Genomic DNA, 144179 nt, shown 5'->3' on the forward strand with positions numbered 1-144179 from the left:
TGGAAATAACCAAAGTCATTTTGGACAGCCAATGAATTTTCCATGCCTCTCCTCCCTCGGCTCCCCACCAAAACTTAGATATCAAAGAATCTAGATCCTTACACATTGCAGTTGGAAATTTAAATAAATGCATAGGGTATGTAGAAATAGCTTGAGCAACCGCTTTAATTAAAACCTCATTGCCCACATTAGAGAGAGTATGTTGCTGCCATCCTTGTATTTTCTGCAAAATCCTCCCTTTTACATAAGCAACACCTTGCCGCTTAGATCTTCCCCATATGATAGGAACACCCAAATATGTACACAGATTAGAGGCCACATGCATATTAAGAACTTGGGCAAGCTCAGTCAACACTGCCGTCGGCATATTAGCTCTAAAGAACACATACGATTTATGTAAATTAACCCCTTAGCCCAAAGCCTTACAATAATCCTCAATAAGCCGAACCAAAGTGCAACAATTCTGTCTAGTAGCCCTAAAAAAGATAAGAGTGTCATCAGCAAAGAAAATATGGGATATAACCGGACCATGCGGGTTCATTTGTACGTCTTCCAAAGATCGCCTCTCCACTGCCAAGTGCAACATTTTGGATAAGACATCACTAACCAACAGAAGTAGATAAGGAGATAGCTGATCCCATTGGTGTAAGCCCCGTGAGGGAGTAAACTTGTTACTTGGTTGACCATTAAGAAGTATTGCAAAATTGACCGAACAAACACATCCCATAATCAACCTTCGCCATCGAGCATCAAACCCTAACTTCTCCATCACTGCATCAAGGAAATCCCACTCCACCCAATCATAGGCCTTATGCATGTCAAGCTTAATACCAAGCTCAAACTTACTCCGAGTTCTCCTAAGCTTGAGAAAGTAGAACAACTCATGAGCAATCCCAATATTATCTTGAATTTGTCGACCCCCAACAAACGCGTTTTGCATCGGAGAAATGAGATATGATAACAGCGGTCTTAATCTATTCGCCAAAATCTTATAAGAATAATTACATAAGCTAATCGGTCAGAACTGAGAAATGGATTCTAGATTAGGAACTTTAGGAATTAACACTATATGAGTGCCATTAAGTCGACTAGGGGAACATCACTAGATTCCAACATTCGAACAAGGGCATGAACCTCTATCTTAATAGATTCCTAGAAAGATTGATAGAATATACCTTGAAAACTGTCAAGTCCCGGAGCCTTGAGGCTACCCATTTGCATAACTGCTGCATGAATTTCATCATTAGAAAAAGACGTCGTCAGAGACATGTTCATATCATCGGTAACTAAAGAAGGAACACAATCCAAAATTGCTCCTTAATCCCTATGTTCCATAAAGGAAAAGAGTGAGAGGAAATATTCATTGATTATCTTCTTAACCCTATGCGGTCGTTCCTCCTAAGTACCTGCATCGTTTTTGAGCTTCAGCACATGATTCCACCATCGGCGTTGCATTGTAGATTGATGGAAGAACTTAGTATTAGCGTCACCCTCTCGAAGCCATTTCACTCGTGACCTCTGCTGCAAAAAAATTTCCTCTTGGGCCATTAATCGATCCACTAACTTTGTCTTCTCCTTTATCTCATCAACATGTACACCCCAATCTTTCTGTAATTCATCAAGCTTAGACATAAGTTCCATGCTTTCCTGTGCCCTCCGTTTAAATGTGTGTTGACTCCATATGATGAGTTGAGAGCGACACTCCTTTAGACGTTTATGTCATCTTGTTAAGGCATCACCTCTACAAGGCCGAGACCAACAAATTTTTCACCAGCCATTGACACACATCTTCCTTAGCCCAAAAAGCTTGGAACCGAAATAATGGTCGCCCTACACCCGGTTGGGAATCCCTCTGAATGATTAACGGGCAATGATTCGAACCCAACACAAGGACATGTGTGACGTGAGTATTTGGCCAAGAAAATTGCCACAACTGATTTGAAAGTCCCAGATTTAACCTTTCTTCCACCAGCTCACCATGTCGTGTCATACGCCAAGTAAATGCATGCCCATTAAAGTCAAGATCTATCAGTTCCACAAAGTTCATAAAATCTAACGGATACTGAGGTCAATTATACAAGACAGTTGATCCTCCAGACTTCTCCAAATCCCAAATAAACTTATTAAAATCCCCAACACAAAGCCAAGGAATGGTAGAGGGTCGTAAGTATGAAGTCAACCACTCCCAAAATTCAGCTTTCTCTGATCGATAAGTTGTTCCATAAACCTTAGTCACCCGCATCCACCATACCTCCCCTACTGATCAGACTCGAGCATCAATAACATTTTTAGAAGATAGACAAATTTCAACTTCCAAATTCGCATCCCACTAAAGCCTCAAATCACCCGACTTACCAATTGGAGAAACATTGAACCCACACGGAAATCCCATTCTTTTTCGCACTCCATCAATTCGATGATCATGCATCTTAGTCTTTGAAAGAAAAATCATTGAGGGTCGAAATTTACGAATAAGCCTATAAAAGGTTCGAACCACCGTGTTCGACCCAAGGCCATGACAGTTCCAAAAGATATAACTCATGGTGACCTTACGGCTGTTGTAGGCTAGCCGCTATCGCCTTGAGAAGACTGTCCTTTCTGTTGGGCCAACAAAGCAACTCTTTCCACCTTAGATTCCTAAACCAGCAACTCCCACATATCCTGATATTCCACTAGAAGATCATCTAACTCATCTTCCGCATAAATAGCTCGTTCGACCATTAAACACCGTTCTCTGAGAGTCATACTTCGCATTCTCTCAACCATTCTTCTCTTCTTCTCGACTCTACTTTCACTATCCTTGAAATTTTATGTGGGGACGAAGTAAACTCCATACCTTCATCTTCAACAGTTCTCTTTAAATAACCACCCTCAACAGTAGCTTGTAAACCACTTACAACCGGGCTTTCCATTACATTCCCTTCTAGGATCTCCTTAATAGTAACTGTAGAAGGGTTGTGAACAATTACTGGAGAATCAAGCCTGAATCTTCCCTGGATCTGTTGGGGAATAAAAACATTGGAGATATGTCCCTAAAAACTGGAATACACATAAGCCACCCCTGAACGAGATATCTTATGCCATCTTTTGCATTTTCTAAGTATTAGCTGAAGCCCATCTTCTGGGATCCCCATGCTAGAACTAGGTTCCTTTGCAGCTTGAGATGCTTGTTCATGATCATGTCGACCTCGTTGAGAATCATCCCTCTTAGTACGTTTGACAGCACCCACAAATCTTCGCTATCCCAATCCAATAGTAAGAGCTCAATTGGGAGCCACAACATCCCGAACATGAGCTGTTTTCGTCCACTTGCCATAACCAGCAGTACCATCGTTAGAAGGTTCAAACGAACACTCAATATTCACATGACCAATTTGCCCACATCTGTAGCAAAAGTCTTGTAATATTTCATATCGAAATTCCACCCATGTATCTGTGTCCTACCCCCTAGATAACCAACAACCAGCGACAAGTGGATTAAGTGTATTGACGACAACCTTAGCTCGAAGAAAACCCTGTGCATGTGAGGGATATTCCAATTCCACAAAGTCTCCCACTACCTGTACAAGACGTCGGACATTGGTTTCAGATGTAAGTCCAAGAGGAATCCCCCGGATTTGAATCCAAAAATGAACTAACTCCAATTGAACCTCTTCTAATGCAAATTCCTAATGCTACCTTTTAACTGAAAAATTTTGCTTCATTACAGCCCAAGGAACCTGAACCAGAATCTTATCCTCACCAACCTCATCAGGAACATTGCTAATATAAAGATTATCACGAACCCATTTAATTTCTAGCTCGCCAAGCTCTTTCCAGGCTGGACGAAGACTATTTCGCACTCCCCATCTGTTTAATTGTCGGTTCACCAGTACCGCACCTACCAATTTGATCCTATGTTCCAAAAGCGACAAATCCATTGTCTAAGTGGACCACCAATTCCTCAACTTCCTGCTGTGCCATATAATCGTCGCTGTACCATTTCGTGTGTAACACTTGCACCTTTTCGTGTGTAATACTTGGGTAATAATAAAGTGGAAAGTTTGGAACGATTAATTTCTGAACTGGTAGATAGAACTTCCATGACTGCAGGAATTACTAAGGCAGTAGTTGGCATTTGCTCCCTACCGTAAGTGGGTTGACCCCACGCCCCAACTTGCCTCACAATCTCGATGAGGATCTGGAATTTAGTACAGAAGATTAGGCTATCTCCAACTGATGGCTGGCCAGAGGGCTCGTTTTAGCCCTCTGGCCCTCCAAGATATTAATATTTTAATGAACAGTACAAGGTCACATTTGCCTCCGTCTCCAACCGGGGGCCAAAGGGCCAGATGGCTCGTTTTAGCCCTATCATAAAAAATCATCTCCAACCGAGGACCATAGGGTCAAAGATAATTTATTATTTAAAAGCTACAACTTAAATGTTGTTTAAGTTTCATGTTGTTAAATGTTTTTTTTAACAAATATGAAAAATTAGAAATGTTTTTAATAATTTCTTAAATGTTGTTAAAAACTACAAATTTTGTAAAATAAAAGTTATAGGAAAAAAATAGAATTTAAAAAAAAATATGAAAAATAAAAGTTATAGGAAAAATTTCGAAAATAAAAAATAATAATAAAATTGTAAAAAAAAAAAAAAAATTCAAATCATTCCTGTCGGTTAAAACCGACAGGATTTCCATTTTTTCTGGCCAGCTCGGGTTGGCTGCAGCCCTTTGGCCCTTTTAGATTCCGTGGGACCCTCTCAGATTTCACAAGCCCTCTGACCTAGCCCTATGTTAGAGACGATTTTCAAACTATTTTCGATCCTCTAAACCCTTCGGTTGGAGATGACCTTAATAGCCTGAACAACCACGACCCAACCCTGGGACACCTTACTGGGTGAAATACCCTCAGCAAATCTACTAAACAGAAGTGACCGCCTCACAGAAAACCCAAGGCAAAACCAACATCGAAATACCTTCAAAACGAAACCGACTAAGAGGGAACAGGAAATAACGATAGATACAGCACCCCTCTATCAACAAAACTCGCAATTAACCAAGCAAACAGCCAAAACGCATCCAAATGAAGACAGATTCAAGAAGAAACTCACAACGGAGGTCTCTCACAGAGGAGAGAGTTCTTACCGTATGTTGAGTGTGTTTTTGTTTTGGGGTCATTCAGTCTTTTTGCATGTGACAGAAGGTTAGAATTCAAAGAGGGCAAAAGCGTTTTGAGTTCCCGTTCTGATACCGCCCACGCCGTCTCACTCACACGTTCACCCCCGTGAGTTTCCTCGACCCCACCTCGTCCAGCTTGATTCGCCCAGGTAAGTTACTGTAGCTACTACCTTCCTCATCGTAACTCCATTTTAGTAAGACCCAGAAGCTAATTTGGGCAATTTCGTTACTGATTCGATGTTTTGTGCACAGACGCTCTTGCTCTTCATCTTCTCGACCAGAAAAAAAAAAAAGCTCAACAGGTTCTACTTCCTCTCGCATCTCTCTCTCAATAAAGTTTACATCTTTGTATTGAAACGCATGCCAACTTTTCTGGGCTCTGTTTATTTTCTATTTTTGAGCTCACGATTCAGCTGCCTTGGAATGTGATATCTGATATCTGGGCGGTTCTGGTTTGTTGTTGGATTACACAAAACTGCAGTTTTATGATCTGGGTTTCCTTTGTTTTGCATGACTGAATCAATATATGATTGTTTTTTTATTAGACTCTCTGCAGATATTCCATTTTGTTAGTAGACATAGTTTTTGCTACTAATTGTGTCCTTATCAATGCACGTATCTGATATTTTATTTGTTTGAATCCTCTTTTGTTCCATTGTCGATTTTCTTGATGCTTCAATTGTGTCTCTTTTGCTATTACTTTTTGTTTGATTGATTATAATTTTGTAAAGTATTGTTTGGCAGTTTTTAGTACCAATTCTTCAGCTAAATGTGTACGGAAACGCTACAATATTATTTGTTTTACCATACCTATACACAGCAATTTTTGAATCAAACGTATGCGTTTTAATGTTTGGTGTTTGATTCAACAGCTGTTTCAAAGTGCTACAACTCTTGGATTGTTTTAGTATATTTTTTTTTTAAAGATTCAGGTAAAAAAAAAACGAACTGAGCCCAAACCGAACTAGAACTGAACAAAAAACCGAAAGGCACCGAACCAAACCAAACTGAACAGTAATTTCAGTTTGGTTTTATATTTCGGCAAAAAATCAAACCAATTGGAACCGAACTCACCCCTAGTGAAGTCCATCCGGAGAGAGAGAGAGAGAGAGAGAAAGAGAGAGAATGGCTTGCAGTGCAAGTGTAGTCCACCAAGCAATGGCATCCGCCATAGCACAGCCTAACAAAGCTCATCCTCCACCCTCCTGTGCACATTTTTCTTTGTCTTCCAATTCAAAGTCCAAGCCTTTCAAGCTCCTTCGATCCTCCCAATATTCTTTCGCGTCCACCTTCTCCCCCTCTTGCCCGCAAACCGTAGTTCCCTTTTGTCCCAGCAGAGTTCCCAATTTCCTGGTACGCATTTACCCTCCCACCACAATTTCTTGTTTTATTTGTTTTTTTATTATTATTGTTTAATAGGTTGTAGGGTGTGGCAAGGCGGAGCCGCTAAGAGTAATGATATCAGGGGTTTTTGTTTGCCTAAGATTTAATAGATATGCACATAAAGCAATTGATTGATTTTGGATGATTGTATGCGTACTGTGTGTACCTTTGTGACGCTAAAATTTGAGGCCGGAGAAGTTTTCAAATCTTAATGAATGTATGCCATTGTTTACTTATGTTACTACTTGCCACTTTATGTCATGATTTTCTCATGACGAAAAGCAGATTGAATCTAGTCATCCTCCTATCTGCAGTATGGTTTAGTGCATGTTGCTGCTGGAGATTTACTTAGAGCGGAAATTGCATCTGGGAGTGAAAATGGAAGGCGTGCAAGGGAGTACATGGAACAAGAAAAATTGGTTCCAGATGAAATAGTTGTCATGGTGGGGAAAATATAATTATTTGTGCTAACATATCGTCATGCTAGTGATGATTTCTTGGTTTTAATCCTGTAGATGGTGAAAGACCGCCTATTGCAGCCAGATTCTCATCTCAAGAAAAAGGTTGGCTTTTATATGGGTACCCTAGGAGCTCATCGCAAGCAATTGCTCTTAAGGAATTAGGCATTAAGCCGCATCTTTTCGTTCTTCTTGAAGTAAGGGATTTGTTTTTGCTGCTGTTGATGTTTCATTATTGTTCTGGAACACTGTACACACATCCGTTTTTGTCTTCCACATACCCGTTTTTATTTCCCATACATTCCTTGTTAATTTCTATCTTTTGATATTTTCCAATTCATTTGATACGACTGCCGAAAAGGGTGTGTGAGAGATAAAAAGAGATTTATAGATAGCACCACACTATTTGTTTTTGTGAGCTAATTGTTAGGTATTTATTATACTTTTTATTCCTTTTCAGTCTTAATTTATTAGGTATTTCTTATCAATTTATATTGAATATATTAGCTGCAGACAATGTATTTGTATGCTTTTCCTGCAATTTGACTTTGTTCTTGAATAAAAAAATAACATTCAAAGCTAAACCAGCAAATGCCAAAAAATTAAGGAAACAAAAAAGTCCAATATATGCATAAAATTTGGAAAAATGAAAAGAAAATGTATGGTTTTTGCTCAACAACAATTGACGATGCTGTCGCACCATTACATCGTCACATAGATTCAGTCGTGGAACTGGAACGAGAGCGAGAAGGGCGTTCCAAAAAATAAGCCAACGCTGTTTCCAAGATACTTACAATGTAAGTCATGGATGGCCTGTTACAACCTTGTAAACTTACACAGTCCGCTGCCAAGTAGCCAACATATGCTGCTGCCTCTATTTCAAACGGCGTTGGAGCTGCCATTCTTGGATCCAAAATCCGGTGTATCTCGTCGCTCACAATGTACGGCACGGCAAAATCGACAATGTTTCTTGGCATCCCGTTCTCATTTTTGTGTACTGCGTTGTAACCGGATAACAATTCAAGCAACACCACTCCGAAGCTATAGACGTCACTCTTGGTCGTTAGGTGTTGAAGCCTGTAGTACTCTGGGTCGATGTACCCAAATGTGCCAGCTGCACCAAGCGAAGGGTGCGACTCTTCATCCTCCGGCCGCATTAAAGACAGGCCGAAATCGGATACCTTGACCCCTAATGTGTCATCCAGTAGTATGTTGGATGACTTAATGTCGCGGTGTATGATTGGCGGGACTGCATACTCGTGCAGGTACTCAATCCCTCGGGCTGCGTCAAGAGCCACTGTGATGCGCTTGGCCCATGAGAGCAAAGGCGAATGTGGGAGCTTGTGGAGATGGTCATGGAGGGAGCCATTGTTCATGTATTCGTACACGAGTATTCGCTCTTTTGCATCCTCGAAGAATCCAAGTAATCGAACCAAGTTCTTGTGGTTGAGGCGTGAAAGGGACCCAAGCTCGTTTACAAAAGCGTTGTCGTTGTCTTGCTGGCGCTTTGTGCAGCCACCAACGTATGATGAAGAGACTGACGTCTCAGCACGCTTGATGGCTACTTGGCGACCGTCATCTAATGTGGCGTAGTAGACAGAACCGTAGCTGCCTGTTCCGATTTTGTTTTCTTCAGAGAAATTGGAGGTGGCTTCGAGTAGTAGTTGCAGTGGAAATTCCTCCAAGGAAGCCCCATTGGCGCCCATGCTCACCACATGGCTTAGCCGCTTCTCTAACACTGGTGGCCCTGCCGTTGCAGCTGCACCTTGCTCGGCTTGTAATTGGGGCTGCTCATCCAAGGGACCCGAGTCATGAACACGGGATCCTCCAACTCTAGTTTTGCAATACTTGAACACAAAGAAACATACCGACAGCACCAAAGCTAAGAACCCAACACAACCCACTATAAGAAAAGCAATCATTTTTTTGCTCCACTTACTGCTTCCTGATTCTGATGGCGATGGCAAGGGCATGGGCACTGGCAATGACACCGGCAACTTTTCATCATCATATTGACAAGGTTGGCAGACTTGATATCCTTGTTCACAGAATCTACCATAGCCTGGCAATGGATTGCTGCATGGTGGACATTCACTTGTGCATGGACCCGGCTTCACATCACGTCCGAATACCAGGAAATTGTTTGAGACATCGAAAATTGGGTTGCCCCAACAATACAAGGAAAAGTTGGATGATGAAACTCCGCAGAAGATGCTGCGTTTTGCTTCAATTGCGGTGAAGTAAGTACCTTTCAGAGTCTCAGGCAAGCTGAAATTATTTTCCCCCCAACAGACAACTGTTCCATTAGGCCGGAGAGCGCAACTACGGTTTTCTCCCAAGGCCAGAGATGTGAATCTCCCTTGAGGTTTCTCACCCTTCATTTCTCCCCAGCAATCCAAACTGTTATCGACCAATAAGATGGCACACGCATGACCGAAACCTGCACTCACTGCTTTGTAAACATTCCTGCCACTAGCTCTAGGCTCCTTCCCAACCACTATATAATTGCTTCCTAAGCAAGTAACCTTTCCGATTTGTGATACCCCGCATACAAAACTTTCTCCCACCGCAATGCTTGAAAATCCGTACTCGTGTCTACTGATCCTGCTATTGTGAAACCAATGCCATTGCCAGCATTGGAGGCGACTACGAGTACTAGTCGTCCCATTCTGAATAAGTCCGCAAACGTGAGAATTTCCGGCAACAAGTTGCGTGAGAGGTGGACCGCGGTAGATGCGCTTGTGGGACCAGTGCGTGCCATTAGCTGAGAACCTCCAGCAACTCAAAGTAGAATTAGTATTGGAGGAGGAAGAAGATGGTGGGGGCCTCAAGGCGCATAAGAAGCCATCTCCGGCAACTATAGCAGTGAAGGAAGAAGAAGCATTCTTGTTGAGAGGAATTTGAACGCCGCCGCTGCCCCCATTGCTTCCACTTGAAGTTGTAGGAAACTTAAAACCAGTACAATTGAGAAAGGATTTCTCGTTTTGGGGATGTATGAGTGCACAGATTAATGTCTGATTAGAAGATTCGGAAATCGACACGGCGGAGTAGGAGAGTGAGTGAGGAAGGAAAGTAAGCAAGGAGAAGGTGATGAGGAGAAGGATTAAAGAATAAGAAGCAGCAGCCATAGTCGGCAGAGAGAGATTTGATAGTCAAATAATTGGGGGGCGGATGCAGAAAATTTCATTGGAGAGGAAGGAGCAGAAGGAGAATTAGAGACATGGGATTGGTTAAATTTGTGGTGTCAACTTCAGTTTAAACGTGTAGAAGGTGGACGAGTAGGGGAGAGAAGACCAAGACCAGAATAATCACACGGTTTTGAGAGAGTTTTTGAGGACCAAAGACTAATTCTAGAGAGAGAGACCAGAGTGGGAGTGGTGGAAAAACTGGATTGTGTTTCCGTCACACTGAAAAATCTCTTCAAGCGTGTGAGTCAGAGACTCAATTACGTCTAACTCAACAAAGGATAGTCTTGTTTGCTAAGCTTGATCAAAATAGGAAAGCAAACTTAATCTGAGCTAGTAGAAGAAGAAGCAGGAAAGACTTTTAATCCTGCTAAGAATAGGACGATCAACTGTCAAAACTTAATCTTATTTACAAATAGGAAAGCAATAAAATATGAGAGCCGCTTAGTATTACAGTTGAATGAAATATTTACGTTTAGAAGTGAGTAATTCTAACTTTGAATTTTATAAATGACGAGTTTGTAATCAATTTACTTTGATATAAATATATTAATGTATTTCTAAATAATCACATCTGAACAAACTCTATAATTTTGTTTTTCAACCAAATATGTAAAATCACGTCAACAAAAAAAAGCTCCAGCATCCTCTTCAAAGGTAAATGTCAAACTTGGTAGCTCATTCTCTCTACAAATTTACAGACCTCTTTCTCACTCTTCAACTTAAGTTTTTTATTATTACAAAATCAAATATTGTGTTACGTAGCAGACTTGGGAGAAGACAAAATTTTATGAATACAATGATGAATAAAGAACAATAAAATAATCAAATTTGAAAAGTCAATTGAAGATGCTTTCAGGTTTCTTCTTCTTCTAATGTAGAAATTATACTCATAACATGCACGTTCACGTGTGATGATTTTTTAAACTTTACACATGAACAACACAAATTATATGACGTTGTCCAACACAAATTATGTGACGTTGGGCATCACACAGGGGCAGACTAAGGCATGTATATAATCTCTCTCTCTCTCTCTCTTGTCTAATATAATCTGAACTATTGACGTTTCGGTTTTCCACTTGGAAAAGAATTGAGTGAGTTTTGCCCCCTCAATTAGAATTTTGCTGCACTGTGCCACCTATGGTCTACCTTCCGCCTATTTTTTCCACCAAAAAGTTGCGCAAGTTTCGCAGGTCAGCCTTTTTTAAGGGTATTCACTATTTTGAGTTCTAATTTATCGGTACGAACTCTGTTGAAAGGGTTATGTGAGAAGTACATGCAATTCTTTGGAAGAAAAGCAGAATAAAGTGTTGTAAAAATTGTGAAAATGTATACCTATATGCTTTAGCTAATAGTGAGGAAGACTTGAGAAGAGCTATGTTGTTGATATGTGAGGTTTTTCAAAGGACAATCATTTCATTTTTTGTAAACCTTCATGGATGTGGCTCTATATAAAGAGCACTTCATGTGTGATAACAATACACATCAAAGAAAAGAAGTGAAAGCAATAATATCATTATCTCTCCCTTCCTCTTTTTACTTGCAATCCTTTTGTGTTATAGTTACGAAACTAAACAGTGTGATATTTTGCACCTGTTTCGCTCTTGTCCCTAGCAAAGGTTATCTCTCTAACTTCTCCTTATTTATAACACGTTATCAACACGACTCTATAACCTTAACCAGTTCTCATCTCCCTTCGTCGAAAAATGCTTCCTCTAAGGATTTTACTATTCTTCTTCCTCCTCTACCTCACTTGCTTGATGTACCCTCGCCAAGATCTGCTAGCACCGTGCCTGCTCCTAGTTCTCAAAATTACAATTACTTATATTTTTTATTTCTTGTTTGGTGTAGCTCCTGATTGCTAACCTAGTGTTTATTTATGTTAATTTTGCTGCGATCAAAGATGGTGTGATACAATCGCCCATCTTGAACTGCAAATTTAATGTTACTGCAATTTTAGGTGGTGTGGTATAATCGCCCACCCCGCTCTGCATATTTAAATTTTCGTACTGCTTGAGTGGTGCGGTATAATCGCTCATCCTATGCTATATTGTTTCAATGATAGTGGTGCGGTACAATTGACATATATATGAAGGTCCCAGAAGGACTTAAGTTGCCTAAAACGACTAACAAACCACGAGGTATGCTCTCAATCAAATTAAGGCGATCATTATATGGGCTGAAACAATCTGTACGAATGTGGTATAATCATCTCATTGAGTATTTGATCAAAGAAAGATATACCAACAATGTCATTTGCCCTTATGTGTTCATTAAGAAATCAAATTATGAATTTACTATAATGACAGTATATGTCGATGATGTGAACTTAGTTGGAACCTTGAAGAGCTTAATAAAACTGCTGAATATCTGAAAAGTGAATTTGAAATGAAAGACCTTGGAAAAACAAAATATTGTCTCAGCCTGCAAATCGAGCATTGTGCTAATGACATTTTGGTCCATCAATCAGCTTACATTAAAAAAATCCTGAAGCAATTTGGCATGGACAAGGCTTATCCACTCAGCACGCCAATAGTCGTTCGTTCTCTGGACATTAAGAAATATTCATTCCGTCTAAAAGAAGATGATGCAATGGTCCTTGGTCCAGAAGTACCATATATAAGTGCAATAAGTGCTTTATTGTATTAGACCAGATATAGCTTTTTCAATCAACTTGTTAAAAACTTATTGCTCTACTCTAACAATTCGTCATTGGAAGGGAGTCAAAGATGTTTTACAATACCTTCATGGGACAACATACATGGGTCACTTCTACTCAGAAAAATCCACAAATGACCAGATCCTTGTCGGATATGCAGATGCTGGTTTTCTCTCCGATTCGCATAAAGCCCACTCACAAACTGGATATGTGTTCACTAATGGTGATACATCAATCTTATGATGCTCAACAAAGCAAACATTAGTTGCTACATCTTTCAATCACTCAGAAATACTTGCTTTACATGAAGCAAGTCCTGAATGTTCTTGGTTAAGATCAATGATCCATCATACCCGGAATTCATGTGGTCTACCTTCAAAGACAGACACTTCAACTGTCATTCATAAAGATAATGCAGCATGTGTTGCCCAAATGAAGGAATGATTCATCAAGGGCGATAAGAATAAATACATATCTCTAAAGTTTTTCAGTGCACATGAGCTTCAGAAAGCTAAAGTTATTGAAGTCAGACAAATCCGTTCCAATGAAAATCTGGCAGATCTATTCATCAAATCTCTACCAAAGTGCACGTTTTAGAAGATAGTGCATGGTATCAGATTACATTGACTAACCAATCAGTTAAATTTGAAGAACGCGGAATCAAGGGGAGATACATATCAGGAGGAGCATCCATGATACATGCATGTTGTACTCTTTTTCCTTCGACTATGATTTTTTCCACTGGGTTTTTCCTATTGAGGTTTTAATGAGGCAACATAAGCATACTTAACACTATATCAACAATCCAAGCAAAGTTGTACCATTTTCCTTAGCTACGTTTTTTTTTTCCCACTTGGTTTTTCTGAGCAAGATTTTAACGAGGCAACTGATGTTGATAAGTGGGTATCCAAGGAGGAGTGTTGTAAAAATTGTGGAAATGTATGCCCACATGCTTTAGTTAATAGTGAGGAAGACTTGAGAATAGTTGTGTTGTTGATATGTGAGGTTTTTCAAAAGACATTCATTTCATTTTTTGTAAACCTTCGCTGATGTGGCTCTATATAAAGAGCACTCAGTGTGTGATCACAATACACAACAAAGAGAAAAAGTGAAAGCAATAATATCAGTATCACTTCCTTCCTCTTTTTGCATGCAATCATTTTATGTTATATTACGAAACTAAACAGTGTGATATTTTGCACCCCGCTTCGCTCCTGTCCCTAGCAATGATTATCTCTCTAACTTTTGCCTATTTATAACATAAAGTTAGTTGTGGGTTGCCCATTGCAATAAAATTTAAAACTGAGGTGGGTCACTCAATTCTCTCTGTCCGGGTTGAAATTTGCGGCTAGACCTAAAATACAGGTGCTATTGGTGTAATTTGCCTTTTACATTTTAACTTCTGCTGGCAACCGTTTGGACGAGATTGCGTAATGTATGATGAAAATAATGTATTCATTTGATTGCGGATTATCGACATTCACTGTGTTATATAACTTGGAGCGTACTTCTGTTTGCTTCAGATTAATGGAAGTGTTACCAAGGAGGATGTGTTTGCCGAAATCGACAGTGCGCTGACGAGACTTGTTGAGAAAAGAAAGGCGACTTCGGAATCTCTGGCGGCATAGAAGGTGTAGTGCTCCTATTCTTACAAGTTTATATAGTTCCAAGTCAGTAATTTGTGCACAATTTGGTTGTAGGGATATGCTTGCAATGTCCTGCAAAGGAAAACACAACTTCTACCATGTCCTGTGGAAAGGTCGGCCCAAAAAATGAAATTAAGTAAATTACACTCTGGACCACTGTTATTTTCAAGGATATCGTGAATCAAAATTGGAACAGTATGGAGAAATATTGTTCTTTGTTTTTTTTCCATACAACGGTCGCGTTTTATTTTATTTTAAATTTCCTAGAGAGAGTGGGTCAATCATAATTAGGTAAATTACATTAAAACTTTCAAGAATCGTAGTTTGGTACGATTTTTTGGTAACATACGGGGGTGCACAACCTCAAAACTAGCCCAAAAACTATAACAAACAAGGAGAGTCCTAGGGACGTAACATATCGTCAAATAAATTATATTGATACACAATAATCCGTATTATAACAATATAGCTCTGATTAGTAAGGTCATCTGCAACTACATTTTTCTTTTGGTACACGTTAATTAAACGTCTCATGTACAACCTAGTTGCATCGCTCAAGGATATGAATATAAGAAGGGTTTAGGGCTTTGTTTTGTTCAAGTAATGAAGATTGAAGAGATTGGTAGCTTTATTTGTTTGGATGGTGCTATCCACACATTTATTTTTGTCTTCCACATACTCGTTTTTATTTCCCACACATTCCTTGTTATCTTCTCCAATCCATTCGATCTGATTGCCGAAAGGAGTGTGTGAGAGGTAACAAATGGTGTGTAGACAGCATGACGTTGTTTATTTTTGTGAGCATTATATTAAGTATTTATTATACTTTCGCTTCCTTTTCAGTTTTAATTGATTAGGTATTTCTTATCCATTTATACTAAATATATTAGCTGCAGACAATGTATTTGTATACTTTTCCTCCAAGTTGACCTTGTTCTTGAAGAAAAAAATAACATTCAAAGCTAAACCATTTGGATGAAACAAAGACCAAGTTGAAGAAAAGAAGGGTTCATGGCTTGAAATCCAGTGGTTGCAATTTGTTTGCAATTTGTATATATATACAGTTTGCCTTGACTAACCAGCAAACGCCAAAAAAATTAAGGAAACAAAAAAGTCCAATATATGCATAAAATTGGAAAAATGAAAAGAAAATGAATGGTTTTTGCTCAACAACAATTGACGATGCCGTCGCACCATTACATCGTCACGTAGATTCAGTCGTGGAACTGGAAGGAGAGCGAGAAGGGCGTTACAAAAGATAAGCCGAGGCTGTTTCCAAGTTACTTACAATGTCAGTCATGGATGGCCTGTCACAACCTTGTAAACTTACACAGTCCGCTGCCAAGTAGCCAACATATGCCACTGCCTCTATTTCAAACGGCGTTGGAGCTTCCATTCTTGGATCCAAAATCCGGTGTATCCCGTCGCTCACAATGTACGGCACGGCAAAAACGACAAGGTTTCTTGGCATCCCGTTCTCATTTTTGTGAATTGCGTTGTAACCGGATAACAATTCAAGCAACACCACTCGGAAGATATAGATGTCACTCTTGGTCGTTAGGTGTTGAAGCCTGTAGTATAAGAAAAGAAGATCTTTTATTATTTCTTTCTTAATGAGAAAGGAATACAACTTAGTTTATATACATTTGTCTAATTAGGCTTAGTAACTAATTATACTTAATTTAATCTCTTAACACAAAGATTAGTTACAAGACTATTATAACCAAAAATTACAGTTGTAAAAGCTATTAACTATGCGGTATCCCTTTACACCCCCTCAAGCTAATCGGTGGAGCACCTAGAGAAAGCTTGGACCGGAGATAGTGAAACCGTGACTTGGACAGAGACTTTGTATGAATATCAGCAATCTGATGCTCAGTATTTACATACAAAACTGTGATGAGATCTGCAAGAACAAGCTCCCTGATATAGTGATAATCAATCTCAATGTGTTTCGTATGAGCATGAAACACGGGACTGGAAGCCAAAGAAATGGTAGACACATTATCACACCATAAGGTAGGAGTGTGAGATAGTGGAAAAGTAAGATCTTTAAAAATTTTACAAATCCATGTGATTTCGGCAGCAGTAAGAGCAAGAAATCGATATTCAGCCTCAGTTGAAGATCGTGCAACCGTTGGCTGCTTTTTAGCACTCCAACTAATGAGATTTGAACCTAAGTAAACACAATAACCAGATGTTGATCTTCGATAAAAAACATAGCCAGCCCAATCAGCATCCGAGAAGGTTGTAATGTGTAGAGAACCTTTTTTAAACCAGATACCTTGATCGACAGAGCCTTTGAGAAACCGTAGAATACGTTTGACTGCTTGGAAATGATTATCTCGGGGGCAATGAAGAAATTGACACACTTGATTAACGGAAAAAGAAAGATTTGGCCGTGTCCAAGTGAGGTATTGGAGAACACCAACTATGGACTTGTACTCCTTGGGATCAGACAACAGATTGCCGAGATGATCTAATTTAGCAGTGCCAAGTGGAGTGGCACAAGGTTTACAACCTTCCATTTAGTTTTAAGAAGGAGATCCATATCATATTTGCCTTGGGACAAGAAAATGCCTTCAGATGAGCGATGAACTTCAAGGCCAAGAAAATAGTGGAGAGGCCCGAGATCTTTAACAGGAAACATAAAACTGAGCTTGTGAATGAATGCTTGACAGGAAGAAGCATTTGGTTCAGTGACAATGATATCATCCATATATACTAATACAATCACAAGATGAGGAGAGGTATGCACAAACAACGAACAATCTAATTTAGAATTTGCAAAACCAGGGAGAGAAGTGCATGACCCAATTTGTCATACCAGGCTCGCGAGGCCTGTTCTAAGCCATAAAGAGACCGATTGAGCTTGCATACAGAGGAAGGTTGAGAAGCATCAACAAAACCAGGAGGTTGTTGCATAAACACCTCATCTTTTAGTGATCTATGCAGAAACGCATTGCTAATATCAAGCTGATTTAGGAACTAATCATTCTGAACAGCAAGAGTCAATAAGATGCGAATAGTCACTGGTTTAGCAACATGACTAAAGGTTTCTTTGAAGTCAATACCCTTTAGTTGGTGAAACCCTTTGGCTACAAAACGGGCCTTGTATCGATCAACTGTGCCATCGGGTTTGCGCTTAATGCGAAAAACCCATTTACAACCAAAAATGTTTTGATGAGGAGAAGAGGGGATAAGAGTCCAAGTACCTGTGCTTTGAAGAGCTTGAAATTCTTCTAACATAGCTTGATTCCAGTAAGCATGTTTGGATGCTTGCAGATAAGTAGTAGGCACAAAGTTATCCATAGCAATTGGATGTTTGGTTGCAGAGAGCGCTTTAGGTTTAAAAATACCGGCTTTGGATCGGGTAATCATAGGATGAGAGTTGGGGGAATATTTAACGGAGTTGGAAAGAAAGAACTGGAGGACAAATGTAAAGATGGAGGGGGAGGAGAAGGTGGAGAGGAAGACGGCAGAGATGAAACAGGTGATAAAGGTGGGACTGGTGATGCTGTAGAGGGTGTTGGAGCATGTGAAGAAATGGGAAATGGAAGAATGAAGGTTGAAGAAGAAGGATTCGAGCCTTGTGACTTTGAAGAAGGCAAAAGATCATGTGCATCATGAAAAGGGAAATGCCCTTCATTAAACAGAACATGTCTTGAAATATAAATGCGCTGAGTTTGAATATCCAAGCACCGATATCCCTTATGCTGAGGACTGTAACCAAGAAAAACACAATGGGTGCTTTTGCCATCCAGTTTAGAAGAAGTGTACCGTTTAAGCCAAGGATAGCAGCTGCAGCCAAAGACCTTCAATCTTGAATAATCTGGAGACTTACGAAATAGAAGTTCCTAGGGAGATAGAAATTGGTAATCGATTGATGAGATACAGGGCAGTTGTAAAAGCTTCAAACCAGAACTGATGGGGAACTCGAGAAAAAGCCAAAAGAGTCCTTGCAGGCTTAGTGAGATGCATGTGCTTTCGTTCTACACATCCATTCTGTTCTGGTGTGTGAGGGCAGCTATATTGATGAAAAATACCATTGCATGATAGAAAAGAATTGAACTGCGAGCTGGTAAATTCACCCCCTGAATCTGATCTCAAGACTTTGATTTTATTGCCAGTCATATTTTCTACATAAGCTTTAAAAGAGACAAAAAGAGAGAACACCTCAGATTTATATTTCATGGGAAACATCCAGGTATATTTTATAAACTCATCCATAATTAACAAGTAGAACTTGTAGCCACTAACAGGAGGAATGAGAGATGGACCTCAAACATCACAATGGAGCAATTCTAAACTAGTAGAAACGGAACTTGTACTAGAAGAAAAAGACAACTTGTGATTCTTGCCTATAACACAATCAGTGCAAAAGAAAGATACAAGTTTGTCACCACTGTGAGCAAGATTATGCTTATTTAATATTCTTCGAAACATAGCAGAAGATGGATGACCAAGTCTTTTATGCCATGTTTGCAACGATTCTTTGGTACTGAAGAATGTAGAATGAGGAGCAGGAACAGTAGAGAGACCATGAAAATGATAGAATCTGTCTTCAACTGGACCGCGAAAAAACGTCATCCTCGAAGAACGATCCTTGATTTCAGAACCATCAGAATTAAGGGTCAAGGAACAATGGTTATCTTTCAAGAATTGATAAGCAGAGAGCAAATTAAATTTCATCAGTGGAACATGAAGAATGTTACTCAATCTGAAATTAGCAAGTGGTGTTGAGACTGTAGAATTACTAGTGTGATGGATAGCCATACCTTGTCCATCACCAATATACACCTTGTCTTCGCCAGAGTACGGATGTGGAGATTGGATAGAAAAAATTGTCATTAGTGATATCAGAGGTGGCACCCGAGTCCATTAACCAAGTAGTTGGAGATTGTTTAGAACTGGTGTGAGCACACATAGCAGCTAACTTTGCAGGAGGAATTCTGCCAGCAAAAGCAGGGTTCATTCTCTCATAACAATCCAGAGCTTCGTGATCAAAGGAGTTGCAAATTTGACAAGGAGTTCTGCCACCAAAACTATTGCGACTAACACCAGGATTTTAGCGATGGCCAAAGTTGTTATTATTCCTATAATTGCCATGAGAACCCCGAGAATTGGAAAAGTGACCACGAAAATTGTTGAAATTCTTATGAGCATTACCACGGCGTTGAAAATGACCGCGACCACGATTGTTGTTAGAAAACTTTGGTGAAGGATTGAAGAATGACTGATGAGCCGCATAGGCTTGAGGAAAATTGTAAAACTGTGGTGTAGGAAGAAGTGGAGGTTGAGACTGCGCAGCAAAAGCCTGAAAAGGCTCAGAAGCAGAAGAATTTACACCTTTTTTCTTGCGAAGCATAAAAACCTCCTTGTTGATCAGCAATCCATGAAGTTCATCTAATGTTGTGGTCGAAAGACGGAGCATGATTGAGTCGATGAAAGACTCATACTCATTAGGCAGTCCATTGAGAGTAACAGCAATCAAATCATGATCACTGACAAGAGCTCCAGCAGCCATTAACGAATTAGCAAGGCCTTTAATTTTCTGCAAATAATCAGAGATAGAGAGATCGCCTTTGTGCAAGGAGTGAAGACAAGAACGAAGTTGATGAATGTGAGCGGCAGAGACTCCACCAAATCAATGCTCAAGATTCAACCATAGATCTCGAGCCGATGTGATACCAACAGTGAAAGGAACTATATCCTCAGAAAGCGTAGAATTCAAACAAATCAAGATATTCTGATCTTTTTCATACCAAATCTCGAAAGCAGGATTCAGAATATTGTGACCAGATGCATCCAGAACATAAGATGGCGGACAAACTTCAGAGTCATCAACGATGCCGGTCAGTTTGTATCGTCGAAAAATCGTAGCAAATAGAGCTTTCCAGACGAGGTAATTATCACACTTGAGCTTTGTAGGAACCATGCAGCTAATATTCTGAACAGTTATGGAAGAAATTGACGAGATTGAAGAAGAATTAGGGTTCATCGGTGCAAAATTGGGGAAAGAATTTGTAGGATGAGAAGGAACAAATTCAGGTTGTCCAGGAGAGGAAGTTGAAGACGCCATGGCCAAAGATCAAAGAACGAAGACGATCAAGAGACGGTGGCGGAGGCGGTGGCCAAAGAACAGAGATCAAAGGATCGAGAGGTGGTGAAGCAGAAAAGGCTCTGATACCATGTAAGAAAAGAAGATCTTTTATTATTTCTTTCTTGATGAGAAAGGAATACAACTCAGTTTATATACATTTGTCTAATTAGGCTTAGTAACTAATTATATTTAATTTAATCTCTTAACACAGAAATTAGTTACAAGACTATTATAACCAAAAATTACAGTTGTAAAAGCTATTGACTATGTGGTATCCCTTTATGTAGTACTCCGGGTCGATGTACCCAAATGTGCCAGCTGCAACAAGCGAAAGGTCCAACTCTTCATCCTCCGGCCCCATTAAAGATAGGCCGAAAACGGATACCTTGACCCGCAATGTGTCATGCAGTAGTATGTTGGATGACTTAATGTAGCGGTGTATGATTGGCGGGACTGCTTGCTCGTACAGGTACTCAATCCCTCGGGCTGCGTCAAGAGCCACTTTGATGCGCTTGGCCCATGAGAGCAAAGGCGAATGTGGGAGCTTGTGGAGATGGTCATGGAGGGAGCCATTGTTCATGTGTTCATACACGAGTATTCGCTCTTTTGCGTCTTCGAAGAATCCAAGTAATCGAACCAAGTTCTCGTGGTTGAGACGTGAAAGGGACTCAAGCTCGTTTACAAAAGCATGGTCTTGCTGGCGCTTTGTGCAGCCACCAACGTATGAGGAAGAGACTGATGTCTCAGCACGCTTGATGGCAACTTGGCGACCGTCATCTAATGTGGCGTAGTAGACGGAGCCGTAGCTGCGTGTTCCAATTTTGTGTTCTTCAGAGAAATTGAAGGTGGCTTCGAGTAGTAGTTGCAGTGGAAATTCCTCCAAAGAAGCCCCATTGGCGCCCATGCTCACCAAATGGCTTAGTTCTCTAACACCGGTGGCCCTGCCGTTGCTGCTGCGCCTTGCTCGGCTTGTAACTGCGCCCATGCTCACCAAATTTTAATTTATAAATTCTCCCACATTATCATGTTTGTAATTGAAAATCCCAAAATTCTCTCACTCAGATTTATGCTTATATTCAAATTCAACATTATTATATTAAATATGTATCTTCAAATTTAAAATTTACCAAAAAAATTTCAAACTTATTTTTTCTCCATGACCATCATATTGCAAAATTGTAACAAATGAACATTATATTGCTCTGAATGCAATTTTAATTTCATTGGGTACATTCTCTCTCTTGTTGCATAATCCCTGTACCCAACTTTTTTTCTATACTACCATTGTAGCTTTTTTCTTCTAAATTTTTTTGCACCCATATATGTACGATTTATATAGTATGTACCCTTAACTAATTTGGTATTATGGTTTGCTTTCATTTTTCTATTCTTTAATCATTTTTTACATTAAGAATTTATATGGGTACATTGTTTTTCTTGTTTTTGTCACATATGGGTTTTAATGTTGAAATTGTATATGGATACATTCTTGTGAATTACTATAATTGTACATGGGTACATTCTTATAGGAACATTTATCTTTTATCATGACATTCAATAAAAATAATAATTCTTTTCTAATGGTGGAGTTTGTTGTTTAATCCCATTCTTATAAGAACATTTATCTTTTATCATGACATTCAATAAAAAAACAATTATTTCCTAATGGTGGAGTTTGTTGTTTAATCCCATAAACGTTAAAGTTCAAATCTTATGGGATTTTATATCCCATAAATGTGGTAATTTATTTTATTTAATTGCTTTAAATGTTCGGAAAAAAAATTGCTTTAAAGGATGTCTATATTACAATATTTAATATAATGTTTAATTTAAAATATAAAATAATTGACATGGAAATTGATTAATGCTAATATGTTGTTGTGTACAAAATCAAAGGACTTTGATCAAAATCTAAAAAACTAATAGGATTTCAATCAATGTATACTAGTGATTAAGGACTTCATCCAAAGTATCCTTTTATTAAAACTAAAAGAAAGCAATAGTGTTATATTTTGCAAGTAGCAACTAATTAATTAAAGTTATTAAGTTAAAATAAACTTGATGTTTTGAGCCAGAAAAATAGCTTAATTTTGGATTTCCTAAATTTTCTTGCCGGTATAAAAATAAATTATTTAGGCTTTGGATTAGTTTTGTTTTCTTTTTTTCAATAATCAAAAAGTAGTTTTTAGCTTATGTAGTAAAATTAATCAAGCAGAAGGCATTCATAAATTGAGAAATTACAAAAATGAAGAAAGAATTAATCCAACAGAATCGAAAATAATATTTAGAGTTAACCTAGAGAGAGGTGAGAGATGATTAGATTAGAGTACCTGATGATGATGATCAGATCGAAGTGAGTGCTAGATCATGTGGCGGAGGAATTAGCATCAAGTGTCGGCAGCCAATGCCTCATCACATCTGATGAAGAACCAGTTAACAACAGGTGGGAATTGGATCAAACAAACTGAATTAATTTGGTGAACAAATTATACAGAAGAGAAACAGAAAGAGCATGCTATGATATAACTCTACTTTGTGTTTGTTTGTTTGTTTGGTTGGGTGATGGGATATATGAACAAGTGTTGTGCATGCATATGGTGATGGTCCATGGATATGGATGGAGACTGGAGAGATGATATCTGACATTTCCTTACTACCCACATGTTTCTTGCTTACTAAGTTCACCACTCACCTCTCAGTAATCTTTCAGCTACCTAGGCACTAAATAATTATATGTGTGTGTGTATATATGTATGTATGTATGTAGGTATGTATGTATGTAGATGTCAAACCCAGGAAATTAAGCTCCAGCAAACTCTATAATTTTGTTTTTCAACTATATGTAAAATCACGTCAACAAAACAAGCTCCAGCAACCTCTTCGAAAGTAAATGTCAAACTTGGTAGTTCATTCCCTCTCTACAATTTTACAGACATCTTTCTCACTCTTCAACTTAAGTTTTTTATTATTACAAAATCAAATATTGTGTTACATAGCGAGTTGGGAGAAGACAACATTTTATGAGTTTCCCAAAAAACAAAAGGAAAAAAAAAAAATATATATATATATATATTTTTTTTTTTTTATGAATATAATGATGAATAAAGAAAAATAAAATACTCAAATTTGAAAAGTCTATTGGAGATGCTTTTAGGTCCCTTCTTCTTTCAATGTAGAAATCATACTCTTAATACGCACACTCACGTGTGACGAATTCTCAAACTTTACACGTGGACAACACAAATTATGTGACGTGGAGCACGTGTGAGCGTTGTGCGTCACACAAAAGTAAACCTGCCTATTTGGGAAGCCCAATAGTCACATGTGTTTCACTTCTAAAGTTTGATAGGTGTTTTGACACGCCTCAACCCCATTATCTTAATGATACATGGATGACACGTGCTAGCCGACACTCGAGAGTGACGAAAGCCATAAATATATGAATATGCAAGAATATAAGAGAACCTATAATTCAAAAGTTATATAACAAATAACGGTGATACTGAATATAGAAATGCTAGGAGACCATAATAAGATTCCGAATTAAAAATGAGTGCAACGGAAGGTCCAACGATCACAAATCCGATACAAAAGATGCACAAATATGTCCAGAGCACACTACAACACGAAAGTACGAGTGAAGATAAGAAATCAAATTACAATTAACATAAGGAAATCATACACAAATGGAAGGTCACAAAGTCACTGGTAGGGAAATGCCTCGATGCTCGGGTCGTATTTCTTGTCACTATGTCCTGAGGGGGCGCAAAAACAAAAGGTGAGTGGACCATAATTGATACTAATACTAATAATACTCAAAAACCCAAATTCTTTCTTAACATAATAACCCCTTGTTTTGAGAACACATATAATACTACATACAGGTTTTTCTAAAACTCTAGCATGCAGGAAATGTTCGCAGCCGTAAAATCATCTCTAAAAATGATATCAAAGCGCCCGAAGGCAAAAACCAAAAATCTTATAACTCAAATCAATGATAAAATACTAGGGGTATCATAGTTGCCCGAAGGCATAACCTGTCCATCACTCGAAGGTGAAGCTGTACGACACTGGGTTACACCAGTGAAGAAACATGGTAGGTCCCATCACCCGAAGGTGAAGCCGTACGACTCTGGGTTACGCCAAAGAAGAAACATATCTATATATATAGCATAACACACCGACACTGGTTTCGCCAACGAAGCTGGGGGTATAACATAAGTATCCTCAACTATGTCCTATGGCCATACACTAAATATCCGTGATGTGTGTATATATCGTATGATAACCCACTAGATAATCACCGAAAACATATCTCGAAAACATATCTGATAAATTGGATCGGGTTAAGGTTATTGGGTCAAGGCTTTGGGCCAAGTTTAAAGGATTGGGTTTGGGCTAGGATTAGCGGATTGGACCTGAGTTAATGGGTTACTAGATTGGGCCGGATGACAGGTTGGTTTTGGGCCTAGTTTGGGTTGCGTGTCGAATAGACCCGAATTAGCTCGCGGGTCACCAGACCCATCGAAGAAGAAAACCAGGATTTTTGGGGACTTTGGCTAGGAAATTTCCCAGGCTCTGATTTGGGGTCAAATCTCCACCATTTCCAATGATTTTTAAACCAAAGTGAAGCTAAGGAATAAGAGAACTAGAGTTTACCAATTTAAGGGTTGACCATGGTCGGAGTTGGCCATAAATTGGCTCGCAAGCCATTTGGTTTCACCGAAAATCTGGGAATTCGAAGAAAACAAGCATGCATGAATAGATAGTCCCAAACTCAACCCCAAATCATCACCAGACAAGATTTAACCCCTGAATATAAAGGTTAAACTAGAAATCTCACCTAGTATTTGAGGATAGAGCTCGAGGCTCTCGGCTTTAATGGTGGATCACCCTACGATGCTCCGATGTAACATGCAAGACCAAAATCGTGTTCCTTGAGTCTCAGTGATATCTAATATGTGATTTTGGGGTTTGATTTGTGAAAGGATTGATTGAGGTGAGAGCAAGGGTGAAGCTCTCAGAGCTTAGAGAGAGAATGAGAGAATTTGAGAGTTAGAGAAAGTGAGGTTTGTAGAAAATGAAAAGAAGAGAAAGTTGTCACGGGAGCAGGGGAAAGAAAAACAATGTGCCAGGTTACAAACCCAACACAGGGGTATTTTCGTAATTTTGCATGTAATTTTTTAAAATGAGTTGTTACATGTTCTACGTGTTGAGAGTATAAATCTTACATCCAATAAATAAAGAACCTTGCACGTTCTTAAATGAAACCAAATCACTCATAATACGAGTTAATTTCATGTTGAAATCTTAACTTCTTTTATTGAACAAGGTAAAATGACACACACAACACCACCACCATCTTTGATGATGCAAGGCAAAACACTATTAAAGTAATGTTAGATAGACCAAATTTGTAAACTATATGATGTGTCACAAATAAGAAATAAGCATATTAATCAACACTTAAGTAGTAATGCAATCATCAACAACCAAGTCAAATGATTTACAAAATTTAGTTTACAAAATTGGTCTCACTAGCATTACCCGTAAACATAACAGTACATTTACTAAGCATATATATGATTTTAAATTCTCAACTTACATGACAAGCATTATAAAACGAAGAAATTAACACTACGTATCTACCTTTTGAACTTCGCAATTAGCTAGCTACTGCTAAAAGAGACAATTCATCAGTACTGGGTGAGAAATCCTTGACATTTTCGTCGTTACAGGTGTTGTTTCCGGACCTGAAAGTGCAAGGATCAGCAGCCGTAAGCATCTTTATAACATCCCGCATTGTCGGGCGCAAGGACGGTAGCTTGGTAGTGCAGAGAACAGCAACCTTCAAGACCTTGATCATGTCGTCCTCGACACATTCATGTGCTACTTTATCATCTAGAATCTTAACAACCGCTTCACGGTCACTCAGATGCTTTGAAACCCAGTAAACAATATCCTTGCCTTCACCGTAATCCTCTTCAACTGGTCTCCTGCCAGTTACTAGCTCGAGCAGCACCACACCGAAACTATACACATCGCACTTTTCGTTCACTTTAGCAGTATATGCCAGCTCTGCAGGAAATTAGTTCAAAAAGTTTGAACACATGCAGGTTGTGAAGATTTTGGATACAATCCCAAGTGAATTAAACCGGCAAAAAAAAAAAAAAAAAATTTAAAGCAGCATCAAATCTGGTGAGCAGATCAAAATTCTAGAGTTGTAGAAGTTGTCACCGAGCAATTGCTTAACGCGTGGTTGAAGCAAGAAACCAACGCTAACATATGTGACGTGAGTCGTGACTAACAGGTTTCCGATACATTCTATAAGATACGAAGTATAATTATATATCATAACAATGGAAGGATAAATGTATGTGGTTTCGTAGATTTGAAACTCACCAGGAGCAATATAGCCATGTGTGCCGGCGAAGGAGCTGTAATCACAGCCCTTCTGAGAGCTTTCTGCAATCTTTGCAACCCCAAAATCAGCAACTTTTGCCTCATAATCGTCGTCGAGCAGAATGTTAGTGGATTTAATATCTCTATGAATTATAGCTGGTGAACAATCATGATGCAGATAAGCAATGCCCCTAGCTGCTCCCAAAACAATCTTATACCTCTGGCACCAATCCAATTTGGGCTCCCCGGTTTTAATATCTCTGTGAAGCGCTTGAAATAAATTACCATTTGCCATGTACTCAAACACGAGAACACTAGATCCGCCCATCGCTGAACAAGCGTATAGCTTCAGTATATTTCTATGCCTGATCTTCCCCAAAATGTCCATCTCTGCGGTCAAAAGCTTCATGCCATCTCCTTTCCAGAGTTGTTTGACAGCCACCGTGCCACGACCTTTCTTCAAATCTATGCGGTAAACTTTCCCTGTACTGCCACTTCCAATCAAATTTTCTTCTTTCAAATCGCATATGTCATCTGCATCTATTTCCAACTGGTGGAAAGACGCAAGTTTCCATTTCAGATCTTTCTCCTTCCCTGCATCCAAATTATTTTCTCTGTCAACTGCCTCCCCAAGCTTGAAGTTCTTATAACTGACCAGCAGTAATCCAGCAAAAACAGCAACCAACGCCAATGCTATAATCGAGAACAAAACCAGTTTATTTTCAAGCACCTTTTTTTTATTCAGCTTTTCAGTACACATGTTCATCCCAGAATTTGTACGTGTTCTGGAATATTGATCAATGCAGAGTCCCTTGTTTCCATCAAAGGCTTTGTCTCCTCCCATGGTCAGAAGATCAGATGGTACCCTTCCGGATAACTGATTCCCCGACAAATCTATAGAACTTAGCTTCAGTTTCACCAAAGTTTCGGGAATCAAACCCGTGAGGTTATTTTGCGAGAGATTTAGAGAGTTCAAAGAGCTTATTAGTGATAACGTACGTGGGATATTACCAGTTAAAGAATTCGAAGCAAGATTCACGTCCACCAACTTATCACAGTATCCCAATTCTGATGGTACCGATCCTGTCAAAGAATTGTGTTCAAGATGCAAAGATGACAGCTGCTTTAGAGCACCAATTTCGGAAGGTATTTCACCGGAAAATTTATTACCACTCAGATAGAGCCTCTCCAAGTTTGATAGGTTCCCAAGTTGCGGAAGATTACCAGAGAAACCATTGTTCTGCAATTTCAACTGATTCAAGCTGGTAGAAAACCCAATGCTGGGGGAGATCTCTCCGCTGAAGTCGTTATCACTCAAGTCAATCATTGTCGCGTAGGGAAGTGACCAAAACTCAGCTGGAATCTTCCCAGACAAATTGTTCTGATTGACTCTCAGCCTCTCTAGAGATTTACATCGAACGTAAGAGTCTGGCAGCTCCCCAGAAAAATTGTTGCCCAAAGCAAGTAAGAATTGTAACCTGCCCTTTTCACAAAGAAACCTTGGGAAACCACCCGAAAACTGATTCTCGGATATGTCAATGCTTTCCAAAGGTGAGAATCTGCCAAAATTGGTTGGAAATTCCCCGGAAAATCTGTTTTCATAAATTGAGATTGCAACAAGGTGTTCCATATCGCCGAACCCAGCAGGGAATTCCCCGGAGAAATTGTTCCCAAATAACTGAAAAACCACCAAGTTCTTGAGATTTCCCATCTCCGAAGGCAACTTCCCATAAAACTTGTTTGATGAGAAATCAAATTCCCTTAGGAGGGTGAGATTAGCGAGCCCTGGTGGGATTTCCCCGGTCAAATTGTTTCGAAAAAGCTCAATCTTATTGAGTTTTTGTAGCTGGGAAATCGAGTTGGAGAGCTTCCCAGAGAGCTTGTTCTTCGACATATCCAACGTCTCCAATGCCTTCATTTTGTAAACAGATTCCGGAATCTCTCCTCTGAACTGGGAATTCCCCAGATGGAGCCAAGTCAAGTTGGTCAAGTTTCCAAGCCCCTCAGGGATTTCACCTTCATCAAATTCATTTTCCCCAAGCCCGAGAGAATTCAACGCAGACAGATTCCCCACCCATGATGGGAATGCGGCGGAGAAGGAGTTTGTAGAAAGATCAAGAATCTCCAATTTTCGGAGGGCAGAAAGATCCGGGATTGCTCCCACCATTTTGTTGCCAGTGAGATTCAAAGTTTTGAGATTGGCACAACCAGTGACTTGGGCAGGAAGCTTTCCTGTAATGTTGTTGCAAGGCAGCGAAAGTGTGGCGAGGCTGTCAAGAACACCAATGGCGGGCGAAATCTCACCCGAGAGGGACTTGTTATCAAGAGAAATTCCAATCACTTTCCCGCTAATCCGATCACAGGCGACTCCGAAGAAGTTGCAGGGCGACCCATCTGCGGTCTCTTTCCAGGAATCGAGAACATTCAGAGGGTCTTTGAGTTGCCTCTTCAACTCAAGGAGGGCTTCAGCTTCCGTTTCAGTTCCGACCGTTAGAGGCATGCATGGCGGGAAAAGCAAACAGAGGAAGACCACAGTCGGCAGCAGCAAGTACAATGCCATTGGAATGTAGTAATAGGTTGTAGTAGGGGTAGAATGGTCAATTAGAGACGAGGGCGACCACCACCACTACCCCATGCCGACGCCATTCTTTGGACTTGAACACGTTCCGAAGAAGCTTAAGGAAACAGCTGTGCAGAAAAAGCCCACAAGTCATTGTCCCTGACTGCATTATCTTTTTAATTTATAATATTAACAAAAACTCTATTTTTACCATTTATTTATATCATTATTTGTCTTAACTTTTTAATAAAAACGAAACCAACATGTTTTGATGAACTTACACGTATTAGAGAGATGGTACAAATGACGGTATAAATAGATGGTAAGTGTAGCACTTACTAATAACTAAGCTTTCTAGCCAAAATAAACCTGATATTGACATAACTCATCACTTAAGTTCCTGAGATTTATCCATGCATTTGTCACACTATGGAGCAATGGTCGTTTTGGATAATTCCGTTAGAACTTCCGCCCCTTATTTGACGCTTTAAACCATTTATTTTGTATGAAAGTTCTAAACATATTATGCAAAAGAGTTTTTGCTTCACATTGTGACAAGACCGATATAAATACACACTGATTTTTAGTTTAGAAACTAAGGCTCCAATTGTGCCAAAATTCATGAAACAATGCTCTAATTTCATCGAATTACTTACTTAGGACTTAACTAATTTACTAAAACTAAAAGAAAGCAATACTGTTATATTTTGCAAGTAGCAACTAATTAATTAAAGTTATTAAGTTAAAATAACGATGTTTTGAGCCAGAAAAATAGCTTAATTTTGTATTTCCTAAATTTTCTTGCCAGTATAAAAATAAATTATTTAGGCTTTGGATTAATTTTGTTTTCTTTTTTCAATAATTAAAAAGTAGTTTTTAGTTTATCTAGTAATATTAATCAAGCAGAAGGCATTCATAAGTTGAGAAATTACAAAAATGAAGAAAGAATTAATCCAACAGAATCGAAAATAATGTTTAGAGTTAACCTAGAGAGAGGTGAGAGATGATTAGATTAGAGTACCTGATGATGATGATCAGATCCAAGTGAGTGGTAGATCATGTGGTGGAGGAATTAGCATCCAGTGTCGGCAGCCAATGCCTCATCACATCTGATGACGGACAAGTTAACAACAGGTGGGAATTTGATCAAACAAACTGGATTAATATGGTGAACAAATTATACAGAAGAGAAAGCAAACAGAAAGAGCATGCTATGATATAACTTTACTTTGTGTTTGTTTGGGTGATGGGATATATGAACAAGTGTTGTGCATGCATATGGTGATGGTCCATGGATATGGATGGAGACTGGAGAGATGATATCTGACACTCCCTTCCTTGCTACCCACATGTTTCTTGCTTACTAAGTTCACCACTCACCACTCAGTAATCTTTCATCTACCCAGGCACTAAATAATTATGTGTGTGTATGTAAAACCCAGGAAATTAAGCAAATAAAAACGAGAAAAACAAGCGAGACAGACAGCGGAAGGTGGAGGAGGCAGAAGAGATAAGCAAGGACGAGAGAGAGAGAGAGAGAGAGAGAGAGAGAGATGAGTAATAGTGTATCTACGTGACTGATGCGAGGGAGGGAGCCCATAATGGAGAGAGCAGAGACAAAAATGCTTTATGCGCAACATTTGGAAACTAGGGCCTCCTCCAAAAATCACGAAAAAGTAATTATTGTTACATGATATGAGTGGAATCCGATGCTCGCTGGATCCTTATGTGAGAATCACATAAATCCATGAATCGTATATATATTTGTTTATCGTATATCGTGCAATCAGAAATCATTTTAAATATTTTTATTTAAAATTAAACACAAACAGTACCTGACAAATATTGACCACACAATGTACGATGAATGGACACGATTTACGGATCCATAGGATTTTCACCAAAAGAATCCGGAGAGGATCCTATTGGATATGAGTGAAGGATTTTTAACCAAAATGGTATGTGTGATTGAGAATATATAAAAGTAGTTCATGAGATTCTTCTTTGTCAATCATTTTAGTCATTTCTTGAAAAATATTCGTTAAATTGAGAATATTTTGTCAAACCAACCCTTTCACTTGAACTTGTGGTTTCTTCAATTTAATGAAATTTTTTCACATAAAGATAAAAATGATTGACAGTGGACAATTTCAAAACCATTTCTATCGATTTTAATTTCAACGACCAAAGTGAGAAGTTGTGGGGCCCACACCACATTGAACTTCAACAATCTAAATCATCTATTTTTCAAGTTGCACCTCTTAGATTGTCCTTGCAAAATATTAGCCAAATTAGAAATATTTGAGATATCTAATTGAGTTTAAATAAATTGACGAACACTTTGTTCTATAAGAAACAATGAAATTTCATTGTGATAATTAAATAAGCAAATAATTTCGAATTACATTGAATTTTTGCAAGAATAATCTATGAATCTAGACTTACAAGATGATTGAGATTGTTGAACTTTGATGTAGAGTGAGTCCTCCAAAATAGACAATTTTATTTTACTTTTACCTTTTTTTTTTTTTTTTTTTTTTTTTACACCGATTCTATGAGTATTTCTTCATCTCCACTTTCTAACATATATTTCCCTTATATCTCAAGTACAAAAATGCAAATTAAAAATGACTAAATCAAATGGTTACTAAACGAGTCCTTAATTATATATAAAAGTGTGACTTGGTGATTATTATACGGAAATGAGATATGCTTAGTAATTGAAATTCAATCCACATAAGATTTGAATTTAATTCGATGAAGCCAGTGCCAACACAAATTTGGAATTTAGATGCGACATTCCTACTTGGTTCGACATGGTCCAGCGAGACAATCATTTATAAGGACTTGTTCTACAAGCATCTCCATCCGTTAATGTATCGGTGTATCAGTTTTATGTCTTTTTTTTTTGTTAAATTAATTACCGACGAAATTTAAACTAACATTTTTATGAAAAATTCAACACTTTTTCATCATTACAGGAATAAGCCACTTGCAGTTCTACGTGTCTAACGGACAATCATTACTCGTCTTATTGTGTGTCCAATGTAGAATCATTACTCGTCTTAACGTGTCGGTATATCAGGTAATGTGATCAATAGTTATACCTATAAAGCAATTTCATTGTCACAGTAATTTCCAGTTGGAACACAGCGAGTTATGCTTACCCTAAACCCTAGACCCTACATCCCCTAAAAAGCATGTGAACGCAAAATATTCGAGAGATCCGCTTTGGATGTCTATGTCCGAATTCGGCGGACCAAAAATCGAAACAACTCATCTTGAATTCAACCTAGCCTATCCAACTGACCCACCTCATGCAAACCAAAGGTTTAGATCTCCCTTACTTTGAATGGCACAGATCCCTGGGCTAGCTGGCTCCAAACTTCGAGATGCGCAGAGGATCTCGATTTGCATTCGACCCTCAATGAACCACTTGGGAGCATATGCTATAGACATCAGTAGGTACATGTTCTGATTTCATGTGTAAATCACAGTAATTCAGCATGAAATAGTTAAAAAATACAACTGAAACTACACTGAAATATATAGATGGCTTCCTTGTACAATCATATATTTCAATGAGGTGAATTATGTCCGGTTTTTCGACCCCAAATAACAAAAAAGTAAAATCCAGCTCCGTCCCTGTTTTTTCCGTGTGATTAAAAATTTCCATGGCCGCACAGTTCAGGAACCTCCATGACGGCGATAGAGTACAGACCGATAAATGGCAGCAACGTGGAAGAAGACGATGAGCACTATGAAGAAATCGTCCAGGAGTCCAGCTATACCAAATATTGCTACAAGAACACTCAAAACAAAGATTATGTATTAATAGTGCTACTTACTAGAACCACCCCACAAGAAAATTCAACCAGCTTGAAAGCATAAAAAACACCTTCCGGGATGAAGTCAAAAGGACTGAATAGGTATGCAGCACCCATTATCATCTGTATATTTAAGAAAATAAAATTTCCAAAAAGGTCAGAACTTCTTAACGAACATACAGTATACAATGTACTTCAGATTAAAGATGAGATAAGTTCTCGCAGAATGTTATTTCCAACCATATAAACTGCATTAACATCTGCATGAGAATGCAAAATATACGAGAAGTGATCGCATACTTGTGTCAATTACTTAACTGAAATCCAGACACGAGCCCTTATAACAAGGGGAAGAGATCTATCAGGATTAATTAGTTCTCGCAGCAGCCTCCGCAGGAGAAAAGGAAGGTCCTGCGCTCTCTGTTGACAAGATTATTAAAATTTATAGAAACAGATTAGAAATGCACGACATAACGATCTATTATTCTCAATCAACTATGTATTATTTTCATGTAGTTGACAGAGTACAGAAACTGCAAATATTTTTCAACAAAAAACATATCTGTGTGTGTGCGTGTGCTGGTGCGCGTGTGTGCGTGTGGGGCATGTGGGGGCTGTGGGTGTGCGTGTGCGTGTGGGTGCGTGTGTGCGTGTTGTAGCTCTCACTACTCATTGTATTTCAATAATTCAACCGTCTAATTTTTCAGTCTTCCCTCAAAGATCATCCTAACAAAATATCACTGAAACCCAAAACTTTTTTACTACTAAGTGGAAGGTTTGTCACTTTTAGTGTTTTCTAGATGTATCATGTGTGCGTGTGCGCGTGCTGGTGCGCGTGTGTGCATGTGGGGCATGTGGGGGCTGTGGGTGTGCGTGTGCGTGTGCGCGTGTTGTAGCTCTCACTACTCATTGTATTTCAATAATTCAACCGTCTAATTTTTCAGTCTTCCCTCAAAGATCATCCTAACAAAATATCACTGAAACCCAAAACTTTTTTACTACTAAGTGGAAGGTTTGTCACTTTTAGTGTTTTCTAGATGTATCATGTTTGTCTATTTTCTTGACTCGAATTAGATGGCTAAACGGTCGGAAATGTCTCATATTTTGGGAATATGACCTTTGAATGAAGAACTCAAAAATAGACTGTTTGGTTTATTGATATAAAATATGGACCGGGTCCCACAAGGTTATTTGATGGATACATAGATTCATTTACCTGAATAAGACTTCTGGAATGACCTCCAAACACACGATTGTACCTTTCAATCTTGCCTAAAATCTCTGCAACCTCCGGCCTATCAAGCTGCCTTGAAGAAGCCCTACTTGGAACCAACAAAGTGATGGGACGACGACATAGCGGGCATTTACAAGGGCGAACTGTTGATCCATGATCCCAAACAAGCATAATACAATTTCCTGAAGAAAGGGAGCCAACAATGCATTATTAGCTATTACTTTTTTTTTTAACGACTACTCAATTTGGAGTTCAAGCCTTGTAGATTATATGTAATGGAATCTGATACTTGCATGATTGTATATAGTAAGAGTCCTGCAAATTCTATTATACACTCACAATGTTATACTTGATCCGTTATCTTACACAGTATGCAGTGTATACTAAATAGAACATCACACCCATTCAGTTTAGGTAATATAACAACAGTCCTACAAAAAGTATGGGAAAATATTCTCAAGTAAGCATGTTGGGGACTTTGTAACCACTCTGTGTATCCATAGTCTGTATAATCTATTCAAACAAAACAATTCCAAGCAGAGATCACTTTTACGTACAATAGAAGCAGTAAACTTGTCAAACAAAAAAAATCCTTACAGTGTGCATGGAAGAGGGAATTTTTAAGTTCCATGTAATTTTCGTTCAGAATGCGCTACAAAAATTACATAGAGGGACTTGAAAATCACTAGATGCAATACATTTGAAAGTACACTTGAGAGAACTTCCAAATTACTCCTTGAAAGGTGTCATTTGCAGGTGTTTTAGTAGTAGCTTTAAAGTGCTTAAGTAGTTCATTGATAGCATTCTTGTGATGCGTTTTAACAATTCAGTCTAAATTCCCTTGACACTTTGAAAGTCTCTCATCAAAACATAAGGTTAAAGCCTAAACCCTAAGCGCGGGTGATGTTCTATAACTAGACCCAGCTCAAAACCGCATTACACCTCTATATGAATGCATGAATGAGTTAAGGCCCTGTATCATCAAGTTCAAAACATGATCATTTATATATATAACTATATATATAGGCACCATGGGCATCCACGATTTATAACCAGACCTGGAATTGCGCTCGGAAAAACTAGCTATATCAGATGTTGGTTAATAGGCACTATGGGTACCTGCGGATTTATAACTAGACTCGGAATTGCCCTGATCAAGAATATCAAGTCCATTCTTTAACATACAAATTTCCTTTGCCACATTTTTACAATGCAAGTCTTGGAAACCTACACAAAGGTGTTCTTTCTATTCACGGAACTCTGCAGAGTACAATTACATGTACACAATGACATTCTGTCTTGCCTTCTCTACATATCAATAAGAACAAGAGACTAATGATATCAAACGAAAATGACTATTATCGAATATCTACTGCGGTTTCTGAGCTCCATCTTCGGCCCTCTTCTTTGTTTTCACCGAACTTTTAAGTTAGTTTTCACCAAACTTTTAAGTTAGCATAGGCTGCATAGCTAAGCTAAAGCTTGTTTCAGCGAAAACGTCATAGATTGCTCGAAATAAACACCCAGTTTGGATTTGGATTATAAGTCCCTTCGCTCTAAAGAGCAAATGACATCGAAAGCCCGCCGCCCGCCGCTGCTAAAATCTTCTGAGTAATCAATCAAGTCTTTCAACACAAGCATGCTTAAACCATCAATCAATCGTATCAAAACATGAACAAAAGCATGCTTGAGACAAAACACAAACACAAACAATTGAATGGAGAAATTGAAGACAAATTGGGTTTAGGGTTCTTTCGATTGCACCAAACCAATACCAAAATTGGTTAATTGTGTAAGCGAAGAAATAGGAACGAGAGAGAGGGAGGAAGAAAGGTACCGCAAAACCAGTGAGAGCAATTGGCCTGACAAGGAGTGTCGAAGTTGCCATGGCACACCGAACACAGATCGCCGCCTGGAGGGCCGTCCATTCCGATCTCGCCTTCGCTTACTCCGCCGTTACTTCATTCCTTGGAAGATATTCTGAAACCCCCTTAACCATGACGTGCCACACAAAAGGATCGCCACGTGTCGCCGCCTAGGACCCGCAGTAACTGTAATCGTCAATTATTACACACGGATTGGATCGGAAATAAGGTTTTCTGATTTTTAATCGTATCAAAAGTTTAAAAGTGAACATTTTTTATATTTGAAATTTTCGGAATCAGTATCTTCAAAATATTCCGAAATGTGGTGAACGAACTTCACACAAGCGTAAAATTATTTTAAAGTCTATATAATTATTAAATAAAATTAAAAAAAAACAAGTGAGACTTTGTCATACTGATGTGGTGTATGTTAAAGGCTTTTTTATGCCTAAGTTAGATTTAAATGTAGGAAATGAATCACAAACTATGAGTTTTTTGGCTAAGGAACAGTTATCTTATCATGAAAATGAACATGACTTTACATAGTCTAACATGAGCTTGAGGATGATTTATTAAGGCATGCATGACGCTCTTTAAGTGGTTAGTTTAAATCCTATATTATCCGTTCATTTAGTCAATTACGACTGATGACGAGAAATATAACGAGATGCACCAATTAAGAGTCTCATTTAATACCGACCTGTAACAACATAAGTGATTATGACCTATGTATAGGGCTATGATTATAGTAAACATTATCTTTTGAAGATCTTCCTAGATCTTTGCTTTATCAATCCTTATCTTGCTTTATCAACCGTTCTGAACTGATCCCATATGAGGAATCCCCTTTTGGGCCTTACTCGGGCCTGCTAATCCCTAAAGCCAAATTTGTTGAGCGGATATGGCCCAAATCTTCAACTTGATCTAAGTTTTTGCAAAATTTAATTGGAATGTTGTTACTAGCTACTTATGGTGTGTAAAATCTGTTAAACCAACTGGTCATTTTAGATTGCTAGACAAGCCTTAAATCAAGGCGATTGAAGATCGTTCCAAATTGGAGCCGTTAAAGATTGTACAAAATGATGTGTTTGGACTCACGCAAATATCCAAACACATCATTTTATACTATCGTTATTCTAGCATTTTTCTCCTTAGGTTTTAGTTGAACTAAAGTCGTTCTTATTTTTCTGCTGTAGTTCGTTTCAAGTTGTTCCGTTTCCAGCACTTTGATTTCCTAGTATCTAGTCTTAATTCATTTGTATAATTTGTCCAAAATAAATGAGATTGTTTGGCTCCTTCTACTTAAGGTGTCATTCATTTTTAAATGGTTGTGTGACATTATTTTATTATAAAAAAAGTCACAATCAGAATGGTTCATCCGTTTTATACTAATCTAAAAATCATCTCTTGAAAAATCTATTCGATTGGAGACCATTGAGTGATCTGTTTGAGTCAAACAAATTGTGTCTTTAAGTTGTCTTGCCCGAATTACTACTTTACTACCTTGTTTTGCTTCCATGCTTAAATTACCAATGTGGAATTAGTTTCACGTGTAACCTATTACAAGTAATGATAGAAAAACTAAATGTGTAAATAAAATTTTGTAAACTAAATGATATGGAAGTTGATGATTGGATTATTACTTAAGTATTGATTAACGTGTTTATTTTTTATTAGTAACACATCATTGCAAATTTAATTTACATAACATTACTCCTCATTATATGGTGGTCTCATGTAAAGCGGAGAAATTTGACAAAATCAAATAGAACTTATATTAAATAGTTTCACTTGTAAAACAACGAGAATTTTACTTTTGTGAAAGGAGTAGAATTCTCTCATTTTTTCTTTTTTCCCTCCCCTTCCCTCCTCTATTATTTGAACGGTCACGGTTAAGCCACGTCAACATCTTATATTAATTTTTTATAGCAAAAGAAAGACAAAATAAGAGAATGTGAGAGGGGGTGGAAGGGGATGGGAAGAGGAGGGGAGAGAATCCTAGTCCTTTGTGAAAAGGTTTGTTGATGACCCAAAATCTCGACAATATCAATGTTATTACTTAGGGTAGTGTTATCCATACATTTACTTTACTTCTCACACATTCTCTCAATTTCGGACTGTCAGATTAAATAAATTGAAAAATATTAATGACAAAATATTACCAAAGATATGTGTGAGGTAAAAATGTGTGTGTGAATAACATTACCTAGGGAGCATTTTTGCTTACCAACATTTATTGTGGTGTATGCTCACCATCCTATTTATCACAGTTAGATGAGTTTGAATTTAAAGATCCATGTAGTGGATAAGTACAAATCTCAAAATTCAAACTCATCTAACAATGATAAATAGGATGGTAAATATATACTGTACTAAACAATGATGAGCAAAAATGAACTCCATCACCTATTACTTATAAGTGGTCGATGGCCGAGTATGAAATCCTTACAGCTTAAGGTAGGTCCCCACTAGAAGTAGGGAAATTAATTTTGCGGCGTACGTTGGTTTGAAGAAACAAAGATCAAACACAAGAGGAAGAAGTGTCGTGGAGCCAAACAACTGCAACTGTTGAGGAAGGAAGGAAGAAAGGAAGATGAAAGATATGAATTGGCTGTTATACTCAACTGGAAGTGGAAGCGGGAAGCTACCAACGCCACAGCCGTCGTCGGCGGCTTCCATGTTTCTCAGAAGCAAAACAAAAACAAGAAGAAGCAGCCTAAATCATCGATTCGATTTCATCTCAACATTTTCTGCTTCTCCTCTGCGGGCCGCCGCCACCGCCTCCTCCTCAGTACGTTCTTATTTACGTTCCTCCTTTTACTTTACACTTGTTTCTTCTTCTAATTAGATAGAGATGGAGGGACTTTCAATTAGTTTGGAATGCTATTATAAAAATTAGATGGGAGGACTTTGAAAATTACTAGTTGCTATACTTTTGAAGACACCTTTCAAGGTTTAATTCCAAAAGTTTAGTGCATTTGGAGAGTGTTTTAGTGGTATTTAAGCAGCTCACTGTTAGAGTTTTTTAATGCAATTTAGGACTCGTTTGGAAGTGATTTTAAAATAATTAAATAAAAATAAAATGAATCTTAGAAAAGCGCTTAAAGTACTTTATGCTAGAAGCATAGTTATGTGCTTCATTTATAAAGCACTTCTAAGTGCTTTTGTAATCCAAAATCATTTTCCATAAAAAAAACTTTCATATATCTTAAAATACTTTCAAACGAGCCCTTAAGTTTTAAGCAAGGTTCTAAAAGACGCTAGGCGCTAGTCAGGCGGCTGGCCGGGGACTAGCGCCTAGGCGCCTAGGCAGGCGCCTAGGCCAACTAGCAGGATTTAAGTAAATCTATTATATTTTGTGTATATAAGTGTTTGTTTATCAAGTATTGAAGCATAATGAAAACATAAGGAACAAACATATAATGTGTGTTCATTTTACTATTCAGCAAGTCTCTTAAAATTTATTGAAAAAAATGAAATACAAGATGAAAGTTATCTATTTTCTATCTAAGTAAATCGCAATCTAAGCGGGTGTCTAGACGGGTCTGGGCGGGTTAGGCGGGTGCCTCATCAGGTCTAGGTGCTCTTTTTTAATTTTCAAATATCTAGACATTAATCGGGATGGTAGCCTGCCTAACGTCTAGATAGGGCCTAGACGGCGCTAGGCGGGATTTTTAGGACAGTGGTTTTAAGAAAGCATAGCAGACTAAAGTTGTTGGGACTCGGAAAGTCCCTCGTCCAAAGATGGGAACTGAATTAAATCTACAAGAGGCTTAAGGTATCATTAATAAAAATAAAACTCTTCACTTTTGATTCTCTACATGCATCTTCATCATATGATTGCCAGGACAGCACAACTGCAGCCTGCTGCAGTTAGCTATTTGATTTTCTGTGCTGCTGTGCGTGTTGTTCTACCTTGACTGTAAAGTGTAAACCTCAGTTTATGTTCAGACGCAACGCAACGCAAGTCGTCGGAGGTCAGCTGCAGCGAGTACAGGCACAAGAGTTGCTTGTAGCCTACTAAAAGCGGAAGACAACGTAAATGACGACGAAACATGTGAGCTAGTCAGTGGATTTGAAGTTTCAGTTGACGGCGACGGTGTTGCCGGTACCATCAACGCTTATCTCTTCAAGGCAGTCAAAAACAATAACGGAATTGGGATACTTCTCTTGTCTGACATCTTTGGCTTCGAAGATTCATCCACCAGAGAGTTTGCATATCGCATTGCCTGCAACGGTTACAAGTAACGACATTTTCTTAACCTTCAACTGCCATGACTATATCTATGCACAATTAAGTAGTTCCTCAAGTTTCTTTTTTTATGCGTACAACAATATGCAGCGTTTTACTTCCGGACCTATTCCGCGGAGATCCATGGACAAAGGACCGCCCGAAGGTTGATTTTGAGAAGTGGATTGCTGAACAAGAAGCTCAAGGGGTTGCAAAAGACATTGCCGCGTGTGCAAAATGGATGGTTGATGAGTTTGCAGCTGCAGGGATCTCAAACAAGCTTGGCTTGATAGGTTTTTGCTACGGAGGTGGCAAAGTGATCGAGGTGTTGGCGCAGGACCAGGGCGCTTATTTCGGGATTGGGGTCTCATTCTACGGGACAAGGATGGACAACACATCAGTAGCTTCTAATGTGAAGGTTCCTGTATTGTTTATTACAGGGGACAACGACCCGCTGTGTCGTGTGAACGTGGTAGAAAGTATTGAGAAGATCATCGGCAGGGGATCGAGGGTGGTGAGTTTCAAGGGGAGAGGCCATGGCTTTGCGCACCGACCTCAGTCGTTTGAAGAAGATGAAGATGCAGAGAAAGCTTTCACTTTGATGAGAAATTGGCTTGATGGCTTGCTTGCAATTGCAAATGCAGGTTAATTAGATATTGCTTAATCAAGTATAAATCCTTCATTACTGTATCTGTCTAATTAATCACAAGATTATACAAAGTTTATTAACTCCGTCTTAACCTTTGTTTTACATCTCATTCCTAATTCTTCATTAATTTCCTAGTGTAAACCTTCCACATAAACTACAGTCAATCTGGAGACGAGATTGGCGAAAAATTAGCTCAAATGTAACACCAAAAATTAGCTCAAATGTAACACCAGGTAGCATGTTCGCATGGTGTTACGAGTTAACACAGAAACGAGTCTATAATTCACGGGATTCTATTCCATCGGGCTCCCCCAATTTTCCTACAAAGAATTGGCGTGGGCCATAAACTACATGGTTCAACAATTGCTTATGCATTTCTTGTTGCTCGGAACACGGTGCAGCCCGAAACTGTTGTCACCAAGTTAACAAGAACCTGAATCGATTTCCACGGAAAACACCCTCACAAGAACAGTCACGCGAGGTGAGCAAATAGCGTGGTAAATTACAGGCAGATGGTTCGACTGAAGGGCACAAAGCATGTCGTCTCACCAAGGGTTACAACCAACAGGAGGGTCTTCAACCATTAACAACATATTACTGATTTCAGTCTTCCGAAACCCTCGACATTTTCATATGAATCCGTGTCTTCTTATGAACAAATACCAAAGCAGAATACTAATGAAGTGTTCAGCATCGCCAAGCACAACTACTAGGATTATCAGCAAACGACGATGCACATAATACATACTGATGGGTTTCCTTTCGTTTAGTCATCAAAGACACCAAACCCGCAATCGCAATTATTTTTAACTTCCACAAACTAAGTTTGTAGAGTGACAGCATTACAGAACAAAAGGCAATAAATTTGTATTAAGCCTGAAGTGGATCAGGTGAAATCTTTATCAATCAAAAACAGCATTCGCACTACATATTCAAATCCATAGCAGGCATAAACGCGACCGATAGTAAAAAAACCTCCAATTTGAATCCCAAGACTGTGGGTTAACTTGACTTTGCATAAACTCAATCTTGTCCGTCCTGAAAACAACAGTAAAAACGACATCAAATAACTTCCATGCACAATCCATCCCTTCAGTAATTGACTTATGTTCATCCTCAAAACAGAAAAAGACCCGAAAATGTACATTAGTTTCAAATAAATCAACATGCTGAAAATACACTAACTTCAATGGATTGAATTTTTCACTGCAATAAAACTCATTTTCATCAACATGCTAAAATCATACACTCTCCTGCAAAATGAGTATGAACCAAGAGATGAACCTACATCATTTATCACAAAGTAAAAAGAAAAAAAACCTCCAAATGACAAGGTCGTCGCACATCAGAGCTTTAGTTTTCAAACAATAAAAAAAGTTGAAAATAATTATAGGATTTGAGGCTTAAAAGGAAAATTTTGGATGCTTAGTTCAAATCGGTCTTTCTGTTTGGTTCATGAAGGAAAGAATTAGAAATTCACTGCAAGATGTTCACTAGGTGCAAAAGGAAACCAATGGAGTGAGGTGCAAATAGGTTTTCCAAAGCTACACATATTGAAGCTCATGAGCTCTAGGTCTCCTATGTACAAGCTACAGGCCATGGAGTAAGTACATACGGAACCTCACAGAGCTGCATGCTCAACCCAAGCAAGCACCTCATCATCCAGTTTTGGTGAGGAAACTTGAGCCCACGTGTCGAGAAATGAGTGAGAAAACATCCACAAGGGTGAAGTCAAACGAGTCAAGGCTCATGAATAGATGGAGGCACCCTCCTCCAGTAATGTGTTTTCTTTTTTCCTTTTCTATTTCTAAAAGATTAGTGAGTGTAGATGTTTTGGTTTTTGAGTTTTATTACTATGTATGAAAAGACAGCCTTGCCTATCAATTGTTAATTTGAGTAATCTTCCGTTAAAAAGGAATGTTGGTGGAATAAATCAACGTTGTGGGGTATGAGTGGAATAAATCAACATCAGAAGAAATCAAATCTACCTGAGGAGCAGGATTCTCAACAATCTTAGGAGCAGCCGGCTTTGCTGGAGATCCCTCAAACAAACGAGAGCACTCTGTGTATGCAGATCCAATGCCCAATCCAGCACCAAAAGCTACAGAAGCCCAACGAGACGCCGGACTTCCTAGTAAGACACAACAAAGATACATTTATTAATTCAAGATTACTAATTATGAGAGATTTAAAACATATATATACAGTTCAAATAAATGAAAGACATTGGTCACATGCAAATGATAATTAGATGAAGCATCCAATGAACTGAATAACCTCAAAAGGGCTAAAGAAAATGTAAAATATATTGTTACTTATGTTTTTATGCCTTTGAAAGTCAAATCGTACCCTTGTCATCTTAAGAATTATGATACATATTACATAGACTTGGACAAGAATATTAGATGAAGGTACATGTCCATGTGTTCAATTATTCTGTTTTTAAAAGATTACCAATGACATCGGAGTGTCTAGTTTCATTTTATCATGGTCAGGTCCTGTCACAGGAATATGGCAGGGAAATTGGTTGCATCTACCAAATTACTGGTATGATGTCTTTCAAGGTATTAGACAGGCTCTAAGTCAATTTCCATTAGAAGCCACTAAACATTGCTATACAGTATGCTTGGTTTTAAGAAAATGTGCAAAAGGAAATTATTTTGCAACGATAAAAGCAACATGACCGACCCACTAATATCCTGAACCTATACTAAGAATTGCTAGAGATAGGATAAATGGGGACGGTAGACGTCATACTCAAGATAGTTTCAGGCTGGCCAATGACTATCCAACCTGGTTGCATTTAGTCTCCGCTTCAATGGAGATCATAAGTTCAAATCTCATGAACGACAGGACAGTTTATTAAAGGGAAAAAAGATAGCCTTGTGCAAATTTTTTCCTTTCACAATCGCCCATTACCCTGAGGAATGGTAATAAACCAAATTAAAGCCACTAAAACACGAACACCTAACCCGATAAAAGAAGGCAACAACATTACTTTGACATTAGCAGCCAATGAATCATAATTTACATCACATTTCATGTTATCCAATTAATCAGTAAGCTCTATTCTACATAGAACAACATTGAGAAACATATAAAGTCGAACCGAAGAAAATAGCTGGAAATCCTAACCCTCCATTTGTCTGATGTCACAAAATACAGGAACATATATGCATTAATTCGGTCCAGAAAAGTACTAAGAATCGCTCGAGTTCATTGGGCATAGCCAGTTTGTACATATATATACATGTATGTATGCCTACGAACGCAATTTAAGGTTCCATGTAGGTCAATTCAATCAAGTAAATATGGGGTGTTCGTGTTCGTGTTCGTGTTCGTGTTCGAAATAATTTTGGGCATATTCCAAATTGCAGTGAAAAAGATTTCGCCTAATCATTCCAGCTAAACCCATCAATCATCATCCTACTAACTAACTAATCTTCCAATTATTTGCACATATACACACACACATGCATACATATATATTCATATGGATATATAGATATAAATGTATACATAAATACATATATATATATATGGAAATTGTCTTGGAAATTGCAGAGAAGCAAAACGGAGAAACGAGAGAAATAAAGGGAAGGAAATGGGGAGAAGAGGAAGACAACTGACTGAACAAAAGGAAACCGCCAAAGGCACCACCCAAGGAGGAGTAGACGAAGCGCCGGACGGTCAGATCGAGACAGGCGTCCCATTTGGCGTTCACGTCGTACGGCGGTGGGATGATTTCTTTGTTGTCCGCCATTGTAGCCACCTGAATTTTCTGCTTTGATTCTTTTCTTTTCTCTCTCCCTTCTCCTCCTCTTGCTTTCCGCCTTGGTTATGAGATTTTGTGTGATTTGGTTGGGGCTGTGTCCGTCGTCTGTTTTGGTTTCAAGCTGCATCCTTTTTGGGCTTTAGTTGCATAAGTACATGGGCCTCTTCAAGCACTTACGGTAAAATTGATTTTGGGTTCAAAAGAATTCGTTTGGAAAAAGCATTAGATATGTGCTTCTTGTGAGAATCACTTAAAGTGCTTTTTTAGGATCTACTTGAATTTTTATTAAGGATTTGTTCAAAAACAATTACACTAAAAACACTTTCAGTTATTTTAAAAACATTCCCCAACGAGCTCAAAGTAACTGAGCCTCCCCAAAATTTTGCATCGTCTTGGTCGGAAAATTTGAATTCTTCAATTGTTGAAGCAATTTCCAAAACTCAGAAGTCCCTATTTTCATAGCCATCCATTCTGAATCTATGGAATTGGATTCAGATTTGAAATATTGTTGAATTCGTAGAATTGGATTGGATGGATTTTAAAAAGAAGATTGGATGGAATTGGTTTTGTAAATTTAATAGAGTTTTATGTAATTGGATTTGTTGAGTTTTCTATGTTCTTTTTCGTTCAAGTTAAATTTTGTTGAGATACACGACGAGGACGATTGGATTTTCCAAACGGGAGCATACATGAAACCATCTTCTCTTATTTATTTTATTTTTAATCAACAATACTTTGTTTAGATGTAACGTGAAATGTGTAAGTAAGTCTAACTAGTATTAAATTTAATTTAACGATTTATATAAAATAGGTCGTCACAGGTCGAGAACCTTAAGTTAGCATCGTTGTATTTTTTTCAAACTATAAAATATGTATTAAAATATTATTAGATTAAAATCAAAACCTAAGTACCTAAGTATTATCCGATCTTCATTGGGCATAAGATTCCAGATTGAGCTGAAGCATCCATCCTGACCGTGCAACTGACAAAACCAAACAAAACCAATAGGATCCTCTTTCCGGATCTTTTTCGTTAGAATTTTTGGAATTCATGAATTGTGTCTGTTCAACGTATATTGTGTGATCAATTTTTATTAAGCATTATTTATATTTAATTTTAAATAAAAGTATTTAAAATAATTTATGACCGCACGATATATGAAGATCCGGCGAGGATCCAGATTTGTGAAACTGTCGCTTCCGTTCCGTTTGTGTCTCTCTTTATGTTTTTGTCAACCAATAAATTTTGTTAATTTAATTGTCAATGGGGTTCGAACTTAGGGATGGCAACGGTTCGGTTTGGGGACGGAAATGCTATATCCATCCCCATAACCATGAAAATTAACCATATTCATAACCGCAAATTAACCATCGGGGATTATCCATAACTATATCCACCGGGTAACGAATTTTCAATCGGTTATCGGTTATATCCATCTTCATCAAAAAACAAAAAAAATTATATTCATCCAATTGACACATGATAAATTTGGGTAGATACTAATTCCGTTAGTAAATAGCAACATCCAATTGCAAAAAACATAACAATATATTTGAAGTTGTTTATGATAACATGCATCAATTTCTTGACAGTGAAACTCTTGAAGAGAGATGAATTTGATAAACTTGTAACATTTGATAATTGATATAGAAAATGATTCAATAAATTAATTTGGTTGAGTATAACAATAAGAGTATTGAATTGATGAGGTTGTTGGTATGCCCCATGCATGATGTTTAGTGCATAATAAAGATAGTAAGGGTTTGATGCATGTATAATGAATTAATACAGTAAGGGTTCGGTAAATTGAATAAAATTATATTATATATATATATATAAATATATATATATATATATATATATATAATTCGGATCGGATTCGAAGACGGATATGGATTAGGGATCCCTATAACCATATCTAAAACCATAACCAAATAAAGTTCACGGTTTTTCCCCATATCCATACCATACCGGAATTTTCATATCCAAATCCAATCTATTCAAGTGATTATCCACGATTATCGGGTTTAACGGTTAGAATTGTCACCCCAACTTACATCACACTGTTAGGTGAGGACTCTAACACCATTACTGTGTTAGAATGCCACTTGCTCCGTTTCTGTTTCCCTCACTTGCTCCTTCTCCATTGTCATCAATATATCTTCCTTCTGCTTCTTAACAGTGAGCCCACCAAACTCCTTCCCATCTCCTTCTCCAAAATGGCCGACGAAATCCCCAGACCAACACAACCATCAGACCAAGCACCGCCGCCAGGGCCTCCCGCCACTTCTGAGTCTAAAGAAGACGCGCCCCAACCACCACCGCTGCCAGAAGTGGCAGAGTCTGGGAAAGAAGAGGCACTTGCACTACCACCAGTGGCGGCAGCATCGGTGGAGTCTGAGCCAGTGAAGGAAGAGGCGGATAAAAAGCAGATTCCTCGATCTTTGATTTCGTTCAAGGAGGAGAGTAACGTAGTGGCCGATCTCTCAGAGTCAGAGAGGAAAGCTCTTCATGAACTGAAGCAGCTCGTCCAGGAAGCTCTCAACACTCACCAGTTCACGTCCCCAAAAGCTAAACCGCCACCGAATTGGAATCAGAACCAAAACGAACCCATGAACCCAAAATGGAAGAGCAGCCACTGAACGAAGCAGAGGAATTAGCTAAAGAAGCTGCAGTGTCGGCGGCTGAGGATGTGTCCGTTTGGGGAGTCCCTCTTCTCAAGGACGAGAGGAGCGATGTGATTCTTCTCAAGTTCCCGGGGGCGAGGGACTTCAAGGTGAAGGGTGCCTTTGTCATGCTCCGCAACACCATTCAATGGCGGAAAGCGTTCGGGATCGACGCTCTTGTGGAGGAGGATCTCGGTGATGATTTGGAGAAGGTGGTGTTTGTTCATGGGTACGATAGGGATGGTCACCCTGTGTGTTACAATGTGTTCGGGGAGTTTCAGAACAAAGAATTGTACCAGAAAACATTCTCGGACGAGGAAAAGCGAACCAAGTTTCTCCGGTGGCGGGTTCAGTTCTTGGAGAAGGGTATTCGAAAGCTTGATCTCACTCCTGCCGGTATTTCTAGTATTTTTCAGGTCAATGATCTCAAGAATTCTCCAGGACCCGCAAAGAAGGAACTTCGATTGGCCACCAAACAGGCCCTTCACTTGCTCCAGGACAATTATCCCGAATTCGTAGCCAAACAGGTGTTACTTGATAAACTTGATTGTTTGTTGATTCGGTATCCCTGCATTTTTGATATGTCTATGTTGAATGTTGAATGCTGATGTTTGTTTGCTTGGTTTGGTTGTGGATAAATCTTGTTAATGAAGGTGTTTATCAATGCTCCTTGGTGGTATCTTGCATTCTACACCATGATCAGTCCGTTCTTGACGCCAAGGACGAAAAGCAAGTTTGTTGTTGCAAGCCCAGCCAAAACCGCAGAAACCCTTTTCAAGTTAGTATGATTATTCTCTATTGTCTATCATCTTATGTGCCAAAGTTCTCATCTCATCCGATATCAAGAACGCTTACTTTGTCGTATATTTTTTGGTTTGTCTTGGTTTAACTTTCGATTGGCGTATAATGCAGGTACATCGATTCAGTATGGTGGCTTGAGTGTCGATTACTGTGACTGCAACCCCGCGTTTACCATTGCGGATCCAGTTGCCGATGTTACAATTAAACCTGCAACAAAACAAACTGTGGAAATCATAATATATGAGGTTTGATTGCGATCTTTCCTTTTTTTTCTCTGCTTTTATTTGATCCATGAACTGTACATATGTATTGGCCAAGTGCTAAATTATTATCCATGGCTCATCGGTTTAATTCATTCGGAGTTGATAAATTGCAGAAGTGCACCATTGTGTGGGAGCTCCGTGTGGTCGGATGGGAGGTGAGCTATGGGGCTGAGTTTGTGCCCGAGGCGGAAAATGGATACACAATCATCATACAGAAAGCCACAAAGATGAGCCCAACCGATGAACCAGTGGTGAGCAACAGCTTCAAAGTTGACGAACTGGGTAAAATACTACTCAAGATTGACAACCCAACCTTGAAAAAGAAAAGACTTCTGTACAGGTTCAAGATCGAACCCCTCGATTACTCAGGAATTTAAATGAGGCTGCAGCACTTTAAACATATGTTGTGCATTGTGCACTTTGGGCAGGCTGCATCATACTTGTTTTTTTCCTTTTAAAAAAAGGAACTGGCTGATGGCTTCGCCGCGGCAACCCTATCTTCTGAAGGTCGGAAAAACTCATAGTGGCATTTCATCCTTCCCTAGCATCATACTTGTTTATCATCATCCTTTTTGTGTTGTATTTTGTTAATTGGGTTTTCTAGTTACTAAAATTTATTTTTTCCTTGTAATTTTGGGTGGCTTCTATATTCTAGTTTATGTTTTTCTGTTTAGAGTTGAACACTCGGAAACAAAAATTATAATTATATTGGGAAGAAGGCCAACAAATTTGAGAAAATGTACTACTTTGGTAATCATTTTGTACAATTTCCTTTTTTTTTTTTAATGGGTTTTCAAAGGATGAGTCTTACGGACTTGGCTACAATACATTCATGTACTGAGTACAATTACCTATTAACAGTCACATATATGTTGTAATGACATTGGACGACCATATCTGACTGTTAAGGGGTGATATTCAAGTAAATGTGAGACTAATATTCAATAGAAAACAACCACATATGGAATTTGGGTGTATGCATTACCAATTGAATCATGAACTCCAAGCCAAGATAATACTAACTATTTATCAAACAAAAGCAATAAAAGCAAAAACTCAATTAAGGGACCAATAACAATAATAAAGAAGACAATGAAAATCTTTATTGGACTGGGATGGAATTCTCATTCTAAGAGGCTTGTTTGATTCGAATTAAATCGTTCTCATGAATGAATCATTGTCATTAGTTGACAGTTACAATTAAGTCATGTCAACATCTTATATTGAAAAGAAAACCGTGTCTCAAACGAATTTGTTGTTGACAATCTCTTGATAGTTTAACGCAGGTGCAGTTAAAAAGGAAAAACTAGAGGCATACGAATTCAACAGTCAAAGGCACTATTTCTTTAATGTGTTGCATGGCGTGCTCTCTTGCTTGGGCTTCCTCAATGGGAAAATCGTACCGAAAAATTGCTGTATCCACTATTTCTTTAATGTGTTGCATGGCGTGCTCTCTTGCTTGGGCTTCCTCAATGGGAAAATCGTACCGAAAAATTGCTGTATCCCAAGACCAATGTTGGAAGACCGGATGAACAACAATTTTCTCCAATCCAACCATGTTCTCTGTTAGGAACTTGACATATTGAGTGACCAAGGTTCCAAAAGACGCTATGCGCTAGTCAGGCGGTGGGCTGGGATCTAGCGCCTAGGCAGGTAGGTGGGGTCTAGGCGGGCGTCTAGGTGGATTTAATTAAATCTTTTATATTTCGTATAAATAAGTGTGTTTTATATGATTTCATCATAAACTACAAAATGGAATGACATATATATTATGAGCTATTGGAACATAATGAAAACATAAGGAATAAGTATATAATGTATGTTCCTTTAAGTATTCAACAAGTTTCTTATACTTTAATAAAAAATTTAAATGCAAAATGAAAGTTATTTATTTTTTGTCTAAGTGAGTCACAAACTAGACAGGTCTGGGCAGGCTAAGCGGTCTAGACGGGCGCCTCAGTAAGTTAAGGCGTTCTTTCTTAATTTTCAAACGCCTAGACATTAATCGGGACGATGGCCAACCATCAACCGCCTAGGTGGCGATAAGCAGGAATTTTTAGAACAGTGTGAGTGACACAGGGAAGGTGACGGTACCCTATTATTTCTACTACCTTGAGGTAATTATTCTGGGAGCGGCATTTGTCTGGTATATCTAATTTTTCTCCTTCTCCTGCGTTACGCCATCTCACACTTCGCTTCAACACAAGTCTCTCCAAGTAAGGACACGCCTCCATGGAAAAAGCTAACCAGCGAAGACTCCTGTAATGCTGTGGAACAAATTTTAACTTCAATTGTCTGAGACTTGTTAAGGTAGGACACGTACGATTCTGAAAGTAGAGACTGTCACAGTAGACAGCTCCATTGGTCTCCAATTCGAGAATCTCTAGTTGAGAAAGACAGCAAGAAAGTTTGTCAAAATGAAGCGTTAAGGGGTGTATGCGACAATGACCGAAACCCCTGTCTGCTGGACAAACGGACATGGATATGTCAACAAGGGAGGGTACTTTACTCACAGCCAGGTTTATAGAACCACCGTGATAATAGAACGAAACAAGGTTCACATCACGAATCTCAATGCTTTTGAGACCAAGACAAGATTTAATAGCTACTGTTGATGTATAATTCCTTCCTAATGCTAGAATATATTTAGTATAATGGCACAAGCAAGGGTGTCGAATCCGCAGGGACTAATTGGACCTATGTAACTACTTGTTTTGCAAGAACTCTAAGAAATGAATCAAACTAAACAAACTAGGCAGATTTGGAAATGAATCAAACTAGTCTAAATAGACAGATTTGTTGTTGTAACTTGAAAGCATGAGAAAATGAAGTAAACACAAATAAATGAATCAACAACTAATGTAATGGGATAGTATCAATGGAAATGAAGCTAGGGATTCGGTTTCACCATTGCTCAACTAAGTCCATGTTTGTCAAGTTAGTTTGTACTCATTCATCTACCTATTTCTTGAGTTTGTTTCACTTGGATATGATCAACCATATGATGTGTGGATTTGATCAAATGTCTCTAATCATGAACCTAATTGTGATGTGCAACTTTGGTTCATAATCAAGATTATGTAATGTACAAGAAACTTTCATAAAACCAAAGGGAATAACTCGGCAGGATGTGTGCTAAACACTCCCTTCATTCATTCACATATCTACCAAGATTATGCATGATGTGTGTTCTAATCTTGGCTACACAACTTTGTGATTAATTCAAATGATGATCAAACATTAAAATCAACACACTAAGTCACCATTAAAACAGAAAATGAAACAAGAAATAGATGGACAAACTGAGCATTCTAACTTAATTACATGGCAAACTTTGCAAGGTTACATCGAATCCCTAGAGGAAGATTAGTTACACTTCATGTTTACAAAGGTTTAACATAAAAATAAATAACATGAGTGAACATAAGATTAAGAAGGAGAAACCCTTGAAGCAAAACTGATGTTGAAGTCCTTGAAGAGTTCCTTGGTGTTGCTTCTCCAAATGTGGTGCGGATGAAGGTAGAATGGCTTGGTTGAATGGTTTCTGCCCTTGGGACAGAAAATGGACAGAGAATGGAGTGAAATGGGAGAGGTTATGGGTGTGTAATGGACTGGTTGAAGAAGAAAACTTGCGGAACCCTTTGTTGTGTCAAGTGAGCCTTGTTTTATAGAAAAAAATGTGTCTTACACAATCAGATTGGATCTTTTAAATGTTTAACTCAGATGGCAGTGCATAAGTGATGGAATGGCATCAAATGAGCTGGACTTGAATGGGTTTCTGAGGTGTTGTTCTCACGGCATGGACAAGGTCTGCAAAGATGTGGTTTGTTTAATCAAAATGCATGTGCCCTTGCTGCAACAAGTGAGTGGAATCTGCCAAAAGTGAATTGTTTGTACAAATTCTGGAAAGGTGAAATAGGCACACGGCATGGATAAAGGGATGAGTTGGATTTCTGAAATGATGGTTGCAAGGAGTGGTTTGTTTAATCACAATGCATGTGAATTTCTGCAAAGATGAAGTGGAGAAAGATAATGGAGTGTAAGGTCAGATTGTGAGTCATGCATGTGAGGGATGTTTTGGGCGTTAAAACATGGAATCTGCACGGAATGGAATGATTGTGTTTGTTGGTGTCAAAATGGCTGAAATGAATTAAGTGATGGAAATGGGTGTTTTTGGCGCAAAAGGGAGGTGGACAAGTAGTGGAATGCACAATCTGACTTGGTGCTAGAAGTGCATAAAGTGATGGGATGATATGGGAACACACGGCCAAGGTTGAGACATGCATGTGAATGCATGTTTTGATGTTGGAACCACATAGCTGACTTCAATGATTTTGCCTTGTTTAGAATCACCCAATATGGCCGAATTGCATTTCTTAACACTTCACATCTTTTCTGGAATGTTTTTACTTCATTTGCCTTCCCAGTAATCCAAATTCACACTTGGCTGCACACTAACACCAAATAATGTAAAATGCAACTAGTTTAATCCAAAACAATCACAAAGATGCCAAATAAGGAAGATAAAAATGCATGCAGAATGAGACTTATCAAATACCCCCAAACCTGGTTTTTGCTAGTCCTCGAGCAAACTTAAAACTAAAACACACAAAACACAAACATCTAACTAAACCACTTTCGCTGGCTAAACGATTGCACTGAGCATGTGCAACAAGCCTTTGAACCCCTAGGTGTCCCTAGATGGAGGAGTTGTGTCTCCTGAGGGTTTACAGTGATGACACCCACAAACATCTACAAACACTACAAACAATTTGGCTAAAACATGCTTTAAACAAACTAATAAGAACCAATGAAGGTTTTGTCATTCAATCAACTCAAAAGTTCTCCATTTCAAAGAATCGTATCAATTGTAACGTATAAAGATATTTCTCCATGTCTTACGACTTCAAAGTCACCATACCCAAATGCTTAAGATAGAATTCGCCTCAACTCTACTCCTCACAGCTTCCACTCAAGTTTTCACTCAGATCTTAAGGTTTAGTCTCTCAACAACATATATGAGTGAAATTATGTAAAGGAAATCAAAATTCTCACATATGAAATCTGAAATGGAAGCACAGTTTCTGAGTAGATCTCATGAAATGAATCAAATGCTAAGAATATAGATAACACACACACTTACCATCACCCATGAATACATCCTTAATGATCAGCTAGGTCTTTCTCAAGGTTGTAATGCAAGGCTTAGGGTATAGGTTACGAAAGAGGTGATATGAAAAACTAGAGCTTGGGGCCTACCAAGGTGTCTTTGAGGCTCTTCACTGGCATTTGTCTTCTTTTGTTTTTGGCGTCCAGGCCCTATGCTTTATAATTAGGCGATTTGGAGTTTGTATCCACTTTGATCCTCTTTTTTTTTTTTTTTTTTTTTTTTTCTTTTTTTTAGAAACATTTTCAACATAGGTGCCCTCGGTACACGCCACAATCTTGCTTTATAACTCAATATGCCCTTAGTCTTCATCACATTGGTATTCCCCAAACTATAAGGTATGGCTTGTAATGGGCTAGAATGGGTAGATTATGGTGTAGGTGATGAAAGAATTAGGCTAAAATGTTTGGCTACAACAAGGGTGAATGGAGCACATAAATGGGTAAGATTTAAGCCTTTTAGTAGTTAAACATGCATAGCCTAACATCATCTCATTGAGTTCATTCACGAATGATACTAAACACATGGTATCTGCAAAGGAGAATGATTCTTAGTATCCAAACAAAATAGAAGTAATGAGATCATTTAGAGTGAAATTGAAAGAAAAAGATAGGAGTAGAAACACTTTAAACCCTCTCAAAGAAGCAATTAGGCTCAAACTAACTCACTAGGGTAGTCTCCACTATTCTTCTTCCAGAATTTAAGTATGGTACTTCCATGATCATAATTTCAAGAGTTAAAGCTTTATACATGACCATAAGATACAACACTTTTTCATAGCAACCCAATCGTTTGTTTTCAAACATAACCCTCATATACATTCATATTAGTAAGCAAAACACACTTAACTAAAACAAACCCACACAAATTGAACAAAATGAAAGCAAAACACTCTTAACCAAACTAACACATAAAACAAATATAAACACAAACTTTCCATCCCACACCCCCAAACCTAACCTAAGCATTGTCCTCGATGCTTAAAATTGTATGCAAAGTAAAAAGGCAAAGAATATGGAATGGAAATAACATAAACACAAAATAAGGAAAGAACACAAACCACACTAGGTTGCCTCCTAGCAAGCGCTTTATTTAATGTCTAGGCAAGACATGGTAGCTTGTTCATGGTGTTGTAAACTCAAGAAAATCGACAACTTGATACACTGGCTCCTCTTCTACTTTCTCCAAATATGGTTTCAATCGCTGCCCATTGACTTTAAGAGAAGTGCCATTCTTCATGTTCTCTATCTCCACAGCTCCATGGGGAAATGTTTGCAGCACTTTGAATGGTCCCACCCACCTAGACTTCAGTTTTCCTGGAAAAAGTCTCAAACGTGAGTCATACAAAAGTACTTTCATACCTTGGTGAAACTCCCTCCTTAGGATGGCCTTGTCATGATAGAGCTTAGTCCGTTCCTTGTAGATTTTGGCATTCTCATATGCCTCATTTCTAAGCTCTTCCAACTCATTAAGTTGGAGCTTCCTTGCTATTCCAGCATCTTTGTAATCAAAGTTGAACTTCTTGATGGCCCAATATGCACGGTGATCAAGCTCCATTGGCAAGTGGCAAGCTTTCCCAAACACAAGGCGATAAGGACTCATGCCAATGGGGGTCTTGTATGCTGTTCTATATGCCCATAGTGCATCATTTAACCTCAATGACCAATCCTTCCTTGTAGGGCTCACAGTCTTCATCAAAATGTTCTTGATCTCCCTATTGCTAATCTCCACTTGTCCTGAGGTTTGAGGATGGTACGGGGTTGCCACTTTGTGGTTGATGTTGTACTTCTTCAGCAAGGATTCAAAAGGTTTGTTGCAGAAATGGCTGCCACCATCACTAATAATAGCTCTTGGGGTTCCAAACCTACAAAAAATCACATCTTTAAGAAAATTCAACACAACCTTATGATCATTAGTTCTTGTAGCAATGGCTTCAACCCATTTGGATACGTAATCCACTGCCACTAATATGTATAAGTAGCCAAAAGAGGATGGAAATGGTCCCATGAAATCGATTCCCCAAACATCAAAGAGTTCCACCACCAAAATGTTGTTCAATGACATCTCATTTCTTCGGCTAATGTTCCCCATTTTCTGGCACCTATCACACTTAGAGCAAAAATCAAAAGCATCTTTGAATAAAGTAGGCCAAAAGAAACCAGATTGTAAAACCTTTAGAGATGTCTTTTTGGCACCAAAATGGCCTCCACATGCCAATGTGTGGCTAAATGTTAGGATGCTTTGTTGCTCACTCTCTGGGACACATCTCCTAATGATTTGATCAGGGCAATATTTAAACAAATATGGTTCGTCCCAAACGTAGTGCTTTACCATGGCAAGGAACTTCTTTCTTTCCTGAAAAGAAAGGTCATTTCTCATTATACCACAAGCAAGATAATTAACAAAATCCGTATACCATGGTTCTTGTTCTTGAACAACAAGGAGTTGTTCATCTGGAAATGATTCATTTAGGGGCAAAGGTTGTCCATCTCCATGGTTTTCATTAAGCCTGGACAAATGGTCAGCCACAACATTATCACTGCCCTTCTTATCTCGAATTTCCAAGTCAAACTCTTGTAGTAAGAGTATCCATCTAATCAAGCGTGGTTTAGCATCCTTCTTTGTCATCAAGTACCTAAGGGTTGCATGATCAGAAAATACAATAACTTTAGATCCCACAAGATATGACCTAAACTTTTATAAGGCAAAAACAACAGCAAGCAACTCCTTCTCAGTTGTGGAATAGTTAAGTTGGGCATCATGCAGAGTTCTGCTTGCATAGTAGATCACATGTGGACGCTTGTTCACCCTTTGCCCTAACACTGCACCAATAGCATAGTCAGAGGCATCACACATTAATTCAAAAGGTAATGACCAATCTGGTGCCATAATAATAGGGGCCGAGGTTAGTTCATATTTCAAGGTATTGAATGCATCCATACAAGCCTTGTCAAAATGAAATACAACATCTTTAGCTAACAGATTGCATAATGGACGAGTGATCATTGAAAAGTTCTTAATGAAACGACGATAAAAACCCGCATGGCCCAAAAAACTTCTTACTCCCTTCACAGTGGTGGGGGCTACCATATTGGTGATGACGTCAATTTTGGCTTTGTCCACCTCCATTCCTTTGCTAGAGATTACATGTCCCAACACAATTCCTTGTTTCACCATAAATTGGCACTTTTCCCAATTGAGAACCAAATTTGTTTCCTGACATCTTTGAAGTACTAAGGAGAGATGGTTAAGACATTCATCAAAAGAGGAACCAAACACTGAGAAATCATCCATAAATACCTCAATGAACCTTTCTACCATGTCAGAAAAGATGGCCAACATGCATCTTTGGAATGTTGCTGGAGCATTGCAAAGTCCAAAAGGCATTCTCCTGTATGCAAATGTGCCAAAGGGGCAAGTAAAGGTTGTTTTCTCTTGATCCTCTGGAGCGATTGCAATTTGATTGTAACCTGAGTATCCATCCAGAAAACAATAATGTGAGTAACCTGCCAATCTCTCAAGCATTTGATCTATGAAAGGCATAGGAAAGTAATCTTTTCTAGTGCTAGAATTCAACTTCCTGTAATCGGTGCAAACACGCCAACTGGCCGTGGGCTTTGTGGGCACAAGCTCATTGTTTTCATTCCTCATCACAGTGATTCCCACCTTCTTAGGAACCACATGAATAACACTCACCCATTTGCTATCAGAAATGGGATATATGATCCCCACATCTAACAATTTCAACACCTCATTCCTAACAACCTCCTTCATGTGTGGATTGAGTCTTCTTTGTGGCTCACGGGTTGACTTTGCCCCTTCCTCTAAAAGAATCCTATGCATGCACATGGTAGGGCTTATTCCCTTGATATCTGCAATAGACCAACCAAAAACTGATTTGAACTCTTTTAACACCCTAATTAGTTTATCTTCTTCATTTGGGGTGAGATCAGAAGCTATGATAATTGGAAGAGTTTCAAATTCAACTAGATATGCATATTTTAGATGTGGTGGAAGTGGTTTAAGTTCAAGTTTTGGTGCCTTAACAGTAGAAGGAGTTAGATGTGACATTGATGGTTCTAAAGGCTCTAACAAAGGTGAAACATTCAAAGGATACAATGCTAATGCTTCCAAGGCAGCTACTTCTTCCATGAGTGCATCTTCTTCATCAAACTCACCTTGAGATTGACTCAAAACAGTTTGTAATGGTTCATTCGATTGTGCCTGCAAGAACTTAGAGAATACCAATGAATCAAGCACATCAATGGCATAACAATCAAGAGATGAAGAAGGATGAGAAAGAGATTCAAACACTTTGAATTGAACTGTCTCTCCTAACACTGTCATAGTGAGGAATCCATTTTGCACATCAATGATGGTCTTGGCCGTGGCCATGAAAGGTCTCCCAAGCAATATTGGCAACTCACGATCATGTATAGGAGCTTCTTCCATGTCCAACACTACAAAATCTGCAGGCAAGATTAGTTTATCAACTTGAACTAGAATATCTTCTACTATACCTCTTGGATATTTCACGGATCTGTCTGCAAGTTGTAATGAAATGGTGGTGGCTTTCAAATCTCCCAAACCTAGTTGAAGGTACACTGAATAAGGCATTAAGTTGATGCTAGCACCCAAATCAAGCATTGCCTTCTCTACTTTCTTGTCCCCTATGGTGATGTTGATAGAGAAACTTCCTGGATCCTTGAGCTTTGGTGGAAGTTTTCTTTGCAAAACTGCACTCACATTCTCAGACACCACAACCTTCTCATGTGGTCCATACTTCCTTTTGTAGCTGTTTAACTCCTTGAAGAACTTCCCATATGCCGGCATGTTCCTAATGACATCAAGCAAAGGTAAGTTAACATTCACTTTGCTTAGTATATCAAAAATCTCCTTAAATGACTTATCCTGCTTGCTCTTGGCAAGTCTTCCAGGGAATGGTATTGGTGGAGTGTATGGTTTCTCGGCCTTGTGAAGATTTGGTGCTTCAAATGAGGAAGTAGCATGACTTGGTTCCTCATTTGGTTTCTCATTGTCTTCTTGAGTAACACCTGCATTCACATGATCATATTCATTAGTAACTTCATTGCCAACTCTATTATCAATAACCTTACCACTTCTAAGTGTAGTGATTGCTTTGGCTTGCTCTTGGTTCCTTTGGAGTATCACGGGTTGGCTTGGAAACTTCCCAACCTCTCTTTGGTTTAATGCATCTGCAATCTGCCCCAATTGTGTCTCCATTTTGGTTAGGGCTGCTGAATGTTGTTGGAATGTGCTATTGGTGGAATGTTGGAATTGCAAGGTGTTTTGGGCTAACAATTTAACCGTGTCCTCAAGGCTAGTGGCAGGTTTTGGTTGGAAATTTTGGAATTGATTGTTGTTCTTCCATGAAAGGTTGGGATGATCTCTCCAACTTGAGTTATATGTATTTGAATACACATCATTCCTTGGCCTTTGGTTGTAAGAATTCATGAGGTTCACTTGTTCTTGAACATACTCGGGGTAAGCTTCCCTAGATGGACATTGGTGAGTAGGATGGCTTGGTATGTTGCAAATAGCACACACTTCATTAGCTTTTGGCACCATGTTGAGCACGGATTCAAGCTTCCTTTCTAGGTTAGCTACCTGCAACAAAAGCTCATGATTAGAACTTGTTTCATAGACTCCAACTTTCTTACCCCTTAAATCTTTGTGTTGAGCATTAGACCCCAACATCTCATAAATGTTATATGACTCTTGAGCATTCTTTTTCTTCAATGCTCCACCTGCTGCATTATCCACAGTTGATTGACAATTTTGGGTTAGTCCATCATAAAACATTTGCATTTGTAAGTGAAAAGGTAACCCATGGTGTGGACATTGCAACAAGAGGCCTTTAAAACGCTCCCAACACTCATTGAAAGGTTCTCCATCATCTTGTTTGAAGTTGAAGATTTGTCCCCTTAATGTGGCTGTCTTTTGAGTGGAAAAGAACTTCTCCAAGAACTTTTTAGCCACGGCATCCCATGTAGTGAGGGAACCTGGTGTTAGAGTCATCAACCAACTCTTGGCCTTATCTTTCAAGGTGTAAGGAAACACCCTCATCCTCAAATTTGCTTCACTTACTCCCTGCAAAGGTAAACCACTCACAACATTGTAAAACTCTTTAATATGAGCTAAAGGGTCTTCATTAGGTAAGCCATAAAATGAAGGAAACATATGGAAATGTGAAGATTTGAGATCATAGTTTCTAGCTTCTGTGGGCAGCAAGATGCATGAAGGTGAATTTGGTATGATTGGTTGAGCAAAGTCCTCCAAAGCTCGAAGTTCATCTTCGTTGCCCGCCATCTCTTCTTCTCTTTCCCAATTAAATTGCTTAGATTCTTTACTTGTTGAACTAGGTGAATTCCCTTCCTCTTCCTCACGGCTAAAGGATGAACTTGATGGCACAAAGTTGTCCAAAGTGTGGCCCTTCAACCGTTCAATTCTTTGGCCTAACTCAACAAGTCTATTTGACATATACTACCTGAAATAAAATAACACAAGTGTGAATGAAAATCTACTAGCAAACAACAATGAAATGAACAAAAATAAACAAAAAAAAACGTTTGAAAGGACTCAAAGGACTCAAAACAGATTCACAAGACTCAAAACAAGCTAAAAACTCTCAAAACTGCCTAAAAACACAAACTGGGCAGTTTTGACACTAAACTCAACTTTGGACGAAAATTAGGTTTGGGCTTGATTCAAAATGCTTCAAAACACAAGATAAGACAGATTCTAAGCTTAAGACTTAACAAAATATGGGGGGGAAATTGTATTTGGACGAAATTTAATTAAATGGACATATTGTAAAGAAAACAAATTGTAAAGCAAATTGATGTAAACCAATGGATAATGGAATGGCTAAGGGATTCCTCTCTACTCACGAAATATATGCAACTTAAACCAACTTCCAGTTATCAATTCGACAAGTTATGAACCTTGACACTAATCAAAATAGCAAACAAGCAAACAAGCAATTACAAGGGACTGAAATCAGTCCCCGGCAACGGCGCCATTTTTGTTGATGTATAATTCCTTCCTAATGCTAGAATATATTTAGTATAATGGCACAAGCAAGGGTGTCGAATCCGCAGGGACTAATTGGACCTATGTAACTACTTGTTTTGCAAGAACTCTAAGAAATGAATCAAACTAAACAAACTAGGCAGATTTGGAAATGAATCAAACTAGTCTAAATAGACAGATTTGTTGTTGTAACTTGAAAGCATGAGAAAATGAAGTAAACACAAATAAATGAATCAACAACTAATGTAATGGGATAGTATCAATGGAAATGAAGCTAGGGATTCGGTTTCACCATTGCTCAACTAAGTCCATGTTTGTCAAGTTAGTTTGTACTCATTCATCTACCTATTTCTTGAGTTTGTTTCACTTGGATATGATCAACCATATGATGTGTGGATTTGATCAAATGTCTCTAATCATGAACCTAATTGTGATGTGCAACTTTGGTTCATAATCAAGATTATGTAATGTACAAGAAACTTTCATAAAACCAAAGGGAATAACTCGGCAGGATGTGTGCTAAACACTCCCTTCATTCATTCACATATCTACCAAGATTATGCATGATGTGTGTTCTAATCTTGGCTACACAACTTTGTGATTAATTCAAATGATGATCAAACATTAAAATCAACACACTAAGTCACCATTAAAACAGAAAATGAAACAAGAAATAGATGGACAAACTGAGCATTCTAACTTAATTACATGGCAAACTTTGCAAGGTTACATCGAATCCCTAGAGGAAGATTAGTTACACTTCATGTTTACAAAGGTTTAACATAAAAATAAATAACATGAGTGAACATAAGATTAAGAAGGAGAAACCCTTGAAGCAAAACTGATGTTGAAGTCCTTGAAGAGTTCCTTGGTGTTGCTTCTCCAAATGTGGTGCGGATGAAGGTAGAATGGCTTGGTTGAATGGTTTCTGCCCTTGGGACAGAAAATGGACAGAGAATGGAGTGAAATGGGAGAGGTTATGGGTGTGTAATGGACTGGTTGAAGAAGAAAACTTGCGGAACCCTTTGTTGTGTCAAGTGAGCCTTGTTTTATAGAAAAAAATGTGTCTTACACAATCAGATTGGATCTTTTAAATGTTTAACTCAGATGGCAGTGCATAAGTGATGGAATGGCATCAAATGAGCTGGACTTGAATGGGTTTCTGAGGTGTTGTTCTCACGGCATGGACAAGGTCTGCAAAGATGTGGTTTGTTTAATCAAAATGCATGTGCCCTTGCTGCAACAAGTGAGTGGAATCTGCCAAAAGTGAATTGTTTGTACAAATTCTGGAAAGGTGAAATAGGCACACGGCATGGATAAAGGGATGAGTTGGATTTCTGAAATGATGGTTGCAAGGAGTGGTTTGTTTAATCACAATGCATGTGAATTTCTGCAAAGATGAAGTGGAGAAAGATAATGGAGTGTAAGGTCAGATTGTGAGTCATGCATGTGAGGGATGTTTTGGGCGTTAAAACATGGAATCTGCACGGAATGGAATGATTGTGTTTGTTGGTGTCAAAATGGCTGAAATGAATTAAGTGATGGAAATGGGTGTTTTTGGCGCAAAAGGGAGGTGGACAAGTAGTGGAATGCACAATCTGACTTGGTGCTAGAAGTGCATAAAGTGATGGGATGATATGGGAACACACGGCCAAGGTTGAGACATGCATGTGAATGCATGTTTTGATGTTGGAACCACATAGCCGACTTCAATGATTTTGCCTTGTTTAGAATCACCCAATATGGCCGAATTGCATTTCTTAACACTTCACATCTTTTCTGGAATGTTTTTACTTCATTTGCCTTCCCAGTGATCCAAATTCACACTTGGCTGCACACTAACACCAAATAATGTAAAATGCAACTAGTTTAATCCAAAACAATCACAAAGACGCCAAATAAGGAAGATAAAAATGCATGCAGAATGTGACTTATCAGCTACCAAATTGTTGGCAGCGTAACCCACAGATAGGTGCTCAAGAACGGGACAATTGGATATCAAGTACTCAAGTATTTCTTGAGTCACAGAAACCTTGCAGAGGCTAAAAACTTTGAGAGATTCAAATCCGATACAGTATCGACTTGGATTTTCAGGATGCGAGTGCTCGAGCTTCTAGGTATACACTTGTCCAAGACTTAATAGTTTCTCTGGGAATGTATAATAGTATTCCATCTCAGACCGTGTGGAAAAAAAAATCCAACTCAAGTATTTCAATTCTCTTATTCATTGCAAATTCAATCCATTCATCAATGGAGCTTGTGAAAAATATCATCTAGCTCAAAGCAAGCTCTGAATCGAATGATGGTTGTGCCTTCATGTTGATCCATCACACTAGTTACCCAATCGACGTAGCTACGGGCTTGTTTTTCTCTTTGTTTTGGTGAGAATGCATGCAACCGGAGACAAGGGTTAGCATTGAATCCCGAACCAAAGACGAGATTCATAGTGGACGCCCGCGCACAGCGCCATCGCCGAGAAAGGATACTAGTTGATGTTGCTTCCTTTAGCGGGAGAAGAGACAATATACTAACAAGAAGTTCATCTGGCAACAAACTGATCCGGTCCAACGAGCTGCAATCACCCTCATTTTTCCCTTTCCTTCCCAGGTAGTAGTTTTTTTTTCCTGTCTAGCGGCCAACGTCTCCTTCCCAAGTTGTACACATAGCACTTCTTGAACTGGACAAATTGAGAGGTTGGGCGAACTCTCTTCTTCATTATATTTATTTATCTCACGGTACGGCGGATATGTTGAGAGCTTGTGACAGCGGTTGGAAGTTTATGGTTGATCTCACAGTTACCTGAATTCTAACCAAACTTCAGGATTTGTTCAAACAAGTAGAGAACATATATGATGGAGTTTTGTAAACCCTAATTCTAATATATATATACACAGGAACTTTCATGAAAAGGGTTTGGGCTAAATTTATTTTAACAAAAAATCGTGCTATAACTTTATTTAATGAAAAAAAAAATTAAATTTTAATAAAAAAGACAAAAAAAAACCCTTAAATTTTAACCAAAAACCGTACTATAACTTTATTTATGAAACTAAACATTATTTATGAAACTAAACACTATTTATGAAACTGCACTATTTATGAAACTGAACGGTCCAATTTCATAAATAATGCCTAGTTTTTTTGTCCACTTTCATAAATAGTGTCTAGTTCTTGATCATGTTTTATTAATAATGCCTAGTTATTGGATCCAGTTTCATAAATAATGTATAGTAATTGGTACAGTTTCATTAATAGTGTCTCTTTCTTGGTCCGGTTTTATAAATAGTGTCTAGTTATTGATCCATTTTTCATAAATAGTGCCTAGTTCTTGTTCATGTTTTATAAATATTGTCTAATTCTTACTCCAGTTTCATAACTAGTGTATAGTCATGTTTCATAAATAGTTTCCACCTATTGGTTTAGTTTTGGAAATAATGCCTAATTCTTGTTTTCGTTTCATAAATAGTGTCTACTTATTGATCCAGTTTCATGAATAATGTCTACTTATTGGTCTAGTTTCATTAATAGTGTCTACTTATTGGTGAAGTTTTATAAATAATGTTTAGTTCTTGGTTTAGTTTCATAAGGTTTGAAACTTAGACCATTTTTGGTCATGTAAAAGCACCCATTGCGCCGAAAATGATGAACCCAAAAGTGACTCTTTAGATCAAAACCTTGAGAAGATTATGTTCTCAGTAATTATATTTAAAAAGCTGTTTTCAATTACCAAATTAAAATTTCCTCACTTTTTTCATATACCTACAATAATAAATGTAGCTCTCCATCCAATTTCTTGAGTTGGGTGTCATCTTGGAGAAATTTTTCCTTGTGCCCATAACACAAATGGTATACCACGTGTTATTATATAAGTGGTGAAAATTTTATTTTTTATGTTATTAATTTTTTAACACAAAAATCTTACAACTTATATAGAATGTACTACCCCATGTTCTGGGCGCACTGAAATGTTTCTCATCATCATGACTACTATTGGAAAATAACACCACAAAAATAAAACAGAAGAATGTAATTCAATTTTTGAAGTATTTTTCTTAGTCTAAGAAAAATAAAAAAAAATAAAAAAAACTATTAATGTAACTGACAATGGGACAAAAAAGTGGAGTATTTGAAAGTACGGGGGGAGGGGGTGTACGCGCCCCAGCGCAAGTTGGGTTTGTTAAGTTTTTTATTTATTAGTCTTTTTTCTTTATTATTAAATAAAGTTAGTGAGTAATTTTTTATTAACATGTAAAGATTTAAAGTCCTTTATATTAGTTTTTCTATATATATATATATGTATGTATGTATGTCTATTATTGATCTACAAAGACAATCATACAAAGGAGGAGACTCAATCATACTAGGAGAAGGAAACTCAATCATGCATACAAGGAGAAGGAAACTGGATCATACAAGGAAAGGGAAAACAAATATTATAGCTACGTGCATCAAAGAGTCCTTACTGGATTGGGATGGAGTTCTTATTCTAAGTGGATTGTTTGATTTGCATAGCTTCTTAATGTGGTCGGAATTGGCACTAGAATATAAAAAAAGTTAGAAATACCAGAGCTGAAATATTTAATAAAAATAGTTTTGAGGATGCATTCTAATCAAAATAAGAGAGAATGCAAGAGCGCAAGAATGGTTACCTCATATGGAGTAATTCTACTGTTCGTGCATGTTAATTGGTTGGAAAGTGTGTTGAATTTATGATTAAGTCTTGATCGCAGCAAGACTGCAATATATTTGGGGGATGGCGGATGATGAAGAGGAGATGATTAGAGTTCTACATTAAGGGGATGGGGTAGCGGGCTAAACTTCACAATGAGCTAGAAATAATGTGGTTCAATTTCGTCTTAAGCGAGAATTGAAAATAAGATCTCTCACTTACTAGTGCAAAAGAATAGCACTACCATAGTACTAAGTGGCATGAGGCTTTTAGATATATTTTTTTTCTCTTGGTTAAGGGGCTTTTAGATTTAGGAGGGTGTATTTAATTAGAATTCTAATAGAGTTTAATGTAACTATCAACTCTCATAGATTTCATGAATTTTAATTGATTCGCATAAAATTTGGTGAATTGTAAAAGAATTTGGTATGAATTTTTGTTAGATCTCACATCGCCCAGGGGAGTGGATCTTGTAAGCCTTATGTGCATATTCTCATCTCTACCTAGCACGAGGCCTTTTGGGAGCTCACTGGATTCGGGTTCCATCGGAACTTCGAAGTTAAGCGAGTTCGCGCGAGAGCACTCCCACGATGGGTGATCCACTGGGAAGTTCTCGTGTGAGTTCCCAGAAACAAAACCGTGAGGGCATGGTCGAGGCCCAAAACTGACAATATCGTGCTTCAGTGGAGTCGAACCCAGGATGTGATGGAGGCCCAAGCCGGAATGTGACAATTTGGTATCTGAGCCACTCTGCCGTGTGGTGCAGGTGTGCCGACGAGGACGTTGAGCCCCTAAGGGGGGTGGATTGTTAGATCCCACATCGCCTAGGGGAGTGGATCATGTAAGTCTTATATGTATATTCTCATCTCTACTTAGCACGATGTCTTTTTGGAGCTCACTGGCTTCGGGTTTCATCAGAACTCCGAAGTTAAGCGAGTTCGCGCGAGTTCGCACGAGAGCACTCCCACAATGGGTGAACTGACACACCCCGACCCATAAAGTCTACTTGGACTCCAAATCGAGTTGTGCTGGCCGATACAGACGAAGCCATAAAATATAGTGATGTGGGAAAAATATGAATAAATTTAAATCTAAAGGTATATCAACAGTAAATCCATAAATATACCACGACACAACATCTCATGAGCAACATAAATAATCATGTGCTCAATAAATCAATGCTAGCACATAAGTCGGAGTCACCTATATTGACTTGTACGACTCATCCATATCTCATTAATCAATGCTAGCATATAAGTCGGAGTCACCTATAGTGACATGTACGACTCATCCATATCTTATCAATCAATGTTAGCATATAAGTCAGAGTTGCCTAATGCAATCTATATGACTCATAGGCAAGCCACTCTGTCGTGTGATGCGGGTGTGCCGACGAGGACGTCGCGCCCCTAAGGGGGATGGATTGTTAGATCCCACATCGCCCAAGGGAGTGGATCCTGTAAGCCTTATATGTATATTCTCATCTTTACCTAGCATGAGGCCTTTTGGGAGCTCACTGGCTTTGGGTTCCATCGGAACTCCGAAGTTAAGCGAGTTCGTAAGAGAGCACTCCCACGATGGGTGACCCACTGGGAGAAACAAAATCGTGAAGGCTTGGTTGGGGCCCAAAGCAGACAATATCGTGCTTCGGTGACGTCAAGCCCAAGATGTGATGAGGGATTGGGCGGGGATGTGACAATTTTGTTATAAAGTTTAATGCATTTTTGTGGAGTCTAATAGTCATCGGGCAATTTTTTATTTACAGATTCTAATCATTGTTTTTCTTTTCTCTCTATGTCTCTCTCTCTCTCTCTCTCCCTCTCTCTCAAACGTCATTAGCAATTGGCTCAATTGAATCCATACCAACATAAACTTTTTTCAATTAGAGTTGCTAGAGTGAGTCTCTCCTGAGGTACTATTTGCTTCATTATCTATTCTAGCTCTCTTTCTTTGAGGGAGTTTTGTTATGGCAGGCTCCAAATTTGTGTCCAAGAAAAGTAAAGTGTAGTCATCTTTCTCAACTTGACTTTACATATTTGTGTTAGTATTGCCATCAATAACATGGTCTTCTATCACGGCACTTGTATTGTTTCCCACTCTTATGTTCTAGAATTAGTGTCTTCACCCAATCCAACCGAGTTGTTCCCAAAAGCTGTTCCATGCCAAATACATTTACCAAATTATCGTAGTCAGGAAATACCCATTGGAAGAACTTGCAGTTTTCAGTAGTTCTTCCAATTTCAATGCGTCTTCAAATAAACCAATACCCACATAATCCATGATGTAAGTAGAAAGAAGAAGAAAAAAAAAAGAAGCAAAATCACAAATAAACACGATAATTAGAACCCTAATCAAAAGATTTACAATAGGAGACATAGCATATTGTTGTGTATTACCTGGAAAAGAGACTTTTTGAAGAAGTTGTTCGTAGTAAGTAGCATGCTTTGAACATGAGGAATCACGTTGAAATATGGAGAAGGGTGCCTGATTTGTGAAGGCCTTTCATATTTATACCTCACACCCTAAAATGTATCAAAATCAGCAAATTCATTGAATCTTACGAATTCCCTTATTTTTTTAATACTCTCATATTTGAAAAGTCACTCTAAAAATTTAGATTGAATACCACCAGACTTTGATTGATTCTTTATAAATCTATATTGAATACAACATGCATTTGATTGATTCATTTAAAATCTTAATTGAATACCCATGGATTTTTAAACTCCTTTAGAACCTCACATAATCCTAATTGAATACAACCCCCTTAGATGCCTCATTCCACTACTATGTTAGTGGTGCCCTCATTTATCATCCGGTTTTTCTCACTAATAGTTCATGAGATTGAGCAAACTCATTATTTTAGTCCTTCACTTTCAAAATTAATCAATGTTGTCACTGACATTCACTACTACATATCAATTTTGTAATACCCCGTATTTAAAAAAAAATGGTTATATATACACGTATGATATTATTTTGTTAGGCCTTAAACTTATTCTTTTTACTTGTTGATGGAAAATCACCATTGCTATCTTCATTGATCTTTAATTTGAAGCATAATCAGGAACAAAGAGCTAAGAGCTTGAAGTGGGGATTATCTAACTAGAATTGGTGTGATATTTTTTAACAAATGGTGGTGTGGCAAGTTGAGTTAATGTAGTGTGATTATTCACCCCTAAACATTGGGGTGAGGTGTGAGTCTATTTAGGGCCATAGACTAGGTACGTGTGTCTAAGTGCATGAGTTGGCAATATTTTGTGGTTTTAGAGTGTTGATTCACAAGGCTAAGAGGAATCTTAATCATTTGGTTACAATATTCTCTATTCAATTTTGTTCCAAATCTTCCAATGAGGTGAGAACGGGTGGATTTGAAATGCAAGTGCAGACATGTTTGAAGATCTTTAAAATCCACAAATAGCAGCCTTGATATGATTCATTCTCTATAAATAAAGGAGAAGAGCTGAGGGAAAGAACAACACACCACCAACAACAACACACAGGGAAACAAGAATAAACAACCTCATCTCCTTCCCAGATCACTTTTTTCATTTTTCCCATTTACTTTCCATTGAGTAAAGGCTTTAAGCCATCTTTCATTGTATTTGTAAGTCCCTCATATGTAGTGAAATACAATGAAAGCAAACCCCCAGTGGATGTAGTCGATTTGGTGAACCACTTAAATCTTGTATTGTTTATGCATTTACATTTTGAGATCATTTCCATGAGAAGCACTCCACTAAACCATCGAAAATCTCCATTTACTTCCCTTCATAATGTTGTAAAATAAGAGAGACAAATCCCAGAAAATGCATGAGAGCTTACCCAACAGAATTGCTCTATGGAACTCAATGGTTTATGCATCAATATCATTTAAAGAGAGATGGAGTAAAATGGTAAAGTAATATTTCTCAATTAGATTGTGGTGTGTTATCCATACTATATATTATTGATAAGATCATACGATTTTGGCTACTAACATTTTGATTAGTGTTGCAGATGTTATAGAGCATGTGATTATTGATATCCTTGTTACATGGCATATACATATGCATGGCAAAGCAAGAAAAAGAGTTGTGTTGTGTCAAGTGCTCACTTGTGTAAAGTGTTCAAGCTGTGAGAATATTCAAGGGCTGAAGTTTGCCTTGAATATAAAATAATGAACCTTGTATATGTCAGGTGTCAGGGGAAGGGCTTGAGTATACAACCGGTCGGTTATAAAAAAAATGAAATCTTGTATATGTCAGGCGTCAGGAGAAAGGCTTGAATATACAATTGGGCATCAGGGGAAGTGCCTGTATAATAAAGTGGAAACTGAGAATTTAATTACAAAAATTAGGTTTAAGGGATGAATGGGAGTTAACTCATATTCTAAGGTATTCAGAGTCAAGTGGTATAAGCATGGTATGAGACGTGCAGACTTGGATGTCTTAGGTATATGTTAGCGGGATTAGAAGAGAGTGAGTGCATTCATGCATCTCAATGCATATATTTTATGTATTGGCAAGAGCTACTCATTTCAATTATTATTCTAGTTGGTACTTTTGTTATGAATTAATTGTGTATACTAATATTTTATTTCCGCTACGTATTCAATAAATTATATGTGATAAACTCAAGCTTTTATAATGTAAGATTTGTTATATGATGTATTGTGTAATCGTGCCAAATTATTTTAATTTTTCCACCATATCTTGGTTGTAGAATTTATTTCTATAGCTATGATATGACTCACACCCTAGCTCGTGAATAGTCCTTATTTCGTGGGTAGGGACGTGACAAATTTGGTCCTTCCGTTTACATTCACTTTCAAAATCAATCAATGTCGTCCCTGACAATCACTACCGCACATCAATGTGGGACCCACAAATTGCATAAAATGGTGACACGGGGATTATACAAAAGAAGGGTTTTTATAGCAAATGGTCTCTGACATTGATCAAATTCCTCATTTTAGTTCTTGAGTTTCAAAAATAGATAAATTTGGTCCCTAACTTTCATTACTGCATATCAATTTAGTCATTCCATTAAAATTTCGTCAATATTTTTTGTTAGTGTGCTGATATGGTCCCACTAATCCAATCATATGGTACCACGTGGATTAACTATATGAATACAAATCTAATAGCCTAGAACTTGTGTCAAAATTTGTGTCAAAATTTGTGTCAAAAATGTGGTGCCACTAATCCACACCCCTATATAATACTATTATATTATATATTATACATATTATTCAGGTAGGATAGGACATATACAAATCGAGGACCCATATCCAAAATATATCCAAATTTTTATACCCAAATTCATTCTATTCGGGCAGTTATTCATGATTATCAGATTTAACAATTTGAATTGTCATCCTTAATTTTAAACTTAAGACATATCACTTACAACTGAAAATGAATATCACTAGATTGTGTTACTAAGTGACTTTAATGGCTTTTAACTTTAACCATGTAGATTCTTTTAGTTATTACTACATATGGGCGAGAAAAAATGGTTTAATTATCACTAACTTTATTCTAAAAAATGGTTTATCCATTTTTAAACTATGAACCCTATCGAAAATTTTGATACTTGGCGTTCAACATTGTTTGTTTGTGATAATATTGTATGATCACTTTTATGAGTTAGGGGACCCGACAATATGTTTCATGGAAATACCTCTTTCAAATGGTTGGATTTGAGTCACTTAGTACTACGGTCTAGTGGATTCTTTTTCACTTATAAGTAATAGCTTCAATTTTCGCTAAAGGTTAATTTGAACCACATTATTATTAGCACATTCTCCCTCTAGTGTAGATAAAATCATTTGTTAAAAAACAAAAAATTATTGGATTTGCGACTCTTGTGTAAATGTATCATAAAAGGCAAGTAGTGGCGGTGCCTTGTTCCTTGTACTTATAAGGCTTTACAAGTGTGATATTTAATCTTTTAATACAATTATAATTGCACATTGTTTATATATATATCTCGAGTACTCGAAGAACCTAGGCTCCTATCCTTCATTTTTTTTAATTTCATTGATTTAAATTTTATTTTATTTTTAATTTTGTTGTCAAAGTTCTTTAGTTTTTATTCATATTTACATGTTGATAGGATTTTTATCACATGTAAAAGTAGAGATAAAAACACTTAAAAATATTTGCAAGAGAACACAATAGTTGTAGTATAAACGACTCAAATAAGGTAGTTCTTCACAGAGATTGAATGATTAATTTGTGTCAAAATCAAATCCTCAAGTTAATATCGAGCTCTTCACAGCATAAGTTGGTCTGCTGTAATAAAATTTTGCAACTTCAGACACATTTTTGACACACCCCGACCGAGATCAGGGAGTGCTGGCCGTCACACGAAGGTGACGTAGCCATGTGCGCGTGCGGAAGCTATTAAGATAGTAATATAAAAGTACGAATAATTAAAAACTAGCATATAAAGTACTTAAACAAGTGCTAGCGTATGTGAGACACAATTTCAGAGCAAGTCTACAGCAGTCAAAAAGGAAAGATGCGACATAAATACACCCGAAGGTGACCCTACAATGGTGAGTGTCTGTCAGAAATGCCGGGACGCCCTCTGGGAAAAACCACCGAACCTGCTAGACCACTAGAACCTGGAGGGGCGCAAAAACAAAAGCATGAGTGGGCAAAAACAAAAGCATGAGTGGGCAAAAACAAAAGCATGAGTGGGCAAAAACAAAGCTCTTTGAAAACTCTTTAGCAAAATACATTCTAACCCCTCGCCGTAAAACCTGTATACTTCCCAGAAGATGAACATATATACGTATGTATAGATATGCCAATCATGCTCCAAAATATGCCATTCATGCTCGAGAATATGCCACAACAGAATCTCATAATCAAATGTAAATGCTCAAGCGTAATTCACAACAATAACATATAATCTGGCAGCCGGGAGTCACCTAACGTGACCTGTACGGCTGCATATAGAGTTCCAATCTCAACTCAATAACTGAATCTGCACACGAGTCGGAACCACCTAACGTGGTCTGTACGACAGGCTGGGTGTAATATATATATACGCTCTAGTGCTACGATCACGTGAAGCTGTGCGATAAATCGCGGGTCACCTACGAGTCGGAACCACCTAATGTGGTCTGTACAACAGGCTGTGCACCTACTTGGATCCAAGCTGAGCGTGTGGTGCGGGAGGTGAACATACACGTGAAGGCTGTGCCCTGGCCACGGGCGGGAGCACTAACACCGGGGGTGCAGATTATGAGCTCTCTAAACATCTCAAACTACTACTGCATAACAACATGAATACCACTTACCTGGCACTTACCTGTGCGTCCACAGCACCACATACACATATATAAATGTATGCCGCTACTAATGCATGTGATGATGCATAAGCGATAATAATAAAGTGCATGACATAAATCAATTAACTCTTTTTAATCTATTTCTGGGAATTTAAATGTATATAGGTATATACGGAAAACAAAAGCCCACTCACTGATAAGTGGAAGGGTCGTAGCCCCCCTGCCTCGAGTATGTACGCTCGTCCTCGGAATACGTATCACCTATACGCGAAAAAGCTACGAAAACGTTAATTTAAAAGCACATAACCAATTCTCGTAATAACTTCTCATACATTGCTCAAAATGGACAATTGAATATACCAACGTGCTCTACACAACCTCAGGATCACAACCATATTTTTAGAATATTTTTCCTCCGCCGCACGCGCCCCCACGCGCCGGCCAAGGCACGGCCCTACGCGCCCCCCACGCGCGGCCACGTGCCATGCACACTGACGGCGTCAACTGACGCCGTTAGGAATATTCCGTTGAACTAACGGAATATTCCGTTAAACCTAACCAGATGCCGTTAACAGCGTCAGGAATATTCCGTCAACTTTGACGGAATATTCCGTCTCCTTCTCCAATCAGTCCCCGACGCCGGCGCCGTCGCCGGCACCGTCGCCGGAAAACCTGCAAATCACGATTTCTCGCTCGTTTTTCCACCTTTTTCCACGTTTCTTGCACCAAAATCAACCCTAGAGCTAGTAGAACATGTCCCAACAAGTTTTAAGGCCTAAAATTACGAGATTATACCTGTCCAAATCTTCAAAACTCGGCCAACTCCACATCCAACGATCCTGACGTCCAAATTCACCCAACGAGCTATTCCCAAGCTCCTGGGAACCTCACAAACACAACTATAAGCTTCAAATGTCCAAAAACTCACTAAATTAATCTTGCATGAACAGTAACTAAAACGGACCTCGTCGAAACGACGTGAAAACGTTAGAATTCTTACCTGGAATTGGTATGGTTGTGCTCCTCACAACCTCACGAGTTCAATGGTGTAATTGGTTTCTTGATTGGTGAAGTATTGAGTATATTTGTGTGTGTGCCCGTATGTTGAAGAAAGAAGAATAAGAACTCGGGGAGAGAGAGAGAGAGACAGAGAGACAGAGAGAGACAAAGAGTGAGGGAATCCCGGGAGAGAAAGAGAGTGTGTATGAGTGTGTGTGGTCCTACAACACCACACAACACAAAACTACACGTAAAGTAACGAACTAGGGGGGTAAAATGGTAATTTCACACATACGTTCTAATAATCCCGGGACGGGATGTCACATTTTAATGAGAGAATATAAAAAAATAAAAAAATAACAAAAACAAACGATAACACAAATTTGAAACATGATACTTATAGTCACATAAACGTCATTTTCTCTTATCACGCTTGTAGTATCTTAACAAAGAAAAAAGATGATGAGAAGACATAATATCAAATGTGTTAAAAAAAAAAACATTCAAATTGAAGAAACTAAATTTAAACTTAGAAGAAGAAAAACGTAAACATAATTCCTTAAAAGCAAAATCTCAAACAAAATATATCACTTCAAGCGGATTTCTTGAATGGTATTTAGTAAGAGGTGTCTCGAGAAAATATACTAGGATTTCGAGCTTTACAAACCAAATATACTACTGCTTAAGTTTAACTTATTTATTATCGAGTCGAACATATACTTGAGTTGCTAGAAGCCGTTTTGATCCGATTTAAAGGCCTATATTTGTTTTTTTTTTTTTTTTTTTTTTGGTTGACATTGCGGCATAAGTTCGAAAAAAAATGAAGATTACAATAGAATATCACGAAACCATGAGACCCCAGCTATAATTACAGCTAGCAATCAATGACAAGAAGGAGGAATTTGTTCAAAAAATACTGGATTCAAACTGCATAACAAATTCAAACGAGCCAAATTATCAGCAACAAAATACTGGACCTTAAATGCCCATATTTTGGAGAAATTATGAGGAACCTATATGTGACTGCCCTTCAAATGAGAAATTTTTTACTGTGATCGAAATACAAATGGTATATTACATGTTTTTATATAAGTGGTGAAATTTTTTATTTTTTAAGGTATTAACTTTTTAACATACATATCTCATCATTTGTATAGTGACACGTGATTTACTATCTCGTGTTCTGGTTACATGGAATAATCTCTCCCTTAAAACACCAATATCATATGCCACGTAATATAGTAGGCGATCTACCTAGTAATTGATGATAAGTTAAAAAAGCAATAATGAATGATACATGCTTAATTAATTAATTAATTAAGGTAGTGGAGAAAATGATTACAAACCAAGCGTGGTGAGGGTCCCAACCCCAGGGAAGGAATCAAACATCCATGGATTAAGCTTGCAAGTAAAGACTAAAGTAATAAGATCATCATTAAAGGAAATGTCAAATATGTTATATAGACATATAACAGTAATAAATAACATATTATTTACTCTAACCTAGATATTAAAGCTGAAATAGAAAAGAAGGCTAAGCTGACATGCATAGACAAAGATATGTCAAAGTTGAAACTGCCTTCAAATATGGTTTTTGTTATTTCCAAAGACATTCCACTTACCTTACCTTAAATTCTATCATATTTAAGTATTATTTTATTATTTTTAAGTGAGATGTTTTAGGTTTGATTCTCGACAAATGCAAGTTTGAACCACATTATTGCTAACTCATTGTGAGGTTATGCACACCCCACTTCCCTTTAGTATAGATAATATCGTTTGTTTCAAAACAAAAAAAAACCCAACAACTCCCCAACTTTTATTATTTTTGTTTAAAAAAAAAACATAAATGAAACAATAAATTTTGGCATATCAGTTGGAAGAAAAATATTAATAATATGTCAAATTACCAAGTTAACCTTCAAATTGAAATGTAATGTTTTAAATTTGAAATCTCATTTGGAGATCTTCTAAGGCTTTGGCTTTGCATTCGTGCAAAAGTGATTGATTACTGCCTAAATTACTGTCGACTCTCACCCTCTCACCATTTTTCCTTTTAAAAGTAAACTAAAATTTATATTGTTTGACAAAAAAAAACAAAAATTTATAAACAAGCAAGTCGTAAATTATCTAGGTAATTGGGATTTTTTTTTTTATTATTGTTTAAACCGTTCTTCTCTTCCCTTAGTGTAAATTAATGATATCACTTGATATCCGGTGTACTAAAAAGAAAAAATTTATAAACCAATGACGGAAAGTTATCATAAATGTTACCAACATTTGCAAGCCTGGTTCCCATGCATGTACCATCCATGACTGGAGAGCTAAGTGCAATTGTTGGCGTCACTTAATACTATATTTTAATAGTATTTCTTTTTATTTGTAAGTAAGAGGTTTTAGATTCGATTCTCGACAAAATCAAAGTTGAAACACATTATTATGGCAAGTTCATTGTAAAACTTAGTTCACTCCTTAGTATAAATACTATCGTTTGTTAAAAAAAAAAAAAATGCAATCATTGGTCCTCCTCCTAGTACCTCGATCTACCTACCTTTTTCCTTTCCCTTTTTTTCTCAATGGTATCTAATATGCCGCTGCAATATGTTTATAGGGTCAAAATTGGAGGACTCGCGTCCTTTTTACACATCTTTTGACACACTTTCTTTTAGTTTTCATTTTGTAATTTTTTTTAAGAATTCGAACTGTTATATTTAAATTCTTCATTCATAGATTATCTTTGCAAACACCTATACAAATTCACAATTATTAAGACATCATCTATAGCGAAAAAAATAAATAAACGAATATGATTCTAAAACGAAACACTAAAAAAATGACTACCAGTTATTTAATGATAAATATGAATTCAAATTTTGGTAACTCCTAGTAGGGACAACTTTTGAAAATGACTTATAATTAGAGAATTACTATTAGCACTCTAAAAATTTTATTTTGCACTTCAAACTTTCTGTAATTAAAAAGCAAAATACACTTATTAAGAGTATAAAATAAACTTTTTAAAGTATTAATTACAGTTTTCTAAAATAAATACTTGAATCTTTAAAATATATTATAAAGTGTACCTTAAAAAATATATTAAATTGTGTCAGAAAAATGTGTGTGACCTATAAATGCGCGTGCAATTTTGGCATTTGTAATAAAGGGCGAATCCTTTTTTATTAAAACATCTTCATCAATTAATTCGAATTTTTAAAATTTGATATAACCACTACAAACAGATGTTTATTTTAAAAATTATAATAATTTTAACCGTTAAATTAAATTTTAAGGATCCAAATTATTTGATATGAAGAATTTGATGTAAGGGATCCGTAGATGATCATTTTCCGTAATAAAGGAGCGTGACATTAGTAAACAATTGTTGACGAACAAAATGGTCCAAGTCACTCCTTCCTATAATTCGAATTGTTTGGTAACAAGATGTTTTTATTTACCTCGAAAACGCTGCCCAATAAATCAACAAAGTGGTCCTAACTCTTGAGAGATTTTTTTGTGTGATCGAAATACGGGATAGTACATCATGTGTTATTATACAAATGATGATATATGTGTGTTAAAAAGTTAATAACTTAAATATTAAAATTTTATACCACTTATATAAAAATATATGATGTACCACTCGACTTCCGATTACAAAGCAAAATTTCTCCTAACTCCTATTTAATTTTTATTTTTTGTTTTTGTAGTAGAATGGTTAAATGACAACGTTTTTTTTTTTTTTTTTTTGTTATTAACCAAACGAGCTGTTATTAGTATTTTAAAATAGTTATCAAAGCAAAACATTGTAAAATAAAACTTCTAAATTTATGTTCATTGTCATCAAAAAATCATATAAAATACATTAAATATGTCGTATGCGGGAAGGGGGGAGTTTGGGAATGAAAAAATATTGTCCTTTTTCATGTCTCGTAAGTTCAGGTTTGGAAAATGATTTTTAGTATTTTTTAGTCTCTCGGGGAAACCAAAAAATACTATCGATCACCATCTTTTTATGACAAATATGGTCTCATTGATAATTTTAAATGACCATTATATCCTTTAAAAAAAGGTACTTCCTATTGTTGCCTAACATAAGAGAGTAATTTTGCATTTTCTTCCGAAGAAAAAAAAACATGAGAAATCTTTCCCGTAAATTCTTTTTTGCGCACCAAACGCAACCTTAATCCTTTCTCATTTCTTTCATCCAATTTACTCATGGGACGAGAAAAAGTTTGCTGCCAAGTTTAGCATAAGTAATGATGCATTTGCACGCACTGATGAGATTTTTATGTATGCAAATGGGTTGAAAATTCCTTTATACACGAACCACAAAGTCGAAAAAGTTAGATTTCGGATAATCAAACCGTTTATCTTTTAGAATATAATTCATAGATTATCTTGAAAAAAGTTAATGTTTCACTGTAAAATTAATTGGCAGCATAAAAAACCCAACTTACTTATAAGATCACACAATAAAACCCTAAATCCTTAATCCAACCATCATATAATTATAGATATAAATAATTTTTGACAAGCAGCATAATCTCTGAAGAAAAACCTAAAGACAATCAATTCGAGCCGTTAAAAATATTACACAATGAGCCCCACAAATATACTGACAACAGCGGCAAGGACCAGAACTGAACAGATAAAAAAAATAAAGAGAAGGGAGGAGGGGACCAAATTTACACAGAATCTATAATTTTACAGCCACATCACAGCAGACATAACCATACGCTGTCAAATGTTTCCCCCATCACAGCAGACAGCACATCAAAGATTCATCATCCATCATCTTCCACTATTGTTTACAATCCAAAAACTAAAATTACGACAAACCCCATTCACTAAAACAAATATGAATAAAAATAAAAAATAAAAAATAAAAAATAAAAAAACCTTCAGGCACATACAATGCAAGAACAAAAACAAATATCAACCAGAAGAAGAAGAAAATAAATAAATGAACCCTGTATTTAAACATCAGACGAGTCGTTTATTCTGCTGCAGATGAATGTGTTTCTATTTGTTGATTGGAAGTGTTGAGAGCTAAGCAGCGAGACACCGGTGGAACGGAGAGAGAGCATGAATTAAGGCATAGAGTTGAATGTGTTTGTTTGCTGAATCAGATTACGGAGGAGGGCTTGGTCTTGGACCTGTAGAGGAGCTTCTTCTTCTTCGAGCTTTGGTTATCGATGGTGAGCACAACCTTGCCCGCCTCGCCAATCTTGTACGTGTTTGAGATCACCGGCTCATCCGCTGCTCCAACCTTCCTTGTCTTCTGCAAGATTATGGTGTAGCTGTCCTCCGCGCTTGGCACGAATTCAGCTCCATAGCTCACTTCCCACCCTAGCACTCTCACTTCCCACACCAAAAACTCCCCACACTGCACCAATACACAAACTTTTACAATTAATACAAACAAATTTACATAAAATTACAAACAATAATTACTAATAAGATAACATACCTCAGACACGGGGATATCGACGGTGTGCTTGGATGCTGGCTTGACGGTAACCTCAGTGACAGGGTCCGATGTGGTGAATTCGTGCTCACCTTCAACACCTTCCTTGCTTAGCCCACCATACTTGACTGGCACATGCTCTGGGCCTATATATCTGCGTAATCATGTTTTCTCTAATTTAGAAATATTAATTACTAATTAGAGACAAATGAACTGAAAAGGAATGAATTAATTTACTTGAAAAGGGTTTCAGCAGACTTGGAAGGACCAGCAAATACAAACTTGCTCTTGGTCCTCTGGGTCAGGAAGGGGCTGATCATCCTATTAAAAGCAAGATACCACCATGGCACATTGATAAACACCTTCACAAAATCAAACCCACAAAATTCGAGTTCAATTCACTTGTTCATTAATCACATAAATATTCACTCGGGTCATCAGGTGACCAAAGAATGCATGTCACTCGCACTCGGATTTGATTTTAAAAATGAAGAATAAATGAACATGCTTTTTAGTGTTATAAACTTTTAATCTCAAACCTGATATCAAATCCGATTAACCAGGTGAACAAGAGAATGAGTAAATGTATATAGATGAAACAAATGAATTACTCCGTCACCAGGTGACCAAAGAATGCATGTGTCGCTCATTTTTGGATTTGATATAAAATATGAAAAATAAATAAACATGCTTTTAGTGTTTTACACTATTAATTTGAACTCCTGATATCAAATCCGATTGACCAGGTGACCAAGAAGACGAGACAATGAATATAGATGAAACAAATGAATTACTACAAGTAAATAAGTAAAGTACCTGTTTGGCTACAAACTCAGGGTAGTTATCCTGAAGCAGCTGAAGGGCCTGGTTGGTGACCTGATTGTGCTCCCTGTTGAAAAGCCCAGGAAAGTTCTTGAGATCATTGACCTGAACGATGGTCGAAATCCCGGTCGGATTGAAGTCGAACTTTCTGATGCTCTTCTCCAAGAACTGGATCCTCCACTTGATGAACTTGGAACGCTTCTCTTCGTCCGTAAAAGTATTCTGGTACAACTCCTTGTTCTGGAACTCCCCGAACACGTTGTAGCACACAGGGTGGCCTTTCTTGTCGACTCCATGAGTGAACACCACCTTGTCCCAGTGGCTTCCCAGATCTTCCTCCAGCAGCCCCTCGATGCCCCACTCCTTCCTCCACCGCACGGTGTTCTTGATCATGGCGAACGCCTCCTTCACCTTGAAATCCCTCGCCCTCAGGAACTTCAACAGAACCACGTCGCTCCTTTCGTCTCGCAGAAGCGGAATTCCCCATATGTCCACCTCCTCCGGTGCGACAGGTGGCTCAGCTGGGGCCTCAGCTTCTGCTTTGGTCTCCTCCGCAGCTGCAGCAGCGGGAGCGGCCTCTGTAGCAGCCACCTCGGTCTCTTTAGCTGGGGCTGCTTCCGCCTCTGCAGCCGGAGCAGGGACTACTGCGACGATGGTCTCTTCAATCGCCTCCACAGTCTTGGCGCCGTCATCATCAACAGTCTCTGTAACTTTCTCCACCACAGTCTCCGTCACAACCACCGTCTCTTCCTCTACTTCTGGTTTTTTTCCCTCTTTGGCTTCTTCTACTGCTTCTGCTTTTGCTTTTTCTTTGGCTTCAGTAACGGACGCGGAGGCTTCTTCCGTTTTGGGTTCTTCTTCAGCTTTGGGTGGTACTTCTTCTGTTTTCTCCTCCTCCTTTTTCTCCTCAGCCGCCGCCGCCACAGGCTTCACCTCCTCCTTGGTGGGCGGTGGGGCAGTGAACTCGTGCTTGTTAAGAGTCTCCTTAATGAGTTGTATCAGCTCGTCAAGAGCCTTCTTCTGCGGCTCAGGAAGCTCCCCGACAACGTAGCTCTCCTCCTTGAAAGAAACCGATTGAGCGATGACTTTCTTATCCTCGTCAGCCTTGGGGGCAGCTTTGTCCTCCACCTCCTCAGTCGTCGTCACAGCCGGCTTCTCTGCCTCGGCCTCCGGCTCTGGAACCGGAACCGCTTCTTTCTCGGTCACAGCCTTGTCCGCAGGCGGGGCATCAGCCACCACGACAACTTCCTCGGATGGTGGTGCTTCTGGCGCAGCTGCAGCCTCAGGCTTCTGGTGTTCCTCAGCCATATCAAATAATTAATTATCTAGAGAGAGAGAGAGAGAGAGAGAGAGAGAGTTTGAGAGAGGAGAGAGATGGGAGGGGGATTAAGAAGGGGGAGGGGGAAGTGGAAGTTGAGGGTGTTGAGGGGGGAAGAGGCGAGAGTGGGGAGAGGGGTTGGATGGATGGTTGTTGATGTTGGTGGTGTTGTCCATGGAAAGAACCAGTCTGTCAGACCGGTTCGCCAGCTAGTACACCACTTTGTTCTGTGGGGCCCACCCCTCTCCTTGTAAGTTTTCTAACTGTTGTTTCCTAAGATATCCAGTCCAATGTACTTTGCCCCAAATTTGTCTAAATGTCGATCTTTCTTCTTCTCATATGTCACTATCAACCCTGCCCTCTTGTTCATTTTTATATTTTTCTCTTCTCATTAAAGTTATTCTATTTGGTGTAATAAATTCAAATTTATTAAATTATTATAAACTGATTCAGTGGTTGGGAACGAATTTCAAATCTGTGTTTAATACAACATGTTTTGAAGTTGATTTTTAGCATTGGTGAATCATACAATGGCGATAAAAAAAAAGGTTAAATGCTTATGTAAATCTTATCAACCTTCAAAATAGTAAATTGACGTAACGAATCTACTAAGTGAGTTTCCTTTTAAGAAAAACCAAATAAAAGAAAAGTTGGGAAATTCTATTGCACTTTATCTTATATCTCTTAAGGGCAATCGGTTGTGATAAGAACGGTGTCATAAGAACGGTGTTAGTTTAGTGATATTTATTTTTTTATTTAAAAATAAAAAAAAGTACTACATCTGACTTTTATGAGCATTAATAATTTTGAAAACTTTAATCTTGGTTAGGTCATTATGTTTTTAGACTATGTCTACCTCCCCGATTTTGTTGTATTTAAAATTTTCAATAAAAATAGTCTTGATAAAACAATGATTTAAAATAAAATAAATTTCCATTATTTATGCTTTAAATCCAATAGGACCTGAGGTCGATGGCATTGCAATTTGTTCAATATATATGAATTATTATTTGATTTTTTTTAGAGGTTACCTTACTTACCTATATAAATAGATAAATATTTTTTTTTTGTAAATTTATTATTATTATGAAGATGGAGAGTTCAGAACTTTTACAATAATTTAGTAGATCAAAGAATTTTAAATCGAGGACGCATGAATATAAGTAAATAAATATTAAATGTGTGCATACATATTATTTAAAGAAATATAACATAATCTTTTAAGTGATAGAACGTTCTAATTTCTACCCTCACACCAAAGACTTCAACCCTTCCCTTTCCACTTTGTTGAACAAAAGGGAAAAGAAAAGCTTTATCTTTCACTATCCTAAATGGATAAAGTTATCTTACGTTTAATCTTTATAGGTTGCCGTTTTTTTTTTCTTTTTGCTTACAATTTTTAGTAAAGAAAAGCATTTATTTCAGTCGTATGAGAAATTTTCAAGTTTGAACATTAGTTTGTCATTACGTTACATAGTATTACTAAATCACGTGCATAAAATTAGCATATTAGTACTCCACATAATAATATACTAGCCGTTTTTTCTAAAAATAAAAAGTTGTGTACCACTATTTAATCATGGAGACAGATCCGTAACGCTACTTTTTTAAAACAATTTTTACATATGTTTTTATGGGGCCCACTTCTTCATTTTTTTTCAACGATGGAAACCGTTTATCTTTTAGGTCTTCCCCATTGATCGTGTGTACAAAAAATATATGACCGTGAAGTGTTTAGGGTTCCTTTGTAGAACCATATTCGTCAATTTTCTTTACTACAAATGAATGTCTAAATGTTTCGGATTTGTTTAATTTTTTGCAACGACGGTCTATGAATGATATTCTAAACGATAAGACGGTTTGGATCATTAAAATACATTATGAACTGAATCCCACAAAAACATGTATACAAAATTGCGTAAAGAAAATGGTTTCATACATCCGCCCCCCTTAATCATTACAAAAATGTGAGTTTAAAGCTTATTGATTTTAAATTAAAAACATAACATCATGGATCCGTCCCCTTTAATCATTGCAAAAATGTGAAATTAAAGCTTATTGATTTTAAATTAAAAACATGATAGGATTGTGAATTGTGAATTGTGATAAAAATGAACAAGGAAGGGCTGCTTTTTCTTTCCGTTTTAATTCGCTTTTGTTGGTGAATGCACATGCAATGCAAGGATGGAGCCCTTTAATCCTCAATTTGTGGAGAAAGTTGGTAGAGTCGCGACTAATTGATGCAAGGGCCCTTTTTTATATTAAAAAAAAATCTTAAACATTAACCCAAATAAGAGAAATGTTAAGGGACTATCTCAAAACTGAAACTTTCATAAACTTTCTATAACCTCATATTTTGACATAATATTTTATAATATTAACATAAAAATTAACGTTAAACTGTGAAAAAATAGAAAATGTATAAATAATCTTACTTTTAAGAAAGTTCACTTATCATTTCTATCCAAATAAAGAGATAAGATGATTGGAGGTATGGTTGTCACGAAATGATTCATTTGTCAATTCATCTCCTCTCACAATTTTCTTTCTCTTTCCCTTGAAAATTTTAATGATTTCACAAATTAAATAGTTCCCAAAAGCCGTCGGATTTTTCAAAACAATGGGCCGCGCACACAACCCACACAAAATGTCCCCTGAAATGAAATTTCAGAAGCCGCTAAGCACGTTTTATGAGATGTGTTATCAACATTTTCAAAACATCATTATGCTCCTCTCTTATTTGACAATAGCTTACCTAAAACGAGTTTATTATAATTATGAGGTAGGTTTGAATTTCGTAGATAGCGAGTCTGATGTTAGTTTATTTGTCACTTTTTAAGTTTGAATCTCGTGAATAATTATACAACAAAATTAATATGCTTACCATCATTTATATTATCTCTTTAATAAACATATGACTCACATGTGTTAGTGGGCTCTGCTAGATAAATAATACTGATGATGATATAAATAGATGGTAAGTGTTGCATTACTCATTATACACTATCAGATGCAAGTTTTTTTTCCACATATTATTATATTATTGAATTAAAATGTTACGTGTCGATGAATCCTTTTTATCTGTATGATTAATAGATATCATCTTCCTTTTTCTAAATAAAGATACGATGTCAGGTGTAGGTTGCTAATCTCCTCTCCGGCCTCTCTAATTCTATGATAAAAAAAAAAAAACAAGAAACAGAAATATCCCTCTTCCTCCTTCAAAGATTTTATTCCCTACAGAATATGATAGCATAGATGACAAAGCTGTCAAGAAAGATTAACACCTCGGAACCTTCAGACAAAGGTAACACCGTGGTCCTCTCAGTACACGTGTCGCGGTGTTAGTAGGCGTTGATATCCAACAGGATTCTCTTTAGATCCGTGAATCGTGTTCGTTAATCGTATATCGTGATATTATTTTTTTTCAAGTATAGTTAATGTTTAATTTTAAATAAAATATTTAAAATAATTTCTAATCGTCTAATCTACGATGAACAGATAGAATTAATACATTCCTAAAATTCTTATAAAGATAATCTGATGAGAATCCGGATTCCGTTAATATAACAGGCTGTCATCGGATCAAGAACAATGTATTGTAAATTTTGTGTAGGTTTTTTTATATTTTTTAATTTATTAGAAAATAATAAATATGGAAGGAAACCTTGCGAACATCGATCGAGCCGCCCGCAACGGATATACGTTGTGACGCCTTCTGCCAGAGGCAGTGCCAGTCTTGTCATTTTGGGGGCGTGGCGGGACCCCCTCCCGGGTCTATCAGTTTTGCTTCTAAAAGCAAGCTAAAGCTGTTGGCTGGTTGTTCTTTGCTGTCCCTTTCTTTTCTTTTGAATTTTAAAATCTTAACTTTTTTTAATTTCTTTTTGTCAACAAAAGAATTTTAAATTTGTTTTTTAGGTTTAGATTGTTTTTGGGAGATCGAATCTCCTGCACCGAAAATAGACGTGAATTCTCTGTGGCCGTAATCAATAATTGATACGTGTTAAATTTTTGAAACAAACTAAGAAAAGTTGTTTTTGTAAGCACGTGTCAGTTATTGATTGAGGTCCACAGAGAAATCACATTCATTTTATGTGCAAAAGATTTAATTTTTTATTTATGTATGGAGATTAACTTTACTTTGAGATGCTAAAACCTCTCACTAGAAAAACAATTGTTAGGGATTACAATATGCAGGAATAAGTTGGTATTGAACGTGCTATTCACGTAATTTGAATATAAAACGTCTCGCTAACAGGTGAAAAAAAATATCATTAGACGGTGGTGCAATTTATTTCTTATTAACTTAGCTTCAATCACTTGAAACTTAGAATTAGGTCACCCAAACATGACTAAAAGTGCAAGTTAAGTACCTCAAATAGTTGATGGCTTAGGGATTACAGGATGTGGGAGAATAAGTTGCTATTGAACGCATTATTCATGTAATTCAAATGTAAAATCTCGCTATCAGCGAGGCAATCTATTTCTTATTATCTTTGTTTCAACCACTTGGAACTTAGAATTAGGTCACCCAAACATAACTAAACTGCGAGTTATGTAACTCAGGCTAAATAGTAGATGGCTTTGGGATGTTGACACTGTCTCCAATCTAGTCTTGATTGGGCGTCAACCATTAAATGCATGTGCTACTCTGCAAAAGATGATGTGGATTAAGTCCAAGTAAGCCGCCTAAGGATTATTTCTGCTCGTCACTCTAAATAATGATGATGTTCACTATTTATCATAATTGGATTAACTTAAATTTCGAGATTTGTATAGTAGATAGATACAAATATTAAATTTAAACTTATCCAATGATAATAAGTAGGATAATGAGTATTACCACCACTGAGACCAACTCCAATGGTGGGCTAAAAGTCAAATTACTCCCCAAAATTTCCCCCCAAATGCACTCCAACCCAAGGGGAAATTTTGAGCTAAATGCTAAATGCTAAACCAATGCCAAATTCCCCCCGAAATTTAGCCCAGAAATCGGGGTGGACTCTACCCAATATTTATCGGAATTTAAATTTTTTTAGATTAAAATGTTCATAAAATTAATTTACAATAGTCTACATATTTATTTTTTTTTAATTTAATTTAACAAAAAAAAATAGCCTAAATTCATTCTTTAATAATCCCAGACTAAAATTTTAGGGTAGAATGATTGGAGTAGAAAAGCTGTTTTTGGGCTAAAAGCTAAATTTTTCGGGCTAAAAATTTTGACTTTAGCCCAACCATTGGAGATGGTCTGAAGGTGATAAGCAAAAATGAAAGCGTCGAACTAATGTTTTTACAAAATTCGAGTGTCGAACTAATCAATTTTAAAAAAACGGTGGGTCTATATGGTTAATATGAGGAGTCTTGCAACGTGCCTTTTAATAAGGATGTGACTTTAGTTCTTGATAGTCATGTTTGAGTTCATATAGATTTTTGGACTATCCTAAGTAAGACCATCTCCAATGGGCTAAAAGTCAAATTTTTTAACCCGAAAAATTTAGCTTTTAACCCAAAAACAGCTTTTCTACTCCAACTGTTCTACCTTAAAATTTTAACCCGGGATTATTAAAGAATGAACTTAGGCTAAATTTCGAGGGGAATTTGGCATTGGTTTAGCATTTAGCATTTAGCTCAAAATTTCTCCTTGGGTTGGAGTGGGTTTGGGGGGAAATTTGGCTTTTAGCCCACCATGGGAGTTGGTCTAATATAGCATCTTATTCAACCAAAAAAAGAACTAATGCAAATGCAATGCAACTTTTCCCTAGATTCCTCCATCTGGAATGAATTATACACAGTAAATTTACAATCATACAGATTCGCATTTCAGCCGACGGCCGTGATGGGTCGAATATTGTATTCAAATTGTAAGTGTATACTCCTCGGAATTTTGCTAAGAACAACGACAGAACTTACAGGGCGTGGGATTTGTAAATGTACGATTTTGCAAAGTAGAGGTAGACAAGCAATTGTACCACACTGATTCCACCAAGTAGCCAATAGAAGTAATCAAGATGTGCACGGTTAAGATTATTCGAAAACCAGCTACTTTCGCCTTCTAAACTGGTTGCGTCATCAATGGCGGAAATAAGGAAGCTACTTAGGAAGCTTCCCACGCCGAAGATGCTGAGATAGAGGGCGAGTCCTACACTTCTCAGTTCATTTGGCACCTGATCGTAAAAAAACTCTTGCAGACCGACCATCGTGAAAAAATCAGCCAGTCCGGCCAACAAGTACTGAGGAACCAACCACCAGACGCTCATTGGAACTGTGGTACTTGGTGTATCAAGCAGACCATAGTCTTTGGCAGTTCTGAGCCTTTTCATCTCAACTAGAGCTGCAATTACCATGGAAATAATAGATATGAACATCCCCGTTCCAATTCTTTGCAGCATTGTAATTCCAGAGGGTTTCCTGGTGTAAGCTGTAGCAGTTGGAACAAAAATGCGATCATAAATGGGAACGAAGATGACGATGGTAATGCTGATGAAAGTCTGCAGTGAAGCGGGTGGTATATCAAAGCCAGACACAATTGTTCTGTCCATGGTGGCACCTTGCTTGGTGAAGAAAGTGGAGTTCTGTGCAAACACAACAGCATACGCCAAGCATGTAACCCATATTGGAAAAAGCCTAAGAACAGCCTTTGCTTCTTCAACGTCAACGATGGTACACACCTTTCTGTTTTCCTTCAAATCATCCGGTGCAAGCAACGCTTTATGGAGGAACCTGTCAGTAAATCACATCATAGGAGTTTCTTAGCTGAAATCACAGTTAGGTTGTGTGAGAGTAACTTGTGAATTAATGAGTGCAAGTTAATGTTCTAGACAGACTCAACTGTTCCTTTTCTATAGCGAAGTAAATATGCTGACAGTTAACTCTCTTACCTGAATTGTTCAGAACTCTTGTGAGGCAAGGTACCGCGAGATTCCTCTTCAGAAGTTACTGCTAAAGGAGTAGTTCGCCAGTTCCTTAAAGCAGCAACGAACACCCTTCCAATTCTTACAAATGGGCTTTCTTCATCCCCTTTAGTGCTATACCGATATGTTCTAGTTCCGAGCAAGAAAAGTAAAAGTGCAAAGATCATTACAATACAGGGAATTCCAAAACCCAGAACCCAACTCAAATTGTCCTGTATGTAGGTCAATACGGTAAGTGTCATTGAGGTACCTGCACATACACCAAAATACCACCAATTGAAGAATGAGCTTTTGGCTTTGCACTCCTCTGGATCTGACACATCAAACTGATCAGCTCCAAATGCCTGAACGCAAGGCTTGTGTCCGCCTTGTGCAACAGCTACTAGATATAGGGAGAAGAAGGAAGCACGGCGGACAGGGTCAACAAGCCAAGTCCCTGTTTCAATTTAGGTCCAAAATGATAGCATTCAGACATATAGCAAGATGTACAAAGAAAACACTCAAACTTGCATCCCTAATTATATCTGAAGAATAATAACCAATCATTTCTTAGGAACTCTGTCCACCATAAGGAAATGTAAAAATATCAATGAATCTGAAGAGTTTTCTTGTTTTACTCTTCTAAGTTCTTTATGCTGTGTTTTGAAACAACAGCCTTGTAAGCCAGACCAAAAAAAGCGAGAACGGGCTGGGGGGCTAACTCATGGGAAATTTTCCGTAAGGTGTGCATTACGCTGGACATTTTCTTTCCACAAAAAGTGCAGTCTTCACGTTATTTTATTTTGTTTGATGTTTGAAACAATCCCAGTCCCAAAACAACATCATTTTGAGCTGCTTTATAAAACCAACATCATGCCTCTCCTCTACCTCGCAACATCAGCTATCTCACCTCCCCCACACCAAACTGAGCTCACACTTCCTCCTCACCCAAAATCAACTAATCAGGCCAAAGAAAGTTAAGATCAATAAAGCACATTCATTTTCTGCAAAACCTAGTGAGTTATTAGCCAATTTCGAAAGCAAGATAAAAAAAATTCCATTTTGCTATGCCATCTAAGATAAAAGCCCTCTCCAACGGAAGTAGCAACCCAAGTAGCAAACTGAAAAAGTACCAACTCCCATGTCAAATATAAAAGGTGAGTTACCTATAACAAATCGAACCCCGAATGAACTTTTTTTTTTTTTTTTTTTTAATTAATATATAATTATTTTATTTTATTTTTCTGGATTAATGTTCTAAATTTGAAGAAAAGATGATAGAAAATCAGTTACGGTGGTTTGGACATATGAAACGAACGCTTACTGTCGCTCTGGTTAAAAGATGCGATTACGGGACAGAGGTTCAGGGCCGAAGGGGTAGAGGAAGACCTAGGAAGACTTTGGAAGAGACTCTAGTACTGGGACCTAACGGAAGACGTGACACAGAACTGTGCGCAATGGCGTTCTAGGATTCATATAGGCGACCCCACTTAGTGGGAAAAGGCTTTGTTGTTGTTGTTGTTAATGTTCTAAATTTCTAATCACCTATTGGCAGACATTGATGGTTGAACAACTGTGTCTCTTCTTTTTGGCTAAAACCTTAAAACCTTCAAGAGAGCTGAATGGGAATTTGCTCCATTTGAATTGATGTACATGATTTCCATCTTTAAACGTTTCCTCCCTGTTCTTGACTTGAACCCATTTTTCTAATTTTTCTTCCTAAGAAAATACCCCCTTCTTGTCCTACATCATATACTTACTTCCTACATGAACTAATACAACTAAAACATGTGGCGTTGTAAGGATTTACTAAACACCTACTATTTGGCATTCCAAATAGCTAAAATCTCGACTTAACCATCTTCCATTCAACTCTAATTAGTTATTTTTGACCTTGTTGTATTACGACGAATACAACAAAGTCAAAAATCTGATTCCAACTCCTTTTCTTGATGGCTAATCTCATAGCATCGTTCAATTCGCTTGGAAATTGGAAGCTGATTTTGTACATCTCTATTTCTTGAAATTAATTAACCATTTGCTTGGCTCCTCATGAATTCAAGCTTTAATTAATATTTTTTTGTAACTTACAAAATTACAAATCCAAATTACTGAAATGATCACTTTTCAGAATTTTATCGATAATGTCTGTCCAATATTTGATTTTGTTCAACAATTGACATTTGCAAATCCTAGCAATTCAGCTAATTTCCCAAAATATATTTCCAACTAATGCGGTGAATGTAATCACCGTGTTGGATTTTTGGATCGGCGGGCTCGTGGGCCCCACCTTACCAACACCAATACTTTATATTTTTCAGTGTGACTTATATACGAGATGATACACCACATGTCACTATACACATACTGTGATATGTGTGCAAAAAAGTTAATAACTTAAAAAATAAAAATTTTCACCACTTCTATTAAAATATGATGTGTACCACTTATATTCCTATCATAACTAAAAATTTCTCCACCAATACCATCTCCAACTTTATCACCTGCCAAATCCATCAGGTGTGGTGTTTTATCACTTAATTAGAATAAGGTAACCATATTTAAACTCCATTATTTTCTTTTCACCCACCGATTTAGGATTCCAACACTCCCTCTAACCTCATTTAGCGATTCCAACACACAGGACAATACGACCAGGAGTAAGGGAACTTGGTCACGTGCCAAAATGTAGAGAGAGAGAGAGAGAGAGAGAGAGAGAGAGAGGCAAGTACCAAAATGTAGAGTAGAGAAGCAAAAACAATAGTGCGGTAGCGTCCAAGAAAAGAATCAGCGACAGAGGCTCCGAGTAAAGTAACCAACGACGCCGTTCCGTCCCACATGTTGACAATCTCAGCCGCTGTGGCGGTGGACTGCCCCAAAGGCCCCGTCAGAAACGTGATAAGGTTGGAGCAGATTCCACTGTACGCAAACGTCTCCGCCACCTCCACCCCTGAAAATATTCAGATCAAAACTTCACGACACTTATCTAATCATAATTTATTTATTACTAATCACCAATTAATTTAATTTAAGCTTGAAACAAAATTAATGATATTTGATTTGATTCGATTCAGTGCAGTGCGGTGCTCACCGATTATAAACCAAGCGGAACGCCAGCCGCCTGATCTGGATCTATGAACGGGGCGGCCTTTGTGGTCAACGTCACCGTCGACGACGTCGTCCAGCAGTGGGGTTAGGGTGTCCGGCTCCAGGGATTGGCGGAGAGTAGTGTCCATTGAGCTTTACTTGAAATGTGGACTTCAACGACAAACTCAGAACTCAATTGTTGGAAATGCAATTTTAAATAATATTGTTAAAATAATTGAAAACGTTTTTTATAAATATATTTTTGAAATCAATTTTTTTATAAAAATATAAGTAAATTATGTAAAAGCAAATGCTTTTTGAAAATATATGTTAGGTGGAGCATCTTGCAGTACTTCACTAAAAGCATTTTTAACTAATTTAAAAGCATTTTCAAACGAGTATTAAGAAATTCATCCCAATCAGTGCCAAAGTCCGCCATCACCTCAAAGCACCATCCTCGACCATGGCTTTCGCGGAGGGCGCGACAGAGAAATGTTTGGGAACAAGATTGAGCGAGAGGTTATTTTGTTTTTAATTTATTATATTAATTATAATGGTGTATTAGGGGAAAAGGAAAAATAATATTTCAAAACATTAATTTTGAGTAGAGAAGTCATAAAAAAAAATGTAAATGCAGAAGGTAATTTGCATTCTTCTTATTTCGTAAATATCTCGTAAGAACTAGACAACGATCTAAAATTTACATTTTTGTGACATTTTAGTTGCCAGATGCAATAAGAAGACATGCAATGAAGCTCATGAGACATTTTTGTGACATTTTCTTGTTGTAGCTTTACAGATTTTACATTTTTTGTGACATATAACGAAATATACTTTTTATTTCTTTGTTTTTTTCCATGGGTCCACCATAGACTCCATAATCCCATTGGGTGGCTGGGTCATGACTCTGGTGGGTAGGGAGCTGGTTGAGGAATGAGAATCCTCTCTGGATTCTCTTTGTGAAATTTCCGGAAATTATTTCATCGTGTTTGATCATCGTATATCGTGCTCGATCATAAGTTTTTATCAGATACTATTTGTATTCAATTTTAAATAAAAAAAATTCAAAATGATTTCTGACTGCATGATGACAAATGAACAGACACGATAAAATGATCACTTGAATTCTCACAAAGAGTATCCGGATAGGATCGTATTCCCTAGCAGGTTGTTTTTACAGGGGAAGAAGAAAGACAGGAGGTGGCCGGGGTGGTTTGGTAGTGGCTGCTAGTTTTTAACCTTTTGTTTTCATTTTGTAACCCTTGATTTTAATTGACGGTTTAGTTACAAACAAACAGCCAGCCTTGTGCCTACTCTCTCTCTCTCTCTCTCTCTCTCTCTCTCTCTCTCTCTCTCTCTCTCTCTCTCTCTCTCTCTCTCTCTCTCTCTCTCTCTCTATATATATATATATAAATATATACAAGAGCGGATGTACATTGAAAAAAAGATGGTCACAGTACCAATTGGAGGCCGGAAAATATGCATGTGAAGGTCCTCCGAATGTATAGTATAAATTCCTTTTGTATCAACTAAATGTTTGATGTAATGCCCGATAAGAATATCTCGACAGCACTCGACATGTTGCATCGATAACACTCGACACGTGCTCTCGATAGTACTCATCAGATTGCATCAGCAAATGTCAATATCTATTGACATATGCACAACATTATTTGACTGACGACACCAAACCCCTGAAGTATTCTATGAAAAGCTTCCGTGAATTAACTACAATTTTTTTCATGCTTTGCGCTTAGTCTATTTATTTTTTTTTTTTTTAACTTTAACATCAAAATCCCCAAAATTCAACTCGTGAATCCGCCACTGGACATATATCCAGTTGCCTCTCTCGCAGGCTAAGGGCTGCGGACTGAGGATTGAAGCTCACAATGAAATGTGAAGTGTGAACTGAAAGACACACGGCCATGACATGACCATAAGATTAAGATATGAGCTGCCTGAATTTAGCTTTTTTTAATCATATATTTTTTTCAAATGTACAACGTGTAGTGTACAACGTAAGAATTGAATGATAAAAACGTGATACACAAGAAAATTAAGTAGAAACCCAAAATATAGGAATTGGTATGAATCACAAAATCGTAAAATTAGAATAAGTTATATGACACACATATACTGTAATCGTGACATCCTGAACCATTTTGTCCTCGCCCTCTGCTCTGCTCTAAACATGTTCCTCCCTCATCGGATCCGTCCAATTAAAGGCAACAGTTTTTGGGTGAAGTTGGGAACTTTCAATTAGACCCTTCATCTACCATTGTTGGAGATCGGGTTTGAACTTTCTTTGGCATTACAATTGGTACCCTCGTGGTCATCCGGCGTTGGGACCTGGGTGATATTGGGAATGCAAGGATAAACGGTGTTTAAATCATCGATATCGGTAGAAATAATTCAATATGTAAATTTGTGAAAATATCGTTAGATACATCGATACCAATCTCAGTTATTTTCAATAAAGATGAATCAAATAATGAAAATTTGCTCAGAAACGTGAAAGTTTAATTGAAACTTTAGAGAATATTATACGTCAGTTTATGTTATTTAATTAATATATTGAAAATATCGACAAAATCCCATAAACTTCACAAACAAATTTTACCAAAAATCAACCAAAAAAAAAAGCAAGCAAAAATGCAAAAGAAGGAAAGAAGGAATGAATCAAGCCAAAAGAGCAGTGTTGGAATCATTATCATAGTCATGAATCTCATGATACAAGTCATCACTCTCATCGTCCCCGCAATCATACACAGATCCAACCAGCACCAACTGATCCTCCAAGTACCTCTGCAGCAGCCCCATCTCTTCTTTCTCCCCTTCCTTCACCGCCGCCGCTGCACTTCCACTGCCGCGTCCTTCTTCCCACCGGCGCATCCGCTCCTCTCCCTCGTCGTCGCCGTGAGACGCCTTTCTACGGATGCGGCAGCAGAGGCGCAGGCAAAGCTCGGCGAGGCAGAGCAGAGGAAATGGATGAGAATCGGGTGGCAGATGAGGAGAAAGAGGTAGCTGATCCGGCGAGCTCGGAGCCATGTGGAGGAGGAGGACGCGGCGGCGAGCATGATCATGGGCGTGGCGAGGATTGGGAAAGGGAAGGGAGAGGGAGAGATCGTGCCCGTTGAAATGTGGGAATCGAGGACTTCGATCTCGTAGCGCGGTAGCGACTGTGAGCGTGAGCTTCTTTGGGTTTGGGTTTGGGTTTGGAAGCGTGGGTTTGGAAGCGTGGGATTGGAGTGCGGGGATCACGATTCACATGAGTTGGGGGATATTTATAGATGTAGGCGCCATGTCAATTTCGATAAATTTTGTTAGATTAGATATTAGAATAATTAACGATAGGTTCCAATCCATTATTTCATACGATGATTTAACATATTTCCACCGTTGTAATGAATGGTTACTTGTTTGTGAATTGTATTTAAATAAAAAATTAAAGAAGAGATCAAATTTTTAAACTATTTCTTATAAATTTTATGATGTGATGTTGGACTATTTTTTCTTAATAATTAAAAAATAAATTTAACCATTAACTGGCACACACTCATCTAATTTGTCTTAAGTTCTACTTGAGATAGTTTAGATATGATCTATAAAATATGATTTTAGGTAAAAGATCCAACTTGAGCACTGCGTAGCATTTGATACAACGTTTTTTTTTTTTAAATTAAATTTGTAGGTTTCTAAAAAATTGTAGGAGGTAACAAGTTTTTTATGGGACTCACCATTCAATTTTTTTTCAGTGTTAAATTTTTTTTTTTCAATACAGTCGATATTTTTGTGAGAATATTTAAAAAAAATCAAAGAAAGATATGAAAAGCGGGATGTCGGAGAAATTTTTAAATATCAGCTTAATCGACAGATTTCGTGGATATTTTCGACATATTGATTAAATATACGAGAAAGTCTTGTATTTGTCTAAATCAGTATTTGACATTTCCTAAAGTATCATTTTAAAATTTTCGCGTTTTTAAGTAAATTTCCATCAATCCTATTAGAAGCAACCGATAGATATCAATTTATGCATTGATATTTTCACAGATTGTCATGCTGATATTTTAAACGCTGATTTTTTTGCGACAAAGTGGGCACAGCATTTTTCTTTTTGCTGTCCTAAAAGTTGCAAATTACTGCACATTATACCGACCATTGGCAACAATAAAAAAACTACTTTATTTAGATGACACTCAAGGTACACACCTTTTGCTTACATGAACACCAGATTGATGCGCTCGACAATATTCATTAGTACTGTTATTCACACATTCTTTTTTACTTTTCACACAATCCTTTCAAATTCTAGCTATCGATCAAATAAATTGATCAATAAACAAAAATTAACAAATGTGTATGAAAGATAAAATAAGTGTGTGAATAGCATTACCCTATTCATTTCTATCCATATTTGAAAAGCTATCATTTTCATTAAGCAAAAAATCTTATTTGTTCATATAAAATTTGTCAATCAATTAGTGACTATGCAAACAAAAAATAAACCAACCGTGTTAAGTCGGAAATTTAAAATTAATATTTAAACTTAAGAGGGCTAAAAGTGTAGGAACTCATATCTCGATGTTAGTAAAATGTCAATTTTAAAGATCAAAGACCAGCCACTTAATGCTACGGTATAATGGTATTTCCCTTCACTTATACGTGTGTGTAGTATAATATGTTCAAAAAAAAAAAAAAAAAAAAAAAGTAAAGGACCAAAATGTTACTGACCCTAAACTAGATGGGTGCAAAGTTCCCCTGTTTAATTCTAGGCATTGATTCCGTTTGATTTATTTAATTTGACGGGTATAAATAAAGGAAAATGCATGGAAAGTTGAAAAGGATGTGAAAATCACTTTCGGGAAAATACTCACTCAACTTTATATACCACACATTTGCCTCTCATTGATTAGAAGTGTATTCGAAGGGCTGAGGAGGCTGAGGTTCGTCGTCAACTGCCATGGTCGATGCAGAATCCTGCTGTCCAGTTGCTGATCCACCACCAGCCGCAGAAGTTGCGGAAGAGGGAGTGTCTGTGAGTGAAAGCACCTCGGGCTCAGTAGGTCGCAGGTCTCTCAAGAGAACAAACCCGGAAGGCGCTAACTTGATGGGCACGTATCTACTTTCTTCCAAAAATTTGATGTACTTCTCCTGAGAAGGAACCACCCTAGCAGGGTTGGTTAAAATCTCAAAAGAAGGCTCCGGCATGGGTTTCTTTTCTGCTGGGCCATCAACCTGCCAAAAGGAAGGGGGGATTTTGAATTAATCAGAGGTCTTTTTTCTTCCAACAGTACCTACTGTTTGTGTGTATAGATAAGACGATGATTATGGAAGAATTTAAACAACTAGTATGTCATCAAACGAGCAGCTTTTGAAAGAAACATAAACCGTAAACAATGAACTCTCTGAAATAGCGTAAGAGAAAGGAGGAACGGGTGAGACAGGACTTACCTGCATTGAATCCCCATCCTTCTCACTTGATTTTCCTTTCTCAGTATTTGCACGGGAAGATGAAGCCGCCGCCCCGGATAACTTTTCAGCATTTGCCTTCTGATCTGCTTCTTTCTTGGCCTTAGCTTTGCTTGCCTTTGCTGATGTTGACAGTACAGCAGTGGGGAGTTTTACAGCCGATGTGGTAGTTGGCACAGTCGTCGGTTTAGGATATTCAAATAGCGAAGGTTTTGCATGTGACATGAACTCAAACTTCGGCACTTTCAGGTCGGAGTTCAGTCCTATCAAGGCTGTTGGTGAGAATGCCAAGCTTATGAAATAAATGAGGGGATACCAGTACCAAAACTGGCTGAAAACAGCAAGGCCAACAACTGCGGTGACCTTATCATGTTTTGTCTTAGAAAGTAATCTTATGGTCACATTCCTTCCACCAGCATCAAGAATTCCGGCGGCCAAAATTGCTCCCATTTTGCTCATGGTGTCCTCATGCTTATCAAGAATAATTTTCTCCAATTGCCGCCTAAATTTAAAAAACAGCAGAACCAAAAATAAAACAAGCTAACTCAATTTTCTAAATTTCAGACATCATTGATAGTAAATGGATAACGATATCTTTGTCTATATATGACTCCATGCTGTGGGACTCAACCAGCTTTACGGTCCAATGTTCTGAACACTCCCATTTTCTAGGTCTCCATCAAAAGATCATTCTTATAACTAATCAACCAAACCAAAAATTTGTTTGGCCATAGTATCATCACACAATGATTTCAATGTTTATCAACTACTCATCTATTTATTTGATAGAAGTTAGATAACTGAATGACTTTCAATTTGGCCGGTTTTTTGTAAAGATGATATTGAATGGAAACCTAAAAAGTAAACCACACTGTTGCTGGACCTACAACGTTATCCCTAGAAATTGCTCATACAAGGGATCCCTCATCTGAAGCTACCCCTACGGATAGACATACATCAGTATACAATCATCTTTCTGAGAATAAAGTAGTTAACAACTTCCAATTCGGATGAACTTTTGGAAACCATTTTCCATTTGATTATCACTGTGAGCATTGTAGCACATTATGGTTGCCTTATTTTGTCTAGATATATAACTAATGATTTTCAATTTGGTAGGTTTTTCCTATGGTTTATCCTTGAAAAGAAAACCTAAGAAATAGACAGTTAAGATCATTGGCTTGCACGGGATTTGTGTATTGAGAGAGAGAGAGAGAGAGAGAGAGAGAGAGAGAGAGAGAGCAGTACCTGAAAACTCCTACACGAGAATCACTGGCTTCACTAATCTGGACCATGACCATAGCCATTGCAATGAGAGCACCTTGGCGCACAAAATCAACGACATCTGAAGTCAGAGGCTCCAGCAAAGATATGGCCCCACTCAAGCCAGTACCAGCACAGGAAATGCCTACTGCAAGAGCAGCACCATAACGAACATGCGGGTTGTAAGACTCAGATAGCAGGGAGACAATTCTAGGCGTCTGCAGTTTGTGCAATTTTGGAGATACAAAGGCATCATAAGAGAACAAAAAAAAATAAAAAAATAAAAAGGGGCAGCAGCATCAAATTGATTTGGATAGGACATAGCAATGGACAAATAAGAAAGTACCAACCTGCTCGGGCTCAGAGTACAGCACAAACCCAAGTGCTAGAACAGCAGTCCTACTGACATCATCACTCACATCAGACACGGCAAAATGCAGCAGCTGACGAATGGCTTTGTTGTTTGCTGTCCCACTGTAGGCCAATGCCAATGCATACATACCACCATAACGCAGTATAGGATCTTGATCCCTTGTCATCTGCTCAATTAGTGTGTCTGCTTCTTCTTCTCTTCCATATACTGTCAGGGCAATTCCCAATGCTAACCCCCTGTAACATACTATACGGTTAGCAAAGACCCTAAACGTATTATCCCTACCACAGATCATAAATGATCATACTTTGCTCAATAGTATTATTAGGTAAAAGAATGCCGAGAGGAAACAACAAAAAATCAAACAATTCTCTATACCTGATGATCTTTTCATGTTGTGTCTCATGTGCATAAGCAAACCCATACTAATCCCAGCAGCTTCACCCGCAACAGCACTGTCAGTATACAGCACATTTTTAATGTCATCATAGATCTCTTCATCAGCAGTTCCTAAAGCTGATAAGCCAAGACCTAAGCATGCACCATGTTGAATAACCTGTGTAAAGAGATCCCATTAAAAAAAAAAAAAAAAAAAAATTGGCAATATACCAAATATGCACAAAAAGATGTGATCGCTAATTTACAAAGTACACACCTCTACATTAGTACTACGTAGGCTATCACAAAGGAATTCTTTGATGCCCTCGCCATGGTTGGCATGAATGAGACCCAAAGCATACAGAGCACCGCCTTCTGAGTATGGACTGCCGCCACCAGCCCCACCCTGGGGCAAGTAAGGTGCCATCAGAGATCTTCCTTTTTTCAAGTGGCCTCTATGAATAACACCCAACCCTGCTGTCGCGCTGAATTTTGCCCAATTTGTGGCTCTGCTCAACCAATCCTGACAATTTAAATTGATGTTGGCAACATTGATAACAAAGAAATATGCCAATGGAGACGGTGGCGAAATGAAAAACTTAAGATATGTGCTTTACCAGATTCTCCCTAAGAAATGTGTCCACAGTCGTTCCAGCATGCATTATTGCATTAGCATAAATGGTTGCACTATGGCATACACTATTTCTCATCTCAACAGACTGCTTTATTGTCTTCAGAATAAGAAGATCGGACCTATATTCAAATTTCAAAACAGTCAAAACGCTTAACCACCACTCAATTCAGAAGAAACAGAAGTTCTGATGCTTACATTAAAAAAGAAAATAAAACAAAAGGGAAGAAAACAGAAGCCTCACTTGTTATGACTGTACAAAAATTGTAGAGTCAACTGTATTGATGTCTCTCCAGACAAAATTCCTTTAATTTTTGTTAGCCTCTCAGAATACATTACTTCTTTAGGATCTTCAAGCAAACTCACATTAGAAGTAGAACCACCATCTGTCATTTGAACATCCTCTGGAGCAGAACTTTCATTTTGAGCAGCTTCACTGGCTTCTGGTAGCGCAGCTTCTGATGGCTGAGGCTTGGGAGGTGAAATGCGGTTTCTCACACTTATGAGATCAAAGGCTACTTGATATGCCAAGAGCGCATCATCCTTGTTTTCAGAACGCAGAAGCTTTTCCAATATACTTGTGACACCTTCAGGTTCATCTAAGAACATGAGACACTGACAAATGCTCAAGTAATCTGGAGAAGGCAGTTTCTGATACACATTTACCAGAAGACGAAGCACCTGTAACAAAGAACCAAAGGAGAAAAAAAAAAGTCTCACTCACTACAGTCCCTTCTGTCGAAGTGTGAGAAATTATCTAACATGACACATATGGAAGCATAACAAAGAAAATGAGACACCAACAGGCCACAAAAAAAAAAAAAGACACGACAGACTATTTCCAATCATATTGTCTGAAAACCTTTGGTTTTGGTTCCAAACCACTTAAATCCCCGTTTTCTCTAACATCAAGATTTAACTTTGGAGCATGTAACCTGGAATACAGATGAAAGAAGAAAAAAGAAGAGAACACCTCTAAGATTTATAACCTAGGTTTCCTATGTAAGAGACATGTAATCTGTCCAATCTGGCATGTGTACCCATCAAACACCTCCAACTGAGTGCTGGAACACATTTCCTAATACCTTGGCAAATATGTAACCCAACTTTCACATACCAACAAAGAACAGCCAAAAAGGAATTAAAACTCGTCTTCCAGGTTTACTACAAAATTGTTTGTAATTCTGTCCTAGCAATTATATTCCAACTCTTCCATGTATAACAATCATATTCTAACTCTTCCAAATAAGGCTCTTTCACTCAAAACTCAACATCCACTGGAACATCCATAACACCATCATCAGAACCCCTAGAGTTCTAAACAATTTTCTCCTATTTTAATTAACTCCACATTCTTTAAGCATAATACGAAATTAATATGGAAAAGAAACCTAAACTACATCATGAAAGTGCAAACACATGTTAAGGCTGTGCAATGTACTGTACTATCCATTATACAAACCTTTGTAATACATGTACTATCCATTATGCACACCTTTGTTATACATGTACTATCCATTATGCACACCTTTGGTATACATGTACTATCCATTATGCCTTGTTAAAGATATGAAATCACACATCTTCATTTATCAAAAGAATCAAATGTATCTAAAAGTTACAAGCCAATAAGGTATCATCTTACCTCACGTCTATATTCTCTAAGATTAACAAAGGAATGAGAGACATTTATGCAATATGACAGAGTTCCATGAACATTATCACTTTTTGTGATTGCTTCCTCAAGTATATCCAATCTTCGGCATTCAATTGCAATCCCCATAGCTTGGTGGTACTTTCCATCCATGATACACCTAAAGGGGAAAACAGGTAAGAAAACCAAAGGCAATGAAGAACTGTATTTAAAACCATTAGAGGCTTGCATACTTGTTCAGCATTCTCTCTACAATTGCCTCCAATCTAGGATCCACATTTGCTGCTTCAGCACTTGATTCTGCTGCCATAGACTTAAGACTGGCATACTCGTCTATAGCTTTAGCTGAGGAGGAGCAAACAACCAAATATGTCATGTAAATAAATTGTGGTTGTGTATCCTCAAAGTTCCATGCAAATCCACTTCTAACAATACTAAATCAGAGATGATGTTCTACTAGATCAAGAAGCAAAATTGATTATCTAGTTTGAGATATCTTAAACCTGCTTACATTGTCCTTTCACAGTCTTCTAACCCTCAAAGTACATTGTAGATTGTACTCACAGCCATCACTAACAAAACCTAAGAGTATCATACTTAAAAAAATATGCTTACCTAGAAGAGTATGGACAAAATCAGAATCCTCTGACACGTCAAATAACGAACCCGCTCCAAGGGCATAGGAAAGTGAATCATTAAGTTCACCCAAATAATAGAAAACCTGGAGTGAGGAAAAATATCATGTAAACAAAAGATTAAAGTAGTTAAGCTTACATTCCAGAAGAAAATAGGAATTTACACCCACAAATGAAAGAGAGACACACAAACTTCAAAGTTAACATGGCAGATTGCATGTAGTATTACTAATCCATTGATGTTTTTCAAGAATTTCTTGGCTGTTAGAACAAAAAAAATGCAACCTTATAAAATTCAGCCAAAAGGGTCCAGGTCGTCAATAGATTTTCCCAACCTTATTTGTTTACAAAATTGCAACCAAATTGATTGATTAAAAATCACTTTCGAACTGCCACACTAATTTAAAAGGGAAGGCTGCACAGCAGTTGACTTTTACCTTTGACACAAGCAATGCCGCCAGTTGTCTTTGATGTTGATCAAACTCTTCATCTTCATACAAACTTTCTCTGAGAAACAGAAAGACATCATGATAAGTATTCACAATTGAGACAACAAAATACAAAGTCAAACAACAAAACTTTGTACGTTAACTATCTACCTAAAATATCATCATTTGAAACCTTATTCTGTAAAATGAAAAGTTTCTAGGCCTTTACTTGTACTACCATTTTCCAATTACACTTAAACTATTTACTTATTTGTATATAAGCCAAAACAGAAAAACAAATAAGCATAGATAAATAAAAATTATGAGACAAGTTACAACATGGGGCAATTTTATTTGTCTAATAATTTTATTTACTTATTGTTTGTTGTAGTATTATCAATTATCCGTCCACAATATAGCAGTTAACAAACTAATCCATATCAGCGACCATTATAGTTTTTACTGCATAGTTAATTAAGAAAAACTTAGCTGCATTTCTCGTGTCGATTGTATAATCAAACCACAGCCTTATTTCTCAACACTGCCTTATATGTACAATTCAACTGCCCAATGCAGATTTGAAGACAACGGAAACCCCATTACCTCTTAGGAGCATTATAGCTTCCACTACGCCCGGCATGATCTCAATTACTGCAGCCTACACAATGCTCACTTCCACCACCACGCACAAAACAATTGTAAATCTCCAACTTTGAAATTCAATCTCTTCGTCATAAAAAATAAAAAATAAAAAAAATAAAAAATCCTTATTCTCTTTAACTGGAACTAAAAATTGAAACACTGTTCTCATTCGCACAAAATCGAAAACAAAACAAAACATTCGAGTTCACGCGTCCTTTTAGCTGCTCAATAATCCAAAATACACACACACAAAATTCAAACAATTCCTCTCGGAACAAGCGAAACACGAACGCACCCCACGAGTCACAAGCATTCAGAAAAAAATATAATGAAAACGAAAAATTAAATTAAAGAGAGAGAGTACATGGCGGGGACGCTGGTGGAAATCTCGGGCCAAAAGTTGTCGACCAAGTTGTTGAGGTTGGACAAAGCGTGGAGCTTGAGCAAAGGATGGGACTCGTTCAGCATCGCTAGTAGCCCACCGGCCGAGCTCACCATAGTCGCCATAGCTACACCACCGCACACCGATTAACGCAAGTTCCAAGGGGTTTCCTACGATTCGGGTTTATAGCCAGACGCAGATTCGAAACCGAAACCGAAACCGAAACCGAAACCACACTGGAATAGTAGAACTACAGCGCAGGTTAACTTCTTCTTCTTATTTTCTTATTTTCATTTTTCTTTTGTATTCATGAAATTATTATTAACCCCCTGTATGAATTCTTTGTTACATTTCAACCCTCAAAAATTTCAAGAAAAAGAAAACACACGGGATCGACTAAGAGTTTGTGAGGGTGTAAATTACATAAAAATTCTTATTATGGGACCTACCATCAAAATGATTTAGGTAACCGGTGAAAAGAAAAGATCCATTTTTAGGGGTAACCTTTAAGACTATTTCCAACAATGGGTTAAAATCTAAAATTTTCCCTTTTTTCTCCCAAAATCCATTCCAACCCATGACTTAAAATTAACCTAAAAACTAAAACTGATATGGGGGTCAAATACTGGCCCAATTTTACGCCACATAGCAAAATGAGCCCCATCAACTGAGACTGAAACAGGGGCTGTGAAGCCCACTGCCCAAATCAAACTCGTCTACGCACTCCACACGCTAGGCATTTGTTGCAGGGTGACAAACCCACGTGGGGTTGTTCCCCCGAGTGTCAAACCAATAAGTAGCCCAATGGCTACTTTTCTTCATCCAACGGCTCGATTTAAATGGGTCATTGCTTGATCCAACGGCCCAGGTTCAATTTTTTTTTTTTAGTTTTATATTTATATATTTATTGAATCCAACAACTTAGATCGAATATAATCAAATCTAACGGTAAAAAAAAGTTCTAACGGTCCAAATTTAAATCCAACGGCTAAAATAATTTTAAAAAATTATTTAACTTAAAATTCAACCAAAAACTCTATATTACCTATGTATTTGTTCAAACATCCACACAAAACTCATTTTTCTCCTACAATTCTTTCAATTTTTCTTTCTACCATTTCTTCTCACTTCCAAATTTTTCAAGATGGCAAAAGAGCATGTTAGGAGTCGTAATTGGACCTTTGACGAAGATATTGCTTTATGTCTGGCATGGATTTCTGTTAGCGAAGATGGTGCCGTCGACACGAATCAAAATAGAAAGGTTTTGTGGGGTCAAATCGTTGATAAGTTCCATGAAAACTCCATCGCCGGTCGAAGGGAAGTTGGTGGTGTTTATGATCGGTGGAAGATTATCAACAAAGCGTGCACTTTATGGAAGGGAAGCTTGTAGAAAGCCATGATTGACATGCCTAGTGGAAGGGGCGCCTAAAAAATTATGAGTTTCTTTGTTGATATTTTAGTTGTCATGTACATAATAGTATTTTGCAACTAATTGTTTTTATGTATTTGTTGCTTAGGGTGACAAAGTAATGGCAATTCACAAAACAAGAACTACACAAAAAAATCAAGCTTTTAAGTTGCATCGTACTTGGAACATCCTCAAGGATTGTCTGAGGTGGGGAACCGATGCGAACCAAGAATGTGGAAGATTGTTTCATAGTGAAGCCCCACCCCCAAATGATGTCAATGAAGATGTGAATTTTGCGGACAATGAAGGTGTCAAACAAATGAGCCCAACTTCTTCTTTTGTAAGGCCCCCGGTTAGAGATAAGTAAAAGGAAGCAAAGAGAAAAGGGAAGTCCCAAGATCCAATACGTGCACAATTTGCTAGCGAAATTGCAAGTATGAACGAAAACCATATCTCTCAACAAGAAGAATCAGCCCAAATGTGTTTGGCCATAAAGAAAGAAGGGGATAGGGAGCAAGAAAGGTTCGAAATTAATTTGATGATGGAGGACCTCGACAAATACACTCCAGAGAGGAAGAAATACTTACGTGGTAAGCAAAAGGACATTTTATGAAAAAATGCCACAAGGAGTATATTTCAAGATGATGATTCATCTGAAGACTATCACCCAAGTCCATCACCAAGTCAAGATGGTGGATATCATTATTAAGTTTATGAGTTTTCGATTGTGATAAGTTTATGTAGTTTATAAATTGTCTTTTTTATTTTTATTTTTATTTTTAAGTTTATGTGGTTTATTAATGGTCGTTTGTATTAAGTTTATATGGTTTATCATAATTTTCATGTATTGATTTAGTGATTTTTCAAAATTTATAGGAATTTAAATATTTTTAGGTTAAAATGTTCATAAAATTAATTTATGATAGTCTACATAATTTTATTTATTTATTTATTTATTTTTTTGTAAAAAAGGTTAATTTGAAAAAAAAAATAGCCTTAATTCATTCTTTGATAATCTTGGGCTAAAATTTTGGACCAGAAGGGTTGGAGCAGAAAAGCTGTTTATGGGCTAAAACCTAAATTTTCTGGGCTAAATATTTTTAGGTTTTAGGTCAGGGTTGCAGAAGGTCTAACCTAAAGGTAGAGGCAAGATATAGTAAATAGTTTTTATCACAAATGATCTTTGAAATCGACCCACATTATTAAAATGAATACTGCAATTGAAAATTGATCAATATAGTCTTTAAGAAGAATTGTTGCAAATTAATGTGATCATTCTGTCACAAGTTTGTCAAATATTTTGTTATGTGCACAGCACATAACTAGATCCCACAAGTCTAATTAAATAATAATATGTGAATTAAAAATATTTAATAAAAAAAATTTGACACATATCGACCTGGAATGTTCAGGTGTCCATTTGAATCGTGATGTGTTGGTCGACACCCGGAAGGTGACGAAGCCATAAAGTAAGGTTGATGTGTAAAAGTGAGAATAAATTTGAACTTTAAATAAATAAGCCAGAGTGCACAACGTGATTGGGTGGTAACCTTTATTACAAAACGTGAAGTTTAGAGCATAGTGCAGAAAGATAAAAGTTGTCTTATCCATAAAGGATGATTATTTAGTACATAAGTAGCCCACTTTGACCGAAGGACATTCAACTGCTTCCACTGAAACCTCGTACTCCCACGAGCTCAATCTCTATGTCCTGGAGGGGCGAAAAACAAAGGTGAGTGGGCCTAGAAAAATAAAGCTTTTTGAAACCTTTTTGAAAACGTGTAACCCCTCGCTGTAAAACAAGTATATAATTTTCCAAAGTAATAATATAATAATAGCTAGTAGGGAACCAGTAGCACAAATAAGTTAAAGGATATCAGGTGCTACTACAAAATATCTCATCATCAAAACTCAAATAGTTGTCATAAGATCATAGTTATGAAAATCATTAAAAATTCATTGCTCATTATCTATTTAGGCACACAAGACATACAGAAAGTAGCTGCATGAACAGGTTTGGTGTATGTTTTACGATCTAGTACTACATCATGTGAAGTTGGCACTACGCGCATCACATACGAGTCTAAACAACAAACCTAGAGACAGGTTGTCACCTAACTCTGGATCCAAAGCGAACGTAAACGGTGCATGTGAACATACACGTGAAGTTAGTCATTGGCCTAGGACAATACAACTAACTAATAAACACTGTGCACATGTAACAACCCGCCCCAATTTTATTGGAACAAAGATAGTATTTTCATGAAATTGCACCTTGGGCTAGATATTTTTCTTTTAAAATTGTTTTTGGGTCTTAATGGGTGTGCCAAGGGGCCCACCCCTGAATTTTCTCCCCCGAGCCCAATTGCTCTCTCTCCCTCACCTATCATGTTCTCTCTCTCTCTTTCTCTTTCTATCTCAGCTATCCCTCTCGACTCTCGGTGCTCTCTCATCCTCGGCGATCAACGCTCACACACATACTTACACACATCTCTCTCTTTCTATCTCAGCTATCCCTCTCGACTCTAGGTGCTCTCTCTTCCCCAACGACCAACGCTCATACACATACTTACACACCTACAACGTTAACAACAACACACCCTCATCACCACCTTTTGACTACGACGACCACCTAGGCTAGACAACCATCTTTTCTTCTCTCTTTCTTGGCATAGTAGCACGATCATTGTGTTTGTGACCTCCGACAAGTTTCTTGAATCTCCGACCATGGTAAGCACCCTAGACCTCTTTAGTTGTTGTTATAGGTTAGATTGGGTTGTTTTTTGAGAAACTTGGAACGTTTGAATGTAGAAAATGCTTCGGGGGAAGCATTTCCAGTTTTGCGACGAAGATTAGAGGTTTGCAGGCTTTTTTTGGTCAACTTTGACCACATCTCGACCTCCTAATGGTACGAATCTCTTCCTTGCTTCATGAGCTTCAATTTCGTATATTGGTTTGCATGTTTTGGTCACGTTTCGAGGTTAAACGAAACATGGAAGCTCTGGCTTTCTCCTTCCTTTGAAATCCGGCCAACCTGACCCATCAGTTAAACTGGCCCAACTTATTAGGCCATGAACCTAGCCCAATTGTTAAAGCCCAAACCCAGGGCTTTCAGCCTTATCTAAACCCAAACCCATATTTGTAAAACCCTAACCCAGGCCTTGGGCCATGGAACACCGGCCCAAATAGGCAAACCCAATTTCTTTGAAATCCAACCCAAAATCCTTTGAAACCAGGCCTTTGGGCCTAGGACCCGTCGACCCAAAACCACCAGCCCAACCCAGATGGAATATTCTTAATGTTAACTTTTACGAAATTTAATCGGGACCCTTCTTAGGGTAATCCGACATCCTGAATTTGATTTTGATGTTCGTTTGAATAAAGTTTTATTAATTGGACCATTTATGTGCTTAGGTGCATTTATTGTGGCGTTTCCATCTTCACTAGTTTGTGTGGCTCTTTGGCGGCGAAGTATCTGTGAGTGAACCCATTCTAAAATGCATGTTTTAATAGTAGAAATGCATACATGAAAAGCATGATTTAATGATTATGTTTTATGATACGTTTTATGAGATATTATGCTTTTAATGATTATGTTTTATGATACGTTTTATGAGATATTATGCTTACTGAGAATATTTTGAATTACCTTATATGTATATTCTCATCTCTACCTAGCACGAGGCCTTTTGGGAGCTGACTGGCTTCGGGTTCCATCGAAACTCTGAAGTTAAGTGAGTTCGTGTGAGAGTATTCCCAAGATGGGTGACCCACTGGGAAGTTCTCGTGTGAGTTCCCAAAAATAAAACCGTGAGGGTGTGGTCGGGGCCCAAAGCAGACAATATCGTGCTATGGTGGAGTCAAGCCCGGGATGTGGTGGGGGCCCGGGCAGGGATGTGACATGGAAAATGTATATTCAATGTTTTGTGCTCATCTAATGGTCACTGTTCTGCCTACGAGAGATATGGAGTTGGCTTCTGGCTGGGAGAAATAATCTCTGGCTTCGGGCTGAGGGACATGGAGTTGGCTTCAGGCCGAGAGAAATAATTTCTGGCTTCGGGCGTAGAGACATGGTAGTTGGTTGCGGGTCGGGAGATATAATTATTGAACACCATGGGTTACTAGGATACCATTAGTTAGCACATTATATATGAGATATGTTTTATGAAGGTTTTATGGTATGTTAGGGTTTTCGGAAAAAACCTATTGCTTATTATGCTATTGAGTTTTCATAAAACTTTGGGGGTTAGTATATTGATAACTGTTTTAGTATTATATATATATATATATATATATATATATCAACTTAGTCCACTCATATTTGTTTTGCGCCCTCTCAGGATTTAGAGTCGAGGCGTACAATCCCGGCGTCAAGGCAATTCCGCATCGGCATCTTCGAGTCCCCTCGGTGTAGGACCTACTTCGTTGTTCATTCAATGTTATATTATTTTCTTTTAGTGTTCTAGATTAGTTGTATGCTCTGAACACGTTCCTTAAATGCATATTCATTATATTTAATTTCTATTATTTTATTAATATTCATAGTTCTCATGCATCCTAATATGGCTTTGTCACCTTCGTGTGTCCGCCAACATGTGACTACCCTAGTGTTCGGGGAATATCAAGGTCGGACGTGTCAGCACACATGTAACAATGATTATAAATAAAGAATAAAGATGTCATGCCACATTTTATACTCGCAGTTAATAAAATATAAAGTGTAGAAAATCTAATAAGAAAATGAACATGGCATGTCACATCTTTATGTAAAAAAACAGTCGCAGGGTCGTAGCCGCCCAACTTATTCTGCTTGTGGTACTCCTCTGGGTGGTCTTCTCCTATATGGGAAATTACTATACTAATCATTAAACTAATAATAATTGATGCAAAACACCTAATTTCTCATTAGTTTGCTCAAAAATAGAATTTGGAGATAGTTGGTATTGAATTTGGAAAAACAGAGTGCGAAAACAGAATCAGCATGTCGAAAAACTCTAGGAAGGGTTATGAGCAATTTTTCAAAAAAGTCAACTTTAGTCAACTAACAGTCAACAGTTAATTTTAACGGAATATTCCAAGGAAATATTCCCTCCAATTTCAAAAAAAGGATCCGGGTTTTTTTTTTCTTCTTTTTTTTCTTTGCTGTAGATTTTCGTCGGAAAATCTAAGGAGGATTCAAACCCTCTATTCAGAGCCATTTCACAACCAAAGTTTGCCAATAATATATCAAAACAAAGCTTAGGACGAGAGAAATAAGATTATACCTATTTCAAGGCCAAAAGTTTGTCGGAGGTCATTGGAAAATGGCTTGAAAGTGACGGCCCGAGTTTGAGTTCCTCGTTTTCGTCGGTTTTGAAGTGGATTTAGGCATGCAAGCTCAAACCCGTGGCCTAGGGGTAGTGGGAAATTGTCTTACACCTTCAAACTTAACCACAACAACAAGGTTTCGATGGGTTAGCTTGGAAAAACCTACAACTCGCTGGAAAACATGGTGGGTTAAGAACCAAAAATGCGTGGAAACTTGCATGCTTGCTAGTAAACTACATAGAAAAACTCAAGGGAGAGCTGGAGGGTGGAAATCTTGAGCTTACCATGGTCGGGGAAACTTCCATTCGTCGGAGTTCGTTGAACGCCAAAATAGGAACCTTGTTTTCGTCTGAGTGTGGCACCACCAAGGAGTTGCAGAGAGTCTTAGATAATTTTTGGGAGAATTTGGAAGTGTTGGTGGAGCTTTGGAGTGATGGTGGTGGTTGGTGTGTGTGTTTGAGAGGGAGAAGATAAGAAACGGCTAAAAGAAAAAGGAGGGAGGGAGGGAGGACCATAGAAAGTTTATTGACCTTTCTCGCTACTAGCCCATCATCGCCAATGATCCCTCTGAGATGCTACTCCAGTTCAAGAAGGGGACACGGAAACAACTTCAATATTTAGCATCAGGCACTTCATGCACTACCTACCAGAAATTTTACGAGGCTTTGCTACGAATCGAGGAATCTGAGAATGGTCTGAACGACACAGTTGATAAGGCAGGTGAAAGCTCTTAAAAGAAGAATAATCGTGGTTAGTCTTCTTTCAGCCTTCGCCATAACCAGTCATTCAAGAGAAGTGGCTACAATTCCGGATCATCCAGTGGATGGTTTAACTTTAGCTCATCTAGCTCTGGGGGTAAATCCTGATAGAGTTCCCGATTTCATCGGTAGGGGAACTCTAACAACTCTAGTCTTCAGAACTATTTTCGGTGCAACACTCGTCATTATAGTGAGTGTAAGCAATGAAGCAATGCATGTTACACTTGTGGGCAGTAAGGACACAGAGCCAACCAGTGTCTCAAAGATAGTAGAAACAACTCCCAGTAGCCGTTCTTACCAGCCGACCCAATTTTTGGGTCAAGGGCCTCAACGGCAACCCACGTACGGTGGAGTCATCAATTACCAATGAGAAATAGCTTATTATCTACTACTAGTCAACCAGTATCCTGCTTCTATGGTTCCCTACACTGGGAACAAGATGCAATATCTAGGGAATATGCCATAATACCAAGAGGGTAGACACCAGTGGTACGATGGACGTCAGTACCAGGACTTTGGAGATGCGTTTAACAGCGATGGAGCAAATAGATGAAACTACTAGGGACGTGGGAATCAAGGATGAGGAAATCAAGGCAGAGGCAATAGGGGAACATGCCGTGGAGAATCACAACAGATTCATGGTTATGTCAACAACATCACCTATCAAGATACGGAGAATAACCCCGACTTGATTATAAGTACGTTAAATGTTCTTGGCCACTTTGCTAGAATACTTATTGATACGGGTGCTACTCACTCGATAATATCCTATATATTTGCTCAACTGACCCCACCCCAAGGTACTTATATTGGGTACAACATGTGCATCACTATGCCGTGTGGTGATTTGTGCTTTGCTTAGTAGGAGTATAAGGGATACCCTGTCATTATTGCAAATCAAATCATACCAGCTAACTTCATTCCCTTAGAGCTCGTAGACTTTGACATGATTCTATGAATTGATTGGCCAAGTCAAAACTATGCCATGGTAGACTGTTGAAATAAAGTAGTCACTTTTTAACGACCGGGTTTGTCAGTGGTCACTTTCGTTAATGAACACCAGAAGTTGAAGCATGGGCTTATCTCTACCATGAAGGTGAAAAAAATGTTGAAGAAGGGTTGTGAATGGTACTTGGTGTATGACTCGAGGATGTCGACTTGGTCAACCAGTTTCCCGATGTTTTCCCAGAAGATTTAAATGGATTGCCACCTGATCGGGATATAGAATTCAACATCGATCTAATTCCAAGTACTAACCCAATTTTCTTTGCACCTTACAGAATGACTTATGCAGAATTAAGAGAACTTAAGGCTTAGTTACAAGAACTAGTAGATAAGGGTTTCATCCATCCTAGTACTTCCCCGTGGAGAGCTCCAGTCTTATTTGTCAAGAAGAAGGATGAGACGTTGAGACTTTGCATTGATTACAGGCAGCTCAATTGGGTAACGATTAAAAACCGTTATCCTTTGCCTCGAATTGATGACCTCTTCGATTAACTACATGGTGCTCGAGTATTTTCCAAAATTGAACTTAGATCTGGCTATTACCAGTTGAAGATCAAAAGTGAGGATGTTCACAAGACAACGTTTTGAACTCGATATGGCCATTATAAGTTCCTTATGATGCCATTTAGGTTGAGGAATACCCCAGCTGCTTTCATGGATCTAATGAATAAGATATTTTACCCCTACCTCGATAGATTTGTCATTGTTTTTATTGACGACATACTCATTTATTCTAAAAGCGAAGTTGATCATGTTAAACATTTGTGTTTAGTCTTGAAGAAGCTCTGAGACAATTAATTGTACGTTAAGTTCAGCAAATGCCAACTCTGGTTGAATTAAGTATTTTTCCTTGGGCACATAATTTTAGCTGATAGTATTCATGTTGATCCCCAGAAAGTTGCAGCAGTTGAGAACTGGGAACGTCTGCAAAATGTCACTGAGATACGAAGTTTCCTTGGTCTTACCTGCTGTTATCGACGTTTTGTGAAAGATTTCTCCACCATAGCTCTACCTCTCACAAAGTTGACCTGGAAAGGTGTCAAATTCGAATGGAATAATGACTGTGAAAACAGTTTCTAGCAATTGAAGTACTGCCTTACTTATGCCCTCGTTCTTGCTCTTCCTGACGATAGCGGTAACTTCGAAATCTATGGTGATGCTTCACTAATTGGTTTAGGTTGTGTGTTGATGCAACACATGGAAACTTGCATGCATGCTAGTAAACTACACAGAAAAACTCAAGTTAGAGCTTAAGGGTGGAAATCTTGGGCTTACCATAGTTGAGGAAGTTTCCATTTGCCGGAGTTTGTTGAACACCAAACAGGAACCTTGTTTTCGTTCGAGTGTGGCACCACCAAGGAGTTGCAGAGGATCGTAGATAATTTTTTGGAGAATTTAGAGGTGTTGGTGGAGCTTGGAGTGATGGTGGTGGTTGTTGCATGTGTCTGAGAGGGAGGAGATGAGAAATGGCTAAATGCCATTTGCATGCCTTGAATTTCCAGTAATGCTATTCATACCATGTTTTTGTACCACATTTTCATACCATCTTAAGTGGCATTTGATGTGGACAGCCATATCATTTAAATTGATCAGATTTTTAAATTTAGTTCATTATTTAATAAACTAATAATTAAGAAAAACTAGTTAATTAAATTATGATTGTGATATACGATGAGTTTTTCTCCTCCTTTCCTTGGGTTTTGTAAATTTTTCCAATGATGTGACTATCCACATTAGATGTCACCTAAGGTGGTATAAAAATGTGGTATGAATATCATTACTCATTTCCATATGAAACAAGTGTAGGCTTACACCCTGCACAAGGTCCCACTCACACACTCAAATCTAATAACATATTAATTAAAACCAATTTGCTTCTCTTTAATTAAATCGGTCAACTCATGCAAGTTTTTACACTACATCAAGGCTGATTTCCTGTTCCAAAAAGATGGTGCATGCTGCATAAGGAGAAATTTCCAAAATTTGAATTTGTCTTAGGTATTTTTACATAATTTCGAACGTAACTTGTTTGTTATAACTCCGAATTGAATTTCGTATGCGGCTACTCATTCGTAAAAATAAGTACTATTCAGAAATAATAAAATAAGAGTGGGAAAGTGAAAGAAAAATTGAGGTCCACGTGGACGGCTTACGTGGCATCTCAGGGACATTTTAGAAATTTCATTGTAACCGAGCATAAAATACATTAAATTTCGGGACGGGATGTCACATAAATGATTTTTGGTATATTAAAAATAAAAATAGAAATTATCATTATCATCTAAATATTGTTAATTCATATATGAATATATAATTAGACTTATGGGACTAGTTATATACCATATCAGTACATAACAATTTTTTTATTTTTATAAAATTGTGTCGGAATGATTACATGTATTTGCAATACCCATTTCAGGGTCTACATTGATCAATTTTTAATTTTATGGACCATTTAAAGAGGGGTCAATTTCAAGGACTGATAAAAACTGTAACAACTCGTCCTTAATTTTACAGTTTTATTAATTTTAAAAGTATGATTTTAGGAAAATGCCCTTTGAGGCGAAGTCGTTGACTTTAGTTGACCCTCGTATCGGGAGACGTATAACCCATTATGTTAACGTATCCTTGTAACACTCGATCTTATGAATGTGTAGACGCAAACGAAATTAAATTCAGAGTTATGACAATGATTCTACGGAATTTGGAACATTAGGGGGTTTTGGTAATTTTACGTTCGCGGGATATTTTCCCATTTCGACTCTTTTGGCCTTGTCATATGAGCCACTAAGGTCCACATATGTTTCCTTATTCCCTGGACCCCATCTTCCCATCAATCTCTTTCTCTCATTTTACTCTCTCTCTTTTCCCTCCCTATCATCTCTCTGCACTTTTCTCTTTATCTCTAAGCCACACACACACATACACACATACAACAACAATAACGACAACCCTATCATCATCCCCATGCTCTCTGCGAAACCCTTGGACTAAGAACGACGAAAAACCTCTTAAATATTTCTTCTTTTGCTGCACAAGGGCTCCGCCACTGTTTAAGTTTTTCTCGGGGAAAGCCTTCCCTAGTTTTCCAGTGAGGGGACGACTCTTTGCAGGTTTTTTCCGCCCAACTTTGGCCACCACAGGGTCCCAAATTGAAATCCAGCAAAAAACCCAGTTTTTTGGCAAACTTGCGACCTTTTAGGCCATAATCTGGCCAAACCACACGCAAGTTAGACATCGAGAAGGGTACTAATATGTTCGTCTCGTTTCAAGGTGCGTTTGTTAGTGGCGACCCCATCCTTTCTAGTTTGCACGTCTCTTTGGTGACAGAGTATCTGTGAGTGGACCCCTTCTCAAATTGCATGATTTTTATTAAAATACTAGGCTTGCATTCACGAAAAGCATGATTTCATAATTTTACGTTTTATGCATTATTTATGATTTATCGAACTTACGTTTTATGAAAGATTTTGCGACCTATTGCTTTTACGCCTTTCGAGATATTATGGAGTTGTGAATGTGGATTTATGATGATGATTTGAGCTAGAATTATGATGTTTGAGCTATTGAGCTCCGATGATATGATTTGGAAAGATTATGTTTATGTTTTTTGTGCTTACTTAGTGTGTAATCATACAAAACATACGCACAACACGAGTGTCTATGTCCGTATGACACAATTGATGAGTAGTAAGATATTTATGACATACTTCTAGCTTCATTGCTGAAACCAATGTTGCACAGCTTCACTAGTCACAGCTAGTGTCGATGTGTTATCCTTTTTCATCTTTAGCATAACCCAGAGTCGTACAGCTTCACCTTCGGGTGATGGAACCTACCGTATTTCTTCAATGGCGTAACCCAATGTCATACAACTTCACCCTTGGGTGATGGTTATGCCTTCGGACGACTATGATACCCCTAGTTAAGTACAATTTCTTATGATTGACGAAGGTTTTATGGAATTGCCTTCAGGCGACTATGTTACCATTATTGAGCACTATTTTATACATACATGTTTTATGAATGTTTTATGGCATGCTAGGGTTTTCGGAAAACCCATTACATATTATGCTATATGTGTTTTCAAAATAGGGGTTATTATGTTCGAAAGAAAATGGTTTTCTTATTATTATTATTATTTATATTCAACCTTGGTCCACTCACGCGTTGTTTTTGCACATCTTTCAAGACTTAGAATCGAGGCGTACGATCCCGGCATAAAGGTACTTCCGCATTGGTATCTTCGAGTTCTCTCGGTGGAAGACCCATTCCTTTGTTCGTACCTTTTTTATAATATTCCTTTCATATTATTCTTAATTAGTTGTATGCTCTGAACACGTTCCCACATTCGCATATTTTGTTATTTTAAATTTTACATATTTTATTTATGTTTGTTCTTTCTTCATAACTTGCATGCATGTTAAAATGACTTCGTCACCTTCGGATGTTGGCCAGCACGTGCCTATCCTAATGTTTGGAGGATATGGGGATCAGGGCGTGTCAAAAACCCTTTACTAAATTATTCAAATCACCAAAACAATTTATCCCTGCTTAATAAGAGTTTCCAAAATAAAAAGAATTTAGTTTATAGAAACTAGCATATGCCCCACACTCTGTGTGTGAAAATAATTTTTATTTTTATTTTAAATTAGGAAGGAGAAAGGGAGAAAAAATGAATGTGGATTAAAGAGAAGTTTTCTTTTATATATTTTATTTTTCAAAATTACAGGATGTTAGGATGACCCTTGGGTGAGGCTTTAAAAAAAACTGTAAAATTGAGTTTGTGTGAATTTACTTCACTGCCCATGATTTTGTTTTGTGGTAGAAGACAAAATTATCTTTTTACCCTCTTTTAGTTGACAAAAGGAATTTTATTAATGTAGTTTAGATAAAATAATAAAATGACAAAGAGAGTAAAATTAATAAATTATTATAATAGTTTCAAACTCTCATTTTAATAATAAAAAGTTTTCTTAAAAAAAATAATTAAAAGCTATAAAAGTTACAAGATAAAAATATACTAGAAAAAAAACAAATTGCCATACGCGTGAGTTTGTGGCTAAAAGCTAGTATAATAAAATGTAAGGAGTTGCCAGAATCAACCACATTTCATGTTTCTCCACCCACCTTATTTCTTCACCACTGTCAAAATTAAAAAGTAAAAACATCATTGTCCCACCCATTATTGTTTAAAATGATCTTCACATTTTTTTTAATTCTTTTTTAACTTTTCCCTTGACTATAAAAAGGAAAAAACTTACAAATTATTGTTTTTGGAGACCAATTATTGTTCTTGGAGACCAAGACCCCCCAAACTGTAATAACCTATTCGCACTGACATGTGAATGACAACACTAAACTTTCGATAAGAGAAGGTTGAATACTTTGTTAATATGATCTAGAAATTCTTTGTTAACATCATAGTCTGTGTGATCCTCGAAGATAATTATTATCTTCATTATGAGATGGATTCAAAGATGTGTAAATCTATTAAAATGATTAGAATAAAGTCATTTCAGTGTCTCTCGTTGATTTATAATCTAGTCAATCGCGTTCTTTATACCTAAATTAAGGTATTATGACGTAATAAATTGGAATGATGAGTTGGAGGAAATAATTAATTAAATTAGTTAGGATTTAGGTTCAATCATCTCTAAAGGCGAGTTTAAACCAAATTATTACGATTAGCTTAGTGTGATGCTTAATTCATTTCTTCATTCTTTAGTGTAGATAATGTCGTATGTATTAAAAAATTAGTTAATTAGTTTCTACTTAGTACTACAGTCTAATGATATTCATTTCATATGTGAGTGAGAGGTCTTAGATTCGATTCTCGCCAAAGACAAATTTGAACCACATTGTGAGGCTAAGTCCATCCATTTCCTTTAGTGTAGATAGTATCAATTGTTTAAAAAAAAAAGAAAGAGTTAATTAGTTATTATGAAACGCTTAATTAGTGGAAAATCGATTATACCACTCACTTATATTTAAATACACGACAATGAAAATTAAAGAACGTAGGGAATAACCAAATAACGACCAAATATTAACAAGATAGCAAGTAAATATCGTTCATTGAAGGGCAATTTAATCATTTTTCGGCTCAGACAATTCTACTTATGTACAAAGTGAGTCCCATTTTTTTAAAATCACAATCTTCCCCAACATATTTCAGCCGTTTGGATTCCACCCAACCCTAACAATATGGGTCCCCACCATTCTCACAAACCCTTTAGCAAAAGAGGAATTTTGTGCTAGAAATACGATCTGATACACCAACTGTTATAATATAAATAGTCTGATATTTGAGAAAATTCAACCACTCAACCCTACTGATATGGGTCCCCACTATTCTCACAAACCCTTTGGCAAAAGAGGTTTTTTTATGTGCCGGAAACATGCTTTGATACACTAACTGTCATAGTATAAATATTCGGATACTTGAGAAAATTTAACCACTTATATAATGTACCGGATCATGTTTTAAGTACGATGAAAAATTTCCCTTCAAAACAGATGACAGCAAGTAAAAGGTCCACATCCAAAGCCAAAACAATAACTTTCTTTTTGTAGAATGGGAACCATTGCTGTCTCCTCTCCTTAAATTTGCCACAAAAAGCATAACCAAGCAACACAATTGTCTTCGCGGATTTAATATCTACCCAACATAATTTACGTCACGCGCCAATGTCACCCTCGTATCCATTTTAATCCATAAGTTTCTCCACGCGCTGTGTCTCGTCTGGGGCTTGCCAGTCTTTGTGACATTGAAGACGCCGTTATCGGTCCAGAACGATGACGTTGAGGCACTCCAGCCTTGCAGGGTCCGTGACCGTCCAACCACACGTATATATGCAACCACCCCTATAAGTAACGTGCACGTCATTATTACTCATCATTCACCATTGACTTTAGCAATCAGACACCTTTTCCACCCATCCAACGGTCCAAAATCAAGGAGGAGCTACGGTTTGGAAAACAGATGTTTGCTATCATTTCATTTCATTTTCGCGTACTTGCTAAATCAAAGGCCGACAAATCTTTATGTGGTAGGAGATATTTATCAATTATTAGGCACTCAATGTTAGCTATAGATTTTTTGGAATTTGTTTTAAAATGACTAAAATCGTTTTTATAGAAAGTGTTTTTGAAATCAATTTTTAGTGAAAACACAAATGAATTATTAGAAGGTATTTTAAGTACTTTCTACAAGAACCAATCCATAACCGGTACTTCTTGAATAAAGCATTTAAAGTGCTTTTGGATTCCAAAAACACTTTAATAAAAAATACTTCCAAACAAGCCGATGCCACTGTTTTGTCACATTCCATCACATGCACAATAAAGGAGACATTATGTATTGGTATTCTACAATTTTTATTTTTTTAACAAGTGATATTAACTACATTAAGGGAAATGGGGTGGGCTTACCCTCACAATGGACTAGTAATAATGTGATTCAAATTCTCCTTTTACGATAATCGAACGTAAGACCTCTCACTTACGAGTGAAAAGAAATAGTACTAAACTGTAGTACAAAAATGAGATTCTTCAAATTTTAACACTCTTATATTGAATCAAACTCTTAACACAAACGGCTTCATGGACTAATTTTTTTTCATAGTTATGATATATTTAACTGCTTGGCACGAATATTAATCATGTTTGTTTCCTTTTCCACATTAAACACTAACACTTAGACCATCTCGAACCGAAGAAGGGCAAAATGGCTCATTTTAACCCTCTTGTTCTCCAAGAGAATTAATATTTTAATGAACAGTGCATGACCATATTTTTTACCATCTCCAACCGATGGGCTAGAGAGCCATAGGTCAAACATAGCCCTATGACGAAAAACCATCTCCAACTGAGGGCCAAAGGGCTATAGTATGGAATGTGAAAAAATTGAAATAAAATAAGGTAAGATAATGTTGAATGGTGAAAATATATATGAGAAATGGATTAGGAAAAAGAATTAGAAAAAAAAAAAGAAAAAAATTGGGTTGGGACAAAAAAAAAAAAAAAATCTAAAACCCTAAACCCTAAAGTGGGTTGGGCAAATGGAAAAGAACCAAAAAAAAAAAAAAAAGAAAAAAAAAAAAAAAAGATAAGTGGGCTGGCCAGCCGGTTAGCCCTTTGGCTCTTTTTTGTCCCATGAGGTTCACGAGCCCTTTGGCCTAGCTCTCGGTTGGAGACTGTTTTCGAGTTATTTTCAGCCCTCTGGCCCTTTGGATCCTTCGGTTGGAGATGACCTTATTTAAGATAAAACGAAAAGATATAACTTTTAACCAAGAGTGTTTTGGTTTGATGGATAAAGGCTTGCATATACAAATATATCGCTACAGTGACATTATGTATTAATAAAATGACGACATATATAGGTTTTGTTCAAATATATTTATTTTATTGACACAAAATTATAACGATGTACACATGTTATCTAAGTTATTCTCCAGCTAAGAGATTTCATTTTCTTGATTTGGTACAACATTGAAGAGGCAAGAAAACAAAAGTAATCAAAGTAATAAGTTCAAAGAGAAAAGTTAAAGACACTTTTAAAAGTGAGATTATTTGTTAACTCTTTGTCATTTCATATTTTTAATAAAATTTACGCACTAATATTATAAAATACTAGCATATGGGCACACATAAAGTGTGTGAGAAAACTTTTTATTTTTGTTTTTGAAACTCAAAGAGAGAGGAAGAAAATCAGAAAGTGGGAAGCCTTTTTTTTTTATTTATTTATTTAGTTAGAGATATGTTAGGATTACATGAAGGTGAGATTTAAAATAAAAAAAAAGCAAAATTTGATTATGTGAAATTACATTTATGTCCCATATTTCTTATTCATATTTTATTTTAATTAGAAAGTTAAACTGGTAATTTCATAAAATTTTGGTTGACAATTAGTGTTTTATTAATTAGTATAGATTGTCAAAAAAACAAAAAAAAATTGAGAATCCACAAATAGATACTGATCTGAGCCTGGCCATTAATTGTCGCTCAAGTACAAGTCTATCTTTTTCCTCTTTCCCTTCTTTTCTTTCTCTTTCTCCAAATATTGAAACCATCAAAAGCTCAGAGGGTAAAAGGAAGGACGGGCGGAAACAAAAATAGAAAATAATTCAAGCTGTTATTATTTTATTATTAAAGGTACTGAAGGAGCGAGCGAGCGAGCAAGCAAAGAGCTGAGTCTGAGTGTCCGTTCAAAGCAGATGCAACGGGCAGCCGGCAGAAGCAGCGGCGGTGAAGTGAGTCAAGGAGGAAGCGGACTCGGGCGGTACAGCTCGGCCCCAGCCACATGGTTAGAAGCGCTGCTTGAAGAGGACGAGGAGGACCCACTGAAGCCGACACAGTGCTTGACTGAGCTTCTTGCCGGCAGCACGCCTTGTACGACGGTGGATCCAGCTTCGTATGATGCTGCAGCTGGGTACCTTAGTCGACAGAAAAGCTCACCGGCTGATTTTAATGGCGGCGGCGGGGAGTCGGGGGGATATTTCGCCGGGTTTGGAATTCCGGCCCACCTCGACTTTGTGTCGTCGTCGTCGTCGTTGTCCCCAAACAGCCCTTCTTCCTCTGCTAATAAGAGGGTTCGGGAGCAACAGCAACACCACTTTTCCTCCGACACACATGTGGTCAGTTTTTTATTTTTTTATTTAATGAATTATATGGTTATTAGTTTGTTAATCTAGTTTAATTAATTAAAATTAAATTTAGTAATCTGGATTAATTTGTGAAATGGCAGAAAGTGGAGGAAGGAGGATTGGAGGATTCGGTGGGTTGCAGGGTGAGGGCCAAGCGTGGTTGTGCTACGCATCCCAGGAGCATTGCTGAAAGGGTTTGTAATTGTTTCCATTAACTTAACTTAATCACTCGTTACCTACACACTAATTGTATATATTTCTCCAGAAATTTGAAAGGTGAAGGAATTTATTTATATTAATTATAAGATACCAAATTTAGTTTGTTGGTTAATTTGTTATATTATAGGTCAGGAGGACTAAGATCAGTGATCGCATAAGGAAGCTTCAAGAGCTTGTGCCCAACATGGATAAGGTACACCCTTGAGGCTTGACCCTCCCTCCTATTCATTTTATTTTTATCAATTTTTGTATAGTTTTAGGGCCCCAGTTTTCTACACATTTTAGTTCTTCTAGTCGAGAAATTTTCCAAATGTCCAGTATTCAAGCAGATACTTCACGTGTCATAAAATAAGTGGAGGGCCACAAAAAAAATTATATTATTTACTCGACTTGTATTATTACATGTGGAGTACCTTGAATACCTGGTACTTGGAAATATCTCTCCTTCGAGTCCTGCATCACTTACTTTAAACATGTTTGGATGATTAACATTTGTGTCATGAATATTGAAAACTAAGTAGTGGTGAAATTAATTTAAACTATAGAATTGTATGAAAAATCATATCTCAAACAAATTTAAGGCTCGGTTTGGATTCTCAACTATTTAGATTTTAAATCTAGGCAATCAAATTTTCGTAGATTTGGAGTCTAGATGTTTGAATTAAACATTTTACAGCATAAGATAACTTACAGAAATGGTAACAGTATATGGTTGATGTATTATTATTATACCCATTTTATAGGTTTTAAATTTAAGCAATCAGTATCTAGTTTATGATGAAATCTTAGAATTCAGACCCACGTCTATTCTAAGTTGCATCAACTTTCCTTAAAGGCTCGTGGGTTGATGCTTGTTTAAGGAGTGTATCTACAAGAAAATTATCCCAGATAGGTCATTGGGTTATGAAGGGTTGTTTTAATTATCTGCATCAATTTTAATGGTTAATAAACATTTAAATGATTTCTTGTTTACTTTCGTATTTTCAACTCCTTTCTTCTCCGCCGCTTTTTATTGAGATGCTAAGTTATCACGATATGCAGTAAACTGTAAGCATCCATTATATTTCAAATTACCATCAAGCTTAACCCGTAGGGTAACAAGTTAGGAATGTTACTGATAAAGATAATCTCTTTTAGATAAAAAAAATAATAATAATGGTCAAGAAAATTACAATGAAATGAGAAAAGTACACTAACGCATTTTTTCCCACAATCGACCCCACCTAGTGGGAAAAGGCTTTGTTGTGTTGTGTTGTTGTTGTAGAGGTCGTGAGTACTCTTTGGCTTGGGGGCTATTTAAATAGAGTATTTCTATGCACAGTACAAAGGTGGAGCCAGAAAATTTTTTGTGGGTGGGCTAGCTAAAAAAATTACCCCAAAATCAAATGATATATATTTTTTTTTGCTACATACATATTATATGCAAAAATTTAAGTTTAACTTCTGTACTTGAAGACTTAAAATTTGCTTGGTATGAACTCAATTAAGCTTCGCATTTGCATACCGCAAAAATTACAATGAATCATTAAACTTACATATATTTAGATGCAAACACAAGAAGAATATAAAAAACTTGACATCTCAATTACAAACACACAGCTAGTACAAAGCAAAACAATGAAAGTAGATGTAAAGGCAATATTAAAAAAAAAAAATTGGTTGAAACTTATTGCTGAATCAAAGCAGAATAATCTTGAACAAAATGGTATCGCAATTTCCATGATAATTTTTATATTTCTAGTTGTGCTATATAGTCGCTAGGCTAGTTTCATTAAAAAATAATTCTTCTTGCAGATTTTTTTGTCTATTTTATTAGACTACGCAGTAAAATACATGTACAATTATACATGTTGCCACAAACTTTCCCTGGGCTACAGCCCACCGTAGCCTTTGGTGTGGCTACGCCATTGGCACAGTAATCGTTGCTATAATGATGATGTGGTAGCAATACTTTTCATGCTTCAAACTGTAATCACTTGAATCTTGTATTGAAGAATTTGAGTGAATGAAATGCTTTAAGAGAGTAGCACGTGAGCATTTTTCTGTGTATGGAACAAACGTCATGTGCGGGAACAAGTTGCATCGCTGCAGCTGCAGTGAAGCCATAACAGCGATTTTTGAAAAGAATATGTATATGTTGGTGAACTTAGTGTTATTTTGGCCATTGGTCTCACTTGCTTATGGAGAAAGTTATTTAGGGAGGCAAGGTTGACTTTTATGATTCCCTAGTCATGCATACTTTATAAACGAGAGAGGTTGTACCTTCGGTGGAGCAGAAAAGGTGCAAATATGATGGAGCTGATGGATTTTGAACATTTGTGTCTAAAGGAATGCTAGGATTTTGAAGGAATATGAGGAGAGGAGGTATCCCTTTCGTGGGAACGAGTGTGTTGTTTGGCATTATAGTGGGCTTCGGTTTCTAAATAGCTTAAATAAACACTTTCTTCATCCATTCGGATTGGGCTGTGGCTACAATTTATTGAGATTGTGGTGTGTGTTATGTAATTGCTGGTTATTCAATTTTGTAACATCATAGGACTGCTTGTCCCATGATAGTGTAATTGTTTTTGTTTCATGTTTATTAAATTTTTACCTTTCAAACTTGAAATCCTAATGCTTATAAAACTCGAGTCCCATTCTCTTGGTCACCTGGTGACCAAGGATACATGGTCACTTACCCTTGGATTAGATATCAAGGGTTGAGATTAAAACATTAAAAGCATATCTAATCCTTGATATCAAATCAAAGGATGAGGGACCATGCATCCCGTGGTCACCAGGTGACCAAGAGAACATTTTTGTATAAAACTCTGTCTTTCCGACTTCTTAACCCTAGCATTTGTAAAACCATCTTAAAATTTTCTACAGAAAATAGAAACCAGAAGATATTTTCAATAAGTTCAAAATCTGTAAATTGTGTATTTGAACCTTGTCCAAACTTTTTATGTGTTTTGTGAAACTAAGCGGACAATTGTTTGGTGTGGTGCTTCTATTGATTTTCTTTGCAGCAAACTAATACTGCCGATATGTTAGACGAGGCAGTGGAGTATGTGAAGTTTCTTCAGAAGCAGATTCAGGTATTATATACATTGACCTTGTTGACGAAACTTTGTCAAAATGTATTGTTCCTCAAACAAGAAACTTGGGAAAGATTTGAATGGAAAAAGTTTACATTAGCTTTTCCTTTCTTGCTCCCTCTTTTGAATAACATGTTATGTCTATCTCTGCTGTGTCATTGAAGGGAAGTTACGTAATAAAAAATTTGAAACATGGCAGGAACTTTCGGAGCATCAGCGCAGGTGCAAATGCATAGCTAAAGAATGACGAAAAGGTACCCGAAATGCCTCCTACTGTGTAGTGTAATTACTAGATATATTAATTTCAGCCAAGGTTCATCATGGCGGTGGTATGTTGATAATCGTTTCTAAAAGACTTACCGTTGTAATTTTGAGATATACCATACCTAGATTCCATGATTATGCAATTAGCTGCTTCTACTTGGAAAAGTTCAATCGGTATGATTTTGGTATTCACTTCCAAGGAAGCAGATTATTGTTCTAGAATTGTAGTCGTACTATAGTATGACAGGATTTTTTATTTTATTCTTAACATTCTTCATGTATGCATCTGTTACGTTTACTATTGTGTATCTGGATATTTATATTCATAAGGTTTTCTGTTACATGGTGAGGAGCCGTGATGAGGAGCTTTATAATTAATAAAATCTTGTGAAATTCTCAGAGCTGTCATTAACTTAAGTTACTGTGTAACAACAGCATAGTGATATTGAGTTTTGATGTGTACGTTGTCATCGCGATAAAGGAGGATTCAGGTGAGAGATTATCGACTTGCATGGCTTATAGTTATTTTGAATAAATACAAAATGATTTGCTGTTTATGTTAATTCTGCAGCTAGTTTACATCTAACATATATATATATATATATATATATATATATATATATATATATATATATAGAGCCTAGGGAATTTCCGGATTAGCATTTTTGAGTTAAAGGTTCACCAATGCATTCAGCCATGATGCTTTAGTTTGTGAAACATATAATTTTGGAGCTTGATATACGGACGAGAGCGTAATTTGTTATCATTCTTGGATGATTTCTGATAATTTCGACGAATTGCAACATGAACTTGTAAGACCATCTTCAACCGAAGGAGAGTCAGAGGGCTTGTTTTAGCTCTCTGGCCCTCCAAGAAATTAATATTTTAATGAAGAGTGCATGATCATATTTCTTATCATCTTCAACAGAGAGCCAAAGGGCCATAGGGATTGTTTTAGTCTTGTTACAAAAAATCGTCTCCAAACGATAGTCAAAGGGCTAAACATAATTTATTATTTAAATTTAAAAACTACAACTTAAATTTAAAAACAACTTATATTTAGAAACTACAACTTAAATTTAAAAGCTACAAATTAAATTCAACAACTTAAATTTGTAGGAAAAAAATGAGAATTTTTAAATATTTATTTACAAATTTTGGCTGAAAAAATGTTGTTAAATGTTTTTTTTTTATGTTGTATAATTTTTATTTAATGTTGTTTCATATTGTTTAATGTTGTTTCATGTTACTTAATTTAATTTAGTGGTAGGAAATTATAGGGAAAAAATAGAATTTAAAAAAATTTGTAAAAAAAACCAAAAATTTGTAAAAAAAGTTGGCTGGCTCATTTGGCCCCGCTGGTTGGCCTTTTGGCCATTTTTTGTTCAGTGGGGTCCACGAGCCCTTTGACCTGACCCTCAATTGGAGACAGTTTTCGGGTCATTTTCGGCACTCTGACCTTTCGGTTGTAGATGGTCTAAGTATGGTGTCTATCTGTTCAGATGGGTTTAGTTGAAAAATTGTAACTAAGCATTGAGACGCTTTCAACCTGAATTTTCTTGAGAAGCTTCATCTATAATGTCAATTCCGCACAAAGTTTGGAAGAAAAACCAAAGCGGAATAAGAAATGTAGGATTTGCTTGATAACTATTTGGTTTTTAGTTTTTGCTAATCAAAAAGAGTTAGAGCTATCCCGCTTGTCTTTTGTGGTTGAAGCAGAAACCTTGGGTTGAAACTTACGATTAGATCTAACGAATATTCTGGTGGAAGATTCTTAAATTTTGATCAACCTACTTGGTGGAGAGAAACGACCATCATGCCGTCTTCTTTCACTAATGAAAGATATGTGGAGTTTAATGGTGAATGTTCGGGTTGCTCATATTCGTCATGCTTTGCGTGAAGCCATTGTTGCACTTGCAGATGGTCTAGCTTCTTTGGGACATTAGAAGTCGAAACCAAGTATTTTGGTTACGAGTTGCAACCAAATTGCGATTGTGATGATGTTCAGGCCGAGTGAATTGTGATTTTCTGTTGGTGGTGACATCTACATTGATACTATTCATGCTAAAGTGTTAATAAATTATTAAGTTTGATATTGTTGAAGTAGCTCAACTCATTGTTCAAGGTCATTGTTGAAAGAACATGTCTTCCGAAAATCAACCAACGACTTAGTAAGATCATCCTAAACCCTAAATCCTAACCCCCTAACCAACGACTTAGTAAGAAAGAAATCCATCTTATTGGATGGAATTAAGCTGATGGTCAACGTTACTACATGTTTGACTTTAGAAGATGATGAGGTGGTGCAGTCTGTCCTAAAATAGTTACCCAACTTTCAGGCTAAATCTCCCGCCAAAGATTTTTCTCATGTATTAGAATACAGTTGGTACACCACATTATTGTATACGTAAAGAGAAAATATTTTATAGCATTTCTCCATTTCTACTATAACACGTTATGTATCGACTTATGTTTCGAGTACATCTCTTTCATGGGACAACAAAATCTTGCCGCTCTATCTCTTTCCTCCAATTTTTTTAGCACAAACACAAATTAGAGCATTTTCAAAGGAAATGTCAAAATTACCACGTAGGCATACAACAATAAAAAATGACGGCAAACTCTCTCCAACCGATCCTTCAATTTCTTATGTGGCGCTAAGTCATTTAAAGGCAAAGTCTTTTTGACAGCAGATGTCAAATTTATTAAATGATTTTTTAATAGATTAATATAAGATATAATAAATGTTGTTATATTTTTGAAATATTTGATTGGTTACCTTAATTATTGGACTCCACAAAAAGATAAAAAAATTATTAAATGACATTATTATTTAACATATCGGGTGAAACAAAATATTGTACAAAGTGGCAAATTGCCATATAAGCTATCAACCATCGTTTTGATGTTTAAAATTTGACATCTCCTTTGGAGATGCTCTTAAGTGACAAAAAAAGCAAACAATAACTAATGAGCATGCAAAGACGCAATAGTCCAAGAATTAATGGGAGGCCCGTCCCACATTATTTCCACGCTTGAGCCTAGAGCTGAGCATGCTCATTGGAATACAAATTGTCATTTGGTAATGCTAGGAGCGATGATTCAATTTCTAACTATCGTCATCTGGTAATATAAAGAACGACGATTTTAGAAGACAAAACACTTCTAGTAATACTAGAACAACGGTTCAATTGCTAACCATCGTCTGCTAATATAAAGAACAACAGTTTTTAGAAAACCAATTGTTGTCTGATAACACTAAGATGGAAGGAAAACCAACTTTTTAAGAAATAAAGGTGATGGGACGACAATCCTATTGTCATCATACAGATACAATTTTTCTTAATTTTATTTTTTACTAAAATCCAAATGAAAATCCAGAACTTGCAAAATTATGTAATGCTATTAACAAAGTTATCCAAGTTTCTGGTGGACGAACCATTCTCTCCCAAAGCAGCCACAGCCATCCTCCCAATTTTCTTGCTCCTCTCTCTAAGCACTCTCCCTTCTTCCGACTCCATCAACTCCCTCACTCTCCTCTCCAATTCCTCCCCGCTCACGAACCCATTTTCCTCATCTCTCTGCTCCACTGCAATCGCCATTGTCATTGCCATTTTCATGTCCGTCGATAGAATAAATTGTAGTTATGGTGCTTGAATTATGACTGAATTGTAGCTTGATCCCTCAACCAAAAATTAGATTTGGTCCTTGAATTTGATAGAATGTGTAGCATTAGTCCATCATGTTAATTTTGTTGGATTTTCCGTCAATGTGCTTACGTGGCAGGAATAAATTATCAATTAATATTATTCAATTTTAAGAATGGAAACAAAACACTTTAAACTATTGGAATAAAAAAGGAGAAATGCTTCAGGAGAGAGAGGGGCCCATACCTCACAGCTTACCTCCATTCTCCCCCATTCGATGACATTCGCTCTTGTATCTCTCCCAACCACACGCCACAGCCGATCCCACACCATCGCAGCCCCACCCCCGACATTCCAGCCGCATTCCATAATAAATTATGCACCAAATGCAGCGGTTGGTATTGATTTTTGGGTTTAAAGTTCTGATTGGATTTTGAAAGAATTAGGTACAAGGTTTGGTGTGGACGGCAGCGTTGCTGGTGAAGGAGATAAAAGAAAGCTCTTTTCCTTATTTTATTTTTTATGTTTTCAAAATTTTCATATACTATTATTTTAATTATTGATCCCATGTGCCCACCACGTCAGCATATTGATGGAAAACTTAATGGTGTTAGTACGAAATGACTAATGTTACACATTTTGTTAAGTTGAAGGACAAAATCTAATGATTTTTAGTTAATGGACCATAGCTACTGTTCAGCAATAATTCAGGGACTATAGCTACAATTTTCTTAAATGTACCTAATACATTAAAATTGGGAAGCAGAAGTGAAATAAAACATTAAAATATAATTAATAAATGAGGTGATTAAATGTATTAAGAAATGAAATTTAGACTTTAATCCTAAACAAGATTATAGTCTAAAAGTCATATTTTCCAAGGATTAAAATAAAGTTTTCTATTAAAACCACACTAGATTCAAGTCTCAATGATCGTCAAGTCTTATACATACACAGTTTTTCTTTATCTTATTATCTGGATGATGCTAAATAGACCAAATTTTTAGGCTATCTTTATAAACCACATTATATGGCAGTTAATGGTTTGACTTCTCGTTTAATTCATTAAAAAGTGGGTCCAAACATCAAATTGCCACACCATTTGGTCTACAAAAACGAATCTAAAAATTTGAATTCCCTTGTTGTAGAGCCTATATAACTGGAGAGTTATTGAGAGATGGGAATAGAGGTGGGGCAAATATAGAGAGAATTGGGGAAATTCTGAAGTGTGTATTCTCAAACCACTTTACCTTTATTTATAATAGCACATAAGGTAATTTCCTTACCTTTTAGGTATTACATGTTAAACATAACATTATCTAAAAGATAGGACATAATTCGAATAGGATTTGGAATTACACAGTCAAATTCTTAACCAAATTAAAATTGCAACATCTCTAACATTTTCCTTATTTTTCAACAAATTCCAAATGCAAGTGAAAATCCAGAACTTGCATAATTATGTAATGCTATTCACAAAGTTATCCAAGTTTCTGATGGACGAACCGTTCTCTCCCAAAGCAGCCACAGCCATCTCCCCAATTTTCTTGCTCCTCTCTCTAAGCACTCTCCCTTCTGTTGTGCCTTGGCCCGTTCGTTAGTGCGGAACCGAGATTCAGATTACAACCTCACCAAAATCACACACAGTTGAACAAAATAAAGTACAAGAAATAAAGACACAGAGAAATTTACGAGGTTTGGCAAAAAACTGCCTACGTCCTCGGAGAGATATTGCTCTTCACTATGAGAAAAACAGTACAAGTTACACATGAGTTAAATCGACATAACCCAATCCCATATCCCTTGTACACCCACTCACAGAATTTTCCCAAGAGCCTCACTCTACCCCAAGAGTTCTTTCACTAGAATACTTTTCACTCTAGCTCTCTTGATTTTCTCTCAACCCATGTTCAACCTTTTCCATGGGAGAGCCGAATGCTCTCCCCCTTGGATGCTCTCTCAAAAGGAATGCTCAAAAACAATTGGTGCCCTTCCTTCTCTTTCTCATCACTCGGCTGCACCCTTCATTCCCTTTAAAAACAACCAAATACAAATAAAATAATAAGGCTACTTGCTAGCCTTTTCCTTTTCTCCTCAAAACAAGGAAAGCAACAATGATTTTGTCCACCTTATTATTTTATTAGCCGAAAGGTATTTTGGACACTTGTCCACTTGGCCACAAACTCCAACACCTTCTTCCGACTCCATCAACTCCCTTACTCTCCTCTCCAATTCCTCACCGCTCACGAACCCATCTTCCTCATCTTTCTGCTCCACCGCAATTGCCATTTCCATGTCCGTCGCCATAACGTTCCTGTTCAAATGCTGCTCCGCGTACAGCGGCCAAGCAATCATTGGCACCCCGGCAACAACTGCTTCCAGCACCGAGTTCCATCCGCAATGCGTCACAAACCCACCAACCGATTCCTTCTTCAACACCGCCATCTGCGGTACCCATGATTTTACTACCATTCCCCTGTCTTTGGTCCTCTCCAAGAACCCTTCTGGCAACACACTCTCCAAATCAAAGTCGTCAACTCCTAGGACCTGCTTTGTTTTCTCATCAACCGGCGGCTTCTTCACCACCCACAGGAACCTCTGCCCACTCGCCTCCAACCCTTTCGCTATCTCCTTCAGTTGAGCTGCAGGGAATGATCCCCTGCTTCCGAAACAGAGAAATACCACGCTTCGACTTGGCTGCTTATCGAGCCATGACAAGCAGCCCTCTTCGGCCGCAGCGGGATCATTACCCGATACTTTTTCTTCGTCAATCAATGGTCCAACGTAGTACACAGGCGGAGTTGGCCCATCAGGAACACACAGGCCTTCAGCAATGGCCTGGAGGATGGCAGGTGGCTCGAGCTCTTCGAACGTGTTGACGATGATTCCTTTGGATTTGGGAAGATTTGAGCAAAAGGAGAGGAAGTCCCAATAAGCAGGGTCGTCTCGGTCGAGCACCGGTTCGAGCATGTGTATAGCCTTCAGAGGAGATTTCCGTCCGGGGAATTCGAGAACGGTGTCGGTGAGGTCCTTTAAACTCTGGGTGGTTTGTTCATGGATCTTAGGGAAATACAAAAAAGCAGCCAGAGCTGCGGCGCCAGAAGTGTAGAAGTAGTATGTGGGGATGTCGAATTCCTTGCCAATGGTCAGCGCGGAGGTGCAGGAGAGGTCGATGATGAAGGCGCGGACGACGGCGGATTTGGAGATGTCTTGGAGGGCACGGCGGACGTGGGGATCGTTCTGGCGAACGAAGTCGACCATGATTGCGGTGCCGCTGATGTTTTGGGTAATTTTACTGGTGACGCGAGGGAATTGGCGGAAGGAAATGGAAGGGTGGGAGTGGGAGATGCGGCGGATGTAGGCGGGGATGCTAGGGGTGTCGAAGAGGCTGCCGCAGGTGTAGAGAATGGTGATGGAGAACTTGTGGGTGCCGTAGCGGTGGAGGATGAGCTTGCCCAGCTCCACCGTGGAGATGATGTGCCCCATTCCTGGAGCTGCGTACAGCACTACTACGTCTCCCATGGCCGCTGCTGCTGCTGATTTGTTTGCGTTTGGTGTTGGTGTGTTGTGCTTTCTGCTGAAATTATCTGATTTGATTTGAGAGAAAATTCAACTGAATAAAAGTCAGGAAAATTCTAACCGGCGCAAGCTCCCATTGAACCAAATTGTTAGAAGGAAACTAAAGTCGATCAAAACGACATGGAAGTGGGCCATAATTTGTTTGTGTTTTCCTTATTTTATTTTTCTTTGTCTTTTTTTTCTTTTTTTTTTTCTATTTTAATAATTACAGACTAATTTTAAAAGTGTTTAGTCGAAATAAAAATACAGACACAACAATAATGCAGACATTATCTTAATATCTATTGAGATTAAAACATTCAAAGCACATCCAATTATTGAGAACAACTTCAAGAGTGAGTGACCATGCATGTCTTATTCAAAAGAGAACATTTATGTATAAAACTCTATGTCATTGTGAATTCTTAACCTTAGAATTTGTAAAACTATCTTAAAATTTTGCAAAATGAATAGAAACCGAGGAAATTTTGTCTATGTGTCTTGCAAAACTAAGCAGACAATACCTTACAATTGTTTGGTGTGGTGCTTCTGTCGATTTTCCTTCATTCCTCGCAGCAGACTAATACTGCCGACAGGAATGATATCCTAAGGTCCGCTTTTTAAGGGCCTATGGGGACCTCTTTCATTAGAACCATAGGATTAATTTAACGGTACAAAAACTAATGAGTTTATATAATTCTTTTGCACCTAAGCAAATTTGTTACACGCCATAATTAAAAAAAGGAGTCACGATCAAGAACCAAGACTGCTGCCCTTTGAAGAGGTCGAGATCTTCGCCCCCGATCGCCTCCGAGGTAATTTTCCTTTCCGTTTTCACTGCTCAATTTTTGTCTCCAAACCAACAGATTCTTATGATTAATTAATAACTACATATTGTGTTCGACCCTTTTGGGAAGAATGTCAATGACCTACCCAGCTTTTCGATTTATAGACTGAATTTTTCATAAGTTTAACTGGATATGTTTTGTAAATGCAGTCTTGCAACAACTGGTTATGGTATTGGTGTGATCTGTTTACTTCATACCGTAGGAGTGTTAGAAAGGACATATTGTACGGATACGCGCCCATTCAACCAAGTGAGAATGTAATTGCGAATGCAGTAGTACAAGTTGCAAAGGCACTAATTTGGAGTAGTGTACAGTGAATGTAATCATCTATCAATGAATCTAGAAAGCTTGTCTAGCTTTTTATTGAATGTAAGCAATATTTATGTAAGTATGAAAAAAATTGGTTTGATTCCAATCTCAAATCATTTGTTAGTCAGTTGATTCTCAATCCCACTAAATTAGTATTTGAACAACTCAGTTTAGTTTTCTAAATTGGCTCCAAAGTCTTCTTTTTTTCTTTCTTTAGGTGAACAAACAGACGTCTTGTCTCTGTTAGCTTAGTTTCAAATTTAACCAAGTCATGTCTTTTAGCCACTTCCGATGAATGGTGCTATCGTTGATCTTATGCTTTCTCAAGAAAATTGAGGGCAATTTTTTTTAATATAAGTAAGTAGTACCAGGTAAACAAATTTGAGAATTTCCTTATTATATTGGGATATACACCAAATAAATTACAAATGTTCAACATCTATTGAGTTCTTGTGATTATACTAAGAAGCTTGAGATTTATCTCAAAGAACCATGGCACCAAAATATTAGAATGTACTTTTAAGAACATCTCTCCCTCTGCAGTGAATTGTAGAACTTAGAATCAACATCAGTGATCTGGCAAAGAAGATAGAAGTGAATTGTAGGATTAGAACCAACTAAATCAGTGCTATTATGCCAAAGTAATATATAATTGTAACTTTATTATAAAACACTTACCATGCATACCAACAATATGTGGTATTTCATTTGGTACACATATTCTGTCACGAGAAGTTTCGGCATTGTGTATGCTTGATCTATGAAATATATACTTGATATATAAGTACACATGAACTACAATCTTATGCAATGATTGACCAAGCAGAAGTCAATTAAAAAAAATAAGAATTTTACATACTAATTAAAATCAAATAAATTACTACCCGTCTACGGATATCGGACTTTGTCTTATGGTGTGCCCGAGTCCTCCACATGCCTTATACTTCTTAGCTTTCCCCATTGCCTTTTCTTTGGAAGACTTCATTCCTTTCCCACTTCCCTTGGCCTTTACTTGAGCTGGTTCATTGATCATATGTTTTTGAAGTTTTCTTTTTGTTGGCACTTCTCCAACACCTAAACTGGAGCGTAATCCCTTAACTTCAATACGAAGCGATTCGATTCCTTTTCTTACAAGTTTAGTTGTTTCTTCCATACGGAATGATTCATCAATTAAGCATTGTGAAAGTTGAGATAACTGAATATGCCTCATCATTAATGACTTGTATTGCACATCTTTTATTTCCAATCCATCTCCATCCCAAATTCTTTCAGCCTTCACACTTTTGGTCCATCTTTTCATGATGTATTGGCTTGGCAAATCTACAATATGAATACTTCTAAGAAAAAATACAATATGTCCGCATGGAATTCCTTCGAACTCAAATTTTCGACAGCTGCACCTTGCAAAACTAGAAATTTTATCGTGAACAATACGTCGCAATGTTGAGCTTTTTGCATCAGCACGTATAACAACATAAACACATTCCTTTTCGTCCTGCCTTATAGCATCACACTTCAAATAAGCAGTACTTTGAATCACTTCATCCTGAAACTTTAAAAATATTGTTTTTGTATATAAACCGCGCATCTCCTTTTCAATTGGAAATAATGTCTTCAACTTTGGCACTTCATTAACATCCACATGATCAGAAACCAACTCTTTATGTCTTTGGTGTCCAAGTGCCCTCTCAAATCTTGTAACAAAATCCCACAAAGAGTTGCGTTTTGAAACGTATTTCTTGAAGAAGGAGTGTCCACTTTCAACTCTTTGACTACTTGACATTCCTGCAGAAAATATATGCATGCAAAATGCAAGGACCCATTGCTCACGGAGTTTGTACATTTGTAGCAGCCATTCATGATTCCCCAATGCACTATGTTGCATGCTTCCAACTTTCTTCATATTCTTCTATAGTTTCGGAACCGTATACACTAACGCTAAATTGTGGCATATAAACTAAAAGCATTGGGCCAAGCTTTTGTGGAAACTTATCCAGTATATGCCAAATACAATACCGGTGGAATGCAAGAGGAAAAACTTGAGCAATGACCTTTGATATTGCTTGATCTTGATCCGTTATTATCAATTAAGGTGGACTGCTTGGCATAGCTTTCAACCATTGCTCAAATAACCAAATAAATGACTCAGTTTTCTCATCACTTAAAAACCCACATCCAAATAAAATTGTCTGATAGTGATGGTTAACCCTTACGAATGGAGCAAAGATCATACTATACTTATTTGTGTTGTAAGTCGTATCAAAGACAACTACATCACCAAAAAAGAAGTACGCTTTTCTTGATGTGGAATCGACCCAAAAACAACAGCTCAACCTATTTTCCTCATCTCTATCAACTTCAAAATAAAAAGATGGGTTCTTTTCCTTTTTTGAATGAAAATATTCAAGAAGCATGTCGGCGTCATGTCCCTTGATTTCTTTCTACAAATCTCTTTCAACGTTTCTCAAATCTTTGTCAATACATCCAACATTTGCAATTCCACCTGCCTCATTTTCCATTATTTTGAATTGTTGACTTGTAGGTACATTGCACTACTTAGTGTTTCCATGTAAAGCTTCTTTGCTTTCGAAACTTTTCGGTGTGAAGGTAGTAGGTGTACCTTTGTGGGTGTTGAAAGTACATGATTATGACAATCTTCAAAGTTACAAATAGACCACTTCTTCTTTGAGTTGTCACGAGAAATGCTTAACTTTGCCTTACAACCCACACGTGTTGATCCAACATTCCTTTCTTCCTTGGTTGATGTATTCTTCTTTGTTTTCTGATAAGTCTCATCCGGTTCAGCTTCAAATTGTTCCCAGGTGATTTCATTTGTTCCTTTTTTCTTCTTACTTGAACCCATTCTGACACTAAATCCAACTTCTCGAGCATATTGATTGTAAAAATCATATGCTTCCATTATTGATCCAAATTCTTGGCCAACTATGGAATTACGTTCACCTGCAACTTGTTTGAGGTGAGGTCTCTGAGAAGATTGTTCTTCCATCATAAAGCAATCTGCAATTAAAGTCAAAAGTGAAGTAAAAAAAATGGGGCTAAAGGTTGAACCACCACCATAACGGCAAATGCAATATAATCAATTTTCTCACCTACTAAATGGTGAGAGGGCGGGAGTAGAGTGGTAGAGAGGGAGAATGAGCGTGAACCCTATTTCTCTTTTCAAAATTTTCTCACGAACGAAACGAAAACCAAAATTAAAAGATACCACAGAAGTTGATTTCTTAAAATTATAACAGGATTTGATTTTTTACAAGTCAATTAAACTTTTGATCTAACAATTTTCGAGTGCGACCAATTCGAAAAGCTGGGTAGGTCATTGACATTCTTCCCAAAAGGGTCGAACACAATATATAGTTGTTAATTAATCATAAGAATCTGTTGGTTTGGAGACAAAAATTGAGCAGTGAAACGGAAAGGAGAATTACCTCGGAGGCAATCCGGGGTGAGGGTCTCGACCTCTTCAAAGGGCAGCAGTCTTGGTTCTTGATCGTGACTCCTGTTTTTAATTATGGCGTGTAACAAATTTGTTTAGGTGTAAAAGGATTATATAAACTCATTAGCTTTTGTACCGTTAGATTAATCCTATGGCTCTAATGAAAGAGGTCCTCACAGGTTCTTAAAAAGAGGACCTTAGGAGAGCATTCCTGTCCGCAGTATTAGTCTGCTGCAAGGAATGAAGGAATGAGGCAGTGGAGTATTCCAGTTTCTTCAGAAGCTGATCCAGGTGCCTCTTTTGAATAAGATGTTACGTGTGTCTGTTAGCACGAAATTCATAAACACCAAGATCGAAACATGAACTACAACCTCAAGTGAATCAACCAAATCATGCGTGGAAGAAAACTAGGAAGAAAAACATACCTGCAGCAGTGCCAGAACTCGAAGCCATAGCAACAAACTTCCAGTGGTCTTTTTCTTCTCTTGCAAATTATCAAGGGCTCGACTTACAGATAGGTTTTAGTCCAAAATAAGCAGTCCATCTGTGAGAAAAGAGGCCACTATACATATACATATAATCCTCACCAAAACGGACTAGGATTCCCTATCAAAATCCACACAGGAACCAAACACTTGTTGATTCCGTGTCCTGCAAAAACTAATCTAAATGCTACACAAAATCCTTTTCTGTCAAGGATCAGCATTCCTTTTATCAACAAGATTTTCTATCAAATTGAATACCTATAACCATTCCTAAAACTTTTCCATCTCATACTCAAATTCTTACATTCTCCCACTTGAGTATGAGAACAACTTTAGGTACTCCGCTTATTCAATCATACCTAGATAGAAGTGATCACTTAGTCCGTTAACAAAAGTTTTTCAATCACAACCAATTTCATATACATTTCAAAATGTAGAACTCTGAAACTTCATCACCACCATAATGCAAAACAGTTTTCAAGAGTTGCGTACATTCAATTTGTATCTTCATCATTGTGAACTCGATCAATCATCATTAACCAAGCAAAGCAATTTACTCCCAATATTTCAAACCATTGACAGTCAGAATTTAAGATAATTTCTCCAATCAATGCATGAATTGATAATTCAATAACAACTGATTTAAACTGACAACCTGTTACTCAAGCATCAAACGAACTATCTCAAATTTTATTTCTCAAAACAATAGACCATCATAACATATCCCAATTTGAAAAAACGAAACAAGCTGAAAACAAACTGATACTAACTTTAATCAGCCATAACTTTAAAATTTAAACATAAAACTTGTCTATATTGCTGCACCAGCTCTCTGAACTTCACAGCAACAATCGAATAGTTACTTAGTAACAGATCACTCCCACTGATCAAATGATTCAAGAAGTCCCATCAGAGAGACATGAGCTTTAAACACTCCAATTGGTAATGCCTTGGTCAAAGGATCTGCAATCATCGCATCAGTACTCAAATATTCCACCTGAATTACTCATTCTCTAACCTTTTCTTGAACCTTAAGAAACTTTACATCCATCAGCCTTGAAGCTGAAGTTCTCCTATTGTTCTTGACAAAGAATACTGCAGACTTGTTATCACAGTAAATTTTAACAGGCCTTTGCACATAATTGACAACCTTCAAATTTGTCACAAAATTTTTTAACCATACAACTTGTTTCATTCTTTCAAAGCAAGCTATAACCTCTGCCTCTATTGTAGATGTTGCTATTATAGTTTGTTTTGCACTTTTCCATGAAACTGCACCACCCCCAAGCATAAACACATAGCTACCTGTGGATTTTCTGTCATCTACATCACCAGCTAAATCTGAATCGGTTTAGCCAACTAGCTCTAGATTCTCTTCTATGCCATAAACCAACATATACCCCTTGGTTCTTTGCAAGTACCTCAGAACCTTCTTTGCAGCTACCCAATGAGACTCTCTTGGATTTGCTTGAAACCTACCTAACATTCCTACTATGAATGCTATATCAGGTCTTGTGCAAATGGTAATATACATCAAACTACCCACCAATGAGGCATAAGGCTTGTTTTTCATTTTATCCACCTCAAATGATTGCTTGGAACATTGAGCTTTAGAGAATTTGTCTCCCTTATTCACAGGCACTTCACCATTATTGCAGTTTTCCATGTTAAATCTTAGCATTATTCTTTCTAGATAACCCTTTTGTTATAGTCCAAGTAGCCTTTTGGACTTGTCTCGAATGATCTCAATGCCAAGCACATAATGTACCTCTCCAAGGTCCTTCATCTCAAAGTTCTTGCTAACTATGGCCTTGGTGTCATTAAGGAGCTTCATATTAGAACTTGCAAGGCTTCATATTAGAACTTGCAAGGAGAATATCATCAACATATAATACTAAAATGATGAAGGTTGGACCTGACCATTTGTTGTATATGCAATCATCTAATTTGTTTTCCACAAAGCCATGTCTTGTAACAACTTGATCAAATTTCAAAAACCACTGTCTTAATGCTTGCTTCAGTCCATAAATAGATTTATTGAGCTTGCAGACCATATCTTCTTCTCCCTTTGAACAAATCCAGGAGGTTGTTTCATGTAAATGTTTTCTTGCAGTTCACCATTAAGAAAAGTAGTCTTCACATCCATTTGATGCAATTCTAAGTCAAAATGTGCAACAAGTGCCATTATGATTCTCATAGAATCCTTGGAAGAGACAGGTGAAAACGTGTCATTGTAGTCAACTCTTTCTCTTTGAGTGAAACCTTTAGCAACCAATCTGGCCTTGTACCTTTCAATCTTGTGTAGAGCATTTCTCTTGGTCTTATAGACCCATTTGTATCCTATAGCCTTGATTTAAGGATTAGAAGCCACTAATGTCCATAGTTTATTCTGTGACATCGATTCTAACTCCTCATTCATTGCAATGTTCCATAAAGCTTGTTGAAGACTGTCCATGGCCTGAGAATAGGTGAAAGGGTCATCTCTATCACCGAAATCAAATTCACTTTCTTGCAAATACACATAGCTTCCTGATTCGAGATGACTATCTCAACGTGACTGCTGGTTCATTAAGAACTTCAGTGCTCGGATTTAATTGCACTCCAGAATTTGAAGTTTGATCCCTTTGTGGCTGTAATTGAGACCCAAAATCAACTTCCATTCTATCTACATTAGGATAAATTTGCATTTGATCTTCCTCCAAGTCAATTGCAGGTGAAGGAGTTATTAAAATCTCTTTATAAGCATCACTGCAAGAAGGATTCTCAATTTGATCAGGTTCTTCAAAAAGGAATCTGCCTTGTGACAATTATGCAACATCTTGATCTTCAAAGAATTTGGCATTGCCAGTTTCTTGAATCCTGGTGTGAGCTTAAGGACAATAAAACTTGAAACCTTTAGATTTCTTTGAGTAGCCAATGAAGTAACATGATTCAGTCTTTGAATCCAGTTTCTTCTCATTTGGATTGGAAATTCGAGCCTCAACTTTACATCCCCAAACATGGAAGTAATCAAAACTAGGCTTCCTACCATTCCAAATTTTAAAAGGTGTAGATGAAACTGCTTTACTTGGGACTCTATTTAGTATGTAAGTTGCTGTTTTCAGTGCTTTTCCCCATAGAAATCCTGGTAACTTAGATCTTGTCATTATACTCCTTACCATTCCAATCAAAGTTCTATGCCTCCTCTCTAAAACCCCATTCTGTTGTGGCGTTCCAGGTGTGGTGTATTGAGCTACAATGCCTTGTTGTTCAGGATAAAGAGCAAAATGACCTTTGTGTTGTCCAGCCTCAATGTACCTGCCAAAGTACTCTCCTCCTCTATCTGATCTAACAATCTTTATAGTCTTTCCCAATTTTTTTCTACCTCAGTTTTAAAAACTTTGAAACAATCAAGGACATATGACTTCTCACTAATTACATAAGTGTAACAATACCTTGAGTAATCATCAATGAAGTTGACCAAATAGGAACTACCACAAATAGTTTTAGTTGGAAAGGGACCACATATGTTAGTGTGTATAATTTCTAGCAAATTATGACTTCTCTTAGAATCCAATTTCCAAAAAATAGTCATTTTTCCCTTGACACAATCAACACACTTAGTTACAGTAGCAAAATTCAATTCAGGAATCAACTTAGCTTTCGACAGCTTTAAAACTCTTTCTTTGGATATGTGTGCTAACCTTTTGTGCCAAAGAATGAAAGAATCATCAATGCAATGCATCCTCTTAGTACTTGTGTTTAAAACATGTTGATTATTAGACTCCAGAGTATAATTCAGACACCATAGATTGTCACTCAAATATACAGTTCCCAAAACACAATCTAGATGGTTCTTTTAAAAAAAATTCAAGCTTTCATCATCACCTAGAAAAGCAAAACCATCTTTGACAATCTTAGAAGCAGAGATCAAATTTCTCCTCATCTTTGGCACATAAAACACATCTTTTAATTTCAATATAAAACCAGAAGACAGTCTCAAATTTACCATTCCAATTGCTTTTACTGCAACCTTGGTTCCTTCACCCTCAAAGACGTTGTAATTCTTAAAACCTGTTTGTTTTGATGTTATAAAACCCTCTAAAGAATTTGTAATGTGAACTAAGCATCCAGTATCAAACCACCAGGAATTCACAGGAATTTCTATCAAAATTGACTCAACATAGACATTGACTTGTTCTAGACCCTTGCTTTTGAGATAGTCTTTGAAAACTTGACAATCTTTCCTTAAATGTCCCTTAGTTTTGCAGAAAAAACATCTAAGTTTGACAATATTTTTGGTCTTTACTTTACGATTGTTAGATCCCTGAATAGAGTCATTTACCATAACAGGTGCATTTTATTTAAAAGAGGTCAGTTTGGCATTGGAATTCTTACTAGAATATCTAGAGTATGAATTGGATGCCTTCTTCCCTTTGTCTGGTAGATGATGAAGGCGCGAACGACGGTAGATTTGGAGATGTCTTGGAGGGCACGGCGGACGTGAGGATCATTTTGGTGAACGAAGTCGACCATGATTGCAGTGCCACTGATATTTTGGGTAATTTTATTGGTGATGCGAGGAAATTGACGGAAGGAAATGGAAGGGTGGGAATGGGAGATGCAGCGGATGTAGGCAGGGATGCTAGGGGTGTTGTAGAGGCTGCCGTAGGTGTAGAGAATGATGATGGAGAACTTGTGGGTGCCGTAGCGGTGGAGGATGAGCTTGCCCAGCTCCACCATGGAGATGATGTGCCCCATTCCTGGAGCTGCATACATCACTATTACGTCTCCCATGATGGCTGCTACTGCTGATTTGTTTGCGTTTGGTGTTGTGTTTTCTGCTGAAATTATCTGATTTGATTTGAGAGAAAATTCAACTGAATAAAAGTTAGGTAAATTGCGTATGCTCTCATCTAACCTGCAGAAGCTCTCATCTAACCAAATAGTTTAATGAACCTAAATGTTTGTTCTGAAATGTATTATATTAAGAGAGCAACTAGAGCCTTCATATTGTCATATTTCCCCACCCATATTATAATGTCACCCACCTTAAAAAATTAAAAAAATTAAAATGCTATTTCTCCACCCACTATTATTCCCAAAATAACGTTTAACATATATATACATATGAAATTATAAAACATCATATAATTTTCATAATGCATCACAAACATGGTATTTCAACTGGCTCTCATGCCAGGGTGCTGCAGATTCATTCCAAGCATTCTAAAACACACATGTCAGTGAAACAGCAAAAAGGAAAGGATTGTTTGATTTGCTTATAGATTTTCGTAGGTGGGTTTTGTGTTTCATGTTGGCCAAATTCAAATAAGCAATACAAAAAAATACATGTTGCCCAAATCCTTTTTGATGATCTTGAAGTCACAAGTATGCAAATTCAATTGGAAAACATAGAGGTATCCAAATCCAAAAGGAAAACTTCGACGACATATATACGGTGCGGCAAATGCAAACGACCCACATACAAAATTATTCATTTGCCTCTTCAATGGAAACATAATCTTTTACCTCTTCCACAGAAGCGTTATCATGTACTTCTTCAATGAAAATGTCATCTTCTAAATCCATTGTTTTTTTTTTTTTTTTTTTGCTGCTTTCTCTGAATGAAACGAGATGAAAAGATGAGTTAGAGTTTAAGATAGATTGAGCGTGCAACCCAACCCTTTTTTTTTTAACGCAAAAGAGGATAATTAATGTCATTATCAGTCATTTTACAAATGGAAAAATTAGTAATCATAAAATTCAATAAAAAGTGGGTGAGAAGATAAGACATTGGGATGTGAATAATATCACTCAATATTAAATTAATGTACCTAAATGTCAATACAGAAATGTATGTACCAAAGTGTATTATAAAGAATTAATGTGCCTAAATGTCTATATCGATGGATATACTGAAATATATATATATATATATTAATGAATTAATGTACCTAAATGAAGGACACAAATTGTATCAGAGTATATTGTATAAAAACAGTTAGTTTACTTAAATGTCTGCAACAAACTATATTAAAATGAATTGTAGCTATGGTCCCTCAACTAAAAATTCATTAGACTTGGTCCTTGAATTTGACAGAATGTGTAGCATTGGTCCCTTCGTTGGATTTTTAATCAATGTGCTTATGTGGTAGGAATAAATTATGAAATAATATTATTCAATTTTAAGAATTGAAACAAATCACTTTAAATTATTGGAATAAAAAAAAAAGAGAAATGTTTCAGGAGAGAGAGGGAGCCATACCTCACACCTTACCTCCATCCTCCCCCATTCGACGACTCTCACTCTTTTATATCCCCCAACATTCCAGCCGCATTCCATAACCAATTCCGCACCAAATGCAGTGGCGGGTATTGATGCTTGCGTTGAGTTTTGGGGTTAAAGTTCTGATTGGGTTTTGAGAGAATTAGGAACAAGGTTTGGTGTTGTTTTTTTTTTTTGTTGTTGAAATTATAGGCTTTGGTGTCGACGACAGTGTTGCCGGTGAAGGAGATAAAGGAAAGCTCTTTTTCTTAATTTTTAGACTATTTTTATAGGGAATTCTAACGAAAAAACTTTCGGTACTGTTTACTTTAATTAAAAATCATATTTTTACACTAAAAAATCAATCCTGGTACTATTCATTTTACCTTTATTTTGTCCTTATTGTTAAAACTCAAAGTTTTCAAGCAATTTTCATTAGTTTTTTATTTTTTATT

At 37.4% G+C, this 144179-nt stretch overlaps 11 protein-coding genes, 1 non-coding gene and 3 pseudogenes across 13 annotated transcripts; 4 read left to right on the forward strand and 11 right to left on the reverse strand.

Moving 5' to 3' along the window:
• Nucleotides 1-4926: 4926 nt before the first annotated feature.
• LOC137716892 (serine/threonine-protein kinase-like protein CCR4) lies at nt 4927-10213 on the reverse strand. The gene has a single exon (XM_068456247.1). It carries the CDS (start codon nt 10129-10131, stop codon nt 7714-7716), a length of 2418 nt encoding a protein of 805 aa, XP_068312348.1. The 5' UTR covers nt 10132-10213; the 3' UTR covers nt 4927-7713.
• Nucleotides 10214-20828: 10615 nt separating this feature from the next.
• Nucleotides 20829-21584, reverse strand: LOC137717192 (serine/threonine-protein kinase-like protein CCR4). The gene has a single exon (XM_068456490.1). The coding sequence runs from the start codon at nt 21582-21584 to the stop codon at nt 20829-20831; it is 756 nt and encodes a 251-aa protein (XP_068312591.1).
• A 4476-nt stretch (nt 21585-26060) lies between these two features.
• Nucleotides 26061-31160, reverse strand: LOC137717352 (receptor protein-tyrosine kinase CEPR2-like). 2 transcript variants are annotated; one of them, XM_068456683.1, is made up of 4 exons: nt 30790-31160; nt 30583-30670; nt 27002-29689; nt 26061-26677 (listed from the first exon to the last, which is right to left on the reverse strand). In XM_068456683.1, the coding sequence occupies exons 3-4, from the start codon at nt 29559-29561 to the stop codon at nt 26265-26267; spliced, it is 2973 nt and encodes a 990-aa protein (XP_068312784.1). In that variant the 5' UTR covers nt 29562-29689; nt 30583-30670; nt 30790-31160; the 3' UTR covers nt 26061-26264. The 2 variants fall into 2 exon arrangements, with proteins under 2 accessions (XP_068312784.1, XP_068312785.1); XM_068456684.1 differs by having other exon boundaries at nt 30583-31160.
• A 1892-nt stretch (nt 31161-33052) lies between these two features.
• LOC137717642 (uncharacterized) lies at nt 33053-36675 on the reverse strand. The gene is made up of 5 exons (XM_068457062.1): nt 36460-36675; nt 34605-34804; nt 33707-33808; nt 33460-33511; nt 33053-33361 (listed from the first exon to the last, which is right to left on the reverse strand). Exons 1-5 carry the CDS (start codon nt 36548-36550, stop codon nt 33249-33251), a joined length of 558 nt encoding a protein of 185 aa, XP_068313163.1. The 5' UTR covers nt 36551-36675; the 3' UTR covers nt 33053-33248.
• Nucleotides 36676-38992: 2317 nt separating this feature from the next.
• Nucleotides 38993-41476, forward strand: LOC137717193 (uncharacterized; the record flags this gene model as incomplete). The annotated part of the gene is made up of 3 exons (XM_068456491.1): nt 38993-39278; nt 40428-40731; nt 40830-41476. Coding segments are annotated over 3 exons (1128 nt in total), but the record flags the coding sequence as incomplete, so codon positions are not given.
• A 682-nt stretch (nt 41477-42158) lies between these two features.
• LOC137718577 (MICOS complex subunit MIC10-like) lies at nt 42159-45230 on the reverse strand. Its single transcript, XM_068458126.1, has 3 exons — nt 44998-45230; nt 43356-43498; nt 42159-42405 (listed from the first exon to the last, which is right to left on the reverse strand). Exons 1-3 carry the CDS (start codon nt 45128-45130, stop codon nt 42391-42393), a joined length of 291 nt encoding a protein of 96 aa, XP_068314227.1. The 5' UTR covers nt 45131-45230; the 3' UTR covers nt 42159-42390.
• Nucleotides 45231-47264: 2034 nt separating this feature from the next.
• LOC137718500 (patellin-3-like) lies at nt 47265-49588 on the forward strand (annotated as a pseudogene).
• Nucleotides 49589-59885: 10297 nt separating this feature from the next.
• LOC137718893 (small nucleolar RNA R71) lies at nt 59886-59996 on the forward strand. The gene has a single exon (XR_011065974.1). It is a non-coding gene; the product is annotated as a small nucleolar RNA R71 (small nucleolar RNA).
• An 18614-nt stretch (nt 59997-78610) lies between these two features.
• On the reverse strand, nt 78611-81733 carry LOC137717583 (patellin-3-like). Its single transcript, XM_068456995.1, has 4 exons — nt 80330-81733; nt 79751-79875; nt 79517-79667; nt 78611-79432 (listed from the first exon to the last, which is right to left on the reverse strand). Exons 1-4 carry the CDS (start codon nt 81641-81643, stop codon nt 79172-79174), a joined length of 1851 nt encoding a protein of 616 aa, XP_068313096.1. The 5' UTR covers nt 81644-81733; the 3' UTR covers nt 78611-79171.
• A 5755-nt stretch (nt 81734-87488) lies between these two features.
• LOC137718699 (protein NRT1/ PTR FAMILY 5.10-like) lies at nt 87489-91796 on the reverse strand (annotated as a pseudogene).
• A 2427-nt stretch (nt 91797-94223) lies between these two features.
• LOC137716814 (uncharacterized) lies at nt 94224-94867 on the reverse strand. Its single transcript, XM_068456186.1, has one exon. The coding sequence runs from the start codon at nt 94679-94681 to the stop codon at nt 94313-94315; it is 369 nt and encodes a 122-aa protein (XP_068312287.1). The 5' UTR covers nt 94682-94867; the 3' UTR covers nt 94224-94312.
• A 1530-nt stretch (nt 94868-96397) lies between these two features.
• Nucleotides 96398-103733, reverse strand: LOC137718358 (26S proteasome non-ATPase regulatory subunit 1 homolog A-like; annotated as a pseudogene).
• A 17255-nt stretch (nt 103734-120988) lies between these two features.
• On the forward strand, nt 120989-125541 carry LOC137718770 (transcription factor bHLH80-like). The gene is made up of 5 exons (XM_068458306.1): nt 120989-121607; nt 121718-121810; nt 121963-122028; nt 124844-124912; nt 125112-125541. The coding sequence occupies exons 1-5, from the start codon at nt 121188-121190 to the stop codon at nt 125157-125159; spliced, it is 696 nt and encodes a 231-aa protein (XP_068314407.1). The 5' UTR covers nt 120989-121187; the 3' UTR covers nt 125160-125541.
• Nucleotides 125542-130150: 4609 nt separating this feature from the next.
• LOC137718406 (UDP-glycosyltransferase 88F3-like) lies at nt 130151-132454 on the reverse strand. The gene is made up of 2 exons (XM_068457948.1): nt 131016-132454; nt 130151-130395 (listed from the first exon to the last, which is right to left on the reverse strand). Exons 1-2 carry the CDS (start codon nt 132343-132345, stop codon nt 130283-130285), a joined length of 1443 nt encoding a protein of 480 aa, XP_068314049.1. The 5' UTR covers nt 132346-132454; the 3' UTR covers nt 130151-130282.
• A 1964-nt stretch (nt 132455-134418) lies between these two features.
• LOC137717194 (protein FAR-RED IMPAIRED RESPONSE 1-like) lies at nt 134419-135321 on the reverse strand. The gene has a single exon (XM_068456492.1). The coding sequence runs from the start codon at nt 135319-135321 to the stop codon at nt 134419-134421; it is 903 nt and encodes a 300-aa protein (XP_068312593.1).
• Nucleotides 135322-144179: the final 8858 nt, after the last annotated feature.

The sequence above is a fragment of the Pyrus communis genome, chromosome 15 (genome assembly GCF_963583255.1).
Source record: "Pyrus communis chromosome 15, drPyrComm1.1, whole genome shotgun sequence".
Taxonomy (NCBI): Eukaryota; Viridiplantae; Streptophyta; class Magnoliopsida; order Rosales; family Rosaceae; genus Pyrus; species Pyrus communis.

Bases quoted from the DNA above. Each gene is read 5' to 3' on its own strand.
- LOC137716892 (XM_068456247.1), bottom strand. From the start codon at position 10,131: ATGGCTGCTGCTTCTTATTCTTTAATCCTTCTCCTCATCACCTTCTCC.
- LOC137717192 (XM_068456490.1), bottom strand. From the start codon at position 21,584: ATGGGCGCAGTTACAAGCCGAGCAAGGCGCAGCAGCAACGGCAGGGCC.
- LOC137717352 (XM_068456683.1), bottom strand. From the start codon at position 29,561: ATGGCATTGTACTTGCTGCTGCCGACTGTGGTCTTCCTCTGTTTGCTT. The intron at 26,678-27,001 runs GTGAGTTTCAAA...AATTTCCTGCAG, and splicing joins ACATGGCTATATTGCTCCTG to AGCTGGCATATACTGCTAAA.
- LOC137717642 (XM_068457062.1), bottom strand. From the start codon at position 36,550: ATGGACGGCCCTCCAGGCGGCGATCTGTGTTCGGTGTGCCATGGCAAC. The intron at 33,809-34,604 runs GTAAATGAATCT...TCTTGTCAACAG, and splicing joins ATTCCAGAAGTCTTATTCAG to AGAGCGCAGGACCTTCCTTT. The intron at 33,362-33,459 runs GTGTTTTTTATG...GTGTTCTTGTAG, and splicing joins TTTTGACTTCATCCCGGAAG to CAATATTTGGTATAGCTGGA.
- LOC137718577 (XM_068458126.1), bottom strand. From the start codon at position 45,130: ATGGCGGACAACAAAGAAATCATCCCACCGCCGTACGACGTGAACGCC. The intron at 43,499-44,997 runs GTCAGTTGTCTT...GTGTCTTACTAG, and splicing joins TGGCGGTTTCCTTTTGTTCA to GAAGTCCGGCGTCTCGTTGG.
- LOC137717583 (XM_068456995.1), bottom strand. From the start codon at position 81,643: ATGGCTGAGGAACACCAGAAGCCTGAGGCTGCAGCTGCGCCAGAAGCA. The intron at 79,876-80,329 runs GTACTTTACTTA...GATTTTGTGAAG, and splicing joins CTGAGTTTGTAGCCAAACAG to GTGTTTATCAATGTGCCATG. The intron at 79,668-79,750 runs GTAAATTAATTC...ATGATTACGCAG, and splicing joins TCTGCTGAAACCCTTTTCAA to ATATATAGGCCCAGAGCATG.
- LOC137716814 (XM_068456186.1), bottom strand. From the start codon at position 94,681: ATGGCTCCGAGCTCGCCGGATCAGCTACCTCTTTCTCCTCATCTGCCA.
- LOC137718770 (XM_068458306.1), top strand. From the start codon at position 121,188: ATGCAACGGGCAGCCGGCAGAAGCAGCGGCGGTGAAGTGAGTCAAGGA. The intron at 121,811-121,962 runs GTTTGTAATTGT...GTTATATTATAG, and splicing joins CCAGGAGCATTGCTGAAAGG to GTCAGGAGGACTAAGATCAG. The intron at 124,913-125,111 runs GTATTATATACA...GAAACATGGCAG, and splicing joins TTCTTCAGAAGCAGATTCAG to GAACTTTCGGAGCATCAGCG.
- LOC137718406 (XM_068457948.1), bottom strand. From the start codon at position 132,345: ATGGGAGACGTAGTAGTGCTGTACGCAGCTCCAGGAATGGGGCACATC. The intron at 130,396-131,015 runs GTGTTGGAGTTT...GCACAACAGAAG, and splicing joins GTTGATGGAGTCGGAAGAAG to GGAGAGTGCTTAGAGAGAGG.
- LOC137717194 (XM_068456492.1), bottom strand. From the start codon at position 135,321: ATGTCAAGTAGTCAAAGAGTTGAAAGTGGACACTCCTTCTTCAAGAAA.